Below are 144,179 nucleotides of genomic sequence, written 5' to 3' on the forward strand. Positions count from 1 at the left end.
CTGGGTTTAATCCATCGTTATTTTGCTCACCAAGCCACTCCAGTTCAGACATGGCCATATGCAAATCAGTCTTGACTCTGTGCCTCATGGGAGCAGTCAAGCCCGAACTGCCAAGCCATGTCTTCCATGGACCGGAATCAAGCATCCTAGGACTGGTTTCTGGCTATCAGCCATCTTCAGCCAGGAAAGCTTGACTCCAGTCTGGGGATTCCCTTCCGACATAGGGTGAACAACAAAACAAACAAGATGATGGACGGAATGTTGCAGAATGGCAAAACATTTACCCCCAGTCACAGATCTGGGTTTAATCCATCGTTATTTTGCTCACCAAGCAACCTCAGTTCAGACATGGCCATCTGCAAATCAGTCTTGACCCTGTGCCACATGGGAACAGTCCAGCCCGAACTGCCAAGCCATGTCTTCCCTGGACCGGAATCAAGCATCCTAGGACCAGTTTCTGGCTATCAGCTGTCTTCAGCCAGGATAGCTTGACTCCAGTGGTGCAGTGAGCACGGGACCCACGTCTGGGCATACCCTTCCGACATAGGGTGAACATAAAAAACAAACAAGATGATGGACGGAATGTTGCACAATGGCAAAACATTCACCCCCAGTCACAGATCTGGGTTTAATCCATCGTTATTATGATCACAAGCCACTCCAGTTAAGACATGGCCATATGCAAATCAGTCTTGACCCTGTGCCTCATGGGAACAGTCCAGCCTGAACTGCCAAGCCATGTTTTCCCTGGACTGGAATCAAGCATCCTAGGACGGGTTTCTGGCTATCAGCCGTCTTAAGCCAGTATAGCTTGACTCCAGTGGCGCAGTGAGCACGGGACCCATGTCTGGGCATACCCTTCCCACATAGGGTGAACAACAAAACAAACAAGATGATGGACGGAATGTTGCACAATGGCAAAGCATTCACCCCCAGACACAGATCTGGGTTTAATCCATCATTACTTTGCTCACCAAGCCACCCCAGTTCAGACATGGCTATATGCAAATCAGTCTTAACCCTCTATCTCACGGGAACAGTCCAGCCCGAACTGCCAAGCCATGTCTTCCCTGGACTAGAATCAAGCATCCTAGCACCGGTTTCTGGCTATCAGCCGTCTTTAGCCACGATAGCTTGACTCCTGTGGCTAGTGAGCACGGGACCCACGCCTGGGCATACCCTTCCCACATAGGGTGAACAACTAAACAAACAAGATGATGGATGGAATGTTGCACAATGTCAAAACATTCACCCCCAGTCACAGATCTGGGTTCAATCCATCGTTATTTTGCTCACCAAGCCACCCCAGTTCAGACATGGCCATATGCAAATCAGTCTTGACCCTGTGCCTCATGGGAACAGTCCAGCCCGAACTTCCAAGCCATATCTTCCCTGGACCGGAATCAAGCATCCTAGGACCGGTTTCTGTCTATCAGCCGTCTTCAGCCAGGATAGCTTGACTTCAGTGGCACAGTGAGCACGAGACCCAAGCCTGGGCATACCCTTCCCACATACGGTGAACAACAAAACAAACAAGAGGATGGACGGAATGTTGCACAATGGCAAAACATTCACGCCCAGGCACAGATCTGGGTTTAATCCATTGTTATTTTGCTCACCAAGCCACCCCAGTTCAGACATTGCCATATGCAAATCAGTCTTGACCCTGTGCCTCATGGGAACAGTCCTGCCCGAACTGCCAAGCCATGTCTTCCCTGGACCAGAATCAAGAATCCTAGGACCGGTTTCTATCTATCAGCCATCTTCAGCTACGATAGCTTGATTCCAGTGGCGCAGTGAGCACATGACCCACGTCTGGGCATACCCTTCCCACATAGGGTGAACAACAAAACAAACAAGATGATGGACGGAATGTTGCACAATGGCAAAACATTCACCCCCCAGTCACAAAACTGGGTTTAATCCATCGTTATTTTGCTCACCAAGCAACCCAGTTCAGACATGGCCATATGCAAATCAGTCTTGGCCCTCTGCCTCTTGGGAACAGTCCAGCCCGAACTGCCAAGCCATGTCTTCCCTGGACCAGAATCAAGAATCCTAGGACCGGTTTCTGGCTATCAGCCGTCTTCAGCCAGGATAGCTTGACTCCTCTGGCGCAGTGAGCACGGGACCCACGTCTGGGCATACCCTTTCCACATAGGGTGAACAATAAAACAAACAAAATGATGGACGGAATGTTGCAAAATGGCAAAACATTCACACCCAGTCACAGATCTGGGTTTAATCCATTGTTATTTTGCTCACCAAGCCACTCCAGTTCAGACATGGCCATATGCAAATCAGTCTTGACCCCCTGCCTCATGGGAACAGTCCAGCCCGAACTGCCAAGCAATGTCTTCCCTGGACCGGAATCAAGCATCCTAGGACCAGTTTTTGGCTATCAGCCGTCTTCAGCCAGGATAGCTTGACTCCTGTGCCGCAGTGAGCACGGGACCCACGTCTGGGCATACCCTTCCCACATAGGGTGAACAATAAAACAAACAAAATGGTGGGAATGTTGCAAAATGGCAAAACATTCACCCCCAGTCACAGATTTGGGTTTAATCCATTGGTATTTTGCTCACCAAGCCACTCCAGTTCAGAAATGGCCATATGCAAATCAGTCTTGACCCTGTGCCTCATTGGAACAGTCCAGCCCGAACTGCCAAGCCATGTCTTCCCTGGACCGGAATAAAGCATCCTAGGACCGGTTTCTGGCTATCAGCCGTCTTCAGCCAGGATAGCTTGACTCCTCTGGCGCAGTGAGCACGGGACCCACGTCTGGGCATACCCTTCCCACATAGGGTGAACAACAAAACAAACAAGATGATGGATGGAATGTTGCACAATGGCAAAACATTCAGACCCAGTCACAGATCTGGGTTTAATCCATTGTTATTTTGCTCACCAAGCCACCCCAGTTCAGACATGGCCATATGCAAATCTGTCTTGACCCTGTGCCTAATGGGAACAGTCCAGCCCCGAACTGCCAAGCCATGTCTTCCTGGACCGGAATCAAGCATCCTAGAACCGGTTTTTGGCTATCAGCCGTCTTCAGCCAGGATAGCTTGATTCCAGTGGCGCAGTGAGCACGGGACCCACGTCTGGGCATACCCTTCCCACATAGGGTAAACAACAAAACAAACAAGATGATGGACGGAATGTTGCAAAATGGCAAAACATTCACCCCCAGTCACAGATCTGGGTTTAATCCATCGTTATTTTGCTCACCAAGCCACTCCAGTTAAGACATGGCCATATGCAAATCTGTCTTGACCCTGTGCCTAATGGGAACAGTCCAGCCCCGAACTGCCAAGCCATGTCTTCCTGGACCGGAATCAAGCATCCTAGAACCGGTTTTTGGCTATCAGCCGTCTTCAGCCAGGATAGCTTGATTCCAGTGGCGCAGTGAGCACGGGACCCACGTCTGGGCATACCCTTCCCACATAGGGTGAACAACAAAACAAACAAGATGATGGACGGAATGTTGCACAATGGCAAAACATTCACCCCCAGTCACTGATCTGGGTTTAATCCATCATTATTTTGCTCACCAAGCCACTCCAGTTCAGACATGGCCATATGCAAATCAGTCTTGACCCTGTGCCTCATGGGAACAGTCCAGCCGGAACTGCCAAGCCATGTCTACCCTGGACCGGAATAAAGCATCCTAGGACCGGTTTCTGGCTATCAGCCGTCTTCAGCCAGGATAGCTTTACTCCTGTGGCGCAGTGAGCACGGGACCCACGTCTGGGCATACCCTTCCCACATAGGGTGAACAACAAAACAAACAAGATGATGGACGGAATGTTGCACAATGGCAAAACATTCACCCCCAGTCACAGATCTGGGTTCAATCCATTGTTATTTTGCTCACCAAGCCACTCCAATTCAGACATGGCCATATGCAAATCAGTCTTGACCCTGTGCCTCATGGGAACAGTCCAGCCCGAACTGCCAAGCCATGTCTACCCTGGACCGGGATAAAGCATCCTAGGACCGGTTTCTGGCTATCAGCCGTCTTCAGCCAGGATAGCTTGACTCCTCTGGCGCAGTGAGCACGGGACCCACGTCTGGGCATACCCTTCCCACATAGGGTGAACAACAAAACAAACCAGATGATGGACGGCATGTTGCACAATGGCAAAACATTCACCACCAGTCACAGATCTGCGTTCAATCCATCGTTATTTTGCTCACCAACCCACCCCAGTTCAGACATGGCCATATGCAAATCAGTCTTGACCCTGTGCTTCATGGGAACAGTCCAGCCGGAACTGCCAAGCCATGTCTTCCCTGGACCGGAATCAAGCATCCTAGGACCAGTTTCTGGCTATCAGCCGTCTTCAGCCAGGATAGCTTGACTCCAGTGGCGCAGTGAGCACGGAACCCACGTCTGAGCATACCCTTCCCACATAGGGTGAACAACAAAACAAACAAGATGATCGATGGAATGTTGCACAATGGCAAAACATTCACCCCCAGTCACAGATCTGGGTTTAATCCATTGTTATTTTGCTCACCAAGCCACCCCAGTTCAGAAATGGTCATATGCAAATCAGTCTTGACCCTGTGCCTCATGGGAACAGTCCAGCCCGAACTGCCAAGCCATGTCTACCCTGGACCAAAATAAAGCATCATAGGACCGGTTTCTGGCTATCAGCCGTCTTCAGCCAGGATAGCTTGACTCCTGTGGCGTAGTGAGCACGGGACCCACGTCTGGGCATACCCTTCCCACATAGGGTGAACAACAAAACAAACAAGATGATGGATGGAATGTTGCACAATGGCAAAACATTCACCCCCAGTCACAGATCTGGGTTTAATCCATTGTTATTTTGCTCACCAAACCACCCCAGTTCAGACATGGTCATATGCAAATCTGTCTTGACCCTGTGCCTAATGGGAACAGTCCAGCCCCGAACTGCCAAGCCATGTCTTCCCTGGACCGGAATCAAGCATCCTAGGACCGGTTTTTGGCTATCAGCTGTCTTCAGCCAGGATAGCTTGGTTCTATTGGCGCAGTGAGCATGGGACCCACGTCTGGGCATACCCTTCCCACATAGGGTAAACAACAAAACAAACAAGATGATGGATGGAATGTTGCACAATGGCAAAACATTCACCCCCCAGTCACAGATCTGGGTTTAATCCATTGTTATTTTGCTCACCAAGCCACCCCAGTTCAGACATGGTCATATGCAAATCTGTCTTGACCCTGTGCCTAATGGGAACAGTCCAGCCCCGAACTGCCAAGCCATGTCTTCCCCGGACCGGAATCAAGCATCCTAGGACCGGTTTTTGGCTATCAGCTGTCTTCAGCCAGGATAGCTTGATTCTATTGGCGCAGTGAGCACGGGACCCACGTCTGGGCATACCCTTCCCACATAGGGTAAACAACAAAACAAACAAGATGATGGACGGAATGTTGCAAAATGGCAAAACATTCACCCCCAGTCACAGATCTGGGTTTAATCCATTGTTATTTTGCTCACCAAGCCACTCCAGTTCAGACATGGTCATATGCAAATCAGTCTTAACCCCGTGCCTCATGGGAACAGTCCAGCCGGAACTGCCAAGCCATGTCTACCCTGGACCGGAATAAAGCATCCTAGGACCGGTTTCTGGCTATCAGCCGTCTTCAGCCAGGATAGCTTGACTCCAGTGGCGCAGTGAGCACGGAACCCACGTCTGAGCATACCCTTCCCACATAGGGTGAACAACAAAACAAACAAGATGATCGATGGAATGTTGCACAATGGCAAAACATTCACCCCCAGTCACAGATCTGGGTTTAATCCATTGTTATTTTGCTCACCAAGCCACCCCAGTTCAGAAATGGTCATATGCAAATCAGTCTTGACCCTGTGCCTCATGGGAACAGTCCAGCCCGAACTGCCAAGCCATGTCTACCCTGGACCAAAATAAAGCATCCTAGGACCGGTTTCTGGCTATCAGCCGTCTTCAGCCAGGATAGCTTGACTCCTGTGGCGTAGTGAGCACGGGACCCACGTCTGGGCATACCCTTCCCACATAGGGTGAACAACAAAACAAACAAGATGATGGATGGAATGTTGCACAATGGCAAAACATTCACCCCCAGTCACAGATCTGGGTTTAATCCATTGTTATTTTGCTCACCAAGCCACCCCAGTTCAGACATGGTCATATGCAAATCTGTCTTGACCCTGTGCCTAATGGGAACAGTCCAGCCCCGAACTGCCAAGCCATGTCTTCCCTGGACCGGAATCAAGCATCCTAGGACCGGTTTTTGGCTATCAGCTGTCTTCAGCCAGGATAGCTTGGTTCTATTGGCGCAGTGAGCATGGGACCCACGTCTGGGCATACCCTTCCCACATAGGGTAAACAACAAAACAAACAAGATGATGGATGGAATGTTGCACAATGGCAAAACATTCACCCCCCAGTCACAGATCTGGGTTTAATCCATTGTTATTTTGCTCACCAAGCCACCCCAGTTCAGACATGGTCATATGCAAATCTGTCTTGACCCTGTGCCTAATGGGAACAGTCCAGCCCCGAACTGCCAAGCCATGTCTTCCCCGGACCGGAATCAAGCATCCTAGGACCGGTTTTTGGCTATCAGCTGTCTTCAGCCAGGATAGCTTGATTCTATTGGCGCAGTGAGCACGGGACCCACGTCTGGGCATACCCTTCCCACATAGGGTAAACAACAAAACAAACAAGATGATGGACGGAATGTTGCAAAATGGCAAAACATTCACCCCCAGTCACAGATCTGGGTTTAATCCATTGTTATTTTGCTCACCAAGCCACTCCAGTTCAGACATGGTCATATGCAAATCAGTCTTGACCCCGTGCCTCATGGGAACAGTCCAGCCGGAACTGCCAAGCCATGTCTACCCTGGACCGGAATAAAGCATCCTAGGACCGGTTTCTGGCTATCAGCCGTCTTCAGCCAGTATAGCTTGACTCCACTGGCGCAGTGAGCACGGGACCCATGTCTGGGCACACCCTTCCCACATAGAATGAACAACAAAACAAACAAGATGATGGACGGAATGTTGCACAATGGCAAAGCATTCACCCCCAGTCACAGATCCTGGTTTAATCCATCATTATTTTGCTCACCAAGCCACCCACCCCAGTTCAGACATGGCCATATGCAAATCAGTCTTGACCCTGTCCCTCATGGGAACAGTCCAGCCCGAACTCCCAAGCCATGTCTTCCCTGGACCGGAATCAAGCATCCTAGGACCGGTTTCTGGCTACCAGCCGTCTTCAGCCAGGATAGCTTTACTCCTGTGGCGCAGTGAGCACGGGACCCACGTCTGGGCATACCCTTCCCACATAGGGTGAACAATAAAACAAACAAAATGATGGACGGAGTGTTGCAAAATGGCAAAACATTCACCCCCAGTCACAGATCTGGGTTTAATCCATTGTTATTTTGCTCACCAAGCCACTCCAGTTCAGACATGGCCATATGCAAATCAGTCTTGACCCTGTGCCTCATGGGAACAGTCCAGCCCGAACTGCCAAGCCATGTCTACCCTGGACCAAAATAAAGCATCCTAGGACAGGTTTCTGGCTATCAGCCGTCTTCAGCCAGGATAGCTTGACTCCTGTGGCGCAGTGAGCACGGGACCCACGTCTGGGCATACCCTTCCCACATAGTGTGAACAACACAACAAACAAGATGATGGATGGAATGTTGCACAATGGCAAAACATTCACCCCCCAGTGACAGATCTGGGTTTAATCCATTGTTATTTTGCTCACCAAGCCACCCCAGTTCAGACATGGTCATATGCAAATCTGGCTCGACCCTGTGCCTAATGGGAACAGTCCAGCCCCGAACTGCCAAGCCATGTCTTCCCCGGACCGGAATCAAGCATCCTAGGACCGGTTTTTGGCTATCAGCTGTCTTCAGCCAGGATACCTTGATTCTATTGTTGCAGTGAGCACGGGACCCACGTCTGGACATACCCTTCCCACATAGGGTAAACAACAAAACAAACAAGATGATGGACGGAATGTTGCAAAATGGCCAAACATTCACCCCCAGTCACAGATCTGGGTTTAATCCATCGTTATTTTGCTCACCAAGCCACTCCAGTTAAGACATGGCCATATGCAAAGCAGTCTTGACCCTGTGCCTCATGGGAACAGTCCAGCCCGAACTGCCAAGCCATGTCTTCCCTGGACTGGAATCAAGCATCCTAGTACCGGTTTCTGGCTATCAGCCATCTTCAGCCAGTATAGCTTCACTCCACTGGCGCAGTGAGCACGGGACCCATGTCTGGGCATACCCTTCCCACATAGAATGAACAACAAAACAAACAAGATGATGGACGGAATGTTGCACAATGGCAAAGCATTCACCCCCAGTCACAGATCTGGGTTTAATCCATCATTATTTTGCTCACCAAGCCACCCACCCCAGTTCAGACATGGCCATATGCAAATCAGTCTTGACCCTGTGCCTCATGGGAACAGTCCAGCCCGAACTGCCAAGCCATGTCTACCCTGGACCGGGATAAAGCATCCTAGGACCGGTTTCTGGCTATCAGCCGTCTTCAGCCAGGATAGCTTGACTCCTCTGGCGCAGTGAGCACGGGACCCACGTCTGGGCATACCCTTCCCACATAGGGTGAACAACAAAACAAACAAGATGATGGACGGAATGTTGCACAATGGCAAAACATTCACCAACAGTCACAGATCTGCGTTCAATCCATCGTTATTTTGCTCACCAAGCCACCCCAGTTCAGACATGGCCATATGCAAATCAGTCTTGACCCTGTGCTTCATGGGAACAGTCCAGCCGGAACTGCCAAGCCATGTCTACCCTGGACCGGAATCAAGCATCCTAGGACCAGTTTCTGGCTATCAGCCGTCTTCAGCCAGGATAGCTTGACTCCTGTGGCGCAGTGAGCACGGGACCCACGTCTGGGCATACCCTTCCCACATAGGGTGAACAACAAAACAAACAAGATGATGGATGGAATGTTGCACAATGGCAAAACATTCACCCCCAGTCACAGATCTGCGTTTAATCCATTTTTATTTTGCTCACCAAGCCACCCCAGTTCAGACATGGCCATATGCAAATCTGTCTTGACCCTGTGCCTAATGGGAACAGTCCAGCAACGAACTGCCAAGCCATGTCTTCCCTGGACCGGAATCAAGCATCCTAGGACCGGTTTTTGGCTATCAGCCGTCTTCAGCCAGGATAGCTTGATTCCAGTGGCGTAGTGAGCACGGGACCCACGTCTGGGCATACCCTTCCCACATAGGGTGAACAACAAAACAAACAAGATGATGGACGGAATGTTGCACAATGGCAAAACATTCACCCAAGTCACAGATCTGGGTTTAATCCATCGTTATTTTGCTTACCAAGCCACCCCAGTTCAGACATGGCCATATGCAAATCAGTCTTGACCCTGTGCCTCAGGGGAACAGTCCAACCCGAAGTGGCAAGCCATGTCTTCCCTGGACAAGAATCAAGCATCCTAGGACCTGTTTCTGGCTATCAGCCGTCTTCAGTCAGGATAGATTGACTCCTGTGGCGCAGTGAGCACGGGACCCACGTCTGGGCATACCCTTCCCACATAGGGTGAACAACAAAACAAACAAGATGATGGATGGAATGTTGCACAATGGCAAAACATTCACCCCCAGTCACAGATCTGGGTTTAATCCATCGTTATTTTGCTCACCAAGCCACCCCAGTTCAGACATGGCCATATGCAAATCTGTCTTGACCCTGTGCCTAATGGGAACAGTCCAGCAAGGAACTGCCAAGCCATGTCTTCCCTGGACCGGAATCAAGCATCCTAGGACCGGTTTTTGGCTATCAGCCGTCTTCAGCCAGGATAGCTTGATTCCAGTGGCGCAGTGAGCACGGGACCCACGTCTGGGCATACCCTTCCCACATAGGGTGAACAACAAAACAAACAAGATGATGGACGGAATGTTGCACAATGGCAAAACATTCACCCCAGTCACAGATCTGGGTTTAATCCATCGTTATTTTGCTCACCAAGCCACCCCAGTTCAGACATGGCCATATGCAAATCAGTCTTGACCCTGTGCCTCAGGGGAACAGTCCAACCCGAAGTGGCAAGCCATGTCTTCCCTGGACTGGAATCAAGTATCCTAGTTCCGGTTTCTGGCTATCAGCCATCTTCAGCCAGAATAGCTTGACTCCAGTGGCGCAGTGAGCACGGGACCCACGTCTGGGCTTACCCTTCCCACATAGGGTGAACAACAAAATAAACAAGATGATGGACGGAATGTTGCGCAATGGCAAAGCATTCACCCCCAGTCACAGATCTGGGTTTAATCCATCGTTATTTTGCTCACCAAGCCACCCCAGTACAGACATGGCTATATGCAAATCAGTCTTGACCCTCTGCCTTATGGGAACAGTCCAGCCCGAACTGCCAAGCCATGTCTTCCCTGGACTAGAATCAAGCATCCTAGGACCAGTTTCTGGCTATCAGCCGTCTTCAGCCACGATAGCTTGACTCCTGTGGCTAGTGAGCACTGGACCCACGTCTGGGCATACCCTTCCCACATAGGGTGAACAACTAAACAAACAAGATGATGGATGGAATGTTGCACAATGTCAAAACATTCACCCCTAGTCACAGATCTGGGTTCAATCCATCGTTATTTTGCTCACCAAGCCACCCCAGTTCAGACATGGCCATATGCAAATCAGTCTTGACCCTGTGCCTCATGGGAACAGTCCAGTCCGAACTGCCAAGCCATGTCTTCCCTGGACCGGAATCAAGTATCCTAGGATCGGTTTCTGGCTATCAGCTGTCTTCAGCCAGGATAGCTTGTCTCCTGTGGCGCAGTGAGCACGGGACCCACATCTGGGCATACCCTCCCCACATAGGGTGAACAATAAAACAAACAAGATGATGGACGGAATGTTGCACAATGGCAAAACATAAACCCCCAGTCACAGATCTGGGTTTATCCCACAAACCTATGCCCGCACAACATCTTCAACCTTGAAAACCAAAGGTTATGCAAGGAACTCACCACCCTACTCACTACCTCTATCACCTCTGCAACATTTCCTGATACCTGGAAAAATGCTGAGTCAACTCATGACAAACCTGGAGCAGAGCTAGCTACTCAAAGCCTCCCAATCTGGCTTCCATAGCATTCACAACACCGAAACTGCTCTGATCGCAGCCGCCGATGACATACAAATCCTCCGCAACTGAGGAGAAACAGCAGCTTTGATCCTCCTTGACCTCTCGGCAGCCTGTAATCCACACACTGATTGAAAGACTCCACTATATCGGAATCCAAGGGGACACACTCAGATGAATCACCTCCTTCCTCACAGGAAGAACCCAGAGGTTTGATCTCCCACCTTCACCTCTGAACGCAAGGAGGTCGACTGAAGTGATCCCCAGGGCTTAACCCTCAACCCCACACTCTTCAACACATATATGACCTCAGTGGCGAACATTGTCAGATCCCACGTTCTCAACATAATTTCCTATGCAGAGGACACCCAACTCATCCTCTCACTCACCAACAACCCCACCACCACCAGAACCAATTTCCACAGATGCATGCCAAATGTTACCGACTGGATGAAAAACAACTGCTTGCAGCTGAATACATACAAAATGGAAGTACTGATTTTGGCAACAGCAGCAACACATGGAATTATTCCTGGTGGCCATCAGGCCTCACTCGCTCTAACCATGCCTGAAACCTCATAATATTAATTGACAACAAGTTCACCATCAGATCAACGACTTCTCCTCTGCCTGCTTTGGTCACTCTGCTCATGCCATGTAAGCTCCTCAAGTTGATCCCCTCACACAAGAGGTGTACCGTGACACAATCCATACTCACCAGAAGACTGGACTACAGCAATGCCCTCTATGTAGGAATTGCCACACATTTCCTACAGACACTTCAGAAAATACAGAACGCTACAGCCAGACTCATCATTGGCCTTCACCGATGAACCTATATCACACCCCACCCCAGGAAACTCCACTGGCTCCCCGTACAGAAAACATGCCAATTTAAGCTGCTGATCCATGCACACAAGGCTCTACACAACCAAGGACCTGCCTACATTAACCACCGCCTGAACTTCTACCAACCGTCAAGAAGACTACGTTCTGCCCCCTTTTCACTTGCCCGTACTCCCTGCATCTACCGAAGTAGAGGACTCTACTTCTCCCACATCACAGCAGAGACCTGGAATAGCGTCTCCACGTACCTCCGGACAATCACCTCACTTTCATAATTTCAAATTGCTCTCAAGACCTGGCTGTTCGAATAAGCCTGTGGGGCCTACAGGCTAGGGATGAGCGGAAAATCAGTTCCGCTCGCTGATTTTGCGGATTTTCGGTAAATCCGCGATCCGCGAACCCCCGCGAATTTACTGAAAATCCGCGAGATCCGCTAGCGGCGGATTTGGGGGGCAAAAGTTCAAGCCTGTTGAACTTTTAACTATTTTAGGATGGCGCCGGCAAGCTGCCAGCACCATCCTAAAATAGTTACTAAGTTAGCTTCAACAGGAAGCACTAATAGATAAAATAAAGCAGGTGCTCGAGCACCTGCTTTATTTTATCTATTAGTGCCCTGATGAAGCTAATTTAGTAACTATTTTAGGATGGCGCTGGCAGCTTGCCGGCGCCATCCTAAAATAGTATGTGTGACTGTTTACTGTTTTGTCGAGGCTGGGTAGGTGTGCGTTTTCCCAATATCTATCGTTGCAAATTAGCTTTGATGCTTGATGGAGGCCTTTGCATAATTGACTTTCACAAGCTCAATCCCTGTGCAGTTCCTGTGACCACGAGCTTCTCTGATCCGTGCCTGTCCTTTTATACACACAAGAGGCATGTGAACTCGCATATAAGCCCCGTCCTAACACACACTAGTGGTGTGTGCACCGTCTTCGCACCCTTTACCCACTTGATGGACAGGTCACTCGAGGGACCCCGGCGCTCTTTGGTGTGATGGCAAAGTTAATCAGCACCCCCAAAAATGTGTGTTTTGTCGAGGCTGGGTAGGTGTGCGCTCTCCCCATATCTATCGTCGCAAATTAGCTTTCATGCTTGATGGAGCCTTTGCATAATTGACTTTCACAAGCTCAATCCCTGTGCAGTTCCTGTGACCACGAGCTTCTCTGATCCGTGCCTGTCCTTTTATACACCCAAGAGGCATGTGAACTCGCATATAAGCCCCGTCCGTTTGGCCCCTCCCCACACACTAGTGGTGTGTGCACCGTCTTCGCGCCCTTTACCCACTTGATGGACAGGTCACTCGAGGGACCCCGGCGCTCTTTGGTGTGATGGCAAAGTTAATCAGCACCCCCAAAAATGTGTGTTTTGTCGAGGCTGGGTAGGTGTGCGCTCTCCCCATATCTATCGTTGCAAATTAGCTTTCATGCTTGATGGAGGCCTTTGCATAATTGACTTTCACAAGCTCAATCCCGGTGCAGTTCCTGTGACCACGAGCTTCTCTGATCAGTGCCTGTCCTTTTATACACCCAAGAGGCATGTGAACTCGCATATAAGCCCCGTCCGTTTGGCCCCACCCCACACACTAGTGGTGTGTGCACCGTCTTCGCGCCCTTTACCCACTTGATGGACAGGTCACTCGAGGGACCCCGGTGCTTTTTGGTGTGATGGCAAAGTTAATCAGCACCCCCAAAAATGTGTGTTTTGTCGAGGCTGGGTAGGTGTGCGCTCTCCCCATATCTATCGTCGCAAATTAGCTTTCATGCTTGATGGACGCCTTTGCATAATTGACTTTCACGAGCTCAATCCCTGTGCAGTTCCTGTGACCACGAGCTTCTCTGATCCATGCCTGTCCTTTTATACACCCAAGAGGCATGTGAACTCGCATATAAGCCCCGTCCGTTTGGCCCCTCCCCACACACTAGTGGTGTGTGCACCGTCTTCGCGCCCTTTACCCACTTGATGGACAGGTCACTCAAGGGACCCCGGCGCTCTTTGGTGTGATGGCAAAGTTAATCAGCACCCCCAAAAATGTGTGTTTTGTCGAGGCTGGGTAGGTGTGCACTCTCCCTATATCTATTGTCGCAAATTAGCTTTGATGCTTGATGGATGCCTTTGCATAATTGACTTCACTAGCTCAATCCCTGTGCAGTTCCTGTGACCACGAGCTTCTCTGATCCGTGCCTGTCCTTTTATGCACACAAGAGGCATGTGAACTCGCATATAAGCCTCGCCCGTTTGGCCCTGCCCCTCACACTAGCGATGTGCACCGTTTTCCCGCCCGGTAATTACCCACTAAATCTGCAAAATCTGCGAATCTGAAAATTCGCGGATTTTGCGGATTGCGAATTCGCAAATTCGCAAAATTCGCGAATTGCGAATTCGCAAAATTCGCCCATGCCCCCATGAATACCCTATCAGGTGATTAGCCATGCTTTATAAATCCTGATTGATTGTTCGATTGACCTTTTCCCTGACAAGCATTGGTCTGCTCAACTTTTCTACCCTGAGGGCCTAGTGTTAAAAGGGTATACGTGTTGCTCAATTTTTGGTTCATTTGTAAGCTTAGCCACAGGACGCCATTGGTAAAAGGCTCTCACTGTTATAAATTAAGATTAGTAACCATTTTCTGTCTTGGGCCACCTAAAACTGATACAACATGTCTTAATAGCTACCTAAGAGACATCTCATTTTGCCCTGTAACAGTTATAGTCAGTGGATTAATCGGGATAGGAGTAACAAGTAAAGTGGGCCTGCTGCAGTCTCAGTTCATGTAATACATATTGTCTCAGCTGTCAGTAAACGTGTATAACCTCTTGTAGTATGTTTTTGCCGACCACTAATTCCTGTTGGTCTCTTGGTAGGTGAGAGGTGTATTCTACTAATGCTGGCCACTGCTGACAGGTAACATTAATGGACTCGCCCACCCTGGCTCCTTGACATGTGGTAACCCTCCTTGATATCACTTAATGTGCTCTGAATGTGTTAAGAGAAGCTCTTTGCATTGGTAATGATGATTTTGGGCAGGTATAATAGCAAGTAATTTTTTTTCATCATGTGTTATCTTCGGTTGCAGCTACAGCTACCCATTAAAAATACATTTAACAAGTGATCATGTCCCTGGAATGAATGTGACTTCTTCTGTCAACAGGAACTCTATTCCCTGCCAAGTAGGCTGTAACCACAGGATGCACTTTCTGTGGAATATTTACTTCATCAGCCACGATTTAGTAACATTGAGGTTTCTTTTGTATCTGTTACACTTAACAAGCCCTGATGGATAAGGGCGACAAATGCAAAAACAACAGTTGACCGAGAGAATGCAGAACAATGTCATACATTAACCCCAGTACAGAGACTGGGCCTAAATCCATCGTTTTCCGCTCACCATGCCATTCCAGTTTGAACCCAGCTATATGCAAATCAGTCTTGACCCTGTGCCCCATGGGAACAGTCCAGCCCAAACTGCCAAGCCAGGTACTCCCTGGACTGGAAACACTGAGCTACTCTACAAAATTCAAGACTCTGTGAAGTCCCTAAACAGGCAGTAGGTGTTTTGTAATCAGATGGATTATTTTTAACAATGTGATCCCAACCTGATAAATGCCAGTCTTAAACTCAAGGGGGCAGATACCAATGCTTACTCATGTCCCCCCTTGCATCTGAACCAGATTTTCAGAATTATTATGCTCCTCTTTTGAAATCACAAAGCATCCATACTGGGATTACAGCCATGCTCTTGGTGGCTGTATTTTCAGATGATACATCTATGAATTCATAAAAACAAAGGGTCTGATTCACAAAAGTGAAGGTCCACTGTCTTTCTCTTCTAAAAGGTTTTGCACCCAATATTTCCCAACATAGATGTATTTCTTTGATGACAACTGCTTTAGACAACCCTACCCCAGAATCACTCCTCCTCCAGCACCAATGGGATGTGATCCCTCAGTCTCTCCATGTTCATTGTTGGTTACATATTTCTCTAGACTTGAACACCTATGTATTTCATTCCTTTTCAACACACCCAATTGTAATGTAATTTAAAACATTAATCAAAGGCCTTCTGCCAGAAGTGCTTCTGGAATTATGAGACTATGAAGGTCCAATTGTACTCTTGAACGTCTCGTACAAGAATATTGTTGCACACTAATGCCATGGACAAAATATCGAAGGACAAAATATTGAATGGTATATGCAAAGAGGGGCAGATATATTTACCATACTTAACTCCACATAAATGAAGATATATGTATATATATTTTTGGTACACATATGTGGAATTAGGTACAGAAAATCTGTTCATTTTTACCTTTTGATATTTTGGCTCGCTTTTTTGTCAGTTATATTAGTGTATGGCAATATCAATGTTCAGGAGGCACATTTGGAAGGCTATATTATGGGACACAGTGAAAATTATGCAGCATAATTTATTACATTCTGGGAGAACACTATTCTGCTATTTTATCACCCATTAATGCTGTTCTCCCAAAAAGCTTTGCCTCTCTTATACCAGTATAGCACGTGGGTGAGGTAATCTGGTGAGTAGTTAATGTTTGCTGTGGCGCAGCACCATGTGCTATTTTTGATTATTCTAAACTATCAATACATTTATTTGTGGAAATCTGTAATCTATGTAGCATAGGGTGGAATATTTGGTAAGTACAGCAAACCCAAAATTGTATAATAGAAGCGCCTGGCTAAACTCATGGGTAACAAGCAGCACTGTACAAATCCACCTTGCATTTACATTACATTTCAGTGACCCCATTGATTAGTGATGGTTTGTTGTGTTATCCTTTCAATCCGATAGTACTCACACTGTCACTGACATTGACAGAAAACAAAAGCATCAAAATCTTACCTCACCCTACTTAGAAAGTATGTAGTCGCACAACTTGAGAGTGTTTTTCATAACTTTGATCATGTCCTCGAGCTGGTAGATAGAGAGAATGGAAATGAGAAGGCTATTTAGATATGACAACATGCATAACAGATGACTTATTTTTCTAAAAAATGGTAAACTGTGGACATTGCCAGTAACAGGTTGATCCCAGGGAATAGGAGATTGTTTTCTCTGTTGCTCATTGTCAATGCAGCTGAATCCTTTGCCTGGTTTAGAAGTGAGATAGAAAAAGCTAAATTTGCTCCTAAGGTGAAAGGGAATTTTTGATTCCATAGTTCCTTGCTCGTCCACAAATACGATCAAACTCTGTGTACTTTGTTCTCTTCTCTCACAGAAGAGTTTAGTCTTGTAGTTAGAAGGGTAATTGTTTCAATTAATTCCTGTTTCCAGCAAGAGATAGCTTCCACCTCTGTCCATTTACACTGTGCACTAAAACCAGCGTTGAAGTTACGAAATCGGTTCTAGCTCTCTAAGGGTACCACTGGATGAGAGACTGAGGGCCAGATGTAGGACGGCTATTACCGGTCGGTAACGGCTGGCCAATTTACAGATTCGGTAAATACCGAATCGTTATTTACGGATTCGGTATTTACCAAATCATCATTTACCGATTCGGTATTTACCGAATCGGTAAATTACATGTAGGAAGCACTTTGAAGAGTGCTTCTGTGCTTTAAGGATTCGTTATTTACCACCAACTATTAGTTGGTGGTAAATAACGAATACCTCTGTAAATGCAAATCTGTGCATTTACACTAGTGCCATGTGGCAGACATACATGCCCTTAGGGCATGTATGTGTGCCACATGAGCACACAAGCACTATTCAGGGGTTCAGCAGGGTGTCAATGTGACACTCTGCCACCCTTGACTCTTTCTCTATTTTACCGAATCGGTAATTACAGATGCAGTAATTGACATTCATTCCTATGAGCCTCCAGGCTCATAGGAATGAATGGCAATTACCGAATTGGTAAATACCGATTCCGTAAATACCAAGGGCCCGATGTAGGTAATCCCAGATTACCGATTCTTAAATACCGAATCATACCGATTCGGTATTTAAGAACTGGCAATAGGGATGTAGGTAATTTTACCGAATTAATTACCGAATCGGTATGATTCGGTAATTAATGAATCAGTATTTACTGGCTCTGTAATTGCCATTGATTCCTATAGGCCTTGAGGCCCATAGGAATCAATGTCAATTACTTAATTGGTAAATACCGATTCGGTAAAATTACCGAATTTGCAAGGGGGACAGAGTGTCACTTTGACACCCTGTTGCACCCCTGATTCTGGCTTGTGTGCCATGTGGCACACATACATGCCCTTAGGGCATGTATGTGTGCCACATGGCACAGGTGTACATGCACAAATGTGCATGTACACAGGAATTCATTATTTACCATGTCATAGTATGTCATGGTACATAACGAATTCTTAAGGGCCGGTGGCGCTGTTTTCAGTGCCACCTACATCACAAATTTGAGATTCGGTAAATTTACCGATTCTGTAAATATATCGAATTGGTAAATTTAAGGCCCCCTACATCTCAATCACCAAATACCGGTCGGTAACGGCCAAAATCGGCCGTTACTGACCGGTATGTGGTGACCTACATCTGGCCCCAAATCTTAACGATTCGGTAATTTTTACCGAATTTTTAGCTACATAGCATTTTCCGATTCGAAAATACCGAATCGGTAAAATTTGGTGTTTTCGAATCGGTAAATACTATTTACCTACATTTAGTCCCGAGTGAGTTACTACACCATTCGCTCCTTGGTAATATTGTAATGAATTCCTTTTGTTTCTGAGAATGGAGTACAGTTTCCATGGGCAGTTATTCCTCTGGTATCTTTTGGATTTACTTTGTTTTGTGTAGATGGAATGGAAGCTACAGAGTTTGAGAGAGAGGGCACATGAACTTGATGGTATAGAACTTTAAAGAAGACTCACATATTTCTCAGCTGCAATGGTGGGCATGTCGAAGGCATCCCTGTGTTCCGGTGGTGTTACTTCTTCAAGCAGAATAGATGGATCCTGAAAATATAATTAAAATATCAGCATTACCAAGACCGTTGTCAACACATCTAGACTCTCATGAGTCTCACAGAGACGGAAGTCACAAAAGGCTGCACACCTCAAGAAACTAAAAAACTGTGAAAAACATTTGTACAAGAAATAGCATACTATGTTCTCTTCCTAATGAACAAGTTACTTACCTTCGGTAACGCTTTTTCTGGTAGATACAATATCTGCCTGTGGATTCCTCACCTTGTGAATATTCCCTTGCGTCAGCAACATTCGGAAATTCTTTTTGTAGCTTCGCGCCGACGTGGATCCGGACATCACAGAGGCACGGCACCGCTCGCGACTCCGCTGACGTCACCAACGCCTATAACAGGCCCACGCCGGCGTGATGACATCAGTTCCGCCCTTTTTTCCGTGCCTTCGAGGCACACGGACGGACCGATGACAGTAGACATAAACACAGTATACGCAGTATAGAAATCAAGGTAACACACACAGTGTGAAGCAAATGCAATAAAACATTTGAAATAAACAACTCCTTGACAATAAAATAATACATTAAAGAAACTCTGGCATAGAAGAGTGGACAACGGGGAGGCGGGTGGGTCAGTGAGGAATCCACAGGCAGATATTGTATCTACCAGAAAAAGCGTTACCGAAGGTAAGTAACTTTTTCTTCTGATAGATACATCTGCCGTGTGGATTCCTCACCTTGTGAATAGAGTCCCACAGCAGTCCCCACTCCCGGAGGAGGGTGTCCACTCTTCTAGACCAAGAAATCCTGAAGGACAGAGCGCGCAAAATGACCGTCCCTCCTCACTTCGGAATCCAAGCAGTAATGCTTCGCGAAAGTGTGGAGGGAAGACCAAGTTGCCGCTCTACAAATATCCTCTACAGGCACACCACTAGCCAATGCAGAGGTCGAAGACTTAGCTCTAGTAGAATGAGCCCTTATACCCTCTGGTGGTTCCTTACCGGCCAAAGAGTAGCAGATCTTAATGCAGAGGACGATCCATCTCGACAAAGTCCTCTTATGGACCGCTCTTCATTTCTTGCAGCCAGCAAAGCCAATAAAGAGCTGGTCATCCAAGCGACAGTCTTTAGTCCTGTCCAAATAAAAAGACACCGCCCTCTTGGGGTCAAGACGGTGTAATCTCTCCTCCTCCTTGGAAGGGTGTGGGGGAGGATAAAAAGTAGGAAGGGTAATGGATTGACCAAGGTGGAAAGAAGTCACCACCTTTGTCAGAAAAGCAGCCCTGGTCCTAAAAACCATTCGATCAGCATGAATGGTCAAGAAAGGGGGATTGGAACTAAGAGCTTGAAGCTCACTAACCCTCCTTGCCAAGGTTATTGCAACGAGGAAAACGGTTTTGAAAGTCAGGAGCCTCATAGGACATTTGTGAAGAGGCTCAAAAGGAGCACCCATTAAAAATGTCAAAACTAGATTCAAATCCCACTGAGGCACAATAAAAGAGGTAGGAGGGAACTTATTAATGAGGCCCTTCAAAAACCTTAAAACTATAGGAGATTTAAACAGAGAAGGCTGGTCAGGCAAACAGATAAACGCCGACAGCGCTGACAGATAACCCTTCACCGTGCCAACAGCAAGCCCCTGCTGTGCCAGAGAAAGGGCAAACTGGAGAACATCAGATAAATGGGCCCTCAAAGGGTCTATGGACTTCTCCCTGCACCAAACAACAAACTTAGACCACCTATAAGAATAGATGGACTTAGTGGAGTCACACCTGGCTGATAAAATGACATCCACCACATTGTGAGGGAGAGAAAAATAAATCAGGTTGCCCCGTTCAATCTCCAGGCATGAAGGTGTAATGTCTGGAGGCGGGGGTGTAGAACCTGCCCCTCCATTTGAGAGAGGAGATCTGCCCTGTGAGGGAGACGGAGCGGCGGGTGAGAGGAGAGGTGGAGAAGGTCTGAGTACCACACCCTTCTTGGCCAATCCGGGGCAATCAATATGACTCGGGCCCGGTCTTGGCGAATTTTCCTCAGAACCCGAGGAATCAAAGGTATGGGAGGAAACGCGTAAAGGAGTTGCGAGCTCCAACTCAACTGAAACGCGTCCCCCAAGGCTCCTTGCATCGGATACTGGAGACTGCAGAAGGACAGGCAGTGAGCATTCTCGTGAGTGGCAAACAGGTCCACCCGAGGAGTCCCCCACATCCGAAAGATGTCGTGAACTACCTCTGGATGGAGCCTCCACTCGTGATCGGCAGAGAACTGCCGACTGAGACTGTCTGCACGAACGTTCTGAACCCCGGCCAGATGATTTGCCATCAGACAAATCTGATGGTCCTGAACCCAGGACCAGAGACGCAGAGCCTCTCTGCAGAGACACTGCGACCCTACTCCTCCCTGCTTGTTGATGTACCACATCGCGGTCGTGTTGTCCGTCAGGACCTGAACAGACTGACCGTGAAGGGAAAGGAGGAAGGCCTTGAGCGCCAGACGTATCGCCTGCAACTCTAGAAGGTTGATATGAAGCAACCTTTCCTCTGGAGACCAAAGACCTTTGACCTCCAGGTCCCCCAGATGAGCACCCCACCCGAGAGTGGACGCATCCGATATTACTGTGGCAACCGATGGAGGAATCTGAAAAGGCTTCCCGTAAGACAGATTGCCTTCCACGCTCCACCAAGACAGATCCGCTGCAGTTTCTCCGGAGATCTTTACCGACTCCCTGAGATCCCCATTGTGCTGATACCACTGCCTGCGGAGGCACCACTGGAGCGCCCTCATATGCCAGCGTGCATGGTTGACCAACAGAATGCATGAAGCCATCAGACCGAGCAGGCGAAGGACCTTCAGGACTGGAACGACCGCTCCATTGTAAAACAAAGGAATCATCTCCTGTATGTCGCGAATCCTTTGAGGTGGAGGGAATGCATGACACACAGTAGTGTCCAGTACCGCACCTATGAACAGGTTGCGCTGAGACGGCACCAGGTGAGACTTGGGTACATTTATCGAAAAACCCAACCTGTGCAACAACTGAGTTGTCTCTTGCAGATGATGGAGCACCTTCTCCGGCGACTCCGCTTTGATCAGCCAGTCGTCTAGATACGGAAACACATGTATCCCCATTCTCCTGAGATGAGCCGCCACCACTGCCATCACCTTGGTAAAGACTCGAGGCGCAGTAGTAAGACCAAACGGAAGGACCACAAACTGGTAGTGTTGTGACCCAACCGTAAAACGGAGATACTTTCTGTGCGACTTCAAGATGGAAATATGAAAATGCGCATCCTGCAAGTCGATCGACACCATCCGGTCTTCTTCCAGCAGCGCTTGAAGAACCTGCGCAAGAGTGAGCATCTTGAACTTTTCCTGTTTCAGGTAAAAGTTCAAGATCCTGAGATCCAGGATTGGCCGAAGCCTGCCATCTTTCTTGGGGATCAGGAAATACCGGGAGTAGCACCTCTGACCCCTTTCCTGCTCTGGAACCACCTCTATAGCACCTTTTCGGAACAGAGCCAGGACTTCCTCCTGCAGGAGAAGCAGGTGGTCCTCCGAACAATAACCCTGGCAAGGAGGGTAATTGGGAGGGAATTCCTGGAAAGGAAGTGCATACCCATTCTCTACAAGATTGAGAACCCAAAGATCCGATGTTATTAATTCCCAATCTTGTAGAAAATGAGTAAGCCGACCCCCCACTGGGCTCACATGATCCGGAATGGCGGATCTAGGGCTGCTTTGCTGCGTTGGCCGGGGGTTGGGAAGGAGAGGAGGAGGAGGAGGAGGAGGAGGAGGAAGTTTGACGACCTCTAGGGCGGGATCTTTGTCTGCCCCTGTATGACTTGTACAGCGTATTCTGCTGCTGTTGAGGCTGCTGCTGGGATGGTCTGTAAGAACGAAAGGAAGATCTTCCAAACCCCCTGAAGCGTCTACCAGTCGTACCTCTGGACTGAAGACCCAAAGATTTTGCAGAGGCCCTACTGTCCTTAAAACGTTCCAAAGCAGCATCAGCCTTCTTGCCAAACAAACCTGAGCCATCAAAAGGCAAGTCCATCAAAACAGACTGGACGTCTGCAGAGAACTCCGATGATTTAAGCCAGGCAGCCCTCCTAGTGGCCACGGAGGAGCCCATGACCCTTGCCACTGAATCAGCAGTGTCCAGACCACTCTGAATCACCTGTCTCACAGCTGCTTGAGTGCCTGATATCACTTCCTGAAAATCCTTCCTGTCATCCTCAGGAATTTTCGGAATCAGCTGCTTGACAGAATCCATCAAGGCATGGATATACCTTCCCATCAGACACGTTGCGTTGGTTGACTTTAACGCCATACTGGCTGATGAGAAAACCTTCTTGGCACTCTGATCTTGCTTTCTGGATTCTTTATCCCCAGGAACCTGTGGAAAAGCACCAGCAGATTTCTTTGAGCAGGCAGCTTGCACCACCAAACTCTCAGGCAAGGGATGAGTTGATAAAACGCAGGGTCCTCAGGTGCAACTCTGTATCTCCTCGCCACTGTTCTAGAAACTGCAGGAGCAGATAAAGGTTTCTTCCAAACCTCATAGATGGGCTCAGATAAGGCCTCGTTGAAGGGTAACATAGGTTCAATAACTGACGAGGGTGAATGAAGAACCTCAGTTAAAATATTAGGTTTATAATCAGCAGTGGCAGATCAATATTCAATAAACTCGCTGCTTTTTCTATAACGGTGTGATAAGGCACAACATCCTTCGATGGTACATTTGACACTGAAGCCAATTCCCACTCAGACGACAGTTCAAGCCCACTGGCCTCACACAAGTCTTCAAAAGGATCCTCAGAATCCCGTAACTCCCCTTCTTCAGTATCTGAATATTGACATCTTTCCTCTTCCAGAAGTCTCTGGGTCTTTCTCCGAGATCTTTCCTTCATAGTGGAAGTCAACGGATTCGGAATCGACTCCGACGGGGTCGGTGCCGGCGTCGAACCCGAAGTCGGATGATGTTTTTCAATACGAGGTCGGGCAGAACCCTGCCTCGGAGTCGTAGGTATCGGCGTCGATGAGACTGGCGTCGACGGAGTCGGCGTCGAGCGCTTTGGCGTCGAAGACACCGGTGGTGTCGGAAAATGCCAATGCGGTGGTATAGCCGGCATAAAAGGCATGAAGGGCGCAGGGGCGTAAGCCTGGGGAATACCCACGTTAAAGGCCATTGGACCCGTGGGACCAACAGGTGCACCAGACGGGAACATTGCCCTGGAATAGACACCAAACATGGCGTTCAGGAACTGAGAAGGATCCTGACCTGGAGTTGGAAATTCAGGATATGGATCTCTGGGTCGTTCCTGAGGAGGTGGAGTCGAAACGACGTCGACCTCTTCACCGAGTCCAGGAACCGGGGTCGACAAACCCGCAGGCATCGGAACTTCGACTTCACCAGCCCCCTGCTCCTCACCTTCATCCTCCTGACCAGAAGGATTGGATGGAACCGGAGAATGGACCTGCTTCTGAGATTCGGGTGAATCCGGATGTGAAGCTTCACCAACAGAGTTATGTTCCGACTCCGAAACCTCCACTTCCTTACTCAGAAGTTTGACCTGGGACTTCGGTCTTGAACTAGAGTCCTTTCCGGAGTGATGACGTGACTCATGGCTCCTCTTCTTATGTTTCTTCCTCAAAGACTTCGAAGCGTGAGCCGAAGACGACTCCGAGCGTGACCTCGAACGAGACCTAGACGTCGATCTCTACCTCGACCGACGAGTTCGAGACTTCGAAGACTTTTTAACTATCTTATTTTTAAGTTTTGCCACAAGGAGTTTCGTCTCCCTTTCTCTTAACGCCTTCGGAGTCATCTTCTTGCAGCAAGGACAGTCCTCGACGTCATGGTCGGAACTTAAACACCAAACACAGCATTCATGAGGATCGGTGATAGACATAGTCTTGCCACATTCGCCGCAAGCCTTAAATCCAGTTTTCTTCGACGACATTTCGAAGAATATAAAGATAGACTCAATAATACCGAAAACCGTTAGCGGAGTCGCGAGCGGTGCCGTGCCTCTGTGACGTCCGGATCCACGTTGGCGCAAAGCTACAAAAAGAATTTCCGAATGTTGCTGACGCAAGGGGATATTCACAAGGTGAAGAATCCACACGGCAGATGTATCTATCAGAATGGGCATTTAACGGCCTTAGCACCTTGTGTTCATCCCCTTTAAAAGCAGAACTATTACTTTTGCGAGTAATGGATCAAAGATGCAGAAACAGTGACTAATGGTAAGCTGACAGTGTACAAGTGTGCTGTTACCAGAAGTGGTCACTCTGCTCTTGACCCAAGAAATTGTGTATGTCTCTTTCTAAACAATACAGTATCTACCTTATCTGATGAATACCATCCTGGCTCCCAAAGTTCTCGCCTACTATTGACAAGTCACTCACCTCCACTACATTGTAAAGAGCATCAAGAAAGAAATTACTGGGAGGAGTTGCCAAGTAGTGTAAGATGGAGGCTACATTTTACGTGAGCTCCGTGCCAGTTCCGAGAATCCTGCTGAATCCGACCCTTAGGCTACCTTTTTTTTAGCTGTAAGCACCGGTGTGGTAGCTAACCTCCTTTGGCCCACAGAAGCCCATCCAGGGAGCTCGGGATGAGAGATAATTTTGGTGATCAACAGCATGGGTGTTCGTACGACCTGCCTGGAGATGTGCCTGCCGGTGACAAACATCACCTGAAGCTGTGAACTCACAATGGTGAACCCCCCTGTGCATCGACTCCTGGGTTGCGCAAGGGAGAGAAGACAGCCAAATGGCCAGGGTGTGGCACAAAGCCGCTTTCACTTCCAAGCGGTGGCTGGAAACAGCAGAACAGGGACCTTAGAGTGGAGGAGCGTGACTGGGTGCCACACGTGGGCAGGGCTGCAACTGCAAACTGGGCGAGCCGACTATGGGGAAACCTTTTCTCCGATGCAAACATCCATGTTGCGGCCCCTACTCTTGTAACCTTTGTCCTACCCAAGCCCATGCAGGGAGCCAGGGATGAGAGAAAAGCATTAGGCAAAAAACGCCTGCTGCCAATGTACCCATCCTGGAGCTTCAATCCCACAGCGGTGATCCATCTTTACCTCCGTATTGACTCTTGGGGCACAGAGGAAACAGCCACATGGGAGGGGACTGGTAGGGACCGCTTTTCACGTTTAGGCAGCCACATCGGACTGTGACAGCAGAGCCGAATTGGTGGGCCACATTAGAGGAGATTGGATAGGCAGCATGAGCATCCACGACTAAGATTACAGCCCAGGTGGGCCGGGACCCGCACAAGATGTCTCGCCCCAAAGGTAGGAGACTGGGTACATGGCTTCAACCTCAGGAGGTGATACCCCTCTGGGAGCCCAGAAGTCCTGGGAGACTGCCAAGGCCAATGGGGGGGGGCAGTGACGGTCGCACAAGCCCAGCCTTACTCCACCCCTGATCACCATGATGTCTCAGGAGGACATCTGGAGAGAGGAGGGGAGAGAGGGGGGCCCCAGCATTGGGCCAGTAAGACATGGTCTCACAGAGACAAGCTTGGGCAGATGTCCCTTGCATTGTGTGTAGGGAGGGCTATTCTGTTCCCTCCCAGCTGGTAGACCTGCCAGACGGCGTGGGGGACCAGCACCCAGAGAAATTCCTCACAGAATAGTTCAGAACCAGGGTCCCGGATTGTGAGCTATCCCCCTACTTTGTTCTGGAAAGGGCACACAGAGCGCTGGCCCCATGCCCTCCGCCGGTGACACAGCCTAGAGCCATTATCATTAGGGTACTGAACTTTGTAGGCAGAGACTCTATCCTGCGGCAGGCACACCAACATCCAGACGTCCTTTGCACTGACTCCAAGTTGATACTCTTCCTCAATTACACAGTTAAGTGCAGCTCCTTCGTAAATGTTAGAGGTTAAGTGGAAAGTCAGGGCTATGTACATTGAATGTGCTGATGTACCCTGCCAAACTAAAAGTTATGTATCAGTAGGGAAACATTTTTATTTTAAAGCCCGGAAGAGACTTGGATCTGAGCGGCAGGGATGAAACAACTGCCTATATCAACAAAGGAGCCAATGACATCTCGGGAGACTGAAGGCTGAAATGCAGCAACCTGGTAGGAGGCCAAATCTGGTTATAACAGGAGGATAGACATAGGGCATCTTCCTCATAGAGCTCTGGTGAGTACCAGGAAGGGGACCCTACTAGTGGATGATGAGATAATATTCAGCGGTATAGAGGAGGGGTTTAGTCCCCTTCCTTTCTTTCCTCCATGTAGAGCTACAAGTGTTTTCTCATTCATGGAGGGAGAAGAGACACATTGCCTCTTCGGAGAGGGGCTGGCCCGAGGCAAAGCACTTCCCACTACACAAGATTATTGTGGTTACTTTATTTTGATTAAGTATTACATTGTATTGTATTTTGTTTCTATTGGGGTTTCTTGTTTTAGAGGCGAAAAATGCTTCCACTTTAGAGGCATTGAGTAGAGGGTTGTTGGAGGGACAGTTGGGTACGTTAGGGTTGATTTTGGTCACAACACTACGTCTCATGCAAGACAGATTGCGGACCCCAGTAAAATGGGTGGAATGACCTGCCATGACCTCTGACAACAACACCATCCATTACAAGCAATTGTCTTGGAATTTCAGTGGGTTGTTGGATAAAATAAAATGCATAACAATCCTTCGACAGGCCCACAATCTGGTCCTAGTGGTTCCATTATTGCAAGAGACACATTTTCTTGGGAATAGGGGTGCTTTTTTGAACACTAGGTCTTTAATCATGCAGGGTTCACTAGGGGTTCCAGAGGAGTTACTTTTCCCCTGATGGTCGTGGACACTATCTGATATGCCATAGATAGATATGTGGTGGATACAGGCTTCCTGTTTGGCATTCCATTGGCAGTAGTGTCTGTGTATATTCCACCGACCCTGCAGGCGACTACGATGAAAAATCTGATGACAGTTATCACCTTAGGCCTGGATGAGGAGCTTATCGTAGGGGGGATTTCAATGATGTCATGTACCTACAACTTGATGTGAAAAGAGGGGCTAAACCATTGCATCATGGGCAGAGTAAGTTCCCATATTATTCCCACTCCCATACGTCACATTCAAGACTAGACTACTTCTTCCTCCCAGCTGCTGGACTCTGATAGTCGTCAGGAGCTACAATTCATGCAGGGGTACTGCTGGGCTAATCACCAATGTAATTAACTATGGGGCTGGGGAGTTGTAGGTCTAACATGCACTGGAACCTTTAGGTGGGGTGGCTGAAGGATGTTAGGTTTTAAGAACACATGAAGAAAAAGATAGAACTCTACTTAAGAGCAAGCTCCACAACAGAAGTCTCCCTAATCACATTGTGGGAGGCAATGAAAGCAGTTCTTTGGGGGTTAATAATAGCATACCCTGTGGTAGGAGAAAGAAAAGTACAGCCTTAACCAAATGAGAGATTGTGACACATTTTGTAATCTAGAGACTACTAAGGAGGCCCTTAAACAGAAACTGATGACTCATGCCAGGGCACCAGTGTCTGATTTTTAAAAACCGAGAGTACGAATTTGAGGCAAGACAGGAACATTGCTAAACAGGCTTGCAGCCAACTTTGGAAGACAGGTTTGTCCCATAGACATGGGGCCCGACAGTGAGGTGACCCATTACAAATCACACATTACTATGAGGCACTTTACCAATCGAAGCCGCCGGGCGGGTTGGAGCAACAAAACCTCTTGCCTGCAAACCTGGTCATGCCGAGGCTCTCCAGCAGTGGGAGGGTGAATTTGGATGCTCACCTGTCGAAGGAGGAGTTATTAGCAGCCTTGTGGAAGATGCAATCTGAGAAGGTGCCTGGTTCAAATGGATTCCATACGCAATTCTTGGAAAGGTTTGCATCAACACTACTCTCTCACTTCCTCACGAAGGTTGAAGCTGCAGAGACAGCTTTGCTACTTCCCTATGATATCTGGAGTGCCTTAGTGGTAGCCCTCCTCAAACCATATAGCCACCTACAGACTGCGCGTCTTACAGACGGATCTCCCTAATAAATATTTAAGTCAAAATAGTTGCAAAGGCCTCAGCAACCAGGCTACTGAAACAGGTGAGACCACCTAGTGCATTGCAATCAAAATGGCTTAATGCCAGTCAGAAGCACAAGGCCTTGTCTTAGGAGGCTAAGTATGTGCTTGGACCATATACATTCTGTATCTGACCACACAGCCATGATGCAACTTGACTTTGAGAAGGCCTTTGGCCCATTTGAATGGTTTTTCCTCCACAATATCTTGAAAAATATTAATTTTGGTCCTAGATTCCTTTAGTATGTGAGGCTGTTATATATGATGCTATGACTAGGGTCAGAGTGAACAGGATTTACTTAGAGCTGTTCCAGATAGGCAGAGGCCTGCTGTCTATTCTCCTGCTCACTCTCGCAACTGAACCACATGCCAAATAGATTGGCAGGACGTGCAGGTGTAGAGCTTGAGGTATGGCGGAAAATTAGAGGGCTGCATCTCTTTGTATGCAGACAATGTCCTCCTTTATATCCAGTGCCTAAACCAATCCATCCTAAAGCTAATTGATATTCTAAAAATCTGCAAAGAAGTGTCAGGCCTGAGGGTGAACAGGGGGGAATCAGCCATATACCCTATGGTGAGTGGATTCTCCTCCAGATTTACTTCCAGACTCCCCGGTGAGTGAGAGTATTTAAATACTTGGTGTTAGACTCGTCAGTCTTATGGTAATCTTAGCTCAATCTTTTTGGCTGCACATTTTGCTGAATCTTTTGTTGTCCTTAGGACTTTGAGCACTTTACCACTGCTAATCAGTGCTAAAGGGCATGTGCTTCTTCCCTAAACATGTGTGCAATTGGTGCATACTTAATTGACCTATTTAATTTACTTGTAAGTCCCTTGTAAGGTGGTATATCATATACCCAGCCTCTGTAAATTTACTGCCACTAGTGTGCTGCAGCCATGATTGTTCCACCAACAGAAGAAGACTGTCTAACCCATCTCGGCCTGCCACTGCAGTGCCTTTGTGGGCAGTTTACTGCCACTTCCACTTGGCATTTAAAACTACTTTCCAAGCCTTAAACTTCCATTTTATTGCATATAAGTCACCCCTAAGGTAGGCTTAGGGCAGGGTGGTAAGTAAGCAAAAGGTTATAGTTTGCATGTCCTAGTAGTGACAAACAACATATTTCATTTTTCACTACTGTAAGGCCTACTCCTTTCATAGATTAGCTTCAGGAATTACTTAATACACTTTTTAAGCTATAATTCCTGATCAGAGAGGAGTAGCTGTTTCCTGTTTCATATGTTTGGAATGGTAGTGATAAACCCTACTTACTGGTGACGTTGAATTTAACATTACTATTTTAGAAATGCCACTTTTAGAAAGTGGACATTTCTCTGCACTTACTGCTTTGTGTGCCTAACAGCCCGTCTCCAATGCATGTCTGGGGTGGCGGACAGCTATTCTTTGTGCATTCCCTCTAGACAGCCACAACACAGGAAGGATAGGTGGGTTTGAGTACCCATCTACATACATCTGCATTCTGATGGCCTTGCCTGGGCTGGATGGAATGGAGAGATTAACACTTCACTTGAATAGGTAGTATCCTGTCCCCACACAAAGGACCGATTACCCCCCACAGATAGCCTCTCAGACAGGTCTGGCCTGTAAGGGGAACATGTGCATTTAAGAGAGCCATGTCTAAACTGGGGTGGCTGAGTGAGCTAAAGAATGGTGATGGATTAAACCCAGATCAGCTGACTGGGGGTGAGTGTTTGATTTGCTCAAACGCTCCGTCCATCATCCCCTTTTGTATCGCTTTGTTCGCCCTAGGTTGGCAGATTATGCTCAGACGTGAGTCCATTGCTCACTTGGCCACTGGATTCAAGATAGCCTGGCTGATGACGATTATGAATCCGAAACCGGTCCCAGGATGCTTGTTTCCGGACCAGGGAAGACATGGCTTGGCAGTTCGGGCTGGACTGTTCCCATGAGGCACAGGGTCAGACTGATTTGCATATGGCCAATTTCTGAACTGGAGTGGCTGAGTGAGCTAAAGAATGGTGATGGATTAAACCCAGATCAGTTGAATGGGGGTGAGTGTTTGATTTGCTCAAATGCTCTGTCCATCATCCCCTTTTGTATCGCTTTGTTTGCCCTAAGTTGGCAGGGTATGCTCAGACGTTAGTCCCTTTGTCACTTGGCACTGGATTCAAGATAGCCTGGCTGATGAGGATTATGAATCCGAAACCGGTCTCAGGATGCTTGTTTCCGGTCCAGGGAAACAATGGCTTGGCAGTTCGGGCTGGACTGTTCCCATGAGGCACAGGGTCAGACTGATTTGCATATGGCTATGTCTGAACTGGGGTGGCTGAGTGAGCTAAAGAATGGTGATGGAATAAACCCAGTTCAGTTGACTGGGAGCGAGTGTTTGATTTGCTCAAACGCTCCGTCCATCATCCGCTTTTGTATCGCTCCATTTAAGAGAGCTGCCTTGAAGTCACCCCAGGCCACAACAAAGGCACTTTTGGGTATAAGTACTGGGTTTCTGACCATCCCCCCCAAAAACAAATTAGGCACTTCTAGATCTTGAACTTGAATTTTTGTTACAAGGACTGTTATGCTGCTTAAATAACTAATCTTTGGACTGCAGGCTTGGAAGGTTTGCTTTTCTCTTGTGTTCCCTGCTGTCTGCTGCTCTTTGACTGCTGGAGGAGAGCTGGACTCTACCTTTCCTCCAAGTGATCTTCAAGGGCTTGTTGGCTTGCCTCCTCTTGCTTGAGACTCAGGGATAGCAAAGTTTCTACCCCTACTCCTACTCCTGAACTCACTGGATGTAGCCCAGATACTTGCTGTGCGGAATTTGACGCATCTTCTGTCTGTGTATATCACAACGGGTGCATCGATCCGGTTGCGCAAGTAAAATGAGCACATCACATTGGAACCAGCACTTTGCCTTCAGAGATCGATGCATCAGACAGAGTACACCGCCACTGTTGCTTGGTGAGATTGATGCATCCCCTTGACTGCGTGGTAGAATCCAATGCGACAAATTGTTCGACACCTCTTGACTCCAGTACCCATTTTCGGAGCTGACCCATCACCTTCACTAGATGGCGCAGATCGACTCATCTCGCTGTTTGCGATCAGGAAAGGTGCTTTGTTCACTAGGTTTTGCGTGGATTCTTAGCTGGCCTGCACTTCCATGAGGTCAGCCTGATATTTGACTTTGACCTGGTCCAGCATGACTTAAAGTAACCTTTTTAACACTGCTTGCTTCTAAGCACTTTACTGCGTTTATGCTTTTAAAATTCAATATCTCAAAGTCTGTACATTGTATTTTTGTCATTTTTCTTATTTTGTTAATAATATGATAAACTGCTTTTTTTCTCAACCTGTTTGGAGTCTTTTTATGGTATATTCATTGTGTTACTGTGTGTGTGTTGCACAAATACTTTACACATTGCCTCTTTAGATAAGCCTCACCAGAGGGTGAGCACAGGTTATCTTTAAGTGTGGATCTAGCTTACCCTGACCAAGATTATGGCTTCTGCTTGAACAGGGTGCATACTTTTGCCAATCAGAATCCAATTGTCTAACATTAGAGCATGTGCATATCAAGAGACCCACAGAAACTCTGGGACAGGAAAATTACCCCTTTGACTTGCAAAGTTAAGGGATATATGGCAAGATGGAGTTCCCTCCCCGATCATTATGTAGCGTATAGCCCTCTTCAAAATAGTGGCCTTGCCAAAGCTGTTATAAGTTTTGCAACACTAGCCCCACAAAATCTGTACCCATTAATTTACAACCCTACTGGCCAACATCAATAGCTACAAGTAGGGAGGATCTGCACTGTGAATCTCCCATAAGAAGTGCATACAATCCCCTTATGATGGCAGACTAGGGGCAGTAGACATCAGACTGTATTACTAGTCGGTCCACCTGCTTGCAGTTAATGACTGGATCTTTTGGGATCGGGGGGACCCAGCTACGAGATTCGAGCGGACTCTCTTAACCGGGCAGGGCCCAGGGTTTTGGCTGTATGGGGAGTCCCCCCTGCCCTCTCTCCCGGCTATTTCAGCCATTCCTGTGATTATCTGGCAAGAGGCACTGCAGTAGGTTGGATAGTGGAGGGTGCCCACTAGGAATAAGCCACTGTGGATTAGTACATGGCTATCGGAAACGGTAGGGGTCCAGGGCACTGAGATAAGTTGGGGATCCCTAAATTGGGAGATGTCTGGCAGACACACCATATGATGTTCTATGATCCACTCAAAGCTGAATACCATTAACACATATCCCAGTTCTTTCTTTATCTTACAGCGCTGACATGCACCAGTTAGGCTTCTAGACACACACCAACTAGAATCAGCAAAGGAATACAAATACTTGGGTGTTCTACTAAATAACAAAGGCTCCTTCAACCCTCATATGGAAACACTAAAACAAAAAGGTAATACAATATTCTTTGCCAAGAAAACGTTTAAAAAAGTGATTTCCGGGCCCTCTCTGAGCCCTCTAATAGAGGTTATCCAAGTCAAACTCCTGCCAAAGTTAACATACGGGAGCGATGCAATGAGAGAAAGAGACACCACTACTGTGGAAAAATAATCACCAGGTCATTTAGAACAATCTTCAGCCTCCCAAAATACACCTCCCCTGCCCAAATAAGGATAGAGTTTGGGTTACAGAAGTATTTACTGGCCAGAAGGGGTGCATTTATAAATAAATGCTGGCAAAAGATCACAGGGGCAGAGCAAGATACACTGAACTGGCAACTTTGGGTTGAACTATCACTAAGAAAGAACTTACTGGTAGGAATGTATCTTAGAGATTCCCTTGGTCTGGAAAACCTATGGGCAATATCAGTGTCCCACACCAGCTTCAAGAAAGTGGTTAACAAGACCATCAAAGCACTGTCATTGGAAGAAGCCAAGCCTGCACTTGCGAAGAGAGTACATGCCTGGTATGTACTACACAACTATGTAGGAGCCAAACTACCAAAATATTTTAGTTATGGATTCAATATCCATCTGAAAGAGAAAAGTTTACAATAGAGGATGGGTATAATGCTGATCTTACCACACCTTCCACCATTGAAGAGGAAACCCAGAGACAACATATGTCAACTATATAGCCTTGGAACGGAAGATCTCGCGCACATAATTTGCAACTGAAAAAGCCTAGTGCAAGAATAACATCTACTCTTGCTACCTCTTTTTAATCTATACGGGATCCGTTCCTGCAGACAGGCAGTGCTGATTTGTTTCATATCTGTCAACATGCAATTGACCTGTCGATTTACAAAATTTCTCAATATTGCAGAGAAGAGACTGAAGTTAGAACCATTCTAGCCCAGCACATTACACAACTCCAATAAGCATTACAATACAGCCAACACACAACAAAGGATTGCTTAGCGGAAAGACCATCATAGGAAACACTTGGTCCCACGAATCTCATAAGACTAGTCTGCATTGCGGCACTTCGCACAAGACTTATTTATATGCAAATCTATGCAAGATTCCCTTTCAGGCAAAACAACATCGGCACAGGAAAGGACAAATGGAGTACAGAGCAGCTTTCTTTCGATTTTAACCCAAAGAATCACTAAATGGACATAATTGGTTAACTAAGGCCCTTTTAACCTTCATATTAACCTTGCTATTTAACACCGTCAATCCTATTTAATCACTTATGCTATTGGTATGTAAATGTTTTAATTAATGATGCATAATCAAAATTACCAATTGGCAGTCAGGCACAATGTACACAGCTCTCACAGAATACAACCCATAAGAAATCTGACTCATGATGTCAGCTATTGGTAGGAAGGACAGATCTTGCTTATAAAGAACTCTGGTGATAAACATTCCAGACCTGCTAAACAAATTGCAGGAAAGAAAGGAATCAGACCTGAGGCCCTTGGATGATAACAAATGGATTGAGGCAAACAATGGCAACTGGAGAATTGGAAATATTGCCTTGCTTTAGATTAGACCAGGTTAAATACTTTCCTAGAATGTATTACACCCCTGACAGGCTGTGGAGGATGGGGAGTGACAGCAGCCCTGAATGTCTCAGTTGGGGACAGGCCAGAGGTTCTCTTATGCATGTGGTATAGAAATACCGGTTGATTAAGGTGTATTTGAACCTGCTTTTCTCCAACCTAGAAATGGTATGTCGATTTCTGATAGCACGCAACCCCATATTGGGAATCATGGAATTATTCCACGGATGGGATGGGTAAGAGGGCAAAAAATGATGGCTGGGATAGGTTGTGTTTTGGCTAAACGTCACATAGCGGGCCATTGGGGATCCATGGGGCCTCCCCAATCTCAAACCGGCTAAGAGTGATGGATTACTGTTCGTTTTGAGAGAGTTAGAGCTATTGACATTGTAAATGACAAACTCTTTTACCTATATGTCTTGGTTTGGAGTGTAGTGGATGTATGTGGTGTTGAGATGTATTATGTGGTTTGTATTGGAATTGTTAGTTGTGGAATTGTGTGGGATGGAATTGTATGGTGTATTTATGTGTTGGAATTAAGTGGCATGGTGAATAGAAAGGGGTGAAAGCTGCACAGAATAGATAGAACGGGGGATACACAGGAATATGTAGTATGTGCACGAAGTGATGATTGAATTTGAGATGGAGGAGCAGAAAGAGTGTGTGAGAAAGAAGGGGAGAGCAAGCCACAGATGCATAAAGAGGGAGCACATGTGTACACAGAATACACCCGAAGAAGAGGAGCAGAGCGTGGGGTTGAGGGATGGAAATTGTTTGAAAAGACCAGGAAAGAAACTGTGCTGGAAGACATGAATTGAACCATATGAGAGAGGCAAGAACAGAGTGTGAGAAAGCGAGAGAGAAGGGTGAGAGAAAGTAAGAGACAGAGCGAGATGGAGGTACGAGTAAAAAGGGCCATATGGGGGAGGCGAGAGTTGGACCAGTACAGAGCGTGAGGTGGTACAGGAAAATAGCCCCTTCACAACTGGGCAAGTTCCCCTGCTATGCTGGGGGGCGGGGGGCAGGGGGGCGCGCACACAGCACTCTCGTGCTTATGATGAGCTCAGCTCGTCATGAGTCACGGTAGTCCTGTGCTCACCCGTTTCTTTAGAACGCTCGCACAGCAGGGGAATTTGCCCAGCATGCGAGCGTTCTAACGGTCATGACGAGTTCAGCTCATCATGAGCACACGAGCACCGTGGCTCATGACGAGCTGAGCTCGTCATGAGACTCGAAGTGATAGAGAGGAGACAGGGAGTATGAGGGAGGGATGAAAGGGACGGTGGGATTGCGAGATGGGAGGGAGTACCGGGAGTGTGAGGGAGAGATTAGGGGGCAGTGGGTGTGTAGGGGAGATGTGACAGGGCTGGTGATAGTGCAAGTGAGAGATGTGGTAGATTGGAATTCTTTGTTGCAGAATTGTGTGGCGTGGTGTGAAGTTGTGTAGTGGAGATATGTGGCATGATATGCAGTGGAATTATGTGGACAAAATTGAAGAGTGACGATGGTGGCAGCAAATGGGAAGCTTATGGGCAGGCGTAAGCCCATATACTAGATGCAGTACATCTCAATTTGAGACAGCCAGAGACTTAAAAAACATGACTTCATCTAGCTGTGTAGTTTATCATCAGAGAGATGCTTGAATAGCGCTACAATGCTTTGCCTGTGCCAGCGCACATGTGTTTTCTTACGTGTTCTCAGAGTGAGGCAGAGAGCAAGCTAGAGCGACCAAGGAGATATTGTCGTTTACGAATCGGTGGTAGCAGTATGCCCGACAAAGGGATGTATGATGTTACAACGCATACTTTTACAACGCCTACCTTTACAACGCAATTTTTACACCGCAACATCCATTACAACGCATACCATTACAACGCATGCCATTACAACAAATTCTTTGAAACTACCTTTACAACGCATTCCACTACAACGCCTACTAGATTTACAACACATACCATTACAACGCATAACATTACATTGCATGTAAGGTAAGTATTGGATAGTGTAGGGGTAAAAATTACTATTCTAACTCCAGGGGGTGCAACAGTAGGCTAAGTGTTGGATAGTGTAGGGGTTAAAATTACTATTCTAACTCCAGGGGGTGCAACAGTAGGGTAAGTGTTGGATAGTGTAAGGGTAAAAATTACTATTCTAACTCCAGGGGGTGCAACAGTAGGGTAAGTGTTGGTTAGTGTAAGGGTACTATGTGTTGTAATGCTATGCGTTGTAATAGTATGCGTTGTAATGACTGCGTTGTAATGGCATGCGTTGTAGTGGTGTGCGTTGTAGTGTCATGCGCTGTAATGGTTGCATTGTAAATGCATGCGTTGTAATGGATGTTACGGTGTAAAAGTTTCGTTGTAATGGTAGTGCGGTGTAAAAGTTGCGTTGTAAAGGTTGTTTGCCCCGACAAAGAAAATGGCTGCATGTGCTTTGGCCACGATATAGGGGCAGTGAACAAAATTGTAAATGCAGAAATTATGAGTGCTGATACATGTGCAACAGTTCATTATGCCCTTGGGACAATGCCCACGAAAGCAGCACACATGTACAAAGGTAATCCTAGGAAAATCACCTGTACATGCAATTACAGTATAATCCCATTTAAGAAAAGAAACATATGTAGAAGCTTTCTTCAGATCAGATAACGATTGTAAAATGACTTCCACTGTTGCCAGAATGTTTATAGTGTGGTTACGTAGGGTTTGCCACTCATTTCCATACACATGCCTACCTTTTCACCCACATTTACTTTCTAAGAAAAATTGCCGATGTTCACATTTTATTGAACAGGCGGCACACGGAGTGAGAAGCTGCTTCAGTGCGCGCCACATTATGCACTGAAAGGCCCTACCTGCAGATTGCCCAGGTGGGCGGTGGCCAGGGACAATTGCTTGCACTTTCAGTTCCACTGCAGTGTGGGGGGTGCAAGGTCACAGGAGTTAGAATCAGAGAACAATTAACAAGATTAGCCACAAAATAATTGAAACAAAGCCCCCAGCAATTTGCAACAACCCCAGCTGCCAGGGTGCATTATGGAAATATCCAACACGATATCACTATGCTTCTCCCATCTTTGAATAATGCTGAATTACCACATGCAACAACATTCACCACAGTTGCCAGTTCATCATGCTCAGAAAGAAAAAAAATGGAATGTAGCAAGTTACTGTTCGGAGCATGCTTTGTGAAATACACCCTGGCCTGCGACGAAGGGCCTATGTGGGATGAAACACTGGTGGGTCTCTCAAAGGAGCGAGGCAGATATAAATAAGCACGTGGCCTAAAACACATGAGCTAAAAATATGTGCTTTTGCATAGTGTGCCGCCCCAGTGAAATTTTGGTACTTCTGTCATTGCATCCATATATATACTACAGCAAGTAACATTGCATATACAACAAGCCAGGGCTGTCGGCTTTGTCAATGGTATGTATTTCTGTTGGCAGTACCAGTTGCCTCCTGGCCAGGACCAGTCACTATATCAGCAGCAGTTTTGAACACAGTAAGCTGTGTGCTATGGAATATATCCTCATCCCTGTCCCTTCCCTCAATGTTGCTGTATTCTGTATTCTGGGGATTCAGAGCCCAGCCTGACGTTTGCTCCTGAGCACCTCGCCACCCTTGAGTCCAGGGCCTGGTCTTAGACCCGGTCTTGTATTGTACACCCACATTCCTAAATATGAGTTGTCTTGGAGAGCGGTCTTTCCGTCTGTGCTCTATCACTTATGAAGTCATGAGTAATCCAAAGGAGGAAGTGAAGGTTGAATTACTTGTCATTAATGGTGAATTTAAGAGTTTGTTGCATTTGGTATCATAAGTGCCATCAAAATAAATTTTTTAAACAAATTTCAATATTTTTTCAACAAATGTTATGTACACATCAGGCACGGGAGGCTGCACTGGCCATCTATTTGATACATTTTTGTTTTCAGTATTGTAGACCACATAAGTCTTTAGACATATTTTTGGTTTTTTCCTTGTAAACTTTTATCTAATTTTAAAATACACTTTTGCAAATGTGAACCGCTGCTGCTGGGAAAAGTTCAAAATATGACACAGAAAGAGATGCATGGTTCTTACCTGCTCAGTAGCTAAAAGGGAACCCTTGAACTCTTCAAGTACTTGACGGCATTCGAATTCATGAACTCTGGCACATGTTTGAAAGCCAATTACTATATCCTGCAAAGAATGAAAGACAACTCACAGCCTCAGGGACACATTAACCAAACACAGATATTTAGGACAAGAGATTCCATATTAGAAAGAAAAGCTAAAGATGAGGTTCTTGATTGGACCTTCAGTGTTTACAACTGGCATTGGCGAATGATTCTCCACTACTAAAGCAAATATATTCAGTGCCCAGAAAGCATGATTTAAGGATACTCTTATACAACTATGCTGGAGTGTCCTTACCATGGGACTGAAGAAGCATCTTTGGATAAGAAGATAAGAGTTCAATCATTATCTTTGCTCCGTCACTAGATTCTCTTTTTAGTGTTTCACATAAAGGCACTGCAAGCAAAGTTCAGTTCACAAGCTTTTTTTGGAACGAAGGAGTGAGATTTCTTAATCATGAGGGCTTATCCTTTCTTCCTAAAGCCTACTGTGCAGGGATTACACCAGATTCGGCTTTGCCTTCAATCCTTGAGAACTCCCCCCTGACAACAGGTAGAAACAGACAGCTCTGTTGTCTTTTTAGTAGGTCTCTCTGAGAGAATCATTTCAAAGCTTTTACATAGCTTTAGACCTTCCTCCGCTTTATGTGCTATATTGATTAAACTTGGCTAATCTTATTCAATCACTTGCATCTATCAGAAGAGATCACCTAAAGAGGCGCCTAACTATCCCTGATGAAATGCAGCAGTGACCACTGAACAAAGGAACTATTAGTCTAGTTTCTGCTAGTTTAGTCCTCATCTACTCTGTGGAGGGTTTTCAGTCTGATATGATTTGGCTATCCATGGAGTAGATATCACACTTATGGATGAGAGTAAGTGCTGAGTGAGGAAGGTTTCACCGGTCATCATTAATTTACCGTTAAGCTCCTGTAATGAAGTTACAAACCTGAACAATGTACACCCAGATGCTCCTCAGTCCCTTATGACTTCCTTCTCAACATGTGTCTGTTCTGGTCGTACAGGGGGACATTTTATCTCAGGGGAATAGATCTATGATTATTGTAAGAAATACACTTGGTACTTACTGAATGGTTAGGAGTTAAGATGAAGCGGGCAGATAAGAACATGCGTCGAAGGTTGTGTAAGATCAGCTCTGTATCATCACAGACGGCGAGGCACTTACCGATGCACCGGAAAATAAAACCCTAATATGGGAGTGAATTAAAGACAGTCCGAGTTCAGAATAAGCAGCAACTCTTGCCCACTCTATGAGAGTCTTACTTATAGAGGAGCATTCATCTTTGATTAAACTCTACACACGTTGTCTCTCACTTTGAAATTGCTTTTAATGAGTTGAGAGAAATGTTTATTATGTAATGTTATGTTATATCTTATGGACGTTGTAAAAATTCGTACATGGCCATGAATATGACTCAAAATAACAAAAAGGGGGAGGGGGTGGGAGCCAATAAAGGTCCTGTACCTAGGCTCAGAAAATGCTAATGCAAAAAGCAGTGGAGGTACTTTTCTTCTAGAAAGTGAAGAAGAAAAAAATGTTGGCAAAGAAGCAGGATTCCTAAAAATTATTTCTTGGTACCCTCACACATCCATGAGGATGTAATGTATCTTCATTGGACTTGCTCCTCGTAGGGCTCCACAAAGGATAGCTTTAGCAGAGAACTTTTACTTTTTTTGCCGTCTGATGAGAAGTGCTAGTGTGAGGGCGTTTTGAATGTATGGGGTGGAGTGAATGTGTATATTGAAATAAAGGGACACTAAAGCTGTTTAAGACACAACAAACTTAACTTTAATGTGATGGTTCTCCTGGCAGGATTAAAAAATCATAATTTGGTAGGGGCTACTACAGGGACATGATGTATCTAGGGTGACCAACCGTCCGTAAATTTCACGGACAGTCCGTAATTTCGTCCGTCTGTCCGTTGTCCGTGAAGGATTGTTTAACGGACGCCATTTGTCCGTAATTTTAACTGGTCGCACAACCGACACAGCTTGCCCCCACCTCCCTTCTTGACTGCGATGCTGCTGAGGTCGGGTGTAACAGACTCCGAGGCAGTACAAAAGCTCAGATACCCATCAGCATTGGCGAGGCACAGCAGGATGGCAACCCTCACACCTTCAGCCCTTGATGAGCTGTTAAGAGGTGCTTGAAGGTGACAGAGGGAGTGGCGGCAGCTTCGGAGCAGGGGCATCTATTCAGATGCAAACAGCACTGAATGAGTCTTGTATTTTTAATTGGTGTGAGACATTCCCTTTCTGCCCAGGGTTCCAAATATCCCAGAACCGGCCCTGATTACACCGAGGCAGCAAGTGGTTCACTTCACAGAGCTTAATTACTGTCACTAAATTGTAAACAAACCTCGATTCTTCAAACATGCAGTCTATATTGTAATAAAATAGAGAAATGGCACAATCACACTCACACTGATTAACAAAGTATGGAGGACAATCAGTTAAATCAGTTCTCTTGGAGTATCTCCTTTTAGTACTGTACATCAGTGTGGGGGGAGGGGGGCAAAACTAACATTTTGGAAACAGAGCCTGTCTTCTCGTTGTCTTATCCAGGAGGGGGTAAGGAGCCCTCCCCAACCCTGGAAGAGACCAAGATGATACTAGAATACTGCATACCCACCCCTGTGTCCACCCTTGTGGATCCTGTTCCCCCTCTAGTGATTGCTCTTGTCCCCCCATGTGGTGGCTCCTGCCCCCCCTCCGTTTGTGATGGCTCCTGTCCCCTCCTGTAGTGGATCCTGTCTCTGCCCTGGGTGGCTTCTGTCCCAGTCCGGGAATGTCTCCTGCAGCGAGGGTGAAGTTCTTGATGGGCCTCTTCTCAAGAAGGCTCAGCTCAAAATTAATATGAAAAGGTGGGCGAGTGAGTAAGTGAAGGGATGGCTGGATGAATTAGTGAAAGGGGGAATGGATGAATGAAAGATTGAATAGATGGATAATGGGAGGGGATAGATGGATTGATGAGTGAGTGGGAGGATGGAAGAGAGAAAACGGAAATAGCTGGATGTATGGGTGGAAGGGTAGCTGGATGGGTAAAAGGGTGGATGGATGAGTGAAAGGATGGATGAGTGAAAGGATGGATGAGTGAAAAGGTGGATGATGAGTGAGTGGGTGGAAGGATGGATGAGTGAAATGATGGATAGATTGATGAATTGATAAGTGCAAGGGCGAATGGATGGATGGATGAGTGAAAGGGTAGATGTAAGGATGGATGAGTGAGTGAGTGAAAGGGAAGGTAGATGGACAAAATGATGAATAGACCAGTGAAGGAGTGAAAGGATAAATGGATGAGAGAAAGGATGAATGAGTGATAGGGTCAATGGATGGATTCATGGGCGGATGAGTAGATGGATGAATGGGTGGGTGGATGGATGGAAGGAAGGGTGGGTGGATGGATGGATGGAAGGAAGGATTGCTAAGTGAAAGAGTCGATGGAGAGAGAAAGGGAGGATGATGGATGACTGAAAGGGTGGATGGGTGGATGGATCAGTGACTGGGTGGATGGATGAGTAGGTGAAAGGATGGCTGGAAAGGTGAAAGGATAAATCGCTGGATGGATGAGTGAATGGATGGGTAGATGAGTGAATGGCTGAGTGTACAGATGGATAGGGTGAAAGGGCGGATGGATGGATAATGAATGGATGAGTGAAAGGATGGATGAAGGGATGGATGAGTGAAATGAAAGATGGAAGGATACATGATGGATAGGTTTGCAAATGGCTGAATATGTCTAGATATGGCTGGGCTTACTTATATACAATTGCGCGACCTCTGATGTGTCTGTAAAACTTATCCAATTGTCCTGAAGTTTTGTCCTGAATTTTGACCTCCTGTCCTGAATTTGTGTCCTGAATTTTGACCCTTTGTCCTGAATTTTTACACTCAGCGTCCTGAATTTGCACCAATGCCAGTTGATCACCCTAGATGTATCCTGTGACTGTGGTCAGGTTGACATGTTTATCGACTGATGGCCCAACATAGATCTCCGCTACTTCTTCAGGATCTAAAAGAAAAAGGGGATAAACCTACCCCTCACTTAAGACGTAAATTGCAGTGAAGGCATTCCCCTGGAGGAAAATGCCTTGTTCAAAAAGTTTAAAATTGATCTTCCAATCTAGAAAATCAATGAGAAAATAGAGAAAACAAACAGTAAACAAATGTTTTGAATGTATGGTCCAATGCGTCACCAGACCAGGATCCCTTTTTCAGCACAGAGCACAGTGTATCATAGTGTCTCCTAAGGTAGATATGTTCAAGCTATTGTTGGTGCTGATCCTTTACCACAACGTGAAAGAAGTGAAGCACACGCTGATGGTAAACAGTGTTTACCACAAATCTTTTTCCCAGCAGGGAATCATAATGCGGTCATTACAACGACCGCGTTCTGATTCCGCATACCATTACTCCGCAAGTTGGAACAACGACATGCGGGGGGGAAGGTGTTGTATTTAATATCCAACCCCTTCCCTATTGTCCGCACAGACTGGAGTTGGAATAGTAAGTTATACTATTCAAACATCCAGCGCCCTCCCTCTGCAAGTCACCATTCCAACTTGCTGAGGAATGGTATGCAGAATTACAACGCAGTTGTTGTAACAACCGCGTTGTGATTTCCGTGAAAAAGACAGCGAGATAATAACATACATTCCACACTGATACATCAAATATAACAGAACAGGCAAGTAGACATTGGTCTAACAGACAAAATAAAACCAATCTGTGTTGGTGTTACACAGTGTATCATAAGTGATTAGTTGTCCTCAGGTGTGAATGACGTGTCTCATCCTTTGGATCAATCTATAATGCCCCATAGGTCAAAAGCAGAGGGTAGAGCTTAGCTGCTAACTGTGGTAAGAGCAATGATACCCAACATAAAGAAACAGTAAATCAAGGGGACCCAAATGACCTTAGGGTGAAAAGAAAAGGAAAAGCTGAGAGTTTTCTAGAGAAGCAACCATCCGTATGTGATTTCTGCACAGAGAGTGCCAGAGACCTACCTTCCTCTGGTCACCTGGATAGAGACTCAGCAGAGGAGAAGACCTGCCTTTTAAGGTGCGGGTATTGAAGTGATTGATCTCAGGTGGGGTGCGTGCAGCTACAGGAAGGAGGGATGACAAAATGGCCAATGAGGACAGGAGAGGAGGGGCGATGTTGATCCAATAGGAGCAAGCCCCTCACATGCTGGTGTAACATAGGTATCATCCCCCCAGTGGTGGCCATCTCGGAATGTGTAGTGGTCAAATGCAGCTTTCAAAAAAGAGTTTCCCAGAGAACCAGAAAGGACTGGGTATACACAGTATCAAAAAAGAATTTCCTTTCTGTGTTATTGACTTTTTGAGTGGCCTATGCGCCTACGCACAACTATCAACTTTTTGTGCTATATAGTGACACGGGTAATTATTTTTGCACAACACTGAGTATAAGTATAAAGTATTTTATTGTGATGATTATTTAAAATCTTACAAAATTACACATCTAAAAGAAACTTTTAAAATATATGTTACAGCATAAAATCACATAAAATTGTCATTGACCTTTACAATTACGTTTTTGCAGTGATTACGTCTCCGAGTTTCCTTTTAACCAGCAGTAGGAACTTTACAAAGGATGCGTTTAGAGCAATATCGTTTGAGTCCATACACTTAATCACTGCCTGCCTGCATGTCCGTATGCCACGTGATTTTAGAGGAATCTTGAGCAATGATTTTCTCTCTCGCAGGAGTACAGGGCAGGTACACAGAAGATGTTGAATGCCTTCTTCACCCCTGTTACATAGTCTACATTTCGTTTGGGTTTCTTGAAATTCCCATGGGGAAGATGACATAGCCCTGGCAAAGATCCAAATCTCGCTTTAATGAGCACCTGCTTATTTTTTTCCGTCCACGGGGTTTTCAGATATTGTTGTATCTCCTTCTTTTTATAGCCATTTAGCACCGTCCAGGCATGTTTTCTCTTGGTAAGGGTAGCCTTATCCTTTAAAATGGATAGGTGGTCTGCAGTTTTATTAATGATTTTCTTAAATGAAGACTTGGTTATGTTCATTTCCCATATAGACATAACCCCAAATTCATTAATCGCATCTCTAAGGTAAAGAGCCGCACTAGAGTTAGTGTCCTTCTTTATTTCTCTCCATAGGAGCAATGATATCTCATTTTGATGGTCACTTTTTATATGGTTCCAGACTTTAATAAAGTGGCCTTGCCTTGCAAAGTGTTGATTTGTTAGGCCAAACTCCATCCTTACTTGCGCCGGGGAAGCGTTCACTGGGAGATGGAAAAGCGCTCGGTATACTCTGGTTATAATTTTATTCAAAGTATCACTATCTTTACCCATTAAAGCTTCACTCCCATGTGTAATAGTGGGTAAGAGTTTTGCACCAACAATGCTCAGGAGAGGACCATAGGTCAGGCTGGGAAGAGACTTCTGCATAGTTCTAAATGCAGCAGTTAATGTGTTTGATTTCCTTTAGCGTCAACTTTTTGTAGATGGTAATTGCCCTTTGTATCGAATAATACGCCTAGGTATTTATAGACCTCAACTTGTTCAAGCTCAATTTTATCCATGAACCATTTGCCTTATTGTTTTATCTTTGCGTTTTTGGCAACTACCATAATCTTAGTTTTGGTCTCGTTTATAACCATTCCATTCTCTTTTGAGTAGGTATAGGTCCTTCTCATTAAGCTCTGAAGGCCCACTTTTGTGTGGCTCATAAGTATGACGTCGTCCGCATACATCAAACTTGTGAGCCATCTGTCCGCTAGTTTCGGCGGAGGTGCGTTTTCTTTGTCCAATATTCCTGGTAGGTCAGCAAGAAACAAATTAAAAAGAAGGGGGGCTAAAACGCAGCCCTGCTTCAAACCTTCATTTGCAGGGATCTCAGTAGATAGTGTGTGCCCGTCACCCATACTCACCCTCACCCATGTCTCTGAGTATAGGAGGCGAATTAGCTTAAGAAGTGGAACCGGAATTCTAATTTTTTCTAGTTTTTCCCAGAGTAATTTTCGGTTGACGCAGTCGATTGCCGATTTAAAATCTATAAAGCAAAGAAATAAAGGTTGTTTTAATCTAAGCGATTTGTTCATAAGTAAGGCGAGAACCAGTATATTAGTAGTAGTTCCCAATCCTTGAATAAAGCTTCTTTGGTTTAAAGGCATTCTTTTTTCTTCCGTCACCCAGTCAGTTAGTTTAGTTAGTATTAATCTGGCAAATAGCTTGGCATCAGAGTCTTGCAATGTTATCAACCTGTAATTTTCCGGCAGTGCCCAATTTCCTTTTTTAAAGATTGGGGTTATTAGGGATCCACGCCATGACTTGGGTACCCTTCCTGTCAGCACGACTTCTAAGTACAACTTCTTTAGGATTGTTGCCATAGATCTGGATTTTCTTTCAAGAGCGCAAATGGAATTCCATTTGGTCCCGAAGCGCCATTCTTCTGATGTTTTATAAGTTTAATTAGCTCTTCTTTTTCTATGGGGAATTGCATATCCGTATCACTATCTCGGTAAGTAAAGTCATTCTCATTGTCAGATTTACGCCCCTGTTGCATATCCAGTGAAGAAGTGTGTATAGAGTCTTGATTCAAATGTCTCCTCAGGAACTTGACCCATTCCTGCTCAGTTAAGGGTGATGAGACTGCTTGCTTGTTGGGTCTAGCAAGGCCATTGATAATGTACCCAAAGTTTCTTGAGTTCTTCTGTTTATTGGCATGGAATATTTTTGCCCAAATAGCTTGTTTTGCTTTGTTTTTCTCGCCCCATAATAATTTATTCAAATTCTGGTTTAATAACTTTAGATTTCCTAGATTTTGTGTTTTTACATCCGGTTTTTTCCTTAGTCTGATAATCCTATTTCGTTCTTTCTTCAGTGATCTTATTGTATGTGGGAGGTTTAAATTTGCTTTGTTTTCCTTCTTCGGGTCATTCCCATATTTAAACTTTTTTGTTATTGTTTGTCCTTGTGTTGTAGTCAACATCCCAGTCAGATTTTCCCATTGTTCAATTGCTGTTTTTGTTGCAGTGTCTTTCAAGCATTTTTCCAAGATCTTTCCCACTCGCTCATTCATTACATCTTTATTACCTATGTTCCAGATCAGTTTTTTATAGTTAATAGTACCAGAATGCCCTTGGACCGTCTGGTAGGTCTTTTTCATAGTTATTCCAATATCCATTAGTATTGACTGCTAGGCATGATCACTCTCGTTTACTTTCGTTAGTTGGTATGAGGTGATGATATGGAACATATTTAGGGTTGTCATGGTGTAGTCAATCCTGGATTTTGTCTTGTGCCCAAAATAACTGTATCTTGGTGGAACATCCGATTTTACTCTGCCATTAAGTGTTCGAAGACCCATAGCTTTCATATTCTTTACAAATTTCTGCCCCATTTTATTTTTATTGGAGTTATTATCAATCCCTAGATCCTGCTCAGGTATTAGCCATTGATGGTTTTGAAGTTGTGTAGCTTCTTCTCTTAAGTGTGATGACAATAAATTGAGGTTGAAATCCCCGGTAATCAGAAAACCTGCTATCGGGTCCTCCAGCATTCTATCAATTAGTACATTATTCAGCGTTCCACAGGTTTTTTCCCTACTCTTGTTAGTGGGCAGTATATAAACAGTAATCAAATATAGTGTTCTAGGGTTTTGATTGTTTATTTTGTAGGTAAGTTTAACCATCAGAATGTTCGAATCATCTATCTCCACTTGCTCATGGTCAATGTGCAACGCATTAGAAATGAATATTGCCTGCCCCCCACTGGCTCGCCCGAACCTTTGCTCTTTTTTGCGTTTTCATAGTAGCCAGCATAACCGTGTAGCATAAATGGGTTAGATTCCCATGTTTCCTGCAGCACTACGATGTCTGGGTTTCCCACTATAGAGTCTATATATGCGTTGTGAATTTTCCCCCTCAAACCATTAATATTCCATGAACATAGACTTATTGTTTCTTTGTTTTTGCTATTAGCTCCTATTTGTAATGGACTACTGTATCATTGTGTCTGATTACTATGGAGTGCCAAGTTCATGATTTTTTCATTTATTTCTGTGTTTCTTTCTACCTCTTTTTGCAAGGTGGGACATTCATTTTTTTCTGGTGATCTGCCAAGTGCATTTTTTAAGACTGATACAGTCTTTGTCCCTACCTTTTTTTGTTTCAGTGAAGTATCAACTTCTATAAAAAGGGGTAGGGTAAACCTCTGGGATTTGTTTGGTGAGTATTATGCCCCAGGTTTCAAATATCTTTTGCTCCTTCATTATCTGTTCAGCTATGGCTATAGATGATAGTCAGATTAAGGTTGGGGTCTGGCTACTCTGCTCATCCTCCATAAATTAATGTCATTACTTACAATGTTATTAAGTGAAGGTATGAATTTAAAAAGTCGCAGTAAATTCCCTCGATTAAGAATGTTGTGTCTACCTCTAGAGCGGAATTCTGGTGTAAATTTTAGTTTCTCACTAATTTTAGTACTGTGTCGATTTGCGGCCTCATTTTTCTCAATTTGTTTCGTTGTATAGCTTACTGTTTTATTCCCATCCCTGCTTTTAATCTGCAAATAGTCTCGTTCGGGTGTTATATCAAGGCTACTTTGTGCCCTTCTCACTATCAGGACGCTGTCTTTTTTTGTATCTTCCTTCATACCGGCCTTGAGATGGGGAATCATTGTTTCCGTCGCTTTGATAGAGATGATTCCATTCGTTTTATCAGAGTTATAAGTAATTTGCTCTCTTTCTTCTTTATTTTGGTTTTCATCTTGGTTAGGTTCCATTTGCAGACTCTCTGGCGTACTGTTTATTACTTGTACTTCCACTACTCTATTTTCTTCCCATACCGGGATTTGTGATTCATTTATGTTGTCAGATTTTATTGATCTTCGGTCGTTTAGTGTTTTTTTTCCGAAAATAGGGAAGAAGTTGTTAGATCCTGAGCTAGGTAATTTGAGATCCTCGGCTGATTTACTTGCAATATTCAGCTTCGCTTTCTCATTTTTTCTTGCTTTGCAGATTTTTTTCTTTTGGCGTTTTGTCATCGTAGAGAAACCATCTGACTCAGAGTCATTAAGATTTTGGTCATTTTTGGAGACTTTACACATAGCTTCACACATGATTTCATTTTCCAAAGGATCCTTAGCCTGGGGAAATTGGTAGGTTAGCTATATCATCAGGTTGTCTTATTAGTTGTTGTGGTTCTGTGGGATTAGAGTTGTCCGTACCAACCCCAGGTGTAATTTTTTCCATTCCCATCATACTGGCGATGTTCGTTTTAGAATTATCCTTACTGTGATGGATGGTTCTTTTAGCGTCATCTATTATGCCTGGTTATACTGCAGGTAGGGCTGATAGCTTATCCATGATAGGCACATAAATGCAGTCAGAGGTTGTTTTTTCATTATCTCTTTGTGCTCTGATTATCAGATCATTTAATTGGGCCAGTTTGTTGTCAATCCCAGCCACATTGTTTGCCATCATTTTTAGAAGGTCAATTTGTATGTCCATTTTATTTGATTGGTAGTGAAGGGCTTCTAACGTAAGGGTTGATGTTTGGTAGAAGATATCCCAGGGTTTGACTACATCCTGTTGTTTAACTCCTATTTCTATTGTTTCATACTTGGATTGCTCAGCTCCCCCGGAGTCTATAGTTTGCTCCCTGGTATTGACAGTGTTGCCAGCGTTGTCAGCCATTTCCTTGAGTGTGTTGTTCGTCTGAGTGCTCCTTTGGGAGTCTATAGTTTGCTCCCTGGTATCAACAGTGTTGCCAGCCGTTTCCTTGAGTGTGTTGTTTGTCTGAGTGCTCCTTTGGGGCTCCTGATGATGATCGGGGTGTATTTCAGTTCCCTCAGAGCTTGTGCCCAACATTTTAATTATCTCAACTTTGACTTCAAAAGGGAATCTTGGTGTTGTTTGCCCTGATTGCTCAGTCCTATCTTGGCAGTCTTGTTGATTAGATTCCATAGATTGCGACAACAATTTGTTTGTGGTAGTGACATCCAGGTTAGTCGTTACAGATATAATAGTTTCTTTAGTCGTTGCTATATAGCAAATTCTCATATCTTTAGAGGGTTCTTCCTGAGTTATCCATGGCTGTTGGGCTCCAGTTTGTATTTCTAAGTCCACAGATTCGTTTTCACTCCAGTTATATTCTATTTGGTCCAATTCTTTCATTTGTTTGTTGTTTTGTGACAGATTTAGGGCTTCAGTATTAGTATTAATAGGTTTCATGGGAGTTTGTAGTTTATCCTTATTTGTTTCCATTGTCATTGACATCATACCACCCGCGGGATCCTTCAAAAATTGAAATTTGTGTGGTATTTTACCAGATTTCTCGAACATCCGCGCAATCGGGGATATAAGAGATTGGTTCTGACCTGGTGCGTTTATTTTTAATTTTTTTGCTATACTTGATTGCTGCAATTTTTTTGTGCGTTTAGTTGCTGTTCCCACAGTCCTTACTTTTCCTGATCTCATGTCTCGGACTGTGCTTTTGGTTATAGTTTTGATTTGTTCCTTGTAAGTGCTATTTGGTACGTTAGAGCACTCCAGCACAGTCCTGCTACTCCCCTCTTATACACGCGAGTCTCGAGCCTGAAAATGTCCACACAGCACCATGTGCGCTCCCAAGCCTGTCTGCTCCCTTTAAGGCTCTGGTGCCCTACCGCGCGCTAATCCACACGACAGGTTAAGCAGAGCAAGGAGCAGCTGCCGTCAGGGGGCAGCACTGCAGTGAGGGCGGAGTAAGGGCGGATTAAAGTATATACGAACCCACAGAACCTGAGGGGTGTGTTGTCCAAAGCCCCAAAGTTCTAGTCTAATCCCAATTTAATCGTGAACTTACCTGAGCTCTTCTGACGGCTATGGGCTATGGGCTATGGGTGTGTAGTTTTCCGCCTTGCCCCACCGTCCATCGACCCATTAACCCAATAACCCAATAACCCAGAAAGTACGAACTATATATGAACAAAACGAGCCCCCTACCTCTTCAGGTGTGGTTTGATTGCTCGACTTTAAGTTTAGCGCGTCCTTTACCGGATTAGGATATTTTGCTCGCATTTCCCCTTTTTAGAACGCGGGGAAATGGTGCGGCTGTTATAAACTTAGTAACCAGCACTTTATTTTAACGATATGATTAACAAAGACACGATCTCATATTAAGAGATTGCCGCGCCCTATAAGTTTGAATAAGCGTAAACAAACACGGGAACAATATTACGTAAATTTTCTAATTTTGCAGGCATTAAGTGAGCCCGTATTGACACAAGATTTTGCACAGATTGAAAGTCGCAGTAAAGAAAATAGACAGAGAAAATATTAGTCTCCCCATTCAAGTAAGTGTTACTAAATGGAATTATTATTCTACTCTCTATAACTGATAAGATGGAGGGTTATTATTAAAAAATCTACCCTCATCATTATAGAAGACGTGGTGCATATAGATCAGTAGTGCCCACGAAGAGGACCACGAATATATAAATCGGAGAGGTCCAGAACACCAAGTGAAAGATCTATGGCAAGATAACCGAAGTAAGAATGCTGTTTACATAAATATAAATGAACAAACTTGTGACACAGTATAAAAAATCTGCATGACAAAGATAGAATTAAATTTTTCTCTCAATCAGATAAATGATACTAATTGTATGTATTCGTTTTTTTAGAATGAAGAAATATTGCTTTTAAGTAAAGCTCTGTCCTGAAGAAGGTGTTATAAGATTTAGAACAAAGCACCGAAACGCGTCGACAAAGGACTCTTTTTCTGATGGTTTTAATATTGTTTACTACAATGTTATTTATAAAATTGTGATTTATGTTTATACTGTATGAACTATTTACTCTGAGTTTGGAATTGTAAAAGGAATTGTCACAGGAAGTGTGAACTTGTACCAGAGTATATCATTGTAACAATGTTATATAGAGACAAAAGAAATTTCAGTGTCGTGCAAAAATAATTACCAGTGTCACTATATAGCACAAAAAGTTGATAGTTGTCCGTAGGCGCATAGGCCACTCAAAAAGTCAATAACACAGAAAGGAAAATCTTTTTTGATACTATGGTCAAATGCAGGACAGCCAAAAGTCAACAATGGTTTTTGAAAGGCAGCATCTTAGCAGTAAACTGAGACTGTTGAATGTTTTCTTAATGGAAAGTGACAGTAGTAGAAAACTATGAGGCACGTAATTGCTCTCAGATATATAGTGATGGAGAGAAAGCCCGGTGCAGATAACCGCTAGCCATCCCTCATGGTGAAATCTAGGTATATTGACATCTACGTACATGTTGGATATATGGGCCTATTCATTAAAAAGTAACATGGGGCGGCGAAGTGGTCTATTCCCAGTATATTAGGATGCTTGGATCGCACTATTGGGTCAATGGCTAATGAGGAGAAGAGAAGGGGTATTCTCAAGCCAATAGGAGCGAACCCTCGCATGCTGGTGTAGTGAAATTATCATCCTTCAGTGGCAGCTATCTTGGAGTGTGTGGCAGTCAAATGCCCAAAGTCATCAATGTTATTAGTACAGCAGTGTCTAAAACAGTAGACTAAGACAGTTTAACCCCTTTAGTGCTCCTGTCGGCCAACGGCCATGGCGAGCACTACCTCCGTAGTGCTGTGCAAGTCCGTTGGCTGACGCGGCCCAGCCCACTGATTAAAACCGCTGCACCGCGGCAGAATTCACACCGCGGTTAAGCAGTTAATGTTTTGATGGGGGGGTACTGCCTCATTGGTATCAACAGAAACATTTGTGTTAATGATGAAGAGGCCCATGGCCATTCACAAAATGCTTACCATAAGCACGTCTTAGTGTGGTGTGTGAGACTCCATAGCAGGCCATCCCATATGTGCGTGGTGTTAGTGGTGATATGTTAAATCATATCCCATGTATGAAGCAAATATTAATGCTTCCATGGTAAGGGAGTATCTGATGTCGCAGGGGGCTGACTGGGGAATTACACCTCACACCAAAGGATTTAATCGTTGGCACCTTTGCTGTTGGAGTAGAGGCATAAAATCCACCATTGCTCCTTTCTGAAAAGGTTAACAGAGCTTCATGAGCTAGTTACTTCTAAAAGCATCCACTGGAGGTCATCTGGAGAGTGGTTTGAGTCACAAAAGTTATTGCACATTTTTGTAGTGCTGTGCCTGCAGCAGATATTGCCCAGGTGCTCTAATATTCTTGCTTTGATCGCCCTCATGGTTATTCCCACGTAAAGAATGCCACACGCGCAGGTGATCAGGTCAACACAGTTTTTGCTGTATTGCAGTTAGTGCGACCTTCCTGTATCCAGGTGAATTTGGGGCTCAATTTGCCCTCTTTGGAATGTTTAGTGAGTGGGCATACACAGCAGGTCCCACAGGGATATTGTCTTGTGACAGGTGGTAAGGCCCACACGGTTTTCTGCATGTGGGACTGTTGAACATGGGGTCTTATGTATACCAGGAGGTCCTTCAGGTTGCTCTGGGTACACTTAAAAGTGAATTGTGGCTGCGGAATCTAAAGGGACCCAGTGCATAAAATACCCCAATGTTACATAATGGTGCATTTGATCTGATCGGAGTTGAGGTGAAGGTGGTCACACAAGTAAGGACATCTTCAGTGTACCTTAGAGTCAATATAGTACCCAACGGGCTCTTAGAGACTGCATCACCACGCCTGTTTCTTGATGATATGGTGTTCAGGATGAGAATGGTCACAAATTGCATGGAATACACACATTACTGGCTCATTCTTATCATCAACATGGCCAAATTCCTGTCTGATGCACTCATCCTCAAAATCAACATTACAGGGAGTGCACTGAAAGCTGGGTTTAGTATCTCAGCATTCAATTCACAGCTCTCAGAGATCAATGCCCTGATGAACGAGCACAAGGATTACCCCCTGCAGCATAAGCTCTCTTCAGACGAAGGTTCTATCACATCTCCCAGGACACATCATTCTTCAAACAGCATTTTGAGTAAAGACAGTTGGGGCAGCAATGAGAATGACGGGTAAAGGGTTCCCCACCACCCATGTATGGATATCCAATACCCCCATTTTCAGCACACCGACAAATGTGGTACCCTGGATTCCAGATGTCCCCTCCCAACCACTGCAGCCCTTCTTCCAATACCCCTTTCTCCAACCTTTTTTGGGTGGGAGCAGAGTAAGAAGAAGAGGAACAAAACACAAGTGCACTGGAAACAGCAAGAAACCAAAATGCAGACCAGGAGTCAGTCAGCCAAGGAAGACTAGTCATTAACCTCTCAAAGAGGGCTCTGAACGAAGACGAGATTGCAGTACTACGCAAAGGTCTTGTATTCGTGCCCACCTCTTTGGAAGAGCAATTCTGTCTCATAAGCAAAAGTCACCAGTTCTTCCGCAAGTTTGCCTTCAGGATTTTTTTCAGGACAGGAAAACCCCTGACAGTTAGGACTCAGGACTATGGATTCTATCTGAGTTGACACCTACTTCAGCCATAACACCCAGTGAGGTCCTCATCTTTTAAAAAGCCATACTGAAGAAGACTGCACAGATAAGAGCTCCTAGGTTCTTCAACAATTTGTCATCCAGAACAACACCGATCAGTTAAAGCCTTGACTGAGGATCCTTTGATCGTGATCAAATCAGCAGAAAAGGGTAGAGCGATTGTTGTGATGGACATCACCGATTACAACCAAGAAGGCCCACACCAGCTAGCGAATGGGAGATACTACAGCTCAATAAGCTCAGATCCAACTGAGACCTTGATAAAACAAATTCAATCCATGGTCATGATGGCGGAGGCACAAGATTGAATCGCTAAACATGAAGCAGTGTTCCTGGTGAATACATTACCAAGGACCCGCTACTTTTACGTATTGCCCACAATACACAAGGAAAACAGCCCCCCTACAGGAAGGCCAATCGTCTACGGCATTGGATCTCTATTGGAACCTTTGAGAAAGTTCGGCGACCACTACCTTATACCACTGGTCTCTAGGACAAGGGACATGCTAAACCTGATTGATGACACCAATGATCAACAGGAAATCAACTTGCTTTTGACCTTAGATTTAGAGGCCTTGTACACCAATATCCCTCAAGACGCCACCATAGAGGTCATTGAGGCCTGCCTCAGAGCACAAATTTGGACAACAGCAGCGCTGATCGACTTTATTATCGAATGTGCCACGATAGCGTAGAATAATGACTTTTTTATTTCAATACCTGGATCTATCATCAGATACAAGGGACATCAATGGGCAGCACACTTGCCCCGGGCCTGGTCTTTCTATACATGGCCCATTTTGAAGAACAACGCATCTTTACTGACATGAATCCCTTCAATGCCAACATTCTAACGTGGCGATGATACATAGATATTATTCTGGTCTTCTGGAAAGGTGATAACACCACATGCCAGGAATTTGGATGCTGGATCAGTACTCTTAACTCGTACCTGAGATTCACACAGTCTGCCTCAACAAGGCAGATACCATTCCTGGATTTACTAATCTCAATTAAGGTGGGGAAACTATGCACTAAGACATATAAAATATCACTGATAGCAACAGTCTCCTGTTATTTAAGAGTCACCATCCAAAAGCCTTATAGGAGAACTTGCCTTATGGGCAGTTTCCCTGTGTCCGGAGAAATTGCAGCATTTTGAAAGATTATAGCCCTCAAGCCAAAACACTTAGTAGGAATCTGTCCTCCTGGTACTACACATCCAGAGTTATCAAACAAGCTGAGAAAAGTACACAAAACAATTAATGGGAATCTCTTTTAGAGACCAACACAAGACCCACTGAAAATGTCCTTACTAGTGTCCTTATCTTCACCCCCAACTCCAATTGGATCAAACGCACCACAATGAAACATTGGGGAATATTATGCACTGGGTCACTTGAGATTCCACGGCCATGATTTACTTTTAAGTGTACCCAGAACCTGAAGGACGTCTTGGTATACACCAGGCCCCGCATTCAACAGTCTTTCATGTAGAACACCTTGTGGGTCTTACCACCTGTCACAAGACACTATCCCGTGAGTCCTACGGGGAATGTTCCCTCTTATAAACATTCCAAAGAGGTCAAGCTGGGTCCCCAGTTCACCTGGATACAGAAAAATTACACTAATTGCAATACAAAAAACGGCATCTACCTGATCACTTGCCCGTGTGGCCTTCATTACGTGGGAATGACCCCAAGCACCATCAAACCAAGAATAATGGAGCACTGGCGCAATATCCACAGCAGACACAGCACTACAAAAATGTCCAATTACTTTTGCGACTTTAATTACTCTCCAGATGACCTCATGTGGACAATTTTGAGGCAACTAACTCATGGGGCCTGGTTAACCTTTTCAGAAGAGAGCAACAGTGGATTTTATGCCTCTCCACCAACAGTAAATGTCTGAAAAATTAAAACCTCTGGCTGGTGAGAGGTGTAATTCCCCACTCAGTCCCCTGCAAAATCAGATACTCCCTTACCATGGATATACTGACATTCTCTTCATACATGCAATCTGATCTACCATATCACCACCGACACCATGTCACATATGAAATGCCCTGTTATAGAGTCTCTCACACCACACTAAGCAGTGCTTATGAAAAGTATTTTACGACTTGGCATGGGTCTCTTCTTCATTAACATGAATATTTCTGTTGATACCGATTAGGCAGTACCCTCCAATAAGAAAACATTTTACTGTGTGTCAACTTGTTTCGACGGCCCCTTACTAATACCATTGATGACTTTGAGCAATCCTCCATCTGACCGCAATATACTCCAGGATGGCTGCCACTGAGGGATGATACTTCCGTTACACCAGCACACGAGGGGCTTGCTCCTATTGGCTCTAGCGTACCAGCATACCCCTTCTCTTCTCTCTTCTCCTCATTAGCCTTTTGCCAAATAGCGCTCTCCAAGCACTCTAATCTATTGGAAATAGACCACTTGCTCACCCATGTTACTTATTACATGAGGAGGACCATATTTCCAACATGAACACAGACACCAATAGGCCTAGATTCCACCATGAGGGATGGCTAGCAGTTATGTGCACCTGACTTGCTCTCTGTCACTATATATGCCAGTGCACCATGCTTTTCTCCTACCGTCACTCTCCATTGAGAAAACATTCAACTGTCCTATTTTACTGCTTAGACGCCCCATTTAAAAAACCATGGTGTCTTTGGGCTGGCCAGCATTTGACCACTACACACTCTGAGACGGCCGCCACTGAGGGATGATACGTCTGTTGCACTAGCATACGAGGGGGCTCGCTCCTATTGGCTCAGGCTTGCCCCTCTTCTCCTCATTGGCCATTTGGTCATCCCTCCTTCCAGGGGCCGTACACACCACACCTGAGAACGATCACTCCAATTACACATTCCACGTATGTCCACTTGCCTGTTCTGCTATATTGTATGCACTAGCTTGTTTTTTTCACATCTTTCAGGTTGTGGCGACTGATCAGTGCCAACAATAGCATGTACATGTCTACCTTTGGAGACACTATGATACAGTGAGCTGGAAAAGCCATTCTGGTGGCGTATTGGACCATACATATAAAACATTTATTTACTGTGTGTTTCCTTTATTTTCATCATTTATTGTCTAGGTTGGAAAATCAATTTTAAACATTTTAAAACAGGTATTTTCTTCTGAGGGAATACCTACATTGCATTTCACGTCTTAGGGGTAGGGAAGAGTTTTCCCTGTTTATTTGGGTCCTGAAGAAGTGTTGTGGATCTTTTTAGGATGTTTGGGGCCAAAGATGTCAACCTGGCCACACTCACAGATTTAGGCTACTTGGGTACATCACACCACTGTAGTAGCCCCTATCAAATTATATTTTTTTAATCCTTCCAAGGGAACCATTACATTAAAGTCAAGTTTGGTATCTCTGAGACAGTTTTAGTCTCCTTTCACGTCACTGCACACATTCACTCCACACTCACATTCAAAACGCCCACACACGCACTTTGTGGGGCCCATGGGGCATTGCAGCGCTGACCCTATGAAGAGAATGCGCACTATGATTCATGACATCCTCATGGATGTGTGAGGGCACCAGGAAATAATCCTTAGGATTCCCCCTTCTTTGTTTGCCTGTCTTTAATACCTAAACTGCTTTTTGCATGAATATGACCTCAGATCCACTGAATGGAGAGTGGCTCTAACATGAAGAGTACCTTTTAACTGAAGGAGATCCATAGGGGCAATGAGCATAACCCTGACATGTGGTGGCTCCTAATGAGCCAGGTGGAGAGTAATTACCTGATGGAGTTCATCTCCATCTGATTCTTAGTAGGTCGGCTTTTACAGGGAGTGGGAGAACCATACCTTATTTTTCCGGCTGGTCTATTCCAGTGCTGTGTACCCATAGTATAAAAATGAACTTTACCAATCACAGTGCAATTGGAATACACAGTTCTATCCTTCTCTGCTTTTGTGTTAAATTGACTATCCCAGTGGTGCAATGCTGACCCTTGAGAGCACTAACCTCCTCATTCTCATGATGGACGAAACTGGGAATCTGAAAGCTGAACTCCTCTATTAATGAGACGTGCCATTCTCTGTATGGGACTTTTTTCAGGATAGTCCCCAGGAACTGCAAACAAAACAGAAAGAAACTTTAAAGCAGTAATATATACTTAAATGCAGTATCTACAGCTGACGTCTGGGTGCATTGACTTTGAGAAAATGAACGAACAAACTACGGCTAACAACAACCTCAGTAATGACGAAATATTATGATGGCAGAAGAATCAGAGAACACATACAGCAACGCTTAACTAGTATGGTGTGAAATCAGGGGTCAGAAGAAACAAGGAGACCTTTACAGTGTTCATGATTTATAAAGAAACACACGAAACAAAAGCATGCTGCCAGCAAATTACTGTGAAAAGAGCAACAGTGCAGCAATCCAGACAGAAAGCAGACGGGGACTGTGCAACAATATCACATACGTAGGAGCAGAATGCAAACATATAGACTCTTCGATTACCAGCGTGGGGGCCAAATGTAAATTTAATGTTAACAAGGGTGAAGACTGAACACAAGGAAAATAAATTTGCATCTCTGGAGTGTGAGAAGTTGGTCTGACATATGCTGTGCACTAGTTATAGTGGGCACCTTGCACCAGTCCAAACACCCCTTATTGATGATAGGTTAAGACAACCTTTATTGAAAGCTATCCTAATGGTAGCTATGGAGAGCAGCCTTTAGTCTAAGTCTTTAAGGAGTGTAAAGCAGCTTGGTTTACCAGATCATAACCTCTTGAATGTCTAAATGAAAGGAGAACCACACAAGGTATGTATATATATATAATTTATGAGATTACAGCGCCAGGTACACAACATAAACACGATAGAACTCAAGTAAATAGCACAATATACAATGGGCCCCACGGGGAGACCAAACCATATATTAAGAAAGTGGTATAAGAACCACGACACAAGGTCTAGAGCCTGTAGAATCGCCAGGACCCTAAGGAACCACCCAAGGTAGTGACACAGGGGACCCACGGGGGACGTGTGCAGTGTGAGAACACAGCCGCGAGCTCCGTTAGCTCCTATGGGGAAAGTCACGGTTGAAATTTTAAAGTTTAAGGACACTTAGGAGAGGACTTTGAGCAAACCCTTAGACTTAAGGGGTTATAGGGCCAACACTCACAGGAGCACCGGAGAACTCAAGTTACCTCACCTAGGGAAGCCGGGTGCAGAGGTGTCAAATGGTGTTGGGAATTGTCATTTTCAATGGCGAACTGCTGCAAAGTGCTGCTGTCGTGAAGAAGTTAAGTGTCTGGTGTGATCCTAGCCTGGATCGAAGATGTGAAGGACCTGAAAGCAGAGGGGACAGAGTCTGGGTCACTTGCCAGTGAACAGGGGCATGATAGACGAGGCCCACTTATGTCAGGTGATTCAGGTGCGAAGAGGTGAAGCTTGACTCTGCAGCAACGAGGACCAGGAGGCATCGATAATGACCAAGAGCTAGATTTGAGCTGTCCTACAAAGGATGTCGAGTGCTGCGGCATCGGTGCTCAGATTGAACACAAGTCTTAGCAACAGTAACCCACGCTGAAGGAGAAAAGATGCTTCGGTGTGGACAAGCAGGGTCCAGGGGACTCACCAAGTGATGTAGAGTCAGGGCACATCTGAAGCAACCAGAGAAGCCCAAGGAAAGTTAAAGTTGCCTTCTCAGGGACCCACAGGTTGACGAACCAGGGAATGCAAAGGTACCTCGAGAGAAAACACAAAGGGTCGGCTCACGGAACACTCGTGGATTGCAGGCCAACAATCTTTGGTGGAAATTCTGCACGGGGTCTGGGCTACAAGTAACCCAGAGCACAGCCTCAAGGATCACCAAGAAGCATATGCACTTGCAAATGTGCACAGTGTCCAGGGGTTCCGGTTCCACAGTCCCCACAAGGTCTACGGGTCTCAGCCTTGCTGAGACCTCGGGTTCACTTCTGGAAAGTCTGGGAACACACCTCTTGTGTTGAAAATTCTTCGGAGAACGGCGGGAGCTTCAGACATGCAAACCGGTCAGATGCGTCTTTGGTGCCTGCCACGCAGGGGAGTAACTCCCTTACTCCAAGGGAGATTCTTCAGTCATCTAGCGTTGTGTAGATTGTCGACCTTTCAGGATTCAGTATCGGAGTTTCATCCAGGTAAATCTAAAGTCCTGTAGTCAGGGGTTCCTACTTTATACCCAAGGAAGGGGGGGGACAAACCCTGGAGACCCACCTATGGGAGGGTTTGGAAAGAGGGGTGGCTACACCCATTTCCTTTGTCCAGTTTCACGCCAGAGCAGGGGCTGGTATCCTCTGCAACTGGTTTGAACTGAGCTAAGAACAGGGACACCAATGTGCCCCCAGTGCAGACATCAAAGCACTCTTGGAGTGCACCCACCCAGCCTCAATACACTAAAGCCTGTCTAGGAGGTAGTTACACCTCCCTGTCACTGGAAACCTATTGCCCATGCCTCCCCTGCCGGAGTTTCGTCCAGCAGCAGAAGGCCAGACTCATTTTGTGATGCCAGGGTTAAGAAAAGCTGGTAACGGGTAGCCTGGTGCCCCACACTAGTCGTTCTGCCATGAAGGAATCATACCTCCCACACCAGTTAATGGTGTGGAGGTGTGATTCCAAGGTGTTTGACATCAAACACAACATGGTTCTGTGGAGCCGTTTTAAAGTTAGCATTTACCACGAGGTTATACTGCACTTAAGAGTATATGGTCTAGGCTGCATCACTAACAACCCCGGAAGATAGATTCCGAAGGCTGCAGAGGGGCTCTGCTCATGCATGGGCACCCTCTCACACAAAATCCAGCACCCTGCCTCAGAATTGATAATGCCTGCCATAGGGGTGACTGATAGGTTCATATGTGTAGCGATTAGGTAGATATAGGGAACCTATATCTGAGTAAGGGGTGCATACACCACCTTACACAGGCTGCTGTAGCAGACCTGTTGTGTCATTTTGGAAGGCTTCCCAGGGGTGACATAATACATGCTGAAGCCCCTGGGAGGCCTCTGGGGTATCTATGGCCTGGGTACATAGTATACCATATACAAGGGACTTATAAGGGTACCCCAAAATCCAATTTGGAGTGTACCAAAAGTACATGGAACCATTTGATAAGAGAAAGCAGTTAGGCTGGAGACCTGATTAGCAGGCTCCCATCCAAACGAAGTCAAAAACCATCAAAAGACCAGGTAAAAAGTGGGGGCAACGATGTAGTCAGATTCCACCTTTTTACATACCCCCCCAAATGAAAGAAGATAAGCTAACCTTACCCAGTTGAGCCTTTATTTACTAAGTGGCGTTATTAGGAAGTACCTGCACTAGCATGGTTACCCCCTGTCTTATGGTCCACTAAGCAATCCCTCACCCTAAGGGTATGAGAGGGTCTCCACCATGGGGAATTACTACCTGTGGTGTGTTTTGGTAAAGTAAAAGGCTGGTGAGGTATCTAAGTAGGGAAGTGAGGCCCTCATAAGATTGGTCTCAGCTTCCTCAGATCACTGGTCACCATGGATGCCTTTCTTTCCACAACTGAGTTGCACTTCACTCTCGGGGTTAACTTTTGGCTGCCTATAGCTGGGGGTTGAGTCCCTTTGGGTGGAACACTGGAGGGACAAGGCAGGTTTGGAACCTTTTGGTCCCAGGTTTACCCTTGCCCAACAGTCAATCTGGGGGTGGTCCCTATTCACTGTCAAAAGGGATGCCTCAGGGGGTTGAGGAATGTCCACCTGGCTAGGGCTACTAGACTGGGTGCCACTAATCTGCTGATGGGGGGGTTCCTCTGGACAGTGGGCCCTGTGGGATCCACTGACCTCTCTGATCTCTGCAGCCCTCGGCTAACTGAGGGAGGGTAGAGAGGGGCAGGTTACCTGCTCCGGGCCGGGTACCACCTTGAAAGGATTCCCTGCCATCAGGGGTGCTGCCAGGCCAGGCCTGACTACCTCTGTGGCACATCCTTCATAAAGAGTAGGCTCAGTTCCCTGAGGAAGCTGACCCTTACCTATAGTCTGGGGGGGAGGAAGACTGTTCCTTAACCCCTTTGCTCTGTGGGGGAGTAGAGTGGACCATTCTTTCATGCTCCACCTCTCCAAAATTTCCCTGGGGTTGGGCTGTGTCCCTCACAGCCCCACTAATTTTCCTCTCAGGGAGGCCCGATATTCTAAGATGGGCCTGGTATACAACTTCAGCCCAGGCTGAAATCTCTAGATCATTGCCCATCAGGCAATATACAGGCAAATTTAGGAACACTGCCACTCTCTTTGGGCCAGTGACCCCTCCCCAGGTGAGATTGACTATGGCCATGGGGTGATCTGTTCTGATACCATCAATGTTTGTCACCTGGTACTTAAACTCAGGTAAAATCTGGTATCGGGGGACTAGTTTCCCTGTCACCGTGATGGCATTAGTCCCTGTGTCCCTGAATGCCACAGCTTTCTGACCATTGATTAAGCACTCCTGTCTGTACTTGCCCAAAGTATTGGGACTCATAGTAAAAGTGGCAAATCCCATGCCACCATCACAGACTGAGGAGGCTTGTGAGGGGGACCTTTCTAAACTAGGGTCCACCTCAGTTTCCCATGAGAATGCACCTAACGTTTTGGGTGTATTACTACCACCTGGGGGATTACTACTAGTAGTACTAGGAGAAATTATAGTATTGCTTGGAGAAACATTTTCTTTATTGCTAACCTTGGGGAATGGGGTCATTTTTCCAGTGGCCAGGTTTCTTGCACACATGGCAATAGAGTTTCTTTTCAGGGGAGGAAGGAGTTAGGGATCCACCACCAGAAGTAGACCTTTGGGGCCCTGTAGGGGACTTGTCTTTTGTTTTATCCCCACCTTTCTCTTGGGACTTTTTTGTAGAATATTACTTCTGGTCACAACGCTGATTCTCTTAGGCCTTACCCTGGTTCTGACCCATTTGTCTGCCTTCTTCCCCAATTCTTGGGGATAGGTCAGAACAGAGTCCACCAAATACTGGTGTTAAAGCTGGTTTTGACAATTATTAAGGATCTGCACCCTCATAATCAAATTGTACAATCCTAAATAGTTATGCACCTTGCTGCCATGTATCCAACCTTCCAGAGCCTTGGTAGCACAATCTACAAAGTCCACCCAGTCTTGAGTCTGTGTCTTTTGGGTGTCTCTGAACTTAATCCTGTATTGCTCAGTGGTTAAGCCAAACCCATCAATCAGAGCACTCTTCAAGACAGTATAATTATCAGCATCCTCTTTTCTTACAGTCAGGAGCTTGTCTCTGCTTTTGTCTGCAAAGGAGAGCCACAAGATTGCTGCCCACTGCTCCTGAGGGACCCTCTGTATTTACAGGCCCTCTCAAGTGCAGTTATCCATTTGTGGAGGTCATCCCCACTCTGGTAGGGAGGGACAATCTTGTTCAGGTTCCTATGGTCATGAGTATGTTCTCTACCTATAGGGACACTGATGCTTCCACCATTTCTAGAAGCTCTCTGGAGCTCCATGGATTCCCTATCTAAAGCCAACTGATCTCTCCTGATTCTGAGTTTCTCTTCCTCAAATGCAAGCAGTCTGCAATTTCTATCATGGGAGGACTCTCTCCTGTAGGAGGCTGAGGTGCTATGAGAGACAGAGGTCCCTACAGATGTACCAGAGTGATTAGACTCCTGAGAAGGAGATCTAGACCTCCTAGGTACACTGCAAACCCTTCCTGCAGGGGTGAAGAGAGCCCCCAGGGGTTTTTCTCTCCTTCCTCCACTGGGAGAGTTGGATTGTCTAGGTAAGAATCATCCTGATCCGCCTGGCCAGCTTCATAGTCTAGGTCTTGGATGTTTTCACTTCCTTGCCTTTCCCCTTCTGCTGTCCCACCCACTCTGCCTGCCTCATCAGACCCTGGGGTCTTTCTGAGGTCATCTAAAAGCAAGGCCTCTATGAGGCGTTGAGTGTCTGGGTGTCTCCCTGTCTTCAATTTCCTAGACGTGGCCATGGTCCTCAATTCTGGAAATGGGACATGGTCATACTTGGTTAATCTGGAGCCACTGGCGTCAGCTCTTGAAGACATACTAGTGTGGTGTCTGCCCCTACCTGCTCTAGAGGGACTACTAAACTCTCTCTGGAGTTGGAGAAATGGTGTGCTAAACCCTTGGCACCCAACTCCAAGTTCAGTAGAACTTACTTTATTCTATTCTTGATGAACAAGTTACTTACCTTCCGTAACGCTTTTTCTGGTGGATACAGTATGTGCCTGTGGATTCCTCACCTTGTGAATATCCCCCTGCGTCAGCAACATTCGGAAATTCTTTTGTAGCTCTTCACGCCAACGTGGACGACATCACAGAACGCACGGCTTCGCGCGCGGCTCCACTGACGTCACTGACTCTATAACAGGACTCCCTCAGTGTGATGACATCAGTTCCGCCCTTTTTAACGTGACTTCGAGGCACACCGACGGACCGACAACAGTAGATATACACACAATGTACACAGTACCAAATAATCAAAATAACACACACAGTGTGTAGTCAATGCAGGTAAGCAATAATAATAACACATTTCCTTTGACAATAAAATATTTACATAAAAACAATGACACTAATACAGGTATAGAAGAGTGGACAACGGGGAGGCGGGTGGGCCAGTGAGGAATCCACAGGCAGATACTATATCCACCAGAAAAAGCGTTACCGAAGGTAAGTAACTTGTTCTTCTGATGGATACATCTGCCAGTGGATTCATCACCTTGTGAATAGAGTCCCACAGCAGTCCCCACTCCTGGAGGAGGGTGTCCACGCTCCTATACCAGAAAATCCTGGAGGACAGAAAGCGCAAAGTGGCCGTCATTCCTCACTACAGAATCTAAGAAGTAATGCTTCGCAAAAGTGTTGAGGGAGTCCCAAGTTGCCACTCTACAAATGTCCTCTACAGGCACACCCCTAGACAAAGCAGATGTAGCAGACCTTGCTCTAGTAGAATGAGCTCTTAAAACCTTCATTGGGTTCCTTACCCACCAGAGAGTAGCATATCTTGATACACAAGACAATCCATCTTGACAACGTGCGCTTGTGCACCGCCTTGCCTCTTCTGGCTCCAACAAAACCCACAAAGAGCTGGTCATCCACTCTGAACTCTCTGGTTCTGTCCAGGTAGAAGCTCATCGCCCTTTTAGGGTCCAAGCGGTGAAGTCTCTCCTCCTCCTTGGAAGGGTGAGGGGGAGGATAGAAGGTAGGAAGGGTAACGGACTGCCCTAGATGGAAGGGAGTCACAACCTTAGGCAGAAAAGCAGCCCTGGTCCTGAGTACCATTCGTTCAGCATGAATGGTCAAGAATGGGGGCTTTGAACTAAGAGCTTGAAGCTCACTTACCCTCCTTGCCAAGGTAATTGCAATCAGGAAGACCGTTTTAAATGACAACAGTCTCAAGAGACACTTGTGCAAAGGTTCAAAAGGTGAACGCATCAAGAAAGTGAGCACAAGTTTCAAGTCCCTTTGAGGCACAATAAAGGGAGTAGGAGGAAATTTATTTGTAAGGCCCTTTAAAATCTTAAAACAATAGGAGATTTAAATAAGGACGGCTGATCCGGCAGACAGAGAAATGCCGATAAGTTAGAAAGATAACCTTTGACCATAGCTACAGCAAACCCCTGCTGAGCCAAAGAAAGAGCAAACTGAAGTATGTCAGACAATCGAGCCTTCAAAGGGTCAATGGACTTCTCCCCACACCAAGAGACAAACTTAGACCATCTATAAGAGTAGATAGACTTGGTGGAATCACGCCTGGCCGATAAAATGACATCCACCACGTCATGTGGGAGAGAAGAAGAATTCAGGTTGCCCCGTTCAATCTTCAGGCATGAAGGTGTAAGGTCTGGAGGTGGGGGTGTAGAACCTGCCCCTCCATCTGAGAGAGGAAATCTGCCCTCAGAGGGAGACGGAGTGGCGGGCACGAGGAGAGGTGGAGAAGATCTGTGTACCACATCCTTCTTGGCCAATCCGGGGCGATCAATATGACTTGGGCCCGGTCTTGAAGTATCTAACTCAGAGCCCGAGGAATCAAGGGTATGGGAGGAAACGCGTAAAGGAGTCTTGAGTCCCAACTCAACTGAAACGCGTCCCCCAAAGCTCCCTGCATCGGATACTGGAGGCTGCAAAATGACGGGCGGTGAGCATTCTCGTGAGTGGCAAACAGGTACACCCGAGGAGTTCCCCACGTCCGAAAGCCGTGACGAACCACCTCCGGATGAAGCCTCCACTCGTGATCGGCCGAGAACTGCAGACTGAGACTGTCTGCAGGTACGTTCAGAACTCCGGCCAGATGATTTGCCATCAGACAAATCTAAAGGTCCTGAACCCAGGACCAAAGACGCAGAGCCTCTCTGCAGAGACACTGCGATCCCACTCCTCCCTGCTTGTTGACATAACACATGGCGGTCGTGTTGTCCGTCAGGACCTGAACCGACTGACCGCGAAGGAAGGGAGGAAGGCCTTTAGCGCCAAACGAATTGTCCGCAATTCCAGAAGACTGATGTGGAGTAACCTTTCCTCTTGAGACCAAAGACCCTTGATCTCCAGATCCCCCAAATGAGCACCCCACCCTAGGGTGGATGCATCTGTTATCACTGTGGCCACCAACAGAGGCAGTTGAATAGGCTTTCCTTGAGACAGATTGCCTTCCATGCCCCACCAAGTCAGATCCGCTGCAGCTTCTCTTGAGATCCTCACAGACTTCCTGAGATCTACGTTGTGTTGATACCACTGCCTGCGGAGGCACCACTGGAGTGCCCTCATGTGCCAGCGTGCATGGTTGACCAGCAGAATGCAGGAAGCCATCAGACCGAGCAGACGAAGAACCTTCAGGACTGGAACGACCGCTCCATTGCAAAATAAAGGAATCATTTCCTGTATGTCATGAATCCTTTGAGGAGGAGGGAATGCCCGACACACAGTTGTATCCAGTACAGCAACTATGAACAGGTTGCGCTGGGAGGGCACCAGGTGAGATTTGGGTACATTTATCGAAAATCCCAATCTGTACAACAACTGAGTTGTGACTTGCAGATGATGTAGCACTTTCTCTGGAGATTCTACTTTGATCAGCCAATCGTCCAGATAAGGGAATACTAGTATCCCTGACCTTCTGAGATGTGCTGCCACCACAGCCATCAGCTTGGTGAAGACTCGAGGTGCAGTAGTAAGACCAAACGGAAGGACCGTAAACTGGTAATGCTGCAAACCCATCGTGAAACGGAGATACTTCCTGTGTGACTTTAGGATGGGGATGTGAAAATATGCATCCTGCAAGTCGATCAACACCATCCAGTCTTCTTCCAGCAGCGCTTGAAGAACCTGAGCATCTTGAACTTCTCCTGCTTCAGAAAGAGGTTCAAGATCAATCAATCAATCAATCAAAGCATTTATATACCGCACTACTCACCCAGAGGGTCTCAAGGCGCTGGGGGAGGGGGGTCCGCTGCTGCTCGAACAGCCAGGTCTTGAGTTGCTTCCTGAAGGCGAGGTGGTCCTGGGTCAGGCGGAGGTGGGTCGGGAGGAAGTTCCATGTCTTGGCGGCGAGGTAGGAGAAGGACCGTCCCCCTGTGGTGGCTCTTCGGATGCGGGGGACGGCGTCGAGGGCGTGGCCGGTCGATCGAAGCTGGCGTTTGGGAGCGTAGAAGTTGAGGCGGCTGTTGAGGTATCCTTGGCCTTGGTTGTGTAGGGCTTTGTGTGCGTGGGAGAGGAGTCGGAAGGTGATTCTCTTGTTGACCGGGAGCCAGTGCAGGTCTCTCAGGTGTCCGGAGATGTGGCTGCGACGGGGGATGTCCAGGATGAGTTGTGCTGAGGCGTTCTGGATCCGCTGGAGTCTCTTCTGGAGTTTGGCGGTGGTTCTGGCGTAGAGGGAGTTGCCGTAGTCCAGCCGGCTGGTGACGAGCGCCTGGGTGACCGTCTTCCTGGTCTCGGTGGGGATCCACCGGAAGATCTTACGTAGCATGCGCAGGATGTTGAAGCATGACGAGGAGACGGAGATCCTGAGGTCCAGGACTGAACGAAGTCTGCCATCCTTCTTGGGTATCAGGAAATACCGGGAGTAGCATCCCTGACCCCTTTCCTGCTCCGGAACCACCTCTATCACACCTTTTCTTAGTACCGCCAGGACTTCCTCCTGCAGAAGTAGCAGGTGGTCCTCTGAGCAAAACTCTTGGCAAGGAGGGTAACTCGGAGGGAATTCCCGAAAGGGAAGAGCATACCCATTCTCCACGAGATTGAGAACCCAAAGGTCCAATGTGACCGATTCCCAATCTTGTAGAAAATAGGTAAGCCGACCCCCCACAGGACCCGCATGATCCCGAATGGCGGATCTAGGGCTGCTTTGCTGAGGTTGGAGGGGGGTGGGAAGAGGAAGAGGAGGAGGAGGAGGAGGAAGCTTGACATGCTCGAGGACGAGTTCTTTGTCTGCTCCTGTACGATTTGTACAGCGGATTTTGCTGCTGCTGTTGCGGCTGGTTGTAGGCTCAAAAGGAGGACCTTCTAAATCCCCTATACCTTCTACTCAGAGTTCCTCTGGACTGTAGACCCAAAGACCTGGCTTTTGCTCTGCTATCTTTGAATCTTTCCAATGCAGCATCAGACTTTTTCCCAAAAAGGCCCTAGCCATCAAAAGGCAGATCCACTAAGGCAGCCTGGACATCAGCAGAGAATTCGGAAGTCTTCAGCCAAGCTGCTCTTCTGGTGGCAATAGAAGACGCCATGTCTCTTGCCACAGAGTCAGCTATGTCCAAACCACTCTGGATGACTTGTCGAGCAGCAGCTTGTGTATCAACAAGCACCTCATTAAAGTTCTGCCTGTCCTCCTCTGGAATTTTAGGGGCCAACTGTTTAACAGAATCCATCAGAGCATGGATGTAACGCCCTAAGAGGCATGTGGCGTTTGTTGCTTTGAGAACCATGCTCACTGAAGAAAAAACTTTCTTTGTGGATTGGTCTAGTTTTTTAGAGTCTTTGTCTACAGGCACCTGAGGGAAAACACCTGCAGATTTTTTGGAGCAGGCTGCCTGTACCACCAAGCTCTCTGGTAAAGGATGAGAAGATAAAAGTCTGGGTCTCCAGGAGCCACCCTATATCTTCTTGCGACAGCTTTCGAAACTGCTGGAGCTGTAAGAGGCCTACGCCACACTTCCAAGATTGGCTCTGTCAATGCTTTATTAAAAGGAAGCATAGGCTCTACCACTGAAGATGGAGAGAGGAGTACTTCTGTTTTTGACTTGTACTCCGCAGTAGGCAGATTTAAATTCAACAGTTCTGCTTTTTTCTTGATGACCACATGATATGGCGCCACATCTTTTGAAGGGGCATCTGGGACAGAGGATAACTCCCAATATGGAGACAGTTCCAATCCACTAGCATACCTTAGGTCATCAAAGAAATCTTCCGATTCCTGCAGCTCATCTTCTTCTATCTCCACTTCTCTGTACCTCTGTTCCTCTAGAAGTCGCTGAGCCTCAAGTCTCGACCTCTCCTTCGGGAACGGCGTCGGCGGATCTGCAATCGACTCCGATGGAGCCGGAGCCGGGGTCAAGCTCGGAGCCGAAGGACCAGGTCGCTGTGCTCAAGGGTCGAACAGTAACTGGCGCCGGTGACGATGACTGAAGCGGTGCCGAGAGATGCCAAGGCGGTGCCGTCGCCAACATAAATGGCAAGAACGGCGCTAGAGCATACGTCTGGGGGACTCCCAGTTTAAAGGCCATCAGACCCATGGGACCAACCGGTGCTCCAGAGGGGTACATGGCTCTCGTGAAGACACCATACATAGCATTTAAATACTGTGTAGGGTCTTGTCCCGGGCCTGGAAATGGAGGGTATGAACCCACAGGCTGCTCCCGAGGAGGCACCGGATTCTTGTCGACTTGCTCCTCGGGTTGGTGAGCCAGAGTCGTCAAAACCTTAGGCAAGGGAGCCTCTTCCTCCTCTCGAGTTGGTGTTCGAGAGGGCACCAGAGAGGGATTCGACTCAGGAGCCGGTGATTGCTCCGGTGACTCCATGGGCGAAGCCTCACCTTCCGGATCCAGAACAACCGGAGAAGGAGATACATCATCCTTACGATGTCTTCTAACTGGCGACTTCGGCCTCGAATCCAAATCCCAAGAATGGTGTCGAGATCCTTGCTTCCTCTTCTTATGCTTCTTTTTTGTCGACCTGGAAGCATGCCCCGATGACGAACTCAAAGGGGACCTCGACCGCCTCGAACGGAACTTCGAGCTCTTCCTGCCCTTTTTACCCTTCATCTTGGCAACCAGAAGCTTCGCCTTTCTTTCACGAAGGGCCTTGGGGTTCATCTTTGTGCAGTATGTACACCCTTGGACATCATGGTCTGAGGACAGGCACCATACGCAATCTTCCTGCGGGCCATGATCGACATCATTCTCCTGCATTCTCCGCACGGCTTGAATCTGGTCTTCTTCGAGGACATCTCGACAGGAGACAAAGAAACAAGAAAACACTGAAAGTAACAAACAGTAACAGAGTTACTCAATAGCTACAGAGGATCCCTCTAAAACCATTAGTGTTGACGACGTGGAAAAAAGGGAACTGATGTCATCACACCGACAGAGTCCTATTATGGAGTCAGTGACGTCAGCGGAGCCGCGCTCGCGAAGACGTCGTCCACGTCGGCGTGAAGAGCTACAAGAGAATTTCTGAATGTTGCTATCGCAAGGGGATATTCACAAGGTGAGGAATCCACTGGCAGATGTATCCATCAGAATTATATGTACCTATGTACCTATAGTGGTTTTCAGTTAGTCACTCAATGAGATTATCTGGTAAAGCAATAGCAAGCTTGAATCCAACCACTGCACACCAATGTGAGAAGTTGGTCTGGCATATGCTGGCCACTAGTTATAGTGGGTACCTTGCACCAGTCCAAACAACCCATCTTGATGATAGGTTAAGACAACCTTTATTGAAAGCTATCCTAGTGGTAGCTATGGAGAGCAGCCTCAAGGCTAAGTCTTGGAGGAGTGTAAAGCAGCTCGGTTTACCAGATCATAACCTCCTGAATGTCTAATTAAGATCCTGGATTAATCTATGTATCTTTGCTATTCCCTTCCTGAAACTTCCATAATTGTTTTTAACATGAATTTTAACTCACTAAGTTGGGAATGTGAACATTTATAATTTGAGCCATCATTAGGTATTTCATTTTTTGCAGGCAAATGTAAAAGAAAACCGTGTAACGGTGACCAGTTTCAAACCAACAGCCCCGATGGCCAAACTTTGATGAACTGTCACCTGTCCAGTAGTTGACCTGGAAGACAATGATATTTGTGAATGAGTATTTTTGTTCCATTTGTGGGACAGTATATATAAGAGACTGGGCAAGTATAGCTGTATGGAGACCTCAGTTGGTAGAGTGCCATTACCCACTTGGGTATTTACTTTGTATACATTATTATATTTTTTTCTAACTGTATTACTGACAAAGTGGCTCTTCTGAGAATCACCTGAACCCACTTGGGAATGTAATTTGCTTTTTTGCCCTTAGTCTGCATCAAGAGCTACTGGTATAACTGATGTGTGGCCAAATATTTAAACACCCACTTGGGATTTCTCTACGCATTTTTTTGGGACTGTTTGGCTTGTAAAAAAATGTTTTGAATACCTACTATAGTTTCATATACTATGATTGATTTTGATATAATATGTATGAATCGTATTTCGAATTCAATCGATATGAATTCGTAGATTTCTAATTGGGAAACATACACATGTTGAAAGTGCAATTGCACATTTATTTATTTGTATTAGTTACCTGCATTGCGAGAGTTAACATTGAAAACGTTTACATTTCACCATGCTAAGATGGCCGAAAAGGTTGCTGTGTAAAGATAGCAGTCCTATGTTGATGTTTACACTTCCTGACACATTGTTGCACTTTGTTTCTTTATTTAATGCCGGCTGTAAACAAACCAATTAACCCGTGACCAAGGCGAGTGTGTCGCCGAAACGCGTTGGGTTTCTTGTCCTAAGTTTGGCTGAATATGGAATAAAGACTTCCTGAAAACCACTTACTCGTGTGGCGGAGATCATTGTTAGGAGTGCAGCTGTACTTTGAAGTACGAGGTGGTGTTAATATATATATATATATATATATATATATATATATATATATATATATATATATATATATATATATATATATATATATATATATATATATATATATATATATATATATGGGTTTTGGTTGTGGGTTGTGGGTTTTAGCCCTAGAACCCCTTAAGTCTAAAGGAGTTTGCTCAAAGTCCTCTCCTAAGTGTCCTTAACCTTTAAAATTACAACCGTGACTTTCCCCATAGAAGCTAACGGAGCTCGAGGCTGTGTTCTCTCACTGCACGCGTCCCCCGTGGGTCCCCTGTGTCCCTACCTTGGCTGGTTGCTTGGGGTCCCGGCAATTCTACAGGCTCTCTGCCTTGTGTCTAGTCAATTAGTGGTTCTTATACCACTTTCTTAATATATGATTTGGTCTCTTCAAGGGGTCCATTTTATATTGTGCTATTTACTTAAGTTCTATTGTGTTTATGAACACATCCGCAAGCTCCGTTAGCTTCTATGGGGAAAGTCAAAGTTGAAATTTTAAAGTTAAAGGACACTTAGGAGAGGACTTTGAGCAAACCCCTTTAGACTTAAGGGGTTCTAGGGACAAAACCCACAGGCACACCGGAGAACTCAAGTTACCTCACCCAGGGAAGCTGGGTGCATAGGTGTCAAATGGTGTTGAGAATTGTTGTTGTTTTCAATGGCGACCTGCTGCAAAGCGCTGCTGCTGTGAAGAAGGAAAGTGTCCGGTGTGATCCAAGCCTGTATCGAAGATGTGAAGAACCTGAAAGCAGAGGGGACAGAGTCTGGGTCACTTGCCAGTGAACAGAGGCATGATAGACGAGGCCCACCGATGTCAGGTGATTCAGGTGCGAAGAGGTGAAGCTTGACTCTGCAGCAACGAGGACCCGGAGGCATAGACGATGACCAGGAGCTGGATTTGAACTGTCCCACAAAGCATGTTGAGTGCTGCGGCATCGGTGCTCGGATTGAACACAAGCCTTAGCAACAGCAACCCACGCAGAAGGAGAAAAGATGCTTTGGTGTGTACCAGCAGGGTCCAGGGGACTCACCAAGTGATATAGAGTCAGGGCACGTTTGGAGCAACCAGGGAAGCCCAAGGAAAGTCAAAGTTGCCTTCTCAGGGACCCACAGCTCGACGAACCAAGGATCGCGAAGGTACCTCGAGAGAAAACACAAAGGGTCGGCTCACGGAACACTCGTGGAGTGTAGGCCAACAATCTTTTGTGGAAATGCTGCACGGGGTCTGGGCTACATGTAACCCAAAGGACAGCCTCAAGGGTTGCCATGAAGCATATGCACTTGCAAATGTGCATGGTGTGCAGCGGTTCCTGTTCCACTGTCCCCACGAGGGCTACGGGTCTCAGCCTTGCTGGGAGCTCAGGTTAGCCTCTGGAACGTCTGTAAATCCACCTCCTGTGTTGCAAATTCTTTGGAGTCTGGCGGTAGCTTCGGAGATGCAAACCGGTCAGATGCGTCTTTGGTGCCTGCCACGCAGGGGAGTAACCCCTTTACTCCAAGAGAGTTTCTTCAGTCATCTATTGTCAGGTAGATCGTCGAAGTTCCAGGATTCAGTATCAGAGTTTTGTCCAGGTAAATCCAAAGTCCTGTAGTCAGGGGTTCCTACTTTATACCCAAGGAAGGGGTGGGACAAACTCTAGGTACCCACCTATGGGAGGGTTTGGGAAGAGGGATGGCTAATCCCATTTCCTTTGTCCAGTTTCGTGCCAGAGCAGGGGCTGGTAGCCCCTGCAACTGGTATGAACTGGACTAAGCACAGGGACGCCAAACATGCTCCCAGTGCAGACTTCAAAGCACCCTTGGAGTGCACCTGCATAGCCCCAATACACTAAAGCCTGTCTGGGAGGTGGTTACACCTCCCTGTGACAGGAAACCTATAGTCCAGGCCTCCCCTGCTGGAGTTTCATCCAGCAGCAGGTGGCCAGACTCATGTCTGTGGCTGCAGCATCCATTTTGTGATGCCAGGGTTAAGGAAACCGAGTACCGGGTAGCCCGGTGCCCCACACTAATGGGTCTACCATGGAGGAATCATACCTCCCACACCAGTTACTGGTGTGGAGGTATGATTCCAAGGTGTTTTTACCCAAAAACCACATGGTCCTGGGAAGCCACGAGGTAATACCGCACTTAAGAGTATATGTCTAGGCTGCATAACTAACAACCCCGGAAGATAGATTCCGAAGGCTGCAGAGGGGCTCTGCTCATGTTTGGGCACCCTCTCACACAAATCCCAGCACCCTGCCTTCAGGATTGATAAGGCCTGCCATAGGGGTGACTGATGGGTTCATATGTGTAGTGAATAGATACCTATATGAAACCTATATATGAGTAAGGGCTGCATACGCCACCTTACACGGGCTGGTGTAGAAGACCTGTTGTGTCATTTTGGAAGGCTTCCCAGGGGTGGTATAATACATGCTGCAGCCCCTGGGAGGCCTCTGGGGTACCTATGCCCTGGGTACATAGTATACCATATACTAGGGATTTATAAGGATACCCTAGAATACAATCTGCAGTGTATCTAAAGTACATGGAATCAATTTATAAGAGAAAGCAGACAGGCTGGGGACCTGACTAGCAGGTTCCCAGCCAAACTAAGTCAAAAACCATCAAAACACCAGGAAAAAAGTGGGGGCAACTATGTAGTCAGATTCCACCTTCCGACAAGGAGCATAATAATAGGACAGTGGAGTGTGATGACCTTGTCAAAATACAGTTAATATGACTGGGAATTAAAAAGGAACCAAGTAGTAGTGGACTAACTCACTTAATAAAGAGGCAGCAGAAATCAGATCTGAGTTACGCACCTTAGAACTAGAGTTAAAAAACACTGCCCCCACACACCAACACGGACATTTATTAGATCCTGTTTTTGGAAATTGGAAGGGAATCGAGACCTTAGATCCTCAGCCAATCCCCTGGTCTGATCATCACATAGTGCCGATAGTTATTCAACTAGAAAAGGCGGAGTTATATAACCAAAGTTCTCAGCGCTTCAAGCGTAGAAGCTGGAAAAATTTCTCCATAGATGCTTTCTCTCACATAATCCAGGCCACCGGCCTCCCAATAGGAAATGACAGTGAGACTGTATATGCTCAGCTACAAAACAATATCGCTAAAGCACTGGATATGACCGCCCCTAACCGCACTATTACCAATGCTACTAGAACGAAAAAAACTGCCCCTTGGTATAATCAAGAGCTCCAGATTGCTAAAACAGCATGCAAAAAACTTGAAAGAGATTGGCGTGTAAATTTCTGTCCAGAAACAAAAATCAGATATAAAACAGCTCAAAAAAACTACTATAAACTGGTGCGAGCGTCCAAAGCCTCCTATTATAACACACGCATTGTGGAAGCGGAGAACTCCTCCAAAGAGCTATTTCAAATCTATAAAGAGATCTCCACAGTCGAGTCCAACCCTACCTCTCAGAAAGACTCAGTGGATACCTGTAATAAAATTGCAAAATACTTTTCTGACAAAATTACCAACATATACGCTAACTTTTCTGGCAATATAAAATCTGGCATTGATTTTTCAGAGAATGTAGATCACATTAACACGTCTATCCACCTATGTGCCTTCTCTGTACCTCCAACTGAAATCTTGGAAAAAATGTGTAAGGGGATTAAATCTGGATCACCCCGTGACCCCGCACCTCCGAAAATATTAAATGCTAGCCTCCCGGTCCTGGAGCCACACTTTAGACTTATGTTGGAAACATCTTTCTCCACAGCCACCCTCCCTGCTGACTGGAAACAAGCCATAGTGTTTCCCATTAAGAAAAAACCAAATTTAAGTCAGGACATACTGGAGAATCTTCGCCCAATTTCCCTACTCCCCTACCTTGCCAAGTTGGCCGAGAAAGTGGTCAACGCCCAACTAATGACCCATCTCGAAACCCAAAATATTTTCCACCCATCACAATCGGGTTTCAGAACAGGTTACTCCACAGAGACGGCTCTCTTAAGAGCTATTGAAACTCTGCGGGAGGGAGCTGATAAAGGCAAAACTATGGCCTTGATCATGCTGGACCTCAGTGCCGCGTTTGACACTGTAGCTCACTCCATACTGCTACAGTGTCTAAACAGAGCGGGAGTCACTAAAAAGGCTCTATGCTGGCTGAAGGCTTTTTTAACAAACAGAAGCTTTCAGGTCCAAAGAGGGATCTATCTCTCTGAAAGTTTGATCTTAGAACAGGGGGTACCTCAGGGCTCGGCCCTGAGTCCCACCCTGTTCAATTTATATATGTCCCCTTTGGCAGAGGTGATCCAATCGTTCGGCGTAGAGCTTGTCTCTTACGCCGACGACACTCAACTCTTGATCTCCCTGTCTCAATCCCCCTCCTCTGAGGCAGATAACTTCAACTCATGTATGTGCAAGGTGGCTACATGGATGAACGAGCATTGCCTCAAATTAAACGGAACAAAAACAGAGGTACTCGTCATAGGTGGGAACAACACCAACTGGACCAAGGATTGGTGGCCCTCATGTCTGGGATCATTACCCACCCCCAGTCAGGAGGCCAAGAACTTGGGCGTCTGGATTGACACCAAACTTTCATTTGACAGTCATGTCAAAAAAACAGTTGGAAAATGTTTCGGAGTGATGAAGACACTCCGTCGCACCCTGGATCTTCTTCCCCTGAGTTCCAGGCGTACCATGACGCAGGCCCTCATCACATCCCGAATTGACTATGGGAATGTGCTTCTTTTGGGAACCTCAGAAAAAAACATCAGGAAGTTACAGGTCCTACAAAATTCAGCAGCACGCCTTGTGCTACGACTTCCGCGAAGAGCTCCTTCCAAACCTTCCTTGGATGCTCTACATTGGTTGCCCATAAAAAAGAGAATAATATTCAAGGCCCTTCTCTGGTGCCACAGAATTGTTCACCACAGAGCCCCCTCCTATCTGCTTGACTTAGCCTCACCCTATGAACCTTCCAGATCCCTTCGCTCGAAGGGAACAGGTTTGCTTAAGATCATGCGCCCAAAAAAAGCCAGACTTGGAGGTAGATCCTTTCGCATTCTCGCAGCCAAGGAATGGAATACCCTTCCTATGAATATCAGACAGGAAAAAAGTGAAACATTCTTTAGGAAACATCTAAAAACATATCTTTTCACCACTTAAACTGTCTGATGCTCTGCTCCATACAAGCAACACTCTTCTCCATAGCGCGGGGACACGTCGAGAGACGTCACCAGGCGCTCTATAAGCTCCTATAATAATAAATAATATAATAATAATAATAAATAACCAAGGGATGAATAGAGAAAGCTATTATATGGCCATCACAAGGTTGAACTGGAACGGTGAAAGAGTGATAATTCAGATGAAGATAGGGAGCAATGATCATGTGCCAAGCCGACTGCATAATATCAACATACTGATAATTCGAAAAGCAGTGGGCAGGAAGAGAAATATTGTGACAATCCATGGAGAAAAAAAACTTTTCACTACTGTCACTATCCTGGGGACAAAAAAAGACAGAGTACCCAATTACCAGTGTGTGGCTACATTTTTAGCCCTGTGCAACAGCAGTCAAATTTATGAGTAATGGATTAATCATAGCAGAGCCTGTAATTTACCTGAGTAAAGCATGGGGATACACTCTGATACATGCAGGACTAGGTGCAGTAAGTACATAATTTTCAATTTTCTGAGTGGCTACTTGGGCTAAAGAGGTTATTAATGCTGCTGGTAGATATTACAGCCTAGGAAAATGTTGTGTACCCAGTACAGCTTCTCCCCCTCTGTGTCCAATCATAATCAAGGTCACAGAAACGATCATAATTCAGAAAAACAATAGAAATATGGTGAAAATATTGCAACCACGTAGCAGAACAACACTATGAATGGGTGAATTACATTTCTGCATATATTCACTCTGAATGAGCGGTTATGGAAGAAAACAAAGAGTCAAGAGTCATGTGTGACATTCATTAGCAAATAATCCTTACTGAAACAAGGATGCATTTCCACAGTGCCAAGTCAAATGTTCTTTCCGTTGAAGCTGAAATAGCAGTTGGAAAAAAAGATATAGAGGTAAGTAAAGGTAAACGTCAAGACGCATTTTAAAGGCCAAGGGCTTACATACCAAGCACTGGCAGAAGTAGAATCACACAATTCAAAGTGTGAAAAATGTGTCTGTTGGCTCAGCCTCACCTAGTAATTGATTTCAAGGCCCTCACTTATTCATGTGCACTTGATGTTACTCTTAACTCCTTAAATCAGTGTATTACAGAGCTTCTGCCCTTAAGCATTTTGGCTGTCAGGTGCAGCCATGATCACAAAGGGGATCATCATCATAGTTCAGAGTTAAAAGTGCAGACTTGCTCTAAAATTACATACACATAGACAAATACTCTTTTACTATATCCAAGACCAACATGATTTTAACACTTCATAATTCACCTAAGTAAAATTATAATAAGTAATATCTATCTAAAAACCCATTAAAACACTTCGGCATGATATCTGGTATACACAGGCTGAAATATGTCTTCTGTTTCAGAAAACAAGAGTGTGCAACCTAACAGTAATACTTATCAATTCATTACTACCAATGTAATATCACCAACTCTTCTTAATGTCCCTCACTGTGCAAATTCTCACATAGTAGAATTCAGATATGCAACATTTAAAACATTTCTTTTAACTGCAACTAATGGTTGAACCAGTGTCCTAACATTTTCCTACATATTAATGGCAGTGAAATACTCTGTTCAGCCTTACGCTTCATACAAACAATGTTATACCCAAGTAGGCTAATCTACCCTCCCATGTACCCTGACTAATACCTGCTTCTAATATAAAAGTAGAGACAACGTTTGGTGTTAATAAATGTGTTTCATATTGAAGCCACCTGTGGTCTTTTTTCAAGCTCAATAATTTCGAAGAAGTGGGGATACTGCATTGTTAAAATAAGTCACAATTGAAATATAAGACCGGTTGCGGATCTGAGAAGTGTAATAATCATGATGACCTTGGATATATTGAAGAAGTATTTTTTCTATGTTCATGGAATCTTTGAGCAAATGTGCACTTTAAAACATGGACTCAAGATACCGATTCTTTATGTGATCAAGCCTGCGTCTGACAGCTGAAGCGCTTCATTGCAGAAGCTTTGTCACTAACTGATTTTCAGCAAACCAATGCTGTCAACATGAGGAAGGAACCCAGTACTTGCATGAAGCTTCTGTCGATGCGGTTTGGAGTATGGCAGCAGCCAGCTACAAAAAATGACTGTGTGTATTTCTTTCTTTTTTTTGTTGCTTACTTATACAGACCTCCTCATTTGTTGATCTATTGTGTCATATCAAACACATTCTCTTCTGTCCTCCACAGCATTCACGATGGGCCAAAAAGCCCTAGGCTAAATTCACTGAGTGATGACATTCTACTTTTACACAAGAGTATTTTTATTTAGTTACAGGAACTACTATGGGAATGTGGACTTTTCAAGACCAAAACAATATTTTATGCTTTAGACAATATGTTTTTTATCTTGGTGAGTTCCTGATGTCTCCTCCCACAAAAAAGTTTTACAAAAACCGTTAAAAAATACAAGCGTGAACAAAGCCTAAAAGCTAGCAGCGAACCCCAGAATTATTGTCTTTGTCAATGCTTGTTTAAATGCCATTAATGCTTGTTTAATTTGTGTGCTCACTGGTTCATGCGTTGGTGTCTTACCTTCTAAATATGCTATCAGGGGGGGAATCTTCATTTTTACGAGTCCCACTAGAAATGGGTAGTTTGCAGTAATCAGGTGCTCGAGAAGAGCCAACACCGAGGTTCCCCTTTCGACATCCCATTGGGGATAAGAAGAAATTACCTGAAAATCCACAACAAAGTATTCAAAACATGATCATTTCATCAGGTCTTACTCTCTGGGCTTTAAAGTATCTGTAAAATGCTATCTTGTTTTTTATACAATCCACATGTTGGCTGTTTCTGTACAATGTAAGCAGTAAGTTGTACTGATAACCAATAGACTGGAAATAAAACCATCAAATTCATATGGATAAAAGCTGAGTTGAATTTAAGATCTCCATGGGCAAGCTGTATAGGAATGCCAGCAAAGAACTTGGGAAAAGGTGTCTGGTGGGATATGGTGGAAGTGGTATGTGATACTCACTAGTAGTCTGATGAACAGGCTGCGCATTGGAAGGCCTTTAGCTGTTTAGATACAAAAGAAAGAAGCTGTGTCATACTCAGTTCATATAATGCTGAGTAACACTTGCTAAAGAAAGATATATGGCTGATACACACACTTTTGACACATAGTTGTACCTGCAAAGAAGAGGGTGTGGTGATGGGTGACATTTCATTGATGCTCTAGAGGTCATGAGGATACTTTGAGATCACTGCAGATACTGGCAAAGGTCCCATACCACTAAGGTTGCTCCTAGAGTTGTAAGGTGCTGTGATGTCCTGTGTTACAATGCTCCACCTCCGACCCCTAGCAGTTGCTGTCAAGGAATGACCTAAGCTGTCATGCACAGATCCCCCCCTGCAGCTGTCATTGCAGGGCGAAAGTCTTCAGTGGGATAAGAGAGGATGCCGCAGGAGCTGTGGACCTGCTTTGCATCGTGAATGGACCATGTCATTCTGTGACAGCAGATACCCATAAGAAAATAGGACTTCAGAACATGTTCTTGCACATCCATTTTCTAATAATGTTAATGACCTGGGAGGCAGGCAATATAGGGGCACATATTGCCTGTTTTCTTCTGCTCACAACCCCGTAACACAGGTGACAAAGAAATAGACTATGATACCATCTGTCCAGGTCACTTGCACTTTAGCAACACAGCCAATGGAAAATTGAGTGAGGAGAACTAATTGGAACTCTGGAAATGCAGCCTCCAATTACAGGTACTCACCCACAGATGCAAATCTTCCTCCTAACCTTGGAGTCAGACAAAATAATTATTTTCACTTACCCTCATTGAACAGGCATCTTTGTGTACTTGGTCCATAAGTCAAGTGGGGGCCAATTACTAGTATTTTAGTCTGGATCTGAGGTCCAGAATGTTAAACCAGAAACATTGCAGAGAAAAATATAATAACTAAAAGTAACTCCAAGGAGGAATAAAACACACCACTGTTGCTGTCAACAAAATTAAACACGCATAAATAGGTACCATAGCCAGAAGGGTCTGATCAGCATACCAGACAGAAGTAATTCCAAAGAGAGAAAAAACACTCTAAGGTATGCAGAGGAGCATTAGAGGACTAAGTAGCCTCACAGAGTGTGGAAACCTGGGACAGTTGACAGCATTAACCAGATGAAGAGATGAAACCAACAGTAAAGTAACTTTATGGCTGGCAAACTGCAAAAAGTATGCAGAGAGCAGCAACATTGGCACAGATACATATATATTTGAAAGGAGAGCAAAAACTGTTATTTGAAAGAAGGACACCCACATGCTATAATAAATCAACCACAACTCCTGAGCAAATGGACTGGTTTTTCACCATTGCCAAATCATGACTATGTAAGAGGTGATCTGGGGAGCTGAGGAGGAAGCATTAACTACCTTCAATGATCGATCCCACAGTATCAATGAGTATAATGCATAAGACTCACCACATTTCTGAAAGTTGATGGTTGCTCGTTTATCCACAACAAGTACCATCTGGCACAAAGCTGGCACGGATGAAATATAGTCCTCTTCCAGCATGTAGCTCAAAATCTCTTTCCAAAATTCCTGCAAGAAAGACCGGCAAAAGCGTTATTTGTTTCATTAGCATTTAATAAGGCTACTAAACAGTCATTCCCGGTGGGAGGGTTTTTGGCACCTAAGGTCATGTGCTATTTTCTATGTCCACCTCTCCTGGAGATGGGGCTACATTTGATTCTTCCCCTTCCTTATACCATTCCTTGCTGATGGTGTCCAAGGCAGATGCCTAGTATTAAAATCATGTAGCACCAACCTTGTTTAATGCTACAATCTGTGGCTCTGCATCCAAGGAGAATGAAGATATTATTTGCAGAAAATGTGTGCAACATTTACTCTGCAAAACCCTGCAAGTGAGCTGAACTTTGCAAATGATCTCATTATCTGATGTTATCTTCATAGAATTATCTTTATCAATGTGCCAGAGTATGCAAAGCCATTGCTGGGAATGCAAGACCCTGTTGATGTGAAAATTTGGTGCCTGATGTATCATGGGGCAGATAGCAAATATTAGATGCAAAGTGAGTGGCAATGTTTTGCAATATTGCTCATGTACCATTCAATCTCATTTCAAACTGGTTATTTAGAAGAAGATACAAAACCTCCTGCCAGGGGCCATGAATGAGATAGGATTTGATTAGCAATCTTCCCCGAATGCTGCAAACACTGGGAATGAGGACCGCATGGGACAGCAGACCTCCATCCCAGCAGCAGAGGAAACAGCCTTTACATCGCGTCTCGAACCACGCTGTGCTTAAAAACGTGGTCCAAACCAGGAATGCATCTTTACAACGCATCCTTTTAAAAATGGAAGTCATTATAACAAGTGTTGGACTTCAAATCTAACACTTTCCCTACTTTTGCGCAGACTGGAGTTGGAATAGTAAATTGTACTATTCCAAAGTCCAGCGCTTTCCCTAAGGCAAGTTATTGTAACAACTTGTGTGGTAAAGGAATGCATTTTAAACACACATTCGTGGTTCAGACCACGTTGTTAAGGCAGGCATGATAAATGCCTGCATGCTTCCCACATACAACCCTGCAGCAGAGGGAGCTTTACTAAAACATGCTTGTATGTGAGGTGGAGGATAATTAAGATCACCTGGGAAATAAGGACTCTCTGGATATTCTGCAATTGATATTTTCTACACTCCTAGTTAAATGTCCCACCTTGCTCCACATCATTCTCACTTACCTCATCAGTATTTCTATGGCGTAATGCAATTTTATTGAGGAGCTGAGAGATTTGGATGCAGATGGTCTCTTCCTCAACATCAGATTCATGATCCATGTGACTAGTACACTGTGAAAATGTGGAAAGCAAGAGAAGTAAAGTAACATGTATTTTCACATCATTTTTACTATGTTTTCTCTCCTTATGGAGGGACAAGAGATGTGAGATTCAAAACATTACAACTTCCCAATCCAGGTTGCAAGCACAAAGAAAATCTCTTGGCTTAAATTCAAATGTGAAAGGAAAAACAATCACCTCAAACATGTAATTAAAACTGTACAAATGAGGTTATGCTCTCATGCTCTGCTCTGTACAGTATACATTATTCACTAATTTGGCAGGGAAGGGTATAGCATTCATATACTGCAGATATATTGGTGGACTCACTTATAATATGTAAGCGTCTGATACATGGGACACTACACCTGAGTCATTGCACCTCTGGCACCCCAAGATAGTCTCTCATCCTTAACACACGGATTGGGCTGCTCATGCACCCTGCCCCCACCGCTTGACGGGGAAGTATGTGCTATATAATGGGACTTTTTACTCGTAATAAGGACAAAAGAATACCAGGAACTACATTTTGGGAGACAACGTTGATATGAAATAATGATTTGAAGTATATTTGTGCTACTTTGTGCAGGATTTGGTATTTTGCCCTGTCAGGCATTTGAACGGCAAAGAAGGGTATGTAACGGGATAATGCACTGTCAGTGACATCATTTCAGTGCAGTAGCAGAATGCCTTTGAGCCTTGCCCAATCACCCTAGAAGCTCTGGTAAAGTCTAATGGTCAGTTGCCTCTAATAGGCTGGATTGTGTGGTAGGCCTCTGCACTGCCTGAGAGCACTGCTGTGGATCCTGTGCCATTCCCACGGTGTCTGAGCATTTTATTTCAGGTGCAAATGTAAGCAGATAGATGGAGCAAGGGGGACCTTTAAAGCGAGGGAGGGAGAAAGACACACTGGAGTGGTAGTGGGGGAACATTAGGCTCAAATGGAGAAAATGGAATGTCAAGGCGGGCCTATGGGAACTAAATAGAGGGACACAATGTCTATATTCCACCACCCGAGGCAAATATGGAACACTGCAGATCTATATTATATGGCATAGGAGTTTCATCTGGGCACAAGGGGGCTAAAAGGCCCCCTTATTTATTTTTGACTGACTACGGTTGCTGTTCCCCAACACATTCACTTAAACAAATATGTACATCTACCGCTTACTTTCTCTTTGGTGAGGAGGTTGTACTTTTTGAGCGCATATTCAATCACAGCTCTTCCGTCCATATCATAATAACCTTTGGATGTTAAACTGGATATTAAACTTAAAGTAGCAAGAATAACCTATAATAAAAAAAATGGTAAGCATGTTTAGTGAGAAACCCTTTTGGCATGTAAATAGGATCAAATCCCACATTCTGGTGAGGGAGCAGCAAGGGAGTGTGAGGAAACCATACAATCTCTCCTTCCCTTTTGTTCACAGAGGATAGAAATACACATTTTGTTATGTGTGGGAAGCTAGTACCTGGATTCAACCTTTTAAAAAATATTGGAAAAAGGTTATTAAGACACTCTGAGAATGAAACTGGAGTCAATTTAAATAAACTGTTTTACAGAGTGTCTGACCGAAGTGCAATTGAGGGAATATTCAAACATTCCAGGTAGATTACACCTTCTATATGTGCCTGGGACTTGGTAAAAGATTGCAAAATATGTCCAGGTAGGTTACAATTCAACAAAGAACTTCTCAGGACCTGGTATTGATTCCAAAAAATGAGATTGAAAAATAGGCTGTGGATTCCACTACTGTGGGAATGAAAACAACCTATAGTAGTCTGTGGGAAGAATGATGTCCTCTGTCTAACTCCACCCACTGGATATAGCAAACCTGCACCATCCCCACTCTGCCTACAGTTAACAAATGGGTTAAAGTACTAAACGTCCATTATCCCACACCTTGATGTTTGGTTGGTCCATATCACTTTCAAGAAGTCATTTGGTCTCAAGACCGTAAATAGTCACAGTCTCCTATATCCACGTAGCAGGGTTAAAATTCACATCCCTAATATGGCTCTATATGCTGTATATTTGCACAAGCTGGCCCCAATGGCTTCAACCATCAAAGAATACATCCATGTTTGATTTCTGTGATTCTAACGTTCCTCGTAAAGCCCTGTCTCTCATGTTTCTGGTTCAGTCTGTCAAGTATCTAAAGTCAACTGGGTTTATATCATGAGGTTAAAAATGACAAACCCATTACACCCCCCAAAGAGAATACACTAGAGACCCAGTTATGGAAATACAGGATTTTGTTGATTATCAAAAGAAAATTACTTTTTCGATTTTCCTTTAGGCCTATGTCCTGTACTTTCTTACATGCTGACCATGGTGATGCTGTTATTGAAGTTGAAGTTACCTGCTTTCTCAATGTCACTGAAGTTGGGCACATTGTGGACGTATATGCCGTCAAGAAAGTTACATATATTCCAATCTCTACAGACAATACATCTTTTATATCACAATTTGACTTTTCAAATGTGCACATTGAATATTATACTGCACTATTGATCCACGTTTGGTGAGATTTCGCTGAGACATAACCCAAATATCATTCTTGGAAGAGACCTTTGACTCATCAACAAAATATCTTACTCCCCGGTTGTTAAAGGTGTGGGCAGATATTATTAATCTAAACTTCAAACCCCCTGATTTGATCATCAACACTCTCCTCTTCAGTGAAGGGTATTACGGACCAACTCAATGTGAAATACAGACCAAACACGTGGACAGCACACAAGAATTGTTTCTTAACACACATTTATTAAACAATTAGGGAACAGTGAATAGGACAGGAAATCTGGGATATGTCCACTTGGACAGGGAAACAATGGAACACAGGATGCACTGAACCGACACACATGAATGGAGGTTCCATGACCCAACATCTCCAGGAAGATTTAACTTGGAGAAAATCAATAGACTGTGGTATGCATACCACTGCTATGGGTCCATTTAAGTAGAGAATACTTCACTTTCCAAAAAGTGCAAAACTTTAATTAGATTGAGTTGTTGGGTATGAAACTGCTATAACACAGATTGTTTCACACATAATAGCTTGATGGTACCTTGCGATTGTCATCCTCAAGCACGTGACAGACAGCATCCAGATAAGAGGCACCTTCTGAATCTATGAAATAAAGCCATACACCAAATGTTCATAACACATAGATATTGTCTTTGTCTAGTAAGATCAAGATTAATAGATAAGTAGATGAAGTTTCCGCTATCAACTGTGCTGACCACCCCGAGGGTCCTGTCTTTTACTTTTGGTTTGCAAGTCTGTGACTGAGAGTCCCATGGGCCTATCAATGCTTTCCTGTTCCACTGTACATGTCTGTGTCATCATGTCCCACTGAGCGTGTCTGTGTCTTCCTGCTCAACATTTTATGTCCCTTTTTATTCCTGTCCAGTGGCTATGTCAGGATCTCTGTTCACAGTGTCCCTGTCCCATTAATGGCTCACAATGGGAACAATTAACGGAAAAGACAGAGGTGGCATTGTTTGACCACTACATTATTTTTTCACCACAATTCATGTTATTGAAGTTGATGGAAGGGAGGCTTGATCTTAAATTACAGTGCTCTACCAGAAACTATTCACAGTTAATATAGCTGAGGAATATGAAATTGAACTGATTTGCTCAGAGCTGCACCATATTGGTTAAGTAAGGGAGTACGTTGGGACTATAATTTAGGGCTCCAGATTCCATGACAAGAATTGTAATCCTTTAACTATTCTCTATGTCTACCTAAATCACACACTGCCACCTATCCACTGACAGTCTTACCAGTTTCAGCAAGAAGCTTGCAGAGCAGCTGTATTGTTACGGCACGGGACTCTGCACCCATCTGGATCAAGCTACTTTCAAAATATTTAAGGACCTCACTAGAGTGAGAATGGGCTGCAAGAGTAAAGTGAAGAGAAAAAATAGACATAAATGAAAAATAACACAACGTAAAATCATGCAAGGAGAAAATCAATGCAGGGGAGCAGGTCATCAAGGCCAAATATAAGGAAATTCTTCAACTCATATCCAGGAGGTACGATATCAATGGTCTACCACATTTAAATATGATCTTAGGAGCACGTAGTACTTACGAGATTACTATAACTGTATAGAGTAAAGTGGACTCCATGTTCCAGTAAAAAGCCAACCAATGCACTGGGAAGTGAGATAAAAACTGAAGCAATAGTAGTTTTTAGGAAGATCAAGTTATATGTAGGGCAGTGAACAGAAATTAATGTTTCTGAGGACCTGATCCCTAGTAAAGACCATAATATACTTGCAGTATCACAAATATATACATACATGCATTTTTGACCAACTTACCCAGTGACATGATAATGGCTGTGGACACCTTGAGTGGCTCTTCCCTATCATCAGAAACTTCCCTTGAGGGTGTGCAGATCTGTCAATAACAAAGCAATAAGAAACAATATTGGAAGCTAGGCTATCTGAAAGCCAATCCCGTACATCCAGACAGCAAATAACTTTCAGTGGGGGAATGACAGCATAAGAGTTTGTCAGGCCTTGTGGGGCCATGATCCATACCGCGCTACAGCAAATTCAATTGCGTGGAAAACAGCATTATCTGGGAGTCCAATATTGGTGGAACTGCAAATCCTCAGTTAGCACTCTAAGATGGGCACCTTAGTTTCAAATGGTTTTTTTCATGGTTTGGAGACTCTGAAGTCTCATGAGATTGCATCAGGCATTCATACAGACTGCTATTTAACACAGATGGCACTAGGGATGGTGTCAGCTATTCAAGGAAATAAAGGAGGACACTGTTGTTTCGCTTCAACTTTGTTTATCTTTGGGGACAGTAAGTGAGTTCCCCTTTTCAATCCTGAGGTATCTGGCAAGCAAGGTAGGTTGCATGCTTTTCAGAGCGGGCCTCTTTTGTGCACTTTTTGCGCCTTTTGCAAGATGTTTCTCTTTCAGGTCGCCATCCTTCTCTGTTACCCATTATAAGAGCCACAGTTGCAGAGAGGTGGATTTATGGGTGGTACCTCTCTACCCTGACATTTCTGACATAGTTTTTAACATAATCCTCTTTCTTTGCATCCTTGATGATAATTTATTCATGTTGATGAGACTCTGTGTGTTGGTCTGGCATGAATCACACTGAAATTTGTCATGTGTCGGGAAAAAGGTTTAAACATGATATAGTGGGAAGGAAAAGTACAAGGCCATGAAAACTTTCACCGTCTCTGACTCCAGTATGACCCAACCAAACAAAAAGATGTCTGCCCTATAAAATTAATTTAGATGGCTCACATAGAGTTCAATAATTTCAACTTCGCAACATTAAGCTCACCACATTTCACGGCCAGACCACATGATTAACCCGACAACACACAGAAAAATATCAATTTTTATTCTCTTTTTTTAAATAAAAAATCTTTGCAAGTGCACAATTACATATAAATTAATATGGCAAAAATTTGATCTCATAAAATCTTAATAATAGCCCCACATCACCCATTCATCTTTCATTCAACACCACAGATTCGCTCCTCTTATATATCCTCACACATTCTAGCAGCCAAATCCAAATTTAAACATTTCATACAACATCCTCAATGCAATTCCCAGAGTGACAAACTGAAGAGGTCCTGCAGTGTCTTCTCAGCAGAGCGCCGGAGACCCAAAGTAGTAATAGCAGGACAGGAAAAGAAAACGGCAACGCGTGTTTCGGTGCCAGGCCCGATCTACGGCCGCACCTTCATCAGGGTATTCACACAGGAGAAATGGGGGGGCAGACAATGTCAAAACAATGACCAATCTTAAATGGGTAACAAAGTAGCCTGAATGAAGCGATTCCTCCTCTGCCAAGACTGGCAGGGTCACAGTTCACCTCATGGGCATGCCTGTTCAAGATTTCAAAGCAAGGACGTCTCCATACACGACAAGATTCGACAGAACTAGTGTCCCCAGGACCGCAGATTCTACAGTTCTCCAAGACAGGTTTCAGGTTAACGACGTGTTTTTTTTAATCAGTTCAAGGCTACGCTCAGCGAAGATGCAGTCCAAACGGCAGGCGAGATTAACTGCTCGTGGGGTGCTCAGTCAAGGGCCTAACGGAGATAAAATATTGGCAGAACTCAGGTAATCCGGTGCCAGAATGAGATCACTTTATAGCTCTTGTGAATTTTGGGCTCTGGTCTCTCCGCAGTTCAAACTGCCGTCGATGCAGGTGAGCTTCCGTTCGTAAAGGTCCAGTTTGAACTGCGTAGAGACCGGAGCCTCAAATTCACAAGAGCTATAAAGTGATCTAATTCTGGCACCGGATTACCTGAGTTCTGCCGATATCTTATCTTCGCGAGGCCCTTGACTGAGCACTCCACGAGCAGTTAATCTCGCCTGCTGTTTGGACGGCGTCTTCGCTGAGCATAGCCCTGAACTGATTGCTAAAAAAAACACGTTGTTAACCTGAAACCTGTCTTGGAGAACTAGTGTCCTGGGGACACTAGTTCTGTCGAATCTTGTTGTGTATGGAGACATCCTTGCTTTGAAATCTTGAACAGGCATGCCCATGAGGTGAACTGTGACCCTGCCAGTCTAGGCAGAGGAGGAATCGCTTCATTTAGGCTACTTTGTTACCCATTTAAGATTGGTTGTTGTTTTGACATTGTCTGCCCCCCCCATTTCCCCTGTGTGAATGCCCTGATGAAGGTGCGGCCGTAGATTGGGCCTGGCACCAAAACGCTCGTTGGCGTTGTCTTTTCCTGTCCTGCTATTACAACTTTGGGTCCCCGGCGCTCTGCTGAGAAGACACAGCAGGACCTCTTCAGTTTGTCACTCTGGGAATCGCATTGAGGATGTTGTATGAAATGTTCAAATTTGGATTTGGCTGCTAGAATGTGTGAGGATATGTAAGAGGAGCAAATCTGTGGTGTTGAATGAAAGATGAATGGATGATGTGGGGCTATTATTAAGATTTTAAGAGATCAAGTTTTTGCCATATGAATTTATATGTAATTATGCACTTACAAAGATTTTTTATTTAAAAAAAGAGAATAAAAATTTATATTTTTCTATATGTTGTCTGGTTAATCATGTGGTCTGGCCGTGAAATATGGTGAGCTTAATGTTGCGAAGTTGACATTATTGGACTCTATATGAGCCATCTAAATTAATTTTATAGGGCAGACATCTTTTTGTTTGGTTGTGACATTTTCCCCTGCCGGTCTGCCCTTCATCCTTATCAGGGGGCCCCTTTCTGTATTAGTTTCCAGTATGACCCAAACCAATATAATATGGAAGCTCACATCTGGGTTGTACGCCTGAGCAGATTTTCATGTTTCGGTATGGACATTTGCTACCATTTGGTGATCCTGGGTCTACGTGTGGGAATCTAGGTCACAGTAGGGAATATCTGGGGGTGAATAAGTGAAGATCCCACACTACCAAGTAGCGGTGTGAAGACAACCTGCTCTGATTGCTTTCAAGAGGCATGCCTCCTGCCCTGGTTACATCGAAATACTGAGATACTTTGTATATCCTCATGTATATACTTACCAGGTGATGCAGGGCTGCAAGAACATTTGGCACAGTTCCATTCAGGCCTCTGCAACTCTTAATAACAGCTGCCTGCATGCATAACTCAAGGGTCTGTAAGGAGATAAGAAAACTAGGATGAGGCTAAAGGGCAATTTGAGGAAATGGTGATGGTCAGTGGTGAGTTACAAACTTTAAAGTGTAAATTCTGTATGAATGCCAGAGTGAGTTTGTGTGTGAATGAGCTCTCATGTGTTCTAATTCTAAATAGACATTATCACAAGTACATGTTGACTAATGCCCATTCATAGGTTTAATTATTTCTTCACTGGTTTGTCTGTTTTCTTGTCTCGCTGTGCTTCATATAGTAGTGTTCTCTGTTGGCATCAGATGTTGGATTGTGGTTTATCAAGGAACCACAACCAAATATATGCAGGATTTAACTGGGGCATGGAATAACATGTAGCTTAGAATCACTACTTGTCATTGTAGGCCCTGTATTCCAAGCCACTCTTGCTGATAGCCCTTGTCTCGGTTGTCCTAATTCTCTTGGTGGTTCGAGTTCACTTGGTTGTCTGCTGTTCCTGCTTCTTATGGTACTGTTGTCTAGATTCACTTTGCCATTTTAGTCCATTCCTTCCTGGTCTTGTTCTTCCTGTTCCCAGTCCTCATGCTGGTCTTGATCTTGATGGCACTAATCAGTTTTGTTGCTCTCCCTTTCCTTTTTTCAAATCCTCATTCTACCTTTGCTACTCCTGTACCTAGTCAACCTGATGTTTCTTCTCGTGAATCTCTTGATGGTTGTGTCCTGATCCTCCTGGTCATAGTCCACCAATTCTCTTGGTGAACCTGGTAATCCTAGTGCTCCTGGTCTTCTTAGTTGCCTTTGTCCCTCTACTCCTCCTGGTCATTCTCCTCTTCCTGGTCTATCACCCGTAGGCTTTCATCTTCATGCTCCTAGTTTACCAAGTCTTCCTTTTCCTAGTTCCCCTAATCTGTGTGTTGATTTTCATTCTCTTTTTTCTAGATCTCTTCCTCCTAAACATCCTCTTACTCTTCTTCCCCCTCGGCCACCTCGTAGTTTTCGTCAAACTCATCCTCCTGGTCTTCATCTACATATTTGTGCTCCTATCCTTCTGGGTATTGTTTATTGTTCATAAGTGGCCCTCATCCTCCTGAGACCCTCCTTCTTTTGGCATATATTATCTTCACCATGGTGCTTCTTGCTGTGCCCGTCCTAGTTGTTCTTCCTTTTGGTCTGAGTCCTATTGGTCCTCATGATCTTCCTTGTTATTATGCTTGTGGTCCAGCTAGTCCTGGTCATCCTCATCCTGGTACTCTGAATCTCCTGGTGCTATTTCTCCTAGCGGTCTTGGTGTTGGCCTTTATGATGGTCATGGTGGTGACCTTCTATTTCTCTTCTTGGTCCTCCTCCTCTTTCTGGTCTTCCTCCTCCTGGTTTTCCTCTTTTTTCTCCTACCTCTTAGAAGTCCTTTTCCTTGTCCTCCTGGGCTTGATCCTCTTGGTTTTCCTAGTTCTTGGGCATGGAATTGGTCCCCAATTGATTCTAGTGTTCCAAATCCTTCTGGTGGTCTTGAAGTCCCAAAACTTCATGGGCGTCTTTGTAAAAAAATTTATGGAGTTTTATACAGCGCGAACTTGACCCGGTATCGGGTATCAGAGTGCTTTACATAGCACCAGTTGCGTTACATGAGGACACATTAATTTTTTTAGGCATGGGAGATTAAGTGATTTGCCCAGAATCACAGGATGTTCAGCGTCATTGCCAAAACACAAACCGGGTTCCCCAGATTCAAGGTCAACCGCCCTAGCCATTAGGCAAACTTCTCTCCCCACTTCAAGTCCAGTCAAGTCAGAATTTATATAGCGCACTACATACCCAGAGGGTCTCAAGGCGCTTGAGGAAGGGGGGGAGGTTTACTTATCGAATATCCAGGTTTTAAGCTGTTTTCTGAAGGCTAGGTGGTTTTGAGTAAGGCGGAGGTGGATGGGAAGGGAATTCCAGGTTTTGGCCGCTAAGTAGGAGAAGGATCTTCCCCCCATGGTGGCTTTGTGGATGCGCGGAACAGCGGCGAGGGCTTGGTTGGACGAACGCAGCTGGCGGGTGGGGGTGTAAAAGGAAAGGCATGTGTTGAGACAATCAGGTCCAAGTTCGTATAGGGCTTTGTGTGCGTGGGTGAGGAGACGGAACGTTATCCTCTTGTTGACGGGGAGCCAGTGAAGGTCTTTCAGGTGAACGGAAATGTGGTCTGTGCGGGGGATGTCTAGTATGAGTCTGGCTGAAGCATTTTGGATGCGTTGGAGCTTTTTCTGCAGTTTTGCAGTGGTACCGGCGTAAAGGGTGTTTCCGTAGTCCAGACGGCTTGTAACCAGTGCGTGGGTGACCGTTTTTCTTGTTTCGGTGGGGATCCAGCGAAATGTTTTTTTGACCATGCGTAGGATGTTGAAGCATGATGATGAGACGGCGTTGACTTGTCTGGTCATCGAGAGTGAGGAGTCCAGGATGATGCCCAGGTTCCGTGCGTGGTCCGTCGGTATGGGGGCTTTTCCTAGGGCCGTTGGCCACCAAGAGTCGTCCCAGGCGGAAGGAGATGCTGTGGTTCTGAAATTCTGAACCCTGCTATAATATGGTACCGAGGCCCAACACTCGTGTCACAAAATATCATCGTACCATGACGAATTTGGTGTCGGCAGACCGGTAATGATTAGGACATTATCCCTGTACATTTGCGTCCTGATTGAGTGATGCTATCACCCTTCAATCATGGTTTCCATCCCGAACCCTCGGACTCCATTTTGTGAACGGCATCCATCTTGTGGCTTGCCCTCATATAGTCAATTGATTAAAGCCGAGTTTGATCTGAAAGGACACGTCCACCTTAGATGACTTTCCTATGACCTGGCCGAACTGACTCCACTGCCTCCAGCCAAACCTGTTCGGGCAGTCCCTCGCCCAGTGGCCGAATAAGATAGCATCAAGGCACAACATGCCATAAACCATTCACTACATGCAAACCATGTTATCCACACGCATACACCTGTCCATGTTTCTTGTTTATGGCCGGCTTTACGATGAGGAGGTGCCCGATTTTATTGGGGTTTCGTCGATATCTGATGGTAGTTCTGGACCGAGCTGAGCCATCTATCACAAACTAGACATCGAAAATGTGGGTTGGCCGTCATGACTTTGCTTTTTGCTTTATTGTGGAAATATGTATATGACCGTATTGTAAACTGAAGAATTCTTGCCTAGAGCATATATTTTAGTATAAAGGGAGAAGGCTGGTTCTGTAAAAACGAACAGTCTCCTGAGAATCTACATCCCGTGCTGTTGTACTTCTAGGATACTTGTTACTTGGTTGCAGCCAATAAAACTCGATCTCTGACTTCACCTGGAAGAACCTGTGTTTCTGTGGTCCGGAACAGGGAGAACTCAGAGGTCTTCGGGTGTTATCCCCTGGCACCACCGGGTTCCTAAAAACCCGGCACCTCAATGCACCTAAGATGAGGACTTCCGTTTTGTCCGAGTTCAGTTTCAGACAGCTGTGCTTCATCCACTCGGCTACTTCTTTCATCCCTTCATGTAGGTTGGTTTTGGCGGTGATTGGGTCATTGGTGAGTGAGAGGATCAGCTGAGTGTCATCAGCGTAGGAGATGATGTTGAGGTTGTGTTGACGTGCGATGGTTGCGAGGGGGCTCATGTAGACGTTGAAGAGGGTGGGGCTGAGTGATGATGCTTGCGGGACGCCGCAGATGACTTCGGTGGCCTCTGACTTAAAAGGGGGAGGCAAACTCTCTGAGTTCTTCCAGCGAGGAACAAGATGATCCAGTCCAATGCTTTTCCTTGAATTCCGATGTTTCTGAGGCGTTGTATCAGGGTGCTATGGCAGACTGTGTTGAAGGTTGCAGAGAGGTCAAGGAGGATGAGGGCGACTGTGTCTCCGTTGTCCAGTAGTGTTCGAATGTCGTCTGTTGCTGCGATGAGGGCGGTCTCGGTGCTGTGTTTGGCTCGGAAGCCAGACTGTGAGGAGTCGAGTGTTTGTCCTCCTGATAGTCTTCCTTTTCTACTTGGCCTTCTGGCTCTGGCCCTCTGGGCTTCCTCATTCTACTTCTCATCCTGGTTTTACTGAGCCTCCTCTTTTTCTTGGGCTCACTGATCCTCATGTCCTGGTGATCCTCCGGGTCTTTCTCATGGTCCTCCGGCTATTGCTTTCTCTTCATTCTCCTGGACACCCAGTTCCTTGTGTTCTTAATCCTGCTGGTGGACCTGGTCCTCCTCCTCCATTAATTCCTCCTCAACTCTGTGACCTCCTCTTCATTCCCCTGGTTCTCCCTCTTCATTCCAGAGGACCTTTAGGTACCTGCCTGCTTCTCCAAGTGCTCCACCCCCCACAATATATCCTCATACAAAGTCAACCAGATAAATCTCCAGCTAGAGGGCACACTGAGATGTAGCACGGGTAGATGGGCACTATTGAAACGAAATCAGCCCCTTGTTTCCTGTTAGATAGTACAATACAGTATTAATTTGGGTGCTCTTCTAAGCCCTGGATCCCGGTACCACTGCTCCTGTTTCACTTTTAGCATTTGTGGACCAAGGTTCCTCAATGTCCCCCTTGCAGCCCTGCATACCGTGAACCAAGGGAGTACAGATGTGCCTAAATGTGGGAGCATTTGCTTATGAGAATCTCAGGTTACTTGGAGTCAGGAGCTGCAGGACAAAAGATGTGTGCCCAAAAATTGTTTTAGGAACACATTTAGCTTCACCGATGCTAATGAGGAGAATTCTCACCTACAGTGAAGACTCAGAAGAATCATCGGAAAAATGGCATCAAATTAAATGCATGGTCAGTATGTCTTACACCAAACTTTTGTGGTTTGTTTTTGGTTTGTCGCTGGCTTTCAAATGTTTATTCCAAGTGGAGTCTGTCAAAAGAAGGCCTGGTAAGGAATTTGAACATCTTGTCATTTGAACTGTAAGTGATCAGACCCTGCAGAAACTTGCCCACTTGGAGCCTCAGCACTAATCTTTTATTCTAAAGCCTCTCCAACTAATATTTCTGTGGAAATAAAAATTGGAAGATTCAATAAGTTATGATCTCAATAATGTGTCCACCAAGCTCTCCATCTCTCTTGATTTTTCAGCAAATACAGTATGAACCCCAGTAACTGTGGACTATTTCCTTTGCTAATGTTTTTATTTTATTTCACATAGCAACCAAAAGTAGTATTCAATAATGCCAACAAATTATTGATTACCAACTTGATACAATTCCAGCGCCCCTCTTAAAATTACTTCGTTTCACCTGTATGTTCAGTCACCAGGAGTGTAATGCAAAGTCATTGCGCTATTTAGTGAAGGTCATTTAAAAATGTACTTGTGGTATCCAACTTATATTTCAAAGGGTGTAAGCAGCCCCTCAGACTAGAGAAGATACAATGTCCCTCTGTATGTTCTAAGCGGTCACTGAGGCTTCAGTATGCCTCATAGCTGCTCAGGACCTATCGCTGGGCTCTAGTGACTGAAGATTTGCTGTTCTGTTGTGATTAACGCACCAATATGGTCAGTATGCTCGATTTCACTTAAATAACCACATTTTACTTACCCAGTATCACAACAAGTGGAAAAATTGTAGCAAGGCTGATTTTTTTTAATTCTAGCACAATTGTTTGAGGTCACATTTTTCCTTTATTTATCCCGATTTCATATGTAACAAATTAAAATACAAGTTTTGCTTCTCAAGCTGTCTTCACAAATTGTGTACAAATCAGAATTTACCTGGTTCAGTATTTAGAATGAATGCTTGAAAAACTATATTCACCGTAATCCCTTCATCTCCCCCACACAATACACCAGCTCAAAGCCGAAGAAATTATCAGGGGTGAGTGTGTCAAATAGTGCGGGATTACAGTCTGAATTGATGTGGTATTTCCATTTCTCACGGTTACCTTAGGGGCAAACTTGGAATCATACATTTTTCCTGTAAGTCAAAATTACTGATACTCAGAACATTGGTAGTGTCAGGTGTGGAATACCAATATGTTGGCCCAAAGTGCACATGATGGAGGCCTGAACCATTGCACAACTCCACCTGTGGTGTAAGTGACTCACCAATGGAATTCTTTAGTTCTGTATTTGGTCCTCATTACTCAATAATTTATTATTTAATTGAAGCTAATTTCTCACTATGGGATAGGGTGTTCATTATGAGCGGATCACTTGGGAATGGTTGCAGTGGCAAGCATGGACAGTAAATCGAGGTCACACTCACCTTGAGCAAACGAAATGCCATATCAGCAGGCAGCTGGGGTTGGAGGCTTTCAACCTCTTTAACCAACCATGGAAGCTCTTTGTCTAGTTGCTCCTCTGGCAGGACGGCAGCCAAATGTCCCAGAGTGGTGATAACCTGCCCCCAGACCTGTTAAGATAAATGTATTTATGTATTTATTTAGAAAGGTTTTCTATAGCGCTGGCTACATCCATGGGTATCAAAGCGCTTTACATAAGTATGAAGATAATACAGTCGGAAAGTATCCGAAGAAATACACATCATAAAGTAAAAAATACAGTAATAAAGTGCGGTGTTAAGTTAAGATCAGTATAGGGAACAAAGTAAACATAACATTTTGCGTTGGTAAATAACGGACAGAGGGAACTGCTTGTAGGAAAAGATATAGTGCGTACATACAATTATTTACAGCAACAAGAGGATTAACTACTTGTTTAGTGTATATAGGAAGCAGGTTTGATGTGCGCGGAGGGGTGAAGGAGTGGAAGGAAGGGGTCACAGAGATTGGGAGTGGGAGAAAGGGTAGGGGAGAGGGGGAAGAAAAGTCAGGGGGGAGGAGGAGGGGTGGATAGTTGGGGAGAGGGAGGAGTAGGCGAGAAGAGAGAAGATTTAAGGGCCCAAATATTTGTGAAGCAGGTAGAGTTTGAGGTCTTTTTTGAAGCTGAAGTAAGAGGGTTCCAGCATAAATCAATAGGGAGGGTGTTCCATATGTTGGGAGCATTACCTGAGAAGGAACGAGATTGAGAGGCTTTCTTTTTTTGAAGAGGGGGACGAGGAGGAGTGTGTTGGTGCTTCTCAACTGATGGGAGCAGCCTGCTATTTTGAGTTTGCTTGAGAGATAGATCGGGGACTTAAAGTGAAGGGCTTTGTGTGTAATGCAGGCAGTTTTGTAGGCAGATCTGCCTTCGAGAGGAAGCAATTTAAGGACTTTAAGGGCAGGAGAGATGTGGCTGAAACGTCTAGTGTCCGTTATAAGTCTGGCCACCAGGTTGATTATGGTTTTGAGGGGGGCAAGGTGGACTTTGGAGGTTCGGGAAAGGATATCGTTGCAGTAGTCAATTTTCGAGAGGGCTAGGGATTGGAGTACGGATTTGAAATCTTCATCTGGGATGAATGGTTTAATTTTTTTGAGCTGGCGGAGAGTGCTGTGTGCTCCTTTAGCCTAGTTCTTTTTTATATGGGAATTGAGAGTAAGCCTTTTGTCAAAGGTAGTAATGCCCAGAGTTTTAACTGTTTTGGATAAGGAGAGTGGGCAGTTGAGGGCATTGAGATCGGAGATCCATGATTGGATAGGGAGTGAGTTGTTTTCAGGGGAGAAAAGAATAATTTCAGTTTTATTAGGGTTGAGTTTGAGATGGTTGGAGTGGTACCATGATTGTGACAGGAAGGAGTGGGGATGAAATAGGGGGCAGTGTGGCTAAGGTAGAGAGTACAGGGGTGGCGTCCGGGGTACTCTGTCAGTTGGGAGGGGTCTGAATTTGAGAAAAAGATTGATCAATCTTGACAATTTTTTCAGAGATGTAGTTGGCGATTTCTTCACATTTGGTAGTGGAGGCCGTAAGCTTAAGGGGGTAGCGGAGGTTTGTTTTCTAACATTGTTGAACAGTTCTCTGGGTCTATTTTTGGCTTTTGAGAGTTGCGAACAGAAAAAAGATGCCTTGTTCATTAAAGATGTGTTTCCTGTAGGAGGATCTGGCAGCTCTGAGGAGGGCAAGATGGGAGGGAGAAGGGTCTAGTTTCCAGGTTCTTTCAGTCATTCTGAGAGCACGTCTTTCTATGTTGAGGTCTAAGTTACACCAAGATTTAGAGGGGATTTTGTTTTAGTTTTAAGTTTAGACAGAGCTATTTGGTCTAGAACCTCAGAGACTGATTTATTGAAATGCTCGGTGAGCTCATTGGTGTTAAGAGAAAGAGGGGTGAGGCGAAGTGGAGCTTGGAATTTGGACTCTAATACTCCTAGGGGGATGAGATCAAAGTTTCGAATTAATTTCACAGTTATGGTGTTTTTCGGTGGGGGGATCGGGGCAGAGGGGGAGATTGTGAAACGAATGAGGTGGTGGTCTGACCAGTCAATAGGGATGATGTTGGAAAGGGAGGCCAGGTCATTGTTAGAGATGATGACATCAAGAATGGCGCCTTTAGAGTGAGTTGGGGAGAGGCAGAGTTGTTTGAGGCCTTTAATCTCTAGGAGATTGGAAAGAAGTGTAACTGAAGGGTTATCTTGTTCGTTCCAGTGGAGATTGAGATCTCCAAGGAAGAGATTTTTGGAGTTAGAGAGAGAGGATTGAGTAAGAAGGTTGGATAATTTGTCTCCAAAGTGAGGAGTGCCACCAAGAGGTTGGTAGATATTGTGTAGGCGAATCAGGGGAGCACCTTGGACTTTGAGTTCAGCACCGAGGTATTCGAAAGTTGAGTAGTCAGTATTCTTGGCAAGAGAGAGTTGGAGTGGGTTTTTAAAGATTATAGCTATTCCCCCTCCTTTCCCCACTGGTCTGTCCTTTCTGATGATAGAGTAGCCAGGGGGGCAGAGTAGGTCAAGGATGAGTGATGAGTGATCATTCAGCCATGTTTCAGTGAGGAAGGCGATATCAATAGTTTCCCTCAAGATATTTTCAGAGATTTCGGATGCACGGCAACCAGCCGAGCGGCAGTTGACAAGCATACAGGCTAGGGGATAAGGGTTAGTTTTAAGGGGGTGGGAGTGGATGGTGGTATGTTGCGGGGGAGTCTGGGGGAGGTAGGAGAGAGGGGGATTCCACTAGCCCCCAGGATAACTGGAATGAGAGAGTGAGGGGGAATGATCTTTAGGCGGTGTTGAAGGAAGGTGAGAGATTTCAGATGTATGGCAAATGGTCGAGTGGCCATTAGCAGGCATACAGGTGAGGGGGTTAGGGTACATTTTGGGGGGAGAGCGGGAGTGGATGGTAGTACGTTGAGGGGGGAGTCTGGGGGAGCAGAAACAGGGGGGATTAGACTAGTCCCCAGGATAACTGGGATAACTGGGATGAGAGAGTGAGGGGGGAGAGATCCTTAGGCGGTGTTGAAGGGAGGTAAGATTTGCAAAGGGCAGAGAGGTCGGAGTTCGAGAGACCGTTCAATGTGCGATGGGGCCTATGAGTACGGCAGCGGAGGGGAGTAGTTCTCCAGTGTTTGGGATTAGTACCTTTTGAAAGCCAGAGTAGGGAGAAGTAGAAGTAAAGTGGAGGGCCCTGGGGTTGAGGGATATAAGTTGTTTATAATCCTCTCTAAGTAGAGAGAGTTTGGTCACTAAGGTAGTATTATTTCGGTCAATGTTGATGAGTGTTTGGGTAAGGAGGGTGAGCGGGGGAACAGAAGGGGCAGGGGTGGGGAAGGGTGTATTTTCAGTATTGGTTGGTAGGAGGGAGTTAATGTTCAGGGAGGGAAGGGTGTCAGGAGTAGGTGAGGGACGTAAAATCATGTCGAGAGATGGCGGGGGTGTGGAGGAGGGCAGGGCACTGAGAGAGGAAGGAGAAAGTTTTGAGTAGAGGGTAAGAGGTCGAGATGAGTTTGGGGAGAAATAACATCAATGTTGGGAGAAGGAGTGTAGTTAAGAAAAGGGAGGGTCGGAGAAGGGTGTGTAATAGAGTGAGGGGCAATGAGGGGTATTTTGGTAGTATAGCAGGGGCAGGAGGTGGTTGGGAGTTGGAGAGGTGAGAATGGGAGTTGGTGGGAGTGGTATTAGAGGGCGTGGGATTTGGTTTGTTCATGAGCAAGAGATTTGGGGAGATGCAGAGTTGGGGATGTCAAGGGAGGATTCAGGGGAGAGCGATTGATTAGAAGTAGAGGCTTGAGAAGGGCAAGAGGAGGAGAGGAGAGGACGAGAGGGGTGTGAGGAGGGGTACCATCAGAGTTTGGGAGAGAAGTGTGTTTAAGAGGATGAAGAGTAGGGGAAAATGGGCAAACAGAGGGAAGAGCAATATCGAGGGCACAGGTGGTTTGGGTGTTAGAAATGGGGTTATGAGTTTGGGGGCATTGGTTATTAGCGTAAGTGAGGGTAGAATTATTGCAAGCGGTACACCTAAATTACACCTGGTTTTCAGTACCCCACACTAGACATTAACTACTAAAAAATATGAGCCACATGTGGAAGTAGGTGGTTTCCTGTAGAGGCAGCTGCACCTGACACCTGTTCTCCAGGAAGTGGTTTTGCCATACAAAGGCAGAGGCTTGTTTTTACTGGCAGGATAAACAACTAGACAAGACTGATTCTGGAAAATAGAAATCTTATCCATGAATTTGTGTCCACATTTACTTCAAATATATTATAATCCCAAGTTGTTTTATTTATCCTGATTAATGAATTTAATATCGGAGTAATTACCTCCAATTCCATTTTTAAAATTGCATAGACCCTTGGGTTCACCGCCATACCCTTCCTATTCCGTATCCCTCACAACCCTCTCTTGTGTTATTTGGATGAGAGTTCTACATTCACTCTCTCTGTTTACTCCCCTCCTCCACTCCTGTATTTTATATGTTTTCCCTGCCACCCATCAGGTCTCTCACCTGTTTTCAACAATTCCTACTCCCCTACTTAAGTCATCTCTTCCCTGAAGCCCCTCACTACCACTCATGCCATTAATCCTCAATACCATTTTAAATCTGTACCATCATTTTATCCCAATACCAATTGTTCTCCTTGCCTCCTCTACCTGTTAAGATTGTGGTAGACCTAAAACAGAGACTCCTGCAACTCCGATTTTATTAAATTACCCTAGAATCTCACTCTGTCCCTTTCTTTTTCAAAAATATGTATTACACTTACTGTTCCTTAGTACTTTAGTATTATAACATGGTTTAGCTTTAATTTTATTTTATATAGCTGCCTGATGTGCATTGGATACTTGGTATGGTACAATACAGGCTTTTACACATTTTAGTAATCTACAAGAATAGAGATCTCAAGTCTGGATCAAGAGAAGGAATTACATTTTGTTTGTATTTCATCAAATGAAGGGCATATGCAAAGGCAGAGGGAGTCTTGTGTATGAATCAGTCTTCTCACAAAATGGTACAGCTCTAATCAATCATCCTCTGCGCTCTGTTATTTCCCCACTTTTCCAACTCACCTCCTGCAGACTGGGGATGGTTTCAAGAAGAAAGACCTTGCAGGCTGAGTAGGCTTCAAAGAAAAGTGTGACTAGGGGAGCATCTACAGTGGCAGCAAACTGGCCTGCTAACATCTCAATGACTGCAGAAACATTAAAAAATCACAGTTAGAGATCAATGGCTTAAGTGTTGCATTTTTCTGCACATTCACCACCTTGCCTGGTAGGACATACTGAACAAAAACAAGGCAATGTGTTTGCTGACAGCCATTATGTTTTGCATGAATTAAACTCAATTCACATAGGTTTCCTCTGACTCTCATGGGTCATGTAATGGCATCCATTTCAATCCTACATCCTATTGTACTTTTGTAGCATTCTAGACTCTAGACATTACATGGTAATAATTCCACATTACTGCAACTCACTGTATTGAACTCAAAAGAATGAAAGGACGAATATGTATCACCAGGGTGCTTTCTACTTAAAATTCTATGTGGTTAACAAAGAAGTGCTGGTTCGGGTATCACCAGAGTAAAAAAAGTGGTTAACGATTTTGCACTATTTTGCTCCTCTGGAAGGAAGAAACAGAACCAATTTAATCTCATACATCTGAATGAACACTGATTCACTCCATTTTCTATTTCAAACATAACAAAAAGTGTGGACTCAAATTTCCCCCTTTCCTGTCCTATTATTGTAAATGTTTAGTTGGGAGCAAAACTTGCTTCCTGCATTCTCTATTTTTTAAGTGGTAAAAATGGTTAAAATATATTAACTCCATGATTTGCACCAGTCAAAACATTTACTTAATATGGTGCTTAGTTTGCACTTGTGTGAGCTGTAGGTTGCAGCGAGATGCCTGTGCCAATTAAATGAACAAATACCTCTTGAAAATGATGCACGGTTTCTACAGGTTTTAATGCTCCTCTTCCTATGGAGGTAATTTCATAACTTAAGACCGGATTCTGGGTTTGTCAGATGGGTATCCCGTCACACACGTGATGGAGAACCGGTCCTTCTAATTACAGTTACAATAGGATATAAAGGACTTGTGATAAGTCCGCGGGAACAGACGTAAAGTATGCAATGGAGCAATTTGTCCACCAAACTCTAAATCAGTCCCTTATATTTTTGTTACTAAAAAGAATAGGTTTTTCCTAAAGATATGCTCTTCAGACATGAGATGTGTTCCCCTTCTGACATGGCAAACTTGACACAGCAGCTCAGCATGCAAGTTCAATTGGCAGATGTACTAGAAAGTAGTGGAGTTACAATTTATGCAGACCAATGTTGCAGTTGAATTCTGATTGGGGCCACAAATGAGACTTCAATGCAGATAAGTTAGCAGTTGTTGAAAACTATGGGATGAATATGGACTATTATTCTCTGCACCAATCAGACATAAGAAATTGCATCTCTTTGCATGAAGGGTGCTCTCTGCGAATGTTACAAAAGGGAACTTAATAAAGGTGTCCTTTCCCCACACTCCCCCAACCATTATACAGAACCCCACCCTTCCACCAGCGCAGGAACATACCAAGGCTAAACCAATATTTTTGGTTGACTGTAGAAGCAGTCTTCATTACAGGATAGAAGGATCTGAGAATCAGACCCAGGTGTGATTCAATTTCTGGTCCTGCAAGAGAAAATAAAAAAACATTATTAATGAAAAGAAAGACGAATACTAACTTAAAATGATGAGTGTGCTACAAAGCTCATGTGTTTGTTATGATACATATTGAAAAATAACTTGATGCATGGCTTTCTAAATTTTCCACTGAGCAGCAAATGAAACTTCAAACCTCTGAGGTAAAGGGGAACCAAATTTTACCAGATTTGATATAGGAAAATGGGCGCCTTTCTTTTTTGACAAAATGACTGCAACTCCTTTTTAACATGGCTCCCACAAGTAAGACCTAACTACAATTTTTGCATCTTGGTGCAGTTGATGCATTTCTGCATCTACAGCAAAGTTTATACTAACTTTTCAAAAGGAAGCAAGTAGGGCATTTAGACAAAACATGCTCCAGTCAAAGCAACTTTTTACAGCTCATGTAAGGCAATCAGCCTCCATCAGTAAGCGGAAAAGAAAGTTTCACATTGTCTTTACCTTGAATTCCCTGGATTCACTTGCACATTTTTATAATGGTGATGAAGGGGAGCGGAATTATAGCAGGGTTGCTGCATTTTTACAGAAATCCAAAATCCTTGTACGAAGAAAGGCTTCATAGTTAAGTAGTTAGTTGGTGTAGAGATGTTTAGTTTTTAACTGTTTTTTAGCAAGAGACATAATGAAACAACACCTGTAAGGAACATCTGGTGCTGGTATATGGTGCTAAAATGTGAATCTGCAAAGTGAAAGGACTACGTACGACAACAAATCTAAAACAATATGTATCATTTTATCATAATAACCAAAATAGCAGCAATACATGTTTGTCCTACAAGAATTGCTGTCGGTGGACCTATATTTAAGATGCAACCATTCACTTCAAAGGCCTATTGCTGGAGCTCCATATTTGAAGCCTCCTGATAGAATTAGCATTGAGATGTTTGTTTCTTTAATGAGCACTGTTCAAGTTCAAGTTCAAGAATTTATATAGCGCACTACTCACCCAGAGGGTCTCAAGGCGCTTGGGGAGGGGGTTCATTATTTATTGAATAGCCAGGTGTTAAGTTCTTTTCTGAAGGAGATGTGGTTCTGTGTAAGGCGGAGGTGAGTGTGGAGTGAGTTCCAGGTCTTGGCCGCCAGGTAGGAGAAGGATCTACCCCCCATGGTGGATTTTTGGATACGCGGAACTGCGGCAAGGCCTTGATTGTAGGATCTTAGTTGGCGGGTGAGTGTGTAGGAGGATAGTCGGGTGTTGAGGCATTCGGGCCCTAGTTTGTAGAGGGCCTTGTGTGCGTGGGTGAGGAGACGGAATGTTATTCTCTTGTTGACGGGAAGCCAGTGGTGGTCTTTCAGGTGGCCGGTAATGTGATCTTGGTGAGGGATGTCCAAAATGAGTCTCGCTGATGCGTTTTGGATGCGTTGGAGTTTTTTCTGTAATTTGGCTGTAATTCCGGCGTAGAGGGTGTTTCTGTAGTCTAGTCGACTCGTAACCAGAGCGTGGGTGACAGTCTTTCTTGTCTCGGTGGGGATCCAATGGAAGATTTGTTTGAGCATACGAAGTACGTTGAAGCAGGAGGATGAGACGGCGTTGACTTGTCTGGTCATCGAGAGGGAGGAGTCTAGGATGAAGCCTAGGTTACGTGCGTGGTCTGTGGGTATGGGTGCTGTATTCTCAATGCCACTATTTGTTTGAAACATATGTAGAAAAGAACTAAAATATACCCTGTGTGGCTTCTTTCCACTTTCAATTTGCATAGAAATGCAATGCTAGTGATTGACCCACTTTCAAACACCATTGTAAAATGTATTAACCCACCATGAGCTAATACAAACTGTGAAACACTTTATTAAGGGACCAGAAAGAAGAAGCCAACATCTGTCAGGGCATGCTTCAAAGCCAACTATCTGTGTATTTGAGTGGTGTGATAACATGAGCCAAAGTCAGATAATACTATCTGCAGCCAGACCTAAAAGCAATGTAGAATCCGTTAGATTGCCACAGATCACAGTGTTCCACAACAACATAGCATTTTTGAAATTACCGTATTGAATTATCATTTGATGGATGGCCCAAAACACAATCTCCTCTTGAATAGATGGCACCGTAAATAGATTTACAATCCTTGAAGATATTGACATTGGTATCCCCTTGGTAAGCGCAATTTGACACATTAAAGCCATCCTTTCAAGTTCAGCAGAATTCTCCTAAATATGTAGAAATAGGAAATATTGGTAATTTAAATGATTTATGACAAACAAGACGAGATAAACAAATCCAAAACAAGAATTTAAGTACAAAGTATCAGTTATGCAGACAATATTGTGAAACAGGAGATGCCTAAACACATCATTGAGTGCGTGATTATGAGTTTGGCGGATGGGATACTCCGTCATAAATGTGATGGATATGCCATATCACAAGTTCCATAGGATATAATGGAATTGTAATATGGAGGACAAGATGTCCCTCACGTTTGTAACAGAATATGGCTGACTACCAAACACTTAGGGCCCGATTCTAAGAACTAACTTAAGACAAAATCCTAAACTTACTACCATTTTGGTATTCACAGAAGGCACTTACTCATTTTGGTTCGCCAGGATGTCAGTGGACGTTACTTGAGTTGTTACATTTATTTTGGTACCTAGAGTTTCCTTCTAGGTAGAAAATGGTTGGTTGATGGCCATCCTCGGTTTGATAGCCGTTTACCAAATTTTGTGAGACATATGATTTGGAGGGTGGTGAGAATGACTGTGGTGGTACAACGGTTGTTAGTCAGTATGTGGGGTATAGGTAATAATGTGAGTTAAATAATGTGAGTTTGAAATGTTGGTGGCATTGGTTGAGAAGGAGAAAATAGTGTAAGATTTATAGGATGTCTGGTGTAGGTGTTAGTGTAAGGCATAGAATAATTGTAGGTGATGGAATGTAGGCTATTTAAAAGTTTACAAAGGCATGTTTCTTATTGGTGGATTAAAAACAGGGGTCTCCAACTGGTTGATCGCAAGTTACTAGTAGCTCGCAGGCTGCTACTGAGTAGCTCACATATGATAATTGCCTGTCAACAAGCTTGAGGATATGCAGGTGCCATACAGATGACAAAGCTATTTTAAAACACTGTACCCGTTTCTATGATTTACTCAAAAGCTGAGAGTGCTGGATGATGCAAAATACCTTTTTCTGAAAAATAATTTCTTCTTTTTCTACTTTCATTCTAGCCTTTCTTTCCTTTTCTTTATTTTTTCCTTGCTTTCATGTCTCTTGATCCTGTCTTAATGTATTTTATTCCCTCTTTCTTGCTTTCTCTTAATTTCTCCTTTTCTTCCTTTCCCTCTTTTATTGTGCATTCTTTTTCAGTTCTCTTTCTTTTTGGCAAAAGTTTCTGATTGCTACATTTCTTTCTTTTTTCATTTCTACCTCTAGTTTTTCATTTTCTTCAATTTCCCCATTCTTTGTTTCTTTCATATTTGTTCTTTCCTCTCCTATTTCAATCTCTTAATTGTTTCCCTATTTTTCTCTGCTTTTTTCTTTTCCAGGCTAATTCTTTCTTCTTCACCTTTCTTTCTCTCCTTGTATCTCTCAGTAATTATTTTCTTTGTTCTTTCATTCTTTCTTTATTCTCCCATGTCTGTTTTTCTCTGTTAATTTTTCTATCTTCCACTCTTACTTACTTTTGCTTCTTCTTTTCATTTGTCCTAACTCTGTCTTTTTCAATGTCTTTCTTTCTCCTCTTTTTCTCTTATTGTTTCTTTTTCTCCCTCCTTTCGTTCAGTCTTAACTTTTTTCTCTGCCTTCATCTTTCCTTGTCTGTTATTCTTTTTCTGTCTTTTTCCTTTTGTTGTATTTACTTATTGTTCTTTTTTCTTTCCCACCTTCTTTTCTTTTATTCGTCAACTACTGGCCTTTTCTCCATCTACTACTGACCTTATCACTTTCTTTCTGTTTTCTTCTAATTTCTTTTAATTCCTTTCCATAGTTTTCTTGTTGTCTTTTTTCTCTTACCATCTTTCTTTTCGCTCTCTCTATTGTGCTCTTCATTTTTTCTACTTCTACTTCCTCCTTTGCCATACCTTCTTTCTTCCCTTCTTTTCAATCATTTCTTTCAAGGTCGGTTTCTTTATCTTTCATTTATTTTCTTCCTTAATTTCCTGTCTTGTGCTCTTTTCTCTGATTATTTTGTCCTCATTGGTTTTCTCCTTAATTTTGTTCCATTTTCATTTCCTATATTTCGCTGCCTCATTCTTTTTTATCTTTCTTTCTTTCTTTCTTTCTTTCTTTCTTTCTTTCTCTTTCTTTCTTTCTTTCTTTCTTTCCTTTTCCCTTATTCTATCATTCTTTCCTTTTTTTTCTTTTCTCTTCCCTGCAATGTTATGGTATGTTAATGAATTTGCAAAGCACTTTGCTGCCCTAGCAATAGGGCGTCCCAGCGTTCGTTCCAGGTCATATCATGGTAGGAGAGAAGGGGTTGAGAAATAGGCCGGAAATTCCCAAGTCTTCACTGCCTTTATAAAAGTCCAATGATTCTGGATACTCCTGATGGTCACTGGGAGCATGTTTGAGAGGGCCGGTGCCTTATCTCGGAACAAACGCCCTCCTGCTCTTGCTCTTCTAACTCGGGGGAACGGATGCCAAGTTTAGCTCTGCAGAACACAGCTCACAACGTGGGACTTACGGAAATAATAAATTTGATAGGATAGGGAAAGTAAGGATTCTGTGTGCAAAGCACAGTGTCTTGAAGTGGATTATCTTATCCACTGGGAGCCAGTGCAATATGTGAATAAATGTAGCAACTGAGCAGAATTTAGGGAGTGTGAATAGAGTTCGCACTGCGGCATTTTGAGCCCTCTGAAGTTGTTTGATACCTGTTTTATTAGAGCCCTGATAGAGAGAGTTGCAATATTCCAGTATAGAGAGTAAAGTAGACTAGATAATGAGCTGGCATGTCTGTGAGTCAAAGAACCCAAGCAAAGGCTTAAGTCCTCCTAAAAGTCTAATGCAGACAGCTGCCACTGATTTCGTCTTTGCTTCGAAGGACAATGCACCATCTACCCAGACACTCAGATTGTTTTACAGCCTCCTTGGGCAAAGGGGGGGACCCTAGCAAGGTCCGCCACCAAAGATCGCCTCCATATGTGGGTATCTCTTCCTAAAAGAAGAATCTCTGATTCGTTAGCATTTAGCTGCAGACAGTTGGCCGACATCCAATCCGCAACGACCACCATATCATCATGGAATTTGATCAGACTCTAACTAGAGTTGTTGGAGAAGGAGATCACAAGCTGAGTAACACCAGCATAGGATACTAATGAGAGCCCCCTGTCTTTTGCTACCACACATGAGGCTGTTTATAAATGTTAAATAGCCTGGGGCTCAGAGCTGTCCCTGGGGTATACTCCATGACATACAGTGTGCACCTGAAAGCAATAAGGGGAAGAAACAACCTGAAATGCTCTCTTGTAAGCACCGCAAAAGGATCTCAAGTAATACTGTGTCAAACGTGGCACTTAGATCAAGAAGGAACAGAGTAGAAGTGTTGCCTTCATCTAGGGAGTCCCGCAGATGTTCAGTACCCCCCAACAGGGCATATTCGGTATTGTGATGGGATCTAAAACCATTTAGAATCCAAGATTTCGATAGACTCCATAAATTTGGTTAAAACTGAATTGATGTAAAATTCAATAGTTTTAGCCAGGAAGGGAAGAAGGGACATGGGATGAATGTTTTCTGGTTTAGATGCATCCAGAGTAGTTCTTCTCTTTTATCCCTCTCTCTCTATTTCACACTTTTGGCTTTTCAAGAGCAAAGAGACACAACTTACTCACAGGGACCCTAAATGTAAACCTTTGTGATACATCTCCTATTCTATTAACACTTTATGATCCCTGTATCTGGAATGAGTTACTCTAGGGTATCTAGGTGCAGTGTTTACGTTATTTGGCCTCTGTGTGCCTTTATCACTCCTATATTAGACAGAAGCTCAGAAAAGGGTGAAGTCATCTGAATTAACGAGTGTTGATGGTAGTTTAGACTGCGTGTGGTGGTGAAGGAACTATATGCTAGCTAGTCGTACCTGATGTAGTTTGTGTTGCAGGTGTGTAGAAGAGCAAACATTGGGATGTAAGTTTCTTGTATGTTGTAGGTATTGAAGGTGCGGTATGTAAGTGCAGTGTTGGTGCAGGTTAGAGTTTACCTGGTGGTGTCAAATGTCACTAAAATGTATCAGAGTGGCATGCTTTCACTAATTTGCATTGCATCATGGTGGTCAGTACACTCATTTTATAGAGGCAGACCATTCTCTATGGTTCCTTTCTAGGGACACTCTTTAATATCAATAAAATAATTCATCCCTTTGAACCCTAAAATACCACTACACCAAACTAAATGGCCCGGAATGATAAAACAAATAACGTGCAAACACTAGATAACAAAATAATGTACTGTTGTCTTGTGAGTGCTAACAGTAGAGAGACTCGTAACTAAAACCCTTCAAAGGGAATAATTGAATATTGAACCCACAATAGCATTGGCGGCTCCTCCGTTAAGGTGGATGAGCATCGCCCCACTGTTTGAATTGCAAACTGAATATAAAAAATACAATTCTAATAATGTTTGTTATTATCATTTTGTTTTCTGTATTCAACTTGCAGCTGAAGCCAGGAGGGAGGGGCTGGGCTCCATGTGTCACAGGGGGAGGAGTTGTGGCACCACCTAAAGTGCGCATAATGGTTTGGCCGGCCATCTCAGGCCAGCCAAAGCGTCATGTGCACACTGCCTGTTCTCCACGGAAGCTGTATTACAGCCTGCGTGGAGAACATGCACAGCCTACCAGCCCCTATCTGAGCGTTGAACCACGGCGATCCAACCAATGACAATGCTGCTGTAAGGCAGCCTTCAAGTTCAAGTTCAAGTTCAGGAATTTGTATAGCGCACTACTCACCCAGAGGGTCTCAAGGCGCTTGTGGGAGGGGGTGCATTATTTATCGAAAAGCCATGTTTTAAGTTACTTTCTGAAGGAGAAGTGGTTCTCTGTAAGGCGGAGGTGGGTGGGGAGAGAATTCCAGGTCTTTGCCGCCAGGTAGGAGAAGGATCTTCCTCCCATGGTGGATCTGTGGATGCGTGGAACTGCGGCGAGGGCTTGATTGGAGGATCTTAGTTGGCGGTTGTGTATGTAGAAGGACAGTCGTGTGTTGAGGCATTCGGGTCCTAGTTTGTAGAGGGCCTTGTGTGCGTGGGTGAGGAGACGGAACGTTATTCTCTTGTTGACGGGGAGCCAGTGGAGGTCTTTCAGGTGATCGGTAATGTGATCTTGGCGAGGGATGTCCAAAATGAGTCTGGCTGAAGCGTTTTGGATGAGTTGCAGTTTTTTTTGTAATTTGGCTGTGATTCCGGCTTAGAGGGTGTTTCCATAGTCCAGTCGGCTGGTGACCAGTGCGTGGGTGACAGTCTTTCTAGTCTCGAAGGGGATCCAACGGATGATTTTTTGGAGCATGCGAAGTACGTTGAAGCAAGAGGATGAGACTGCGTTGACTTGTCTGGTCATCGAGAGTGAGGAGTCTAGGATGAACTCTAGGTTACGTGCGTGGTCTGTGGGTATGGGTGGAGTGCCCAGCGCCGATGGCCACCATGAGTCGTCCCAGGCGGATGGAGATGATCCTAGTATGAGGACTTCCGTTTTGTCAGAGTTAAGTTTTAGACGGCTGTTTTTCATCCATTCTGCTACTTCTTTCATGCCTTCGTGAAGGTTGGTTTTGGCGGTGTTAGGGTCTTTGGTAAGGGAAAGAATCAGCTGGTTGTCATCAGCGTAAGAGATGATGTTAAGGTTGTGTTGTCGCGCGATGGATGCGAGTGGACTCATGTAGACGTTGAAGAGGGTGGGACTGAGAGATGAGCCTTGTGGTATTCCGCAGATGACTTCGGTGGCCTCTGATTTGAATGGAGGAAGTCGGACTCTCTGGGTTCTCCCGGCGAGGAATGAGATGATCCAGTCCAAGGCTTTTTCTTGTATGCCGGAGTTACTGAGGCGTTGTATGAGGGTGCTATGACAGACTGTGTCGAAGGAGGCGGAGAGGTCTAGTAGGATGAGGGCAACTGTTTCCCCGTTGTCCAGTAGTGTTCGGATGTCGTCTGTTGCTGCAATGAGGGCGGTTTCGGTGCTGTGTTTGGCTCGAAAGCCAGATTGAGAGGAGTCGAGGGAATTGTTGGATTCAAGGAAGGCGGCGAGCTGGTTATTGACGGCTTTCTCGATTACTTTGGCAGGGAATGGGAGGAGGGAGATGGTGCGGTAGTTCTTGAGTTCAGAGGGGTCTGCTGTAGGTTTCTTCAGGAGGGCGCTGAGTTCGGCGTGTTTCCAGCTTTCTGGGAAGGTAGCGGAGTTGAAGGAGCAGTTGATGATGTCACGGAGATGGGGTGCGATGATGGAGTCTGCTTTGTTGAAGATGTGGTGAGGACAGCGGTCGGTAGGTGAACCAGAATGGATGGAGTTCATTAGGCGGATGGTGTCTTCAGTGGAGATTGGGTTCCAGGCGCTCAGGTTGTTAAAGGGTGATTTAGGTTCGGAGGTGGGTGGAGTGGACTGTTCTTTTGAAGTGTTCTCAAAGCTGTTATGTATGTCGGCTATTTTGTTGTAGAAGAAGGAGGATAACGAATCGCAGAGGGCTTGGGAGGGAGTGATGTCGTTTGAGGCTGCAGTGGGGTTGGTAAATTCTTTGACGATGTTGAATAGTTCCTTGCTGTTATGGGCGTTGTTGTCGAGTCGATCCTTGAATGCCTATTTCTTGGTGGATCGGATCAATTGGTGGTGTTTGCGGGTGGCAGCCTTGAAGGTGGTCAGGTTGTCAGTGGTAGGGTTTTTTCTCCATGTTTTTTCGAGAGTACGGCATAGTTTCTTGGATTTTTTACGGTCATCGGTGAACCAGGGGGCCTTTTTGTTACCTTGTTTGGTCTGGTTGTTTTTCAAGGGTGCTAATTCGTCAATGCTGTGAGTGATCCATTGTTTGAGTTTGGTGGCAGCCTCGTTTGGGTCCGAAGGGAGGGCGGGAGGGTTTTGGTTGAGCGAGGTGAGGAGTTGATCGGTGGTGATTTTGTTCCAGTTTCTACGAGGAATAGGTTGTGGATCGTGGTAGTTTTGTAGCTGAAGTGAACACAGCTGTGGTCCGTCCAATGGAGAGTTGTGGTGTGATTGAAGGAGATGTGTTTGCTGGAGGTGAAGATAGTATCAACAAGTGTCTGAGTCCGAGATTGGCCAGGTTGTCCAGAAGGGTGGTGGTGTTGCTGTCGTTTATCTTTTCCAGGTGGAAGTTGAGGTCTCCCAGTAGAATGTAGTTCTCGGAGGCGAGGGCATGTGGGCTGATGAAGTCGGTGATGTCTTACCTGAATTGATTACGGGTTCCTGGTGGCCTGTAGATGAGGGTGCCTCTAAGTGTGGTCCTGGGGTCGGTGTGGATCTGGAAGTGGAGGTGTTTGGCGGTCGGGAGGTTGTCGTCGGAGCAGGTCGTGATTCAGACGGTGTTCTTATGGACGATGGCGATGCCTCCTCCAGTTTGGTTGATGCGGTCTTTTCGGATGATCTTGTAAGCGTCCGGGATGGCTATGGCGATGTCGGGCGCTGATGAAGCATTCATCCAGGTTTCTGTAAGGAAGGCGACGTCCGGTGATGCAGTGTCTAGTAGGTCCCAGAGTTTAGTGGCGTATCTGTGGACGGAGCGGGTGTTCAGCAAGATACATTTCAGGTGGTTGGAATCGGGGCTGTGTTTGGGGTTAGAGGGTTTGGTGAGGGACCTGATGCAGGCGAACTTGCAGGAGTGGCAGGCGAATGGTCCGTGGGTGTGTCCTGGGGCCGCAACGCAACATTGTGGGGTGCGTCCAGGGTTGAGGGCTAGGAGGGTGGAGGCGGCATACGTTATGCGGGAGGGGTGCGGTTTGGGAGGACCAGGGGGTCTGGCGCTCGGCGCGGACCAGGCGCGGACGGGCGTAGACGGGCTTACCTTTGGCGCACCTTCGGCGCGCATGGGGCGCGACCGCTGCGCGTGAACGCTGTGCGCTAAAGCATCTGTCATATATGGATAGTGGAGGGGGAGGGGCGAGGGAGGGTCAGCTGGGAGGCGGGGCGGAGGTCCGGGCAGGGAGGGACAACAACAAAGCACAAAATGGCAGCAGGACAGTAAACGAAACTGAAATGGAGGCACAGCCTGAAAAGGACGCTATGCACAATTGCACTTTTGCACCAATATAATCAGATGTAGCCAAGCACAAGACAATCCTCCTGGCTGCGCGCTTTCAGAGAGTGGCGCGACGCTAATTATTTCACTATGCAGTAGACAGGTTCCAAAGCGCGTTAACACACTCAAGCGCTACGAGCACTGAATAATGCAGACGGACAGCTGTAATTGGAATAATGCTCGTAGGCGCTGCGATGTCACTACAGCAATGGCGCGCTACGCTTCCACAAATGATACCACGATATGCTACAATTAATTATCGGCAGACAGTCAAGCCAGTACAAAGTAATGAGGGGGCGATGCGGGTGAGCGCAAGCAGATAGGCAAGCACAATAATAGATAAACAGCGAGAAATGCAGGCGAGCGCTACGATACCACAGTGTACAGTGCTGGGAGCTGCGTGGGGAGCGACCGTAGCTGAGGGTTTCAGGGTGGTCACAGCGTGTGTGCCGGAAGGAGATGCCTATAGTATCTGTGGGAGGGAGGGTCAGCTAGGAGGCGGGGCGGAGGTCCGGGCAGGAAGGGACAACAACAAAGCACAAAACGGCAGCAGGACAGTAAACGAAACTGAAGAACAAGTTACTTACCTTCGGTAACGCTTTTTCTGGTAGATACTATATCTGCCTGTGGATTCCTCACCTTGTGAATATCCCCCTTGCGTCAGCAACGTTCGGAAATTTTCTTCGTAGCACGCCGTCGTGGGCGACGTCACAGGAGCACGGCATCGCGCGCGACTCCGTCTGACGTCACCGACCCCATAATAGGCCCACGCCGGCGTGATGACGTCAGTTCCGCCCTTTTTTCCGTGCCTTCGAGGCACACGGACGGACCAACGATAGCAAATATGCAAATATACAGTGTACACAGTACAAATAGAACCAAATCAATACAACAGTATTATAATCATATATACAGAAAGACCAGGTATAGCAGAGTAGACAAACGGGGAGGCGGGTGGGTCAGTGAGGAATCCACAGGCAGATATAGTATCTACCAGAAAAAGCGTTACCGAAGGTAAGTAACTTGTTCTTCTGATAGATACATCTGCTGTGTGGATTCCTCACCTTGTGAATAGATTCCCACAGCAGTCCCCACTCCCGGAGGAGGGTGTCTACTCTGCTACACCAGGAAGTCTTGGAGGACAGAACGCGCGAAGTGGCCATCCCTCCTCACCTCGGTATCTAAGCAGTAATGCTTCGCGAAAGTGTGGAGGGAGGCCCAAGTCGCGGCCCTGCAAATATCCTCAACAGGCACACCCCTAGACAAAGCAGATGTTGCAGACTTTGCTCTAGTTGAATGAGCTCTAATACCCTCAGGAGGGTCCTTACCCGCAAGGGAGTAGCAGATCTTGATGCACAGGATTATCCATCTGGAAAGAGTGCGCTTGGGCACAGCTCTGCCCTTCTTGCAGCCAGCAAAGCCAACAAACAGCTGGTCGTCCATCCGGAAGTCCTTAGTCCTGTCCAGATAGAAGGACACCGCCCGCTTAGGGTCCAGGCGATGCAGTCTCTCTTCCTCCTTAGACGGGTGAGGGGGAGGATAGAAGGTAGGAAGGGTAATGGACTGCCCTAGATGGAAAGGAGTCACCACCTTAGGCAGAAAAGCAGCCCTGGTCCTAAGAACCATCCTTTCTGCATGAATGGTCAGGAACGGGGGTTTGGAACTTAGAGCTTGAAGCTCACTTACCCTCCTTGCCGAGGTGATTGCAACGAGGAAAATAGTTTTAAAAGAGAGAAGCCTCAATGGACACTTGTGCAAGGGTTCGAAGGGAGAACCCATTAAAAAGGTCAGCACAAGATTCAAATCCCACTGAGGAATAAGAAAAGGGGTAGGAGGAAACATATTCACAAGACCCCTCAAATATCTCACAACCACCGGAGACTTAAAGAGAGAAGGCTGATCCGGCAAACATAGAAACGCCGATAAGGCCGAAAGATAGCCCTTGACCGTGGCCACAGCCAAACCTTGCCGCGCCAGATAAAGGGCAAACTGTAAAATATTAGACAAATGAGCCTTCAAAGGGTCAATATCCCTCTCCCTGCACCAAGAAACAAATTTTGTCCACCTATAGGAGTAAATGGACTTAGTGGTGTCACGCCTGGCAGAGAGAATGACATCCACCACCTCGTGCGGGAGAGAAAAAGAACTCAAGTTGCCCCGTTCAATCTCCAGGCATGAAGGTGTAATGTCTGGAGGTGGGGGTGTAGAACCTGCCCCTCCAACTGAGAGAGGAGGTCTGCCCTGTGAGGGAGACGGAGCGGCTGGTGAGAGGATAGGTGGAGTAGGTCCGAATACCACACCCTTCTCGGGCAATCCGGGGCGACCAAAATGACTTGGGCCCGGTCTTGACGAATCTTCCTCAGAACCCGAGGAATCAAAGGTATGGGGGGAAACGCGTAAAGGAGTCGACCTCCCCAACTCAACTGAAACGCGTCCCCCAATGCTCCTTGCATCGGATACTGGAGACTGCAGAATGAAGGGCAGTGGGCATTCTCGCGAGTGGCGAAAAGATCCACCCGAGGAGTCCCCCACATCCGAAAGATGTTGCGAACAACCTCCGGGTGAAGCCTCCACTCGTGGTCGGCAGAAAACTGCCGACTGAGACTGTCCGCACGCACGTTCAGAACCCCGGCCAGATGATTTGCCACCAGACAAATCTGATGGTCCTGAACCCAGGACCAGAGACGCAGAGCCTCTCTGCAGAGACACTGCGACCCTACTCCTCCCTGCTTGTTGATGTACCACATCGCGGTCGTGTTGTCCGTAAGAACCTGAACCGAACGACCGCGAAGGGAAGGGAGGAAGGCCTTGAGCGCCAAACGTATCGCCCTCAATTCCAGAAGGTTGATGTGAAACAACCTTTCTTCCGGAGACCAAAGACCCTTGACCTCCAGGTCTCCCAGATGAGCACCCCACCCGAGAGTGGATGCATCCGATATCACTGTGGCCACTGATGGAGGTAGCTGAAAAGGCTTTCCTTGTGACAGATTGCCTTCCACGCCCCACCAGGACAGGTCCGCCGCAGTTTCTCTGGAGATCCTCACAGACTCCCTGAGATCTCCGTTGTGCTGATACCACTGCCTGCGGAGGCACCACTGGAGTGCCCTCATGTGCCAGCGTGCATGACTGACCAACAGAATGCAAGAAGCCATCAGACCGAGCAGACGAAGGACCTTCAGGACTGGAACAACCGCTCCAGGGTAAAACAAAGGAATCATTTCCTGTATGTCGCGAATCCTTTGAGGTGGAGGGAATGCACGACATACAGAAGTGTCCAGTACTGCACCTATAAACAGGTTGCGCTGGGAGGGCACCAGGTGAGATTTGGGTACGTTTATCGAAAAACCCAACCTGTGTAACAACTGAGTTGTCTCCTGCAGATGAAGGAGCACCATCTCCGGCGACTCTGCTTTGATCAGCCAGTCGTCTAGATAAGGGAATACAGGAATCCCTGACCTCCTGAGATGCGCCGCCACCACTGCCATCACCTTGGTGAAAACTCGAGGCGCAGTAGTAAGTCCAAACGGGAGGACCGCAAACTGATAGTGCTGCGACCCCACCGTAAAACGGAGATACTTCCTGTGCGACTTCAGGATTGGGATGTGAAAATACGCATCCTGCAAGTCGATCGACACCATCCAGTCTTCTTCCATCAGCGCCAGGAGAACCTGAGCAAGGGTGAGAATTTTGAACTTCTCCTGTTTGAGATAGAGGTTCAAAACCCTGAGATCCAGGATAGGCCGAAGCCTGCCATCCTTCTTGGGAATCAAGAAATACCGGGAGTAGCACCCTTGACCCCTCTCCTGCTCTGGAACCACCTCTATCGCTCCCTTTCGAAACAGAGCCAGGACTTCCTCCTGCAGGAGAAGCAGGTGGTCCTCCGAGCAATAACCTTGGCAAGGAGGGTAATTGGGAGGGAACTCCTGAAAAGGAAGTGCATACCCATTCTCTACGAGATTGAGAACCCAAAGATCTGATGTAACCGATTCCCAATCTCGTAGAAAGTGAGTAAGCCGACCCCCTACTGGCCCTACATGATCCAGAATGGCGGATCTAGGGCTGCTTTGCTGATGCGGGTGGGGGTTGGGCATTATTGGAGGAAGTGGAGGAAGAGGAGACTTGACGTCCACGACCACGACCCCTCTGTCTACCTCTATAGGACTTGCATAGAGGGTTCTGCTGCTGCTGCTGTTGTTGGCCCTGCTTGAAGGGACGAAAAGAAGATTTTCCAAAACCCTTGAATTTTCTGGCTGCAGACCCTCTCATCTGCAGACCCAACGATCTCGCAGTGGCACGGCTGTCTTTAAACCTTTCCAAGGCCACATCTGCCTTCTTACCAAAAAGGCCAGATCCTTCAAAGGGTAAGTCCAACAAAGTAGATTGTACATCCGCTGAGAAGTCAGATGACTTTAACCATGCGGCTCTCCTAGTTGCAATGGATGAGCCCATAATTCTGGCAACTGAATCCACAGTGTCCATGCCGCTTTGGATGACCATGCGGGCCGCAGCCTGAGTGTCAGAGATGACCTCATCAAAGTTCTTTCTATCCTCCTCAGGAAGTTTTGGTGACAGCTGCTTCACTGAGTCCATCAGCGCGTGCACATATCTACCCAGAAGGCAAGTGGCATTTGACGACTTTAGAGCCATGCTCCCAGAAGAGAAAGTCTTCTTCGCAGCCTGATCCACTTTTTTAGACTCTTTGTCAGCAGGCACTTGAGGGAAGGAGCCTGCCGCCCTATTAGAACAAGCCGCCTGAACCACAAGACTTTCCGGAGACGGATGCGTAGAAAGAAATGCAGGGTCATCAGGAGCCACCCTATAACGCCTTGCAATAACCCTTGAAACTGCAGGAGCAGACAACGGCCTCTTCCAAATTTCCCTAATTGGATCTGACAAGGCATCAGTAAACGGCAAAGTTGGCTCCACAATTGAGGATGGAGAATGCAGGACTTCCGTGAGAATGTTGGGCTTGTACTCCACCGTGGGCAGCTTTAAGTTAAGAAGCTCAGCAGCCTTCCTAATAACCACGTGATAAGGAGCCACGTCCCTTGATGGTGCATCAGAGGTCGAAGGCAGACCCCACTCGGGAGAGAGTTCCAGACCACTAGCATCCCGAAGCTCTTCGAAGTCATCCACATCTGAACTCTCATCATCCTTTTGCTCGAGGAGACGCTGAGCTCTTCGCCTCGACCACTCCATTCGAATCGAAGTCGACGGATCCGGTAACGACTCCGACGGAGCCGGTTCCGACGTCGCTCGAGGAACCGAAGCAGGAGGACGAGAGTCAAGAACAGGTGTGGCACCTCGATCTCGACTGCGAGGTCGATCCGGAGTCGGCGAAGCCGCATGCGGAGTCGTGGACCTCGGTGGAGCCGTACCGAGCCAAGGTGAAACAGGCGCCGGCATGAAAGGCATAAATGGAGCAGGGGCATACGACTGAGGAATACCCAGGTTGTACGACAACGGACCCATGGGGCCACCAGGCGCTCCAGCGGGGTACATCGCCCTAGAATACACTCCAAACATCGCATTGAGAAAATGCGAGGGATCCTGCCCAGGACCAGGGAAGGAAGGGTACGGACCTACCGGATGTTGTAATGGAGGCCGACCCGACACATCCTCACCCTGACCTTCTGGATTCACAGGAGTCTCCGCCGAAGCCGGTTCTTGAGTCACCTCCTCTTCTTCATGCTCCGAGGAAACCGGCTCCGGGTCCGGCTCCGGCTCCGGCGCCGGAGAACCCACTCTTGACAAAGCAGGTGAAGGAGAGACAAAGTCCTTACGGTGCTTGTGAGACTTTCTCTTCGAGTCAGAGGAATCCTTCCCCGAATGATGCCTCGAACTGTGCTTCCTCCTCTTATGTTTTCTCCTCGAAGAGCTTGAAGCATGCCCGGAAGCCGACTTAGATCTAGACCTAGATCTTTCTCTGGACTTCGACTTCGCCTTGGACCTCGAGTCGTCTCCAGACCTCGAACCTGCTCTGGACCTCGACTCCGATCTCGACCTCGACCGAGACCTCTGCTTCGACTTCGACCTCCGTGACGTAGATCTCGAAAGCCGCCCAGAGTCCTTTTTCACCTTCGCCAAGAGCAACTTTGCTTCACGCTCCCGAAGCGCCTTCGGATTCATCTTGAAACAGGACTCGCAGTTCTTGACGTCGTGGCCCGATCCAAGACACCACAAACAATCCTTATGCGGGTCCGTGATAGACATCATGCGGGCACAAGACCTACATGGCTTAAAGCCTGTTTTCCTCGACGACATCTCCGGAGAGGAACAAAGTCGCAAGAGAGAAACAGTGACAAATATTAGTTAGAAAGATACTAGGTATCGCTGAAGATCCCGAAAACCGTTAGCGTCGGAGACGCGGAAAAAAGGGAACTGACGTCATCACGCCGGCGTGGGCCTATTATGGGGTCGGTGACGTCAGACGGAGTCGCGCGCGATGCCGTGCTCCTGTGACGTCGCCCACGACGGCGTGCTACGAAGAAAATTTCCGAACGTTGCTGACGCAAGGGGGATATTCACAAGGTGAGGAATCCACACGGCAGATGTATCTATCAGAAATGGAGGCACAGCCTGAAAAGGACGCTATGCACAATTGCACTTTTGCACCAATATAATCAGATGTAGCCAAGCACAAGACAATCCTCCTGGCTGCGCGCTTTCAGAGAGTGGTGCGATGCTAATTATTTCACTATGCAGTAGACAGGTTCCAAAGCGCCTTAACAAGCTCAAGCGCTACGAGCAGTGAATAATGCAGACGGACAGCTGTAATTGGAATAATGCTCGTAGGCGCTGCGATGTCACTACAGCAATGGCGCGCTACTCTTCCACAAATGATACCGCGATATGCTACAATTAATTATCGGCAGACAGTCAAGCCAGTACAAAGTAATGAGGGGGCGATGCGGGTGAGCGCAAGCAGATAGGCAAGCACAATAATAGATAAAGAGCGAGAAATGCAGGCGAGCGCTACGATACCACAGTGTACAGTGCTGGGAGCTGTGTGGGGAGCGACCGAAGCTGAGGGTTTCAGGGTGTGATTGGTCAGGGGATTCTGGGAGGCTATGTGCTTCCAGTGGAAGGAGGAGGGAGGAAGAAGAGGCGGCAGCCTGCAGTCGGTGGTATAAGTAAGTGCTTTTTAATTATTTTTATTTCCCACCACCTCCCTCTGTGCCCCCGCCCCACCACCACTATTCAGCAGCAGTCACTACTGAATAAAAGTATCAGTGATGGTAGTTAAAAAAATCCAGCATTTGTATTATATTCCTACTTAAAGACTTCTTAATGAAAATAAATGAGAAATTGGTGAGTAAATGAAAAAACTGTTTAAAAAATGCCATATTTTATAGTTAATAATTTTTCTGATTTTATTATCCATTCAATGGTTTTAATTAACCATGCATTTTACAAATCAAACTTACTTACTTAAGCTTACTTAGTTAAAAAGGCAATTGTTTAAAATAATTTGTGTGGATACAGTGTCATATTAAGTTTTTATATTTTTATTGAAAATGAAATACTACGACCGCCTCTCACACAGTGTGAAACAAGTTATACTTTCTTGCTGCACTTAATTCTGGACTAGCACCTAATATATTATATAGGTCCTCCTGACAAAATCTAATGACGCAGTAGCAGCTGGTGTCAATGCGGTATTTTACATAGAGTTATTCCGCTTTGCCTTCAAAAACGGGCTCATGCGCAAGATCAACATATGGCCATACATACTGGATTTTCATATGGTGCCTGTCGAGCACTACTGATTTACCCGCTATCACCACTTATTTTCTTGAATCTGACATCCTGTGCCACATTTCTTTAAGGTCTGGTACTAGAATATCTTTGTCAGTATATTGTCTGGCATACATATTCTGTACTAAACATTGTTGATAGAAGTTATCACCACATTTCGGTCAGGATATTGATGTCAAATGATATTCTATATGTAATATTCTGATATATAATCCTATTAATTAATACATTCCCACCCACTGTAAAACTAAGTTGGTGCTCTCTTTTCAAGAGCTGGTATATTTCTTGCAGCTCCCACGATATCACCAATCCTGTGGTACATCCTACAAAATCCCTTCTATTGCCACTGGGTAATTAATTAAACTTTCTCATGTCAGGAATATCTTGCTATTTGTTGGTGCCCCATTGGATCTCCCATGCATTTCTTCAGCTGGGCTCTCTACTCACATCCATTGTGGCATCAAGATAATCATCCTATGTAAATTATTTCAGAACCTCTGGGAGAGCCATCTGTATAACCCTGTTAACCACACAATGGCACATCTGCTGGTTTCCATACTGACTACAGATCACAACAGAACTATTTGGGATACCAAAGGTCTGACTGGATGATCAGTAATAATTCTGCTTTGCCACACCAATAAAGATGCAGTGTTTTGCAGCTCCTGCCCTGAAGCTCCTGAGGTTTCCCAATATTGAGTGAATAATTACCATCTGCTTACCGAGTACTTCAGGATGCTGTCCAGAGTGTCAGAAGTCACCAACATGTTGCTCTCTGTCAAATCCCTTTGAGTGATGGTAGTGTACATACAACGTACAATAGCTAGTTCCTGCAGGGGTGTTAACTGGGTAAAAAGCACATTTTATTCATCTGAACAACAGGGTCAATCAGGGACTTATTAACAAACTGTAACATACTATAGAATGCTTTTCACAAAACCTATATCTGAAGACTTCTGCCTCCAACTCTCCTATCTATTCCGTGAGGAGATCTATGCCCCTCATGTAAACCTACTGTTTTTTCTATCTGTAGGAAGGATAGGGGTGATTGACTGGAAAATGGGGAACATTTATTATAAAATGGGAGGGATTTTGGAAATGGTAAGGGGATAAAAGGAGGATACAAGAGGTGTTTAGGGAGGGACAAACACCTACCCACAAAAAGGTAAGCTTGTTGATATTCCCAAACTGTACTTACTTTATTACTTAAGCCATAAAGGTCATAAAACAGTTACAAATGTTTTTCCGCCCAGATCTGGAGTAAGTGCAGAATCACACATGTCAAACCACTGAAATTACAACACCATTCCATAACAAATAATGGAGATAAGGACGTAAAATAAAACCCAATAGAAATACACGATAGAAATACATGAACTTATTTTAAATTTAAAAAAAGATATATCTATATATATATCTATCTATCTATATATAGATCAAGGCTTCACAAGCCAAACGCATAGACATTTTGTCTGCCACTGGCTACGTTTCATTAAATTTCATGTTGTTTCACGGAGTGCCTTCCAGGGTGATTCTTTCGGAGCAGCCCTCTTTCCCCCTTTGCTATTTTCAAATCCCCCTATCGGGATGTATGATGGTGTTCACATATAAAAATACACTCTTTTAAGATGTACCTTTCACTGTTAAGCAAGGCCTGAAACAGGCAATGCCGTAATGCGCCTACTTGGTAATTTAAGAACAAACTGTGATCCCTTGAGTGCTCCGTGTTGTCCCATTGAACTTAAGTTATAGTAAACCATGTCAGCAGATTTTAAGCAATAACACTGACAATCTTTGGAGAATGGTTGTACATGTATATATGCTTGGAAATGGTGAAGTGACAAAAGCAGTAAAGTTACTACAAAGTCTAAGAGCAAATGTACACGTGTGTGTGTGTGTGTGTGGTGTCCTTTTGCACTGGTAATCATTGACCTTTTTCTGGTGCTTCATTTTTCTCAACTATCCATACCCAGAGGAGGAACAAGCCATGAATGCTTGCTCTCTCAGAAATCTCTCCTTTATATGAACCTCAAGATTAACGGGTCCCAGGATGCTTGTTTCGGGTGCAGGGAAGACCTGGCTTGGCAGTTTGGGCTGGACTGTTACTATGAGGCACAGGGTCAAGACTAGTTTGCATATGGCTGGGTCTGAACTAAGTTTGCCAAGTGAGCTAAAGAACTATGATGGATTCAACCCAAATCTGTGACTGGGCTGAGTGACTGAGGGTTTCAGCGCTCTGTTTGTCATCTCCTTGTGTTTGCTGAAATGTGATATAACACTACAATATCGCACAATAACTTATTTATACTGCACATTATAGCAACACACTGCACTACAACCCAATACAACCTAACCTATTACAGCTGTACTTCACACCACACAGTTCTTCACAGTACAGTAAAGCCTAGAATGTCACACTACAGCACTACACAATAAACACAATGTTAGACAACCACATATGTAGCTAAAGCTCACTGCCTCTCATTGCCTTGAGTGTCATGTAAAGCAATGGAGACTCACAGATACCTTTTTTCGATGTTCCAGGATTTTACAACACGATAAAATGGTCTCATCTGGTTTGACAGAAGCAGACGTATCCAAAAAGCCCATAAGGCTTTCTATGTCCAAGCGCCGGACCGATTCCATCAGTCGAACTGAAATGACAACCCCAAGAAATAGACACATGTACGAATATTGTCTAGGCAGATGTTGCTCTTTAGTCATTTAGAAAAACATATCACAAGACATTTGTAACTCGCAGCGCAATCTGCATGAATTTTTAAAGGTAGGACAGATTTCCAAGATTCATTTGTGCTTGTGCAATTTATGCTGTATGTTATTTTTTTACGGCTTGATTACATATGGAATGCAGTTGTTATGCTCTCTATATATATGTGCTTATGAACTACTGGTAAAACTAGCATTGCCATAGGCAATAGATCTCAACCCCTAAATTGGGTTGCCACCTTTCCTTCCAAGAGAAAAATGCAGTAATATGTTAATGTTTAAAGAGTCTGCAGAGGCCCAAAATAGGACTTTAAACACAATTGTATGTATTAATTCGCAAAATGACTCTTCTGTCTTTGTTTACTTCAATCATTTGTCATGTATCATTAACTCACGCATAGAACACATTTTAATTGGTTTTCTATTTATATTTGCTCTTTGAAGTATACACAGATAAGGCATAAAAATTCCTGCTTTAGGTGATTTAGCTTTTTTTTGTTCCGACTGAAACTTTAAAATGACAGTGGTGCTTATAGGAAAGAAGTTAGATGGCAATCCTACCCCTGAACCATATTTGTTTTGCCAACTTTTTTTTTAGATGACTTCTGTGGATGTACATTTGATGTAATAAAAAGGGACCCCCTGAGTCTGCATAATGTTCCTAGGACAGGGTAACAGTAAATTCAATAATAACAGTTCCTAGACAACAAAATACCTATTAAAGATAAGGTTTCACACAAACAGTTAATAAACAAAGCCTCAGTATACTAGCACAGCAAAAACATTTTAAAGAAAATATATATTTTTTTTATTTTGTTTCAGTGCATAAAAATCAATTATTAAAACTAAAGCAACATCAGCATACAATCATACCAAATAATACAGATATCAATAATACATTAAAAAACTTGTATTTCTGAAGATAAAAAATGACAAGGGTTTTTCAAGAATTAAAGTAGATACAATGACACTCTCTACGCGTGTTTCGGCGTAACAACGCCTTCTCCAGGAGAAACTCTTGAGATTCTAAATATAAACAAAAATATATACACAGGAACATACATAATTGTATAACACAATGCAGTATACTGAGGCTATTAGGATAAACTTGGTGCAAGAAAGCGAGGTGATGGACTAAAAAGTGACTATAAATTAACATTGCAACATGTAGTGTTAACAACACAATGAAATAAGCGACATTAAAGTTATACATGTGCAATAGAAGTTGAATTTAGAAGGAGGAATGAAGTACCACTGACAAGGTTAGAGTATAGGTAGTGTTCAGAAAGAAAAAAGATACGTGAAATAGTTGCTCGTGCACAAAAAGGGCAAAGAAGCGAGGAGCACCCCAGATACCCAAGAAACAGGAAGGCATGGAGCTTTACCTAACAATGATCGCAGTCTATGTACTAGAAAGTGCTGGGTGAGCGTGCTCTGACTGATATAGGCCTCTATTAAAACAGAGAAAGAGTGAAATGATTCACTGAGGTGTACTACCGCAGTACCAACTGTGAAGAATAAAAAAGATCATGCAAAGGTACCTAATAATGGCAATGAAGGTGCGAAGTCGAAGATAGACGTCGACGCACCAGATGGATCTCAATAAAGCAACCTGGAACCTCTATAAAATTATATGAATTGGTCACTCCAATTGCCCCAAAAAAGGATATGAAAGCGGAGGATGGGACATGCAGAGTCATATAAATACCTTTTCTGTTCTGAGGTACTCCAACAAGAGATTCAGTATAGTAGATTTCAAGTAAAAAGACTAGATAGCCGGATGATCGGGCACAAAGGAGCTGCAGTGAATAAGTAAAACCACATAAGCACTTGCAATTAGATGTCTTAAGTAGACTGCCATCCTATATGTACTATGCTGTGATTACCTGTATGATGACAGACCAAATGAAAATTCTGAGTCCTGGATAACTCATCAGTGGATTGGTTAAATATGAACAGACGTCAAAGGCACCTACTTATGAAAATCTGCAATAAAGGATAATGCGTTGTCACTAAATTGCCAACTAATAACAAAATTATAATGTACAGGGTGAGTAGAGACTATCTTTGCTCGCCCCAAAAATAACTTGAACAAGGGTGGGCCGACTCTAATATAAAGAAGATGAATGCGGGTCTCGATTCCCCCAAATACATCTATCTTAGATCGAAAGTTCTGTGGTGGTGTCAGTTATGTACAACCACAGAACGATGCCAAAACAACCTACAGAGAGTCCCCTTAAAATGTCAGAGAGGACCCAGTGGAAGAAACAGTAGACCACATAGCAGGAATATTAAAGAAGGACCTCGCGAAATTGGACCTGCCTGAAGTCAGCTGCCGAAATTATTGGCAGAGTATCGCACAAAAGGGGCAAGGCCGGAAGTAATAACTTAAAGTTGCCAAAAACATGCTATTTGAACGGGTCCTAATTCAACGTCCAAAAATTACCCAATGCAGTCAGACTTCAAACAGCAATCACGTAGTACTTACTTAGAGCCTCGCGTATGTGGACCAGCCTGGAATCGGCTGCCAGGATAAATGGTGTGCGGTTCTTAGTAGCACGGTATTTAAAGCCACAAATCTTGTTTAGCATCTGAGATGAAAGCGCACGAATAATAGACGCAATGTGAAAACACGTGAGTAAGGATACGAGCGACCGATGACTGGTACGCTAACCTACTGAAGGACTGGCGCCTATCAAATATAATAATAAAAAGAAAAGAAAGACTTAAAAAAGCGGATAGAGGATGCAAACATAAAATAACTGGTGCGCTGGCCTAAGGAAGGGATTTAAATAAAAGAATTTAAACAAACAGAAGTGCATAGTGATGAAAATAGGCAATAGAGGAATTATTCATAACAAATATTTCAAGTATCGGCTGAGATCAAAAATGTATCGATATTAATATATAAAAGGGAATAATACTGAATAAAATGATTAAAGCAGATACAAAAATTAATAATACGAAAAGAAAAGAGGATGCCAATATAAATGTGATTGCTAGGAAAAGTCAGAACAGAGAACTACTATGTCATTATGGCCCACATGCATCATTGTGACATTTTGCACTTCCTAATTTGCGAAAAATAAGGAATCGCAAATTAAGAAGTGCAAAATGCAATGCATCATTATTTTCGGTATTCATTTGCGATTCGGTAAAAATCGCAATTTTTACCGAATCCCAAATGAATACCGAATTCTTAAGTTAATTTTCGCAATTCCCATTGATTCCTATGGGCCAAAAGGCCCATAGGAGTCAATGGGAATTGCGAGTGGCACTTAGAAAATTTCATGGGTGCAGGGGGGGGGTCCAAAGGACCCCCCCATGCACCCCTGAAATGTATTTTTCGCATCATGTTTCACACACACATGTCCTAAGGACATGTGTGTGTGAAACATGAATGTTGAAAAAAAAACATTTAAAGCATTTTAAACACTTTTTCCAAATTTACCGAGTGGTTCAACCACTCGGTAAATTTGGAACCCTAATTGCGAATTTCCACTTGTCAAAGTAATGATGCATTGCTTTTAAGAAGTCGCACATCTGCGACTTCTTAAAAGCACCCGCAATTTTAGAACTCGCAACAATGTTGCGAATTCTAAAATTGCTTCATGCATCGCAAAAAGCACTTTTGCATTCGCAAACGGTCGATTTTAAGTAATCGCACCGTTTGCGACTACAAAAATGCTTGATGCATGTGGGCCTGAGTGACTAAGGGTACAATAATTGGAAAATTCCCAAAACGATTCTGCTATGTCAAAATAATTAGTGGCTCATATGTCAGGTATTATACTTAATTGCATTTTCCCAAGGGATGTCGTTATTTAATCCCTTGATGTTTGCTGCTAAAGAAAAGATCCAAAAGGCCTCCAGTTTTTTACGGTAGTCTTCGGTTTTGGTACTGCTATCATACTCAAAATTTTCAATAATAAACCAACGTATGTCAATTGGTTTGTGTTGGCAGTCTAGATAGTGTTTTACTAGGGGAGCATTGATTTTCGAAGTATGTATCGCTGATCGGTGTTCAGTTAACCTGATGCAAAAAGATCTCGCTGTCTCACCCACATAACCTAATCCGCATGGAAAAACCAAAAGATAAATAACGTTCTTGGTTTTACAATTTGAGAACCTGCAGGGACGGATGGTATATCCTTGATAGGGAATGTAAACAAATTCACAGTTGTCAGCTTTGAATGGATTTTCATTTAAAGATGATCCCTGCACATGAACATACATCCATGTCAGCCATCTTAGAATGGATTTTCTTAAAGCTGATAAAAATGCATTGGGAAATGTCTGTCATGTCTACTTGTGCATGTGGAAGCACCAGCAGACATTTGGAATGTTTAAAAAACATTTTATGATTACTGTCTCCCAATACAACAGTTTGCTGAGCTAAGAGCCCAAAGGCTGTGGAGGGTCTAGGAAATGTTGAGGGGCAGTCTTAACAAAGAGAGGGTGGTGGCGGAAGATCTGGCGGCAGGAGAAAAGAAGAGAAAATAATACTTCATATGCACTGCAGTGCAATATCTGATGCTTGTAGTGGAAGAAATTATGCCATACAATTAAAACTGAGTTAGTAGAAAAGGCTCAAATGAGCGACAAGCACACGAATAGGGCGGAAAGCTATCAAAACAGTAGAAGAGAAGTGAGAGAGACAAGAAAACCACCCAATCATGAGCAAAGAACTGACATAAAACACAAAGACTACTTTTTGTTTTGTATTGCTAAATAGGTCTTGAACAATAGACATCTAAAACTAAAGAGGCCTAAAAATAGCCACAAAACAAGAGAGTCAGACAGACTCCTTTTTCTAGGTTTTTGGGGCAGGTGAGACAACTGATTGAATTTTTGAGAGATGTACCAGTCAGTGGCTGGCATATGGCATGTTATCATATAGATTCTTGGAGAATACATCACAAAGATTTTTAGGTAATCGAAAGCTATCATCGCCATCCCCTATTACAATTGGTGTACCACAAGGATTAACTCTTTCCCCAAGTCTTTTTAACCTCTACATGGAACCGCTGGCTGAGATTCTATGACAGCCAACATCTTGTTTCATATGTATGCTGACGACACACAGATCTACATTAAAATCTCATCACTGGAGGAGATTAAGTCAATGAATGAAGCGCTAACGATGGCCATTCAATTGCTAACAAGTAATTAAAGTAAACAAAACGAGCAAAGAACTGAATTCTGATAAATCCCCCGCAAAATCTCTTCTGAAATAAAGGAATGGACTACACTGATCACCGTGCTTAACTGCACCCAGACCTTAGTGGACTCAGCCAAGTCACTAGAAATCTTGTTGGACAAGAACCTGAACATGCAAATCCACATCAACTTGATGGCTAAAAACGCCTGGTAGCACCTGAGTTGTCTTAGAAAACTGAAACCATTGCTATAAACGTCAGACCTCAAAATGGCGGTTCAGGCGTTGGTCATCACGAGTATCGAATACAGTTGTTCAACTTTATCTGGCCTGCCAAAGACCTCAACAGCGCCACTAAAAGCTTGTCTCAACGCAGCCACAAGACTCATAACTGGATCTAGGAATTTTTATCACATCTCTCCACATTTAACCCCTTGCATGCTTGTGATGGAACTGTTCCGTCACAAGCCTCGGGTGAGCTGTGCTTGTGACAGAACGGTTCCGTCACGCGGCGCTGATTTCGAGCCTGCGCGGCGCGTTCCATTGAGCGGGCGCGTTTATGACGGAACCATTCCGTCACAAGCACAGCTCACCCACGAGCCGTGACGGAGCGGTTCCGTCACAAGCACGTGACCGCCGAGCGGCCGCCCTAACCCCTTAGCGCTGCGGCGGAATAGCCGCTGCAGCGAAGGGGTTAAAAGCTCTGAACTGGCTACCATACAATGCCAGAGTACAACTCAAACTGGCCTTTATCACATATAAGGCGCTACACTCAAAAACACCGGCATACCTTGCCTAGAAAGTGATAATATTCTTTGGAGGCAGGTAATCCATAGGCGCATAAGATCTTGTGCTGGAACCGCTGTGCTTCCAGTAAAAGAAAACATACAACAGAGCTATCTCAGGCACCGCACCCAGAATAGGGAACTCGCTCCCGCCAAACATTAGAAGAATACCATTCTATTCAAAATTCAAGAAGGAAGCTAAGATCTTCCTTTTTTTTTTTAAATATATTGATTGATTTTTGCACATACACACAGCACAGTTCAGAGAGAAAAAAAAAATCTGCAGAAAATCAAACATTCACTGCACAATATTACAGTAACCAACAAAAGTGCATCAGTAGACTCAACCTAGCCCACCCACAGTCTACCATATCCCTACTAATTGCGGGATCTAATAATTACACAAAATCATATCCAATAACATAAAACAACTAATATAACCCAATCTGCTAGTCAATAAGATCAGTCACCAGCCATACCCTCCTTCCAGGCCGATATTGGCTCCCAAATTTTCTTTTCTAGTCTCCTCGCCCTCCTACCCCTTCTAGCATATATACCTTTTTCTAGATTGTAGACAGCGAGGAGAGTGGCCAGCCACTGTTGCATTACTGGTGGTGTTTTATCCAACTGCGTCCTTGCTATCGCAAGTCTAAAAACTGCCATAGCCACGAACAGAAATTCCCCATATAGGCTATCCGACTCTGCGCTGACTCTAAGTAATATCAGGGGTGGAGTAAGGGTAGTGTCAAGCCCAAGCGTATCAGACAAAAAGTCTTCAATGCCCTTAATGAGTGTGTGGAGCTGAGGGCAGGTAGCAAAAATATGCCCCTGGTGTATTGCATCGCGGGCAGGTTGTCCCGGAGGCCCCTCCGCCCTGTGCTATTCATGCCGGAGTGAAATAGAGAGATAATAATGTTTTGTAGTGCTGAGCTTGGAGAGAAGCAGAGCATAATACTGAGCGCCCTAGTTCTAATGAGTTCTGAAAATAGCCTGCCTCGATCTCCAACTTATTTGCCCACTTGTCTCCATGTTTTTCCAGGTCGTCCGGTTTCTTTGCTGCCAGAGCTGCATAAAAACTACAAATTGAACGCTCCCCCCCTTTCAATGGCCTCCATAATGTTATTTTTAGCAAACCCTATAGCCCCCCCTTTCCTATTGCTTAAAAAACGACGCACCTGGAGATATTTGAAAAAACTGCTCCTGTTTATATGAAATTTAGCCTCCAGTCTTGAAAATTGCTGCAAGCCCCCATCTGGATGCAGCAGGTCCCCTATTTTCACGATCCCCTTACTTGTCCACCCTGCCATAGTTACGTCAGCGAATATCAATGGGGGTAGGGTTCTATTTTTATACAGCCGAGTGTATCTATTAACCCCTTTAGCGCGTCGAACATTCCGCCCCAGTGCGGACGTTCGATCGTGCTAACGGGATTCGGACGTCCAACGGTCGTGAGCAGCACCAGCGAGGTAGCGCGCGCGACGACCGTTGGACGTTCGAAGCACGGAAGAGGTTAAACCTTCCCAAACCAAATTTCCTTGCAAAGGCGGACCAAATATTATAAGCGGCCCGAATAGTCTTGAATCTTGTCCTTTTGAAATAGGAATAATCGGTACAGCTAAGAAAACAATTCTCCGTATCTGAGCCAAGAATAGTTGCGTAAAGTTTGGTAGAAGTTGATGTTATTCTAGGGACTATCCCTCCATCTCCCACCAACCCCTGCATGAACTGTAGTGCTGCTGCCCAATAATTTATTTATTTATTTATTTAGAGATTTATAGAGCGCCTGGTGACCCGGAGGCATCCCCGCGCTATAAAGTCAAAAGTCAGAAACGAGCAGAAGGAAGCAAAAAGGACCTATTTAGGAAAAAGAAAGGTTTTAAGCTGCTTGCGAAAGCGCAAATGGCAGGATTCCAGCCGCAGGCTACGGGGAAGCGAATTCCAGCGTGCGGCTGCCCTCACAGAAAAGCGACGGCCTCCCGTGCGTACCTTCCTAAACTTGGGGACGGTTGCCAGTCGCTTACTATCCGAGCGCAGAGATCTTGAGGCTTTGTACGGGGTGACCAGACCCGCTAAAATCGGAGGGCCTTGCCCATTCAGAAGCTTATGGGCGATACACATAGCCTTAAAATCGATCCTCTCTCGCACAGAAAGCCAATGGAGGGCTTTAAGCGCTGGTCTAGCAGAGGCTCGATAAGAAAGGCGTCTAATAGAGTCTAAAGTCTGGAGCCCCCCACCCTCCTCTTGCCCTAGGTAAAGACATAAACCTATATGCCCTCCTAATTTTCCTGTGCGCCCATAAGAACCTATTCAAGAGTGCCTCCAATTTATTAAACCAAATAGCCTCAAATAACAGAGGGATTGCCCTAAACAAATATAAAAACTTCGGAAGAATCAGCATTTTAATTACGTTCGTGTGTCCTACCAGAAAAAGATGGAGAGTATTCATCCTCACCAAATCCACACTAACCTTAGACATTAGGGGTGCCATGCTTCTTTCCACTACCATATTTAAATCTGCAGAGATCTCCACCCCCAGATAAACTGCAGCGCTGACTACCGGAGAATCATTACACACAGCGTAGGAGTTTTTAACTATTTGGGTCTTATTGCTATCAAGCCTATAACCTGAAATTTCGTGCCTCCAATTCTATCTCATTGATGGCTAGGGCGGGGTTGGGGGTAACTATTGCCACATCGTCTGCATATGCTAGTATTTTAAGCTGCCTGCCATTAACGCTTACAGCTGGAATATTTGGGTTCCTTTCTAGTTTACGTAGTAAAGGATCCATATACAGCACGAACAGCAGAGGTGACGATGGGCAGCCCTGTCTAGTCCCCCTCCTAATATACAACGATGTGGTAAATCCTTTGTTAATCCTAATACGGGCTGTCGGTTCCCTATATAATGCTTGTACTGCTCGAATAGAGCCTTCCCCTAGGCCATACCATTTGATTACCTCCCAAAGGTAATCCCAAGAGACCCTATCAAACGCCTTTTCTGCGACTAAAAATAGGGCAGCAATAGGGTCTCCTGGGACTTCGGCGGCATCAAACAATGTAATAACATGTCTGATATGCTGGGTGGTGCCCTTGCCTGGAATGAACCCATGTTGTGTGGTACTAACCTAGCCATCTATTACTCTAGCCAGTCTTTTCACTAAGATTTTTGAGTATATCTTTGCATCAGAGTTCAGGTGGGTGGGACACACTGGAGAAGGGAGAGAAAGAGACCCCCAGTACACTTCAATGGGTGCTCTTTCATTCAGTAATAGATCACAAAGGAAAGGGCCCGGACACATCTCAGGAAGGCGATGGGGCTGAGGGAATGTCTCAGAAAGACTAGAGCTGGGAGCCTGGGATTAACCTTTTGATGCACATGTTGCTGTGGTTGGCATCGAGGTGTGAACTCTAGTCACTCCTATGGCCTCTGTTGTGTGACTATGAGTTTCAGAGTCTCTCCTGCTATAATAGACAGCCTTTCAAGAGAAAACAGAGAGAGGAAAGAGTACACTTCTAAAAGAAGCAGAACTCCAACATAAAACTTAAAAGACTCAGACCCTAAATGACATTTGGGGTCTGGAAAAAAAGTATAAGAAAGGTTGGTTGAGACCCCAAATGTGTCTTCTGCCAAGCTGCCCGTCTAGCTGTGTGAGGAAGGGAAGCTCTGCAAGACTTCTGCCTGTGACCTGGACTGGGGACCAAGGCCTGATAGTTTTCCTGCTGGGTAAGAGGAGGGCATCACCCATTGAAACCAAGGCCAGCTGCTCTGGAGCCTAGAGCATCATCACCTGCCTGCTTGTCAATCAATCAATCAATCAGTGACACTTATAAAGCGCGCTACATACCCGTAGGGTCTCAAGGCGCTGGGGGGGGGGAGCCGCTACTGCTCGAACAGCCAGGTCTTCAGCTTCTTCCTGAAGGAGAGGTGGTCTTGGGTCAGGCGCAGGTCGGTCGGGAGGGAGTTCCAGGTCTTGGCGGCCAGGTAGGAGAAGGACCTTCCTCCTGTGGTCGCTCTTCGGATGCGGGGGACGGCGGCGAGGGCGTGGTTGGCTGATCGGAGGTGGCGTTTGGGAGCGTAGAAGTTGACTCGGCTGTTGAGGTAGCTCGGGCCTTGGTCGTGTAGGGCTTTGTGTGCGTGGGTGAGGAGGCGGAAGGTGATTCTTTTGTTGACGGGGAGCCAGTGAAGGTCTCTCAGATGTCCGGAGATGTGGCTGGTTCGTGGGATGTCGAGGATGAGTCTGGCTGAGGCGTTCTGGATCCGCTGGAGTCTCTTCTGGAGCTTGGCGGTGGTACCGGCGTAGAGGGCGTTGCCGTAGTCCAGTCGGCTGGTGACGAGGGCCTGGGTGACGGTCTTCCTGGTTTCGGTGGGGATCCACCAGAAGATCTTCCGTAGCATGCGTAGGATGTTGAAGCACGCCGAGGAGACGTTGTTGACTTGCCTGGTCATGGAGAGGGAGGAGTCCAGGATGAAGCCCAGGTTGCGTGCATGGTCTGTCGGTTTGGGTGCGGTGCCCAGGGCGGGAGGCCACCAGGAGTCGTCCCAGGCGGAGGGAGAGGAGCCCAGGATGAGGACTTCCGTCTTGTCCGAGTTCAGTTTCAGGCGGCTGGTTGTCATCCACTCGGCTACCTCTTTCATCCCTTCGTGCAGGTTGGCTCTGGCGGCGGCGGGGTCGTTGGTCAGGGAGAGGATCAGCTGGGTGTCGTCGGCGTAGGAGATTATGCTGAGGTTGTGTTTGCGTACGATGGCCGCGAGGGGGCTCATGTAGACGTTGAAGAGGGTGGGGCTCAGAGATGATCCTTGGGGGACGCCGCAGATGACTTCGGTGGCCTCTGACTTGTACGGTGGTAGGCGGACTCTCTGTGTTCTTCCGTCGAGGAAGGAGATGATCCATTCCAGCGCCTTGTCCTGGATTCCGACGCTGCTGAGGCGCCGTACTAGGGTGCGGTGGCAGACCGTGTCGAATGCCGCGGAGAGGTCTAGGAGGATGAGGGCCGCTGTTTCTCCGTTGTCCATCAGGGCTCGGATGTCATCGGTGGCGGCGATGAGGGCGGTCTCGGTGCTGTGGTTGGCTCGGAAGCCGGACTGTGAGGGGTCGAGGGATCCGTTCGTCTCGAGGAAATCGGCCATCTGCTTGTTGACGGTCTTCTCGATGACTTTGGCTGGAAACGGGAGGAGCGAGATGGGGCGGTAATTCTTGAGGTCGGTGGGGTCCGCTGTTGGTTTCTTGAGTAGAGCGCTGAGTTCGGCGTGTTTCCAGCTCTCAGGGAAGATGGTGGTGTCGAAGGATGTGTTGATGATGTCTCGCAGGTGGGGTGCGATGACAGCGTCGGCCTTGTTGAAGACGTGGTGAGGGCAGGGGTCGGTCGGTGATCCGGAGTGGATGGAGTTCATCGTGCGGATGGTGTCTTCGGTGCTGATCGGGGTCCAGGCGTGGAGGGTGGTGGTGGGGGGTGGTTGTTCGGTTATGGTGTGCGTTGGTTGGTTGTTGAAGCTGTTGTGTATGTCCGCGATCTTGTTGTGGAAGTATGAAGCGAGGGAGTTGCAGAGGTCTTGCGATGGGGTGATGTCGTTGTTTCCTGCGCTGGGGTTGGAGAGCTCTTTGACGATGTTGAAGAGTTCCTTGCAGTTGTGTGCGTTGTTGTCCAACCGGTCCTTGAATGCTGTTTTCTTGGCGGCGCGGATCAGCTGGTGGTGTTTCCGGGTGGCAAGTTTGAAGGAGGTCCTGTTGTCCGGTGTCGGTTCCCTTCTCCAGACTTTCTCGAGGGCTCGGCAGTTCTTCTTGGAGCTCTTGAGTTCGTCGGTGAACCATGGGGCTTTCTTGCTGCCGGGTCTGCTGGGCGGGGTCCTCAGTGGGGCGAGTTCGTCCGCGCAGTTGCTGATCCACTTCGTGAGGTTGTCGGCGGCCTGGCTGGGGTTCGCTGAGCTGGCAGGAGGGTGCTGGCTCAGGGAGGTGGCGAGCTGGTCTGCTGTGATCTTGTTCCAGCTTCTGCGGGCGGCCTGTTGCTGGTGGTGGTAGGTCGTTGTTTTCTTGAAGGTGAAGTGGACGCAGCTGTGGTCCGTCCATTGAAGCTCTGTGGCGTGGCTGAAGTTGATGTCCTTGCTGGATGAGAAGACAGCGTCGAGTGTGTGTCCGGCGAGGTGGGTGGGGGTGGACACCAGTTGCTTGAGTCCCAGGTTGGCGAGGTTTTCGAGCAGGGTGCTGGTGTTGCGGTCGTTGTTGTTCTCCAGATGGAAGTTGAGGTCTCCCAGGAGGATGTAGTCAGCGGAGGCGAGGGCATGCGGGCTGACGAAGTCGGCGATGTCCTCGCTGAATTGTGTGCGTGGTCCAGGGGGTCGGTAGATCAGGGTGCCTCTGAGGGTGGTGTTCGGGTTGGTGTGGATCTGGAAATGCAGGTGTTCGGCGGTGGTCAGGGAGTTGTCGGTGCTGGTCGTGAGACGGATGGTGCTCCTGTGGATGATGGCTCCTGTGGATGATGGCGATGCCTCCTCCCATCTGGTTGGCGTTTCGGTCCCTCCCTTGTCAAGGTCAGTGTGCCCTGTTAGAAAGAGGAGTGCGTTGAAGGGAGCGAGGCCCAGAAGGGAGCGCTGACAAAAACTCCCAGTGTGAGATTTGAGGAGAAAGCTGTGCACTGGATGGGTCCTTGTCTATGTGCAAGATCAAATCAGCGACCCCCGGATGCCAAAAGAGGGCCACCGTGGACTCAGCAGTGAATCAAGAGCTGTGTCAAGAGCGTTAAACCCAGTCTGTACCACTTGGTTGCAATGACTCTGTATGTCAGGAGGGGCCACCATGTCAGTAATTGTTGCCAACAAAGTGCCAAGACCTGTGCGGGCCTTAGCGGTGACATCGTATGCCAGGAGGGGGTGTTGTGGTATATGTTCCTGCAAAATACAGACTGATATCTTGCCAGCAGGTACTGCAGCAACCCCGTGTGCCAGGAGGGATTACCAGTACCCAGTAATATAAATGTTTGGGATGTCGCCTGAGTATACTGAAGCTGAGACCTGCAGCTTCAGTAAGAAGCACTAAGACCAACCCTTCGACCTGACCCCTGGACTCCAGAGTAGGTTGAGAGGACTTTGCCCCGTCCCTGGTACGGTGTCGGGGCACAAGGATCAACCCCCTCCCCTTGATTAGGAAAAGCTGAATTTACCACACCAGTGGAACCAGAGCACCTCTGATTGCTGCTGAAGCCGGCTCTGCTCCTGAGAATAGAACTTGCACCTGCTCGGTGCTGCCACGCATCCAGAGTGCAGTTCAACTTGACTGAGCAGGAGTGGAGCATTGGAAGCCCCCGAAGTCAAGGCACCCTCTGTAGTCCGGAATGTTTTTGGGCTGCTGTATATTAATACAGGCCTTCCAGGCTCAGGGTCACTCGCTGATAAGGTACTGTGTCACCAAAGACACTTTTGACTGCTTCCAAAGAGTGGCCACCAGTGAATGGTGGACACCTCCAACCAGATTACAAGAAAAAGTGTGAGACCGGGATTTGCCAGTTGAACACTAGAGCCCTGACATCAAGGGGATTGTGTTATTGCTTTCAAATGCTGAAATACCGAAATACTTTTTTTAATATAAAAACAAATACTTTACTCGTCATTGATTTAATGACATTACAGAGTGCACTTCGAGTTATGAGTTGTGTTTATCTACACTTCCCCCACAAGGGAGCCTTTAACGGGTTATCCATAGCTATCACTGAGAGTTAAGTGCAGCAGGGTTACTAGGTCCAGTTGCTCAAGACCCATAGTAGGTCGGACCCTGGGAGATCAGGAGAAGAAGACCTCAACCACAACAGTTGACTCCAATAGTCCCTTCATGCCCTGTGGCCCTCTTCAAGAGGTTTTGGCACTGGTACTCTTAATTTCTATAGTTTGACTCCTCAATTGTTATGTTATTCAAAAGCCCTCCAGCATACAAGACAACAGACCCCATGAGCTCTCTAACCTATATAAAAGGGCCTTGATTGGAGTTCATCATATTAGACACCTTTGGTATTTACTAATCACAAAGAGCCTATGGTCAAAAATGAGGGTTAGATTAAGGGCATGAGTATCACTAGATTCAATGTGAATTTTGATTACAGAGTTCCATATAACTGCACAACCTAAAGATAGTAGATCACAGATGGTCCTCTTGTCATGGCCCAAGTTGCTGGTGCTTGAAACAATAACATAACATAACATAACATGAAATACCATAACAACATAACAAAATGAAACATAACATGTGTTGGACTTGGCCTTTTTCCCCCAAATTTTTTGCTTTTTGCCCCCCTAATTTGAATGTCTCCCCCATGGTATTAAATATGTATGGACCATGTGTGGTAAGAGTTGCCCTGTTGTGAAATTATATGTTATTAAATGGTGTGCAGAAAACAATCCCCATTTTAAAAATGTACCTGACTAAAATGTACTGTGTTTTTAAAATGGATGCCATGGCCCTGGGTAGTGCCACCTGACTGCGTTAGGTTGGCGGTCTAGTTATTAATACCCAGCCACCCCTAGCTTTTGGAGGGAAGCCTGGCACCCAGGGTGCTCAACCCTTCCCCTTGAGCCAGTGTGAACCAGTTTTCCCCAACATTCCGGAAGGTGCTGGCTCTGTGAGGGAGGAGGGTATAAGAAGGGAGTAGTGCCACCAGAAAGTCAGACAGCGCTGGGACAAGGAAGAGAGGGGACCTGCTGTGAGGTGCTACCGCCACATGGGCCTGTGAACTGGGCCCTGTACCCCTATAAACCCCCCCTCTGCTGTCCCCATGGGCCCCTGACAAGGGAGGGCCCCTATCCAGGACACTGACACTGTTTGGACCTGGAACTGCGCCAGCGCAGCGCAACCGAAGCCCCAGGAGTGTGCCCCTGGGCTGCTTGGAGAAACTGTTGCCCTTGTGAGGTACTGCCTATCAAGCGCTATTCTGGGGAGGTTGATGCCCCCAAGGAAGTTGTGCCCCCCCCTGTGGAAGCTCTGACGCTGTGAGGGACTGCTGTAGAGCGCTGTGTGTGGAAGCGCTGGGGCTGGTGTGACCCCCGGAGAGCTGTTGGCCCTGAAAGCTGTGTGGGCCAAAGGAGGAGCTGTGCTCTGTGGTAAGCGCCCTTTGTCTGAGGAGGATAGCGCCATATAAATAAATAACTGAAAGGGAGCCTACCCCTTACTGCCGCTGAGGAGACGGTGGCGCTGCTTGAGGATTGCGCCTAGTTGCCGCCGATCTTACCGCTGCAGCCCGGCGTTTGTGGGACCCCCCCACTGTGGTGGGGATCGTTGCGGCGGCCCCCGGTACCAGGAGAGGGCCGCCGTAGTGAAGAAGGGGCCGCGCTAGGCCTGAGGCCGCGTCACTCGCGTCATGTGACGGGGGCGTCCGGCCGCGTCATCGGCCCGCCCCCGCCAACGCCGCGCATTGATTGGCTGCCGGCCCGGGTAGCGGGGAAGGCGGAAAGGAGCCGAGTCTAAGCCCCGGGTCCCCGTGAGGTAGGAGGGGGACCAGGGTGAAGTGCAGTGCGGAACCCCCGTGGTTGTGAGGGGGCCCCGTGGGAGCGACCGGAGCGGGAGCTCACCCCGCCGGTCTGTGCCTGTGGACTGGGGCCGGTGCCAGGAAGACGTGCTGCGGAGGGAGGCGGGGCCGGGGCACACTGTCGGTGCCTGCCTCGCCGCCGGACCCTGAGGAGAATTGAAGTGGCTGTCTGAAGCCGCCGGTGAGGGCGGAGACAGCACCCCCGCGGGCTGCCGGCCGGAAGAAGCCCACGGAAGCCCCGGGTTCCCGGGAGGCCAAGGGAACCCGGGCGAAGCCGACGCGAAGCCCTGGGTCCCCGTGAGGGAGGGGGACCCAGGTGAAGTAGTGGAACGGGGCCCCCGTGGTCAAGAGGGAGCCCCGATTTGAAGTGACCGGAGCGGGAGCCCACCCCGCCGGTCTGGGCCCCTGAGTGTGGGGCCGGGAGCATAGGCGGGGCCGGGGCACACTGTCGGTGCCAGCCCCGCCTCCCCAACCAAAGCCGGGAGAGAAGCCGGCTAGAAGAGTGCCTGGCCGGGCCGGGCCCCCACCAGAACAGCGCGTCGCCTGCAGGGCTCTGTGAGGAGCGGGAGCCCTTCCATCTGCAGCACATATTGCGGCCCGCTGGAGCCACCGAGTGAAGGCCGGTGAGTGGGGCCTTACTGAGACTGTGAGGGGGGCTGGAGAGAGCAAATCGGGGCATATATCGGTGGCCACCCCCCAGGACCAGTGTTGTGTTGTGGGGACACTCCTTGCCAATGTGGCCCCTCTAAGGAAAGGCTTGTGAACTGGGCGGGAGCCCGAATTACCAGGTTGAGGACTGTCTAGGAGGGAAAGAACCCCTGGGTAGGGGAATAGCCTAGCTTGCCTGGCCTTGTTAGGACCCTGAGGCCAGTAGTGAGGCCTAAGTGTTGAGACAGTGAGTATTAGGCCCCCAGGTTCCCAGTTGTTTAGGCCTGGTTTATGTTAAGTGTTCCAGCCGGGGCGAAAGTGGTAGATGCCCCGGAGAAGCGCCGTGGATCCGGCCGCATGAGTAAGGCCTATACCTAATGTCGAGGTCCTCATGCTGCCCCATATTAAATCTGTTTGGGCCTATTGCTATTGTGACTGCTACCTGCCCCCTGAGGTTACTGTTGGGTTGCTAAATATTCAGGCCCCAGGTTAAAGGTGATACCGGCCTGATCAATCTTAGGAGTATCCCCTGTTGCGGATGCAGTGTTTACCCCTACGGGAAAGGTTCCAACGGCTAATGAAATGTCTTACATTTAAGGAAGTGATTTACATGTATTGAAATGTTTATTCTCATTCAATGCCCTGCGGATTCCTGCTAAGGTGTGTGCCGAATGGTAAATGCGTTTAGGCTGATGTGTTAGACCCACAGGGATGAAGGAGTAAACCGGGTTGTGCCCTTTTATTACAGGTGTGCCCCTATGCTGGCCTGACGAGTTATTCCAGGCCCCTGGCTACGCCCCAAGTTTGTGAGCTGCAGTACTGATTTCTTACAGGTGCTCCTGTCTAATATGTGCTGTGATGCTCTGTTGTACTTCCCTTACAGGGGTGGGGATTGGCGTTATAATGCATGAGGTATATTTATGCATAATGTTGGATTTTGCAATTACAGCAACCTCCTAAGGATGAGAGCCTGAGTTGGCCCCGCCAGATTGGCCCCAGGTCTAGTGTTTAGCTAACCATCCTTTTTCCTTTGAGCTATGGACTATGGACTCACCCCTTTTTGTCCCATGTAAATAATTCCCCATGATGTACTTGGCTCTGGTGCCAGTTGGCGCCTTGTTGTGACTACCACTATTTTGTTCCTTTTTACCTTGCAGGTTGGAGACATCACTAAACTTAATCTTTTTCCAACCAAAGGTGGTGTCGTGACTCTTTTGTGGTGTGATTGGTGTGTCGTCTGTGGGTACTGCGTGAATGCTTCCCATGTCCTCGAAGTTTGGCCTGCCCGCTGGATGCCATGCTACCCCCTTGGAGATTTGGGTAACCCCCATTTCCTACAACATGACATAACACAACATAACAAAACATAACAACATGACATACCAAATTATAACATAACACAACAAAACACAATACATATTTCTGATTGTGGCATTGATTATATATTAATTTAGAAGGTTCTTCTAATTTGCCTCTACAGCAAAGTATCACATTTTTTGAGAGAGGTTTACAAGTGGCGTGCCTGTTCTCATGCACCCCATTGCAATTCTTTAGTATGATGTTACAACGTATTTGTTGCAATGCATGCCTTTGCCACGCATGCTTTACAACACGATTGCCTTCCCCACGCATATCCTTTACCACGAAGATGCCTTTAACACGCACACTTTTACTACGATTTTCGTTGTATGCATGTTGACGGCATTTTTATGTTAAAGGATATCTCCGATCACTATTTATGAACCCTAGAAATTAACCCTTATAATTTTCCCCTTAGCAATACCACCCCCTCATTCCCCCTTACCTCTCCACATCCTCTCCACTCCAAACACTTCTGAGGTGATGTTTCACATTGTTAGGAGGAAACAGAAGTGGCTTTCTGTTTCCTCTAACAATGCCTATTGCCTACCCATTTTTTTCTTCAGATTCATAATTTTACGGAATCAGGTGCGTTTCTTTTTTTTGGGGAGGGTGGAGACCCCCCCAAGCCCCCTTTTCTAAACCCATGTTGCTGTTTTTTTTAGGGGGGACCCCTCCAAGCCCCCTTTTTTGGTACCTTTTGCACACATGCCTTTACTATGTATCTCGTAGTAAAGGTATGCGTGGTAAAGGCTATTCGCTGTAACCACTAATGCGTTGTAATGCATGCGTGGTTATGGTTACACGTGGAAACGGCTGCGTTGTAGTGGCAGTTTCCCAAATGTATTGTCTCTTGGTCACTGTTTTGGGCAGGCACTAATGAATCTACTTACTGCAACCCTGAAACTGCTACATCTACAATTGGTAATTTTGCTTTGGAATTCTAGGGCCACGGAACTCCTATCCAAATACGAGGAGTGCTGTGCTAATTTTGCCACACTGAAGAAAAGTGTAATTTGAGAGTGAGGATTGCTGAGGTGAGCAGACTTCTCCATTTCCCATCAGCATACATTGTCCCTCTGGACTCTGTAGACTAGGTACTTCCAAAGGACCCCTGTTGTGTAACGTAGCTATGCGGCCATCACCAACATTTGGCAGCATGCATTCAAAGGCCATACTACCTGTGATCATTTTCAGTGTCATCTTAAGGATTTTGAGGGTCCTGGGTAAAACATAATATAAAGGCCCCTGTACAGTACAAATTTGAATTGCATTACCCATTTCCTGGTAATTCAAGCCCACATGATGCCAAACAGTACTAAATTATATGTTAACAGCGTCATATAACTAGTTGAAACATGTCTTGACCAGGATGTCAAAAGTCTTTAAAATGACACAGGGTAAAAATAGTCAGTTGTAGCAGTAGGCAAAGAGTATAGATACAGAATTAGAATAACCAGAGATCAAATAGAGAGAAAGTACACTTTCCAATGGGGTCTCTTGGGAGGGAGGGAGGCCATCTTGGCTATCAATCCTGTGGCCTCCAAGTCCACCACCCACATGCCATAGGGCTCTAATAACTTGTCAGTGCAGCATTTGGTTGTCTTTTGAGCATTCTGCTGGGGTGGTGCCAGGATTTGAAACCCAGTAAGTACCTCCCACCTCAATGACTGATGGCCCCATATGCCCAGAACTGAAATACTGAATGATTGATTTTTTTTTTAAAAAAACTGACTTTAATTGGTTTTCTAAAAGCCCCATGGGCATCATGAAAAACCAGTTGGGAAGGGAGTATGCAGTACAATTGTAAACATTAGCAGTCGTATGGTTCTCCCAGGGTTGACTGAAATCCCAAGTTGATATACTGAATGA

General features: G+C 45.6%; 1 protein-coding gene across 1 annotated transcript; it reads right to left on the reverse strand.

The window, feature by feature from the left end:
• Positions 1-16,866: 16,866 nt before the first annotated feature.
• LOC147691854 (maestro heat-like repeat-containing protein family member 2A) lies at positions 16,867-97,466 on the reverse strand. The gene is made up of 16 exons (XM_086936691.1): positions 97,446-97,466; positions 91,174-91,266; positions 87,979-88,057; positions 87,436-87,549; positions 86,714-86,775; positions 84,813-84,932; positions 83,546-83,653; positions 82,260-82,380; positions 80,805-80,845; positions 80,360-80,501; positions 78,628-78,680; positions 58,540-58,647; positions 40,130-40,249; positions 39,007-39,105; positions 18,864-18,947; positions 16,867-16,932 (listed from the first exon to the last, which is right to left on the reverse strand). The coding sequence occupies exons 1-16, from the start codon at positions 97,464-97,466 to the stop codon at positions 16,867-16,869; spliced, it is 1,431 nt and encodes a 476-aa protein (XP_086792817.1).
• Between the last annotated feature and the right edge of the window lie 46,713 nt (positions 97,467-144,179).

Source organism: Lissotriton vulgaris, chromosome 9, assembly GCF_964263255.1.
Source record: "Lissotriton vulgaris chromosome 9, aLisVul1.2, whole genome shotgun sequence".
NCBI lineage: Eukaryota > Metazoa > Chordata > Amphibia > Caudata > Salamandridae > Lissotriton > Lissotriton vulgaris.

What these genes read in the sequence shown, in the direction of transcription:
- LOC147691854 (XM_086936691.1), bottom strand. Translation starts at nt 97,466, where the DNA reads ATGGCATTTCGTTTGCTCAAG. An exon ending in TTGCAGCCCTGCATCACCTG is followed by an intron (nt 88,058 to 91,173) that starts GTAAGTATATAC and finishes TGTTATTGACAG; the next exon opens with ATCTGCACACCCTCAAGGGA. An exon ending in GGAAATGCATCCTTGTTTCA is followed by an intron (nt 58,648 to 78,627) that starts GTAAGGATTATT and finishes TTTTGTTTGCAG; the next exon opens with TTCCTGGGGACTATCCTGAA.